The sequence below is a fragment of the Bufo bufo genome, chromosome 6, assembly GCF_905171765.1.
Source record: "Bufo bufo chromosome 6, aBufBuf1.1, whole genome shotgun sequence".
NCBI lineage: Eukaryota > Metazoa > Chordata > Amphibia > Anura > Bufonidae > Bufo > Bufo bufo.
This window is the reverse complement of record NC_053394.1, coordinates 356112663-356232616: the sequence shown is the minus strand read 5'-3', so window position 1 is coordinate 356232616 and position 119954 is coordinate 356112663. Positions and strand designations below refer to the sequence as shown.

At 45.3% G+C, this 119954-nt stretch overlaps 3 protein-coding genes across 3 annotated transcripts; 1 reads left to right on the top strand and 2 right to left on the bottom strand.

Moving 5' to 3' along the window:
- Nucleotides 1–8540: 8540 nt before the first annotated feature.
- On the bottom strand, nucleotides 8541–11163 carry AANAT (aralkylamine N-acetyltransferase). Its single transcript, XM_040437972.1, has 3 exons — nucleotides 11010–11163; nucleotides 9592–9746; nucleotides 8541–8846 (listed from the first exon to the last, which is right to left on the bottom strand). Exons 1-3 carry the CDS (start codon nucleotides 11152–11154, stop codon nucleotides 8541–8543), a joined length of 606 nt encoding a protein of 201 aa, XP_040293906.1. The 5' UTR covers nucleotides 11155–11163.
- Nucleotides 11164–38124: 26961 nt separating this feature from the next.
- Nucleotides 38125–78704, top strand: UBE2O (ubiquitin conjugating enzyme E2 O). Its single transcript, XM_040436292.1, has 18 exons — nucleotides 38125–38531; nucleotides 45898–45957; nucleotides 47151–47261; nucleotides 50447–50544; nucleotides 50646–50709; nucleotides 51867–52010; nucleotides 52157–52266; nucleotides 59410–59560; nucleotides 62182–62639; nucleotides 64577–64731; nucleotides 64831–64943; nucleotides 65098–65226; nucleotides 69932–70021; nucleotides 70574–71258; nucleotides 73577–73713; nucleotides 74077–74280; nucleotides 75626–75683; nucleotides 77222–78704. The coding sequence occupies exons 1-18, from the start codon at nucleotides 38166–38168 to the stop codon at nucleotides 77923–77925; spliced, it is 3837 nt and encodes a 1278-aa protein (XP_040292226.1). The 5' UTR covers nucleotides 38125–38165; the 3' UTR covers nucleotides 77926–78704.
- A 12448-nt stretch (nucleotides 78705–91152) lies between these two features.
- SPHK1 (sphingosine kinase 1) lies at nucleotides 91153–115661 on the bottom strand. The gene is made up of 5 exons (XM_040437016.1): nucleotides 115115–115661; nucleotides 102354–102500; nucleotides 97301–97395; nucleotides 97095–97210; nucleotides 91153–92254 (listed from the first exon to the last, which is right to left on the bottom strand). The coding sequence occupies exons 1-5, from the start codon at nucleotides 115509–115511 to the stop codon at nucleotides 91498–91500; spliced, it is 1512 nt and encodes a 503-aa protein (XP_040292950.1). The 5' UTR covers nucleotides 115512–115661; the 3' UTR covers nucleotides 91153–91497.
- Nucleotides 115662–119954: the final 4293 nt, after the last annotated feature.

Here is a 119954-nt window from a genome sequence, read left to right as displayed (position 1 = left end):
TGTGTCATTTCAACATGCCCGATCCCTTCGTTCACATGGGAGATGGGCTGCACCCAGAGGTGTCTGACAGTGGCTTCTCCCCCTCTCCTCACTGAGGACTGGTTGGGAAGAAAAGCTGTCAGACATTTATCAGGAGTTACATATATGATACATCCTCAAGATAGAGAACCAATAATAGTGTTGAGCGAATCGAGCTTCGGATCCAAGATCCAAAGACGATTGGTTCAAAACTTCATTTTAATGTTGTACAAAAACCCGTCTCCGTACAACATTAAAATGTATGGGCTTTGGCAAGTTGAAATTCGTTATCACTGAAGTCTTGTGAGACTTCCGTGAATAACTTTGGCCATCGATTTTTAAACTTGAAAACCATTTTAAATCTGGGAACTGAAGTCTGTTTCGGTACCAAGTTTTAAAATGGTTTTCAAGTTTTTAGAAATTGAAGTCCGAAGTTATTCACCAAAATCCCGCAAGACTTCGGTGATAACAAATTTCACCTCGTACTTTTGATTGCTGATTCGCTCAACACTAGTTACCAATATCTGAACAGTCCGGGTCTATTGCCAGCACCACTGTGGTCAGCTTTTAGAAAGGACCACAGCTCTCCTCTTAGGGCTGTGACGTATTGTCCATTGGTCAAATAGTCTTTGCAGCTCTGTCTCATTCAAGTCAATGGGATTCAGCTGCTATACCACTATACTATGTACAGAACTGTACAACGTACAGCACTATACAGTGTACAGCACTATACAGTGTATAGCACTATACTGCTATACAGTGTACAGCACTATACCGCTATACAGTGTACAAGGCTATACCGCTATACAGTGTACAGCACTATACCGCTATACAGTGTACAGCGCTATACCGCTATACAGTGTACAGCGCTATACAGTGTACAGCGCTATACCGCTATACAGTGTACAGCGCTATACCGCTATACAGTGTACAGCGCTATACCGCTATACAGTGTACAGCGCTATACCGCTATACAGTGTACAGTGCTATACCGCTATACAGTGTATTATATTATGCTGCCACCATGCTTCAGCTGGTGATGGACTGGTGTTGACACGCTTCCTTTAAACAATGGGTTACCATTGAACAGCATTGCTCCCGGACCCCTTTAGCGCTCCTGCCATGGGCAATGGTGCGGACACAGACTGTTCTCTCTGCTCACCCCACCGTAGGCCCCACACTACTCCAATTCCAGAAATATACTGACATGTGCACACCATCTCCCACACCCTCCCCTTTGTTCCCAGTCCTGGGTCACCCGGACTTCCTAGTCAGCTGTTCTTCAGGGCCATACCTGCAATGGCGTCTGAGTGGTAAGTGCAGAGCCCCTTTCTTCAGAACAGCAGCAAGATGGCTCATATACTCCGAATTACAAAATCTGTCAGACCCGTGAGCCCTGGGGCATTGGAAGGCTAGACAAATTTCTCACTTCCTCTCCTCGATTCCCTCGTCTCCGGGTTTTGACAGATCCTTGACACAGTTCGAAAATGTTTGTGTCAGCTCAGGAGTATACCGACACACTCTTTCAGAGTTTTATAGAGCGTTGGTGGCTCCACATCCGGACTTCCGCCCTCCTTATATTGATAAATGGAACTCTGATCTTGGGACAGATATTCCCCCCTGACCAATGGCCAAAGCTATTCCAACTTACGCATAAATCATCCATTGCCTGTAAATTTCAAGAAGCAAGCTACAAGATACTTACTAGATGGTACTATGTCCCGACCCGCCTACAGAAAATGTTCCCCTCAGTATCTCCACTATGCTGGAGATTTGAGTCGGCACCGGGCACACTGATTCATATCTTCTGGCACTGTAGTACAGTCCTGATCAAAAGTTTAAGACCACTTGAAAAATGGCAAAAAATCATATTTTACATTGTTGGATCTTAACAAGGTTTTTTGTCTCACTCCCCAAAGAAATGGGAGTGAGACAAAAAAATTTTTGAGCATTCAATTAATTGAAAATAACTATTAAACTGAAACAGGCTGTTTTTCAGCTCATCCAAATTTTAGGACCACATGCCTTTTTAAAAGGCCAAATCTGTGCAAAGATGTGGATTCATTGTCATTTTCTGTCAGGTAGTCACACGTTGTGATGGCAAAGGCAAAAAAACTCTCCCTTTTTGAACGTGGTCGGGTTGTTGAACTGCATAAGCAGGGTCTCTCACAGCGCGCCATCGCTGCTGAGGTGGGACACATAAGACAGTCATTTGGAATTTCTTAAATGATCCTGAGGGTTATGGAACAAAAAAGTCAAGTGGAAGACCCAAAAAAATTTCATCAGCACTGAGCCGGAGATTCCAATTGGCTGTCCGTCAAGACACTGGACGATCCTCGACCCAAATTAAGGCCCTTACTGGTGCTGACTGCAGCCCCATAACCATCAGACCGTATCTGAGACTGAAGGGCTTCAAAAACAAAAAAACGTCTTCCAAGACCTCGTCTCCTTGAACGCCACAGAACTGCTCGTTTGGACTTTGCAAGAGAGCACCAAACATGGGACATTCAAAGGTGGAAGAAAGTTTTATTCTCTGATGAGAAAAAATTTAACCTTGATGGTCCTGATGGTTTCCAACGTTACTGGCATGACAAGCAGATCCCACCTGAGATGTTTTCTACGCGCCACAGTGTAGGGGGCGCCATAATGGTCTGGGGTGCTTTTCCCTTCAGTGGAACAATGTAGCTTCAGGAAGTACAGGGGCGTCAAACGGCCACTGGCTATGTCCAGATGTTGCAGAGAGCATTCCTCATGACTGAGGGCCCTCGTCTGTGTGGTAACGACTGGGTTTTTCAAGAGGACAACGCTACAGTACACAATGCCCGCAGGACAAGGGACTTCTTCCAGGAGAATAACATCACTCTTTTGGCCCATCCTGCGTGTTCCCCTGATCTAAATCCAATTGAGAACCTTTTGGGGATGGATGGCAAGGGAAGTTTACAAAAATGGACAACAGTTCCAAACAGTAGATGGCCTTCGTGCGGGCGTCTTCACCACTTGAAGAAAAGTTCCCACTCACCTCATGGAAACGCTTGCATCAAGCATGCCGAAACGAATTTTGGAAGTGATCAACAACAACGGCGGAGCTACTCATTACTGAGTTCATGTTTGGAAGTTGGATTTCTGTTTTGGGTGGGTTTCGTTTTTTTTTTTTTTTTTGAGGTGTGGTCCTAAACTTTTGATCAGCTGAAAAACAGCCTGTTTCAGTTTATTCGTTGTTTTCATTAAATTGAATGCTCAAAAAATGTTTTGTCTCACTCCCATTTCTTCTTGTTGCATGTTGAAGCTCTACTTGGAACCTTATTAAGATCCAGCCAGCCATGCTAAATATGATTTTTTTGCCATTTTTCAAGTGGTCTTAAACTTTTGATCAGGACTGTAGAATCAGACCATTTTGGGAGTCGGTACATAAAACCATGACCCAGATCTTTTCCTTTTCCATTCCGAACACTCCGAGCTTCTTTTTATTACTCCTCTCGGACCTACCTAACCGCCTACTATACAAATCAATATTGCGCTACCTGGTAAACGCAGCTAGGGCCTGTATCCCAGCCAGATGGAAATCACCTTCCCCACCTGCCAGGGCCGTAGATAAATTTTTTCCTGGGTGGGGTTCAGCTTTCTCAAATTACACTAGTGCGGAGCTGGCAGGCGGCAGTGCAGGAGGCGGAGCACAGGGGTGTGATTAGGGTGTGCCCAGGCACACCCCGTGCGCACTCCTATGCTGCCCAGGGGCGGATTAAGTGCATGATAGGCTCGGGGCTGTCTACCCAACTACCCCCCCTCCATTTTAGTTTAGTTTGGGTTTTTTTTGTATGAAGAGGCTGCGGTGCTTCATGAGCGCCACAGTCTCTTCTTAGGCCATATGACATCTTCAGACTAAAAAAAAATACCCCAAATTGGGTCCTAAACTGAAAACTTTGGTCGCCAAATTTAAAATACATATAATTGTAATAAAATGACGTCATCACGCATGCCTGCGCCGGGATTTCACTACCGCATAGGCCTCAGGCCTACAAGCCCTGAAGCCTATGGCGGTGATAGGCGACGGGAGAGGGAGCTATGCGCTCCCGTGCCCCGCCGCAGTAATACAGTATGTGGGCGTTCGGGTCAGCGGCACGCCTGGGGGGGGTTTGAACCCCCCTATCCCCTCCCTTATCTACGCCCCTGCCACCTGCTATATACCTTTGGGTCAACAATATAAAGGATATCCGGAGAATGGAGGAACTAACAGCTACCCTGAAAAACTCTCGCAAATCATTTGTCTCGGCATGGACTCCATGGTTCACCTTTTAGTGCACACAAGAGTACCATGCTTTATTAACATAATAGAGACCCTCTTCCTTACTTTATTCATTCCCCCCCCTTTTCTTTTTTCTTACCTCCCTCTTTCCCTACAACTCCTCCCCATGTATTGCTGTTTGTCTCCCTCCTACCGTCTCATTGATTATACGGTATTTAAGATAAGATTGATAGCTCGAAGCACTGTGAGGGTCCAATCACACGTCCGCAATTCCGTTCCGCATTTTGCGGAACAGAATTGCGGACCCATTCATTTCTATGGGGCCGCACGATGTGCTGCCCGGATCTGGAATTGCGGATCCGCACTTCCGGGTCCGCAATTCCGTTCCCGGAAAAAATAGAACATGTCCTATTCTTGCCTGCAATTGCGGACAATATTAGGCATTTTCTATGAGAGTGCTGGCGATGTGCGGTCCGCAAAATGCGTAACGCACATTGCCGGTGTCCGTGTTTTGTGGATCCGCAAAACACACACAGACGTGTGAATGGACCCTTAGCCTGTATCATATGGACCGCACACAATAGTGCTGAAATGGATATGTTACAGATGACTCTCCACACAGGTCATTCTTTGACATGTTTTATTTCGATGATGATGAAACTGTTATGTTACAGATGACTCCATACAGGTCTTTGTCTATGTTTTACTATGATTAAGAGACTTTTGTACTTGCCTTTATTTAAACTGCTTAAATAAAGAATAAAAATAATAATAATTTAAACGGAGCATGTGCGACCACTTCAGTAAGGTAGACTGGTAATAAGGAAAATAGCAAACAGTAGGTGGCGCTATACAGATAAATTTTATTGAATAACTCAGTGGCTATACCAAATTTTTCATTACATGCTATTACAAAAGTATTCAGATCCAGGTGCTGGTTTGAAAAATGTAGAATATTTTTATGGCACAACCCCTTTAAATTGAACAACGTATATGTGCTGTATTAATCCTACAGCTTCCAAATGTTGTGTACAGGTACGTGCATGGAGAGCCCTTATTTCTGGAATGACTTCTCGCTGTTCCGAAAATGCTTGCACCTATGGAAACCTTTGCTGGGTTTACACCCAGAGGCTATAAGTTAATACTCGTAAAGCTGACCACTTCCAGGTAATGCTTGTATCCGCTGCAAACTGCATACATAGCAGCTACCATCTTAATGTTAGTAACTGTATAAGCATGGATTGGAGCTGGATATAATGGTAGCAAACTCTCAGCTGTGAGACGTATCAGATCTGTACAGGTTTTCAGTCTTTTGGATGTAAACAAGGATGTTTACATTCACTGGCAGCAAGCAGAGATGCACTGAATAAGCCTTAGGCTACTTTCACACTTGCGTTTTTGCCTGATCCAGCAAAAACGCTTCCGTTACTGATAATACAACCATCTGCATCAGTTATGAACGGATCCGGTTGTATTATCTTTAACATACCCAAAACGGATCAGTCATGAACTCCATTGATAGTCAATGGGGGACGGATCCATTTTCTATTTGGGTCAGATAAAACGGATCCGTCCCCATTGACTAGCATTGTGGGTCATGCCGGATCCGTTTTGCTCTGCATCCCATGACGGAAAGAAAACCTCCAGCATGCTGCGGTTTGCTCTCCGGTATGGGAACGCAACCAAACGAAACGGAATGCATTTGGGAGCACTCCGTTCTGTTCCGTTTTGTCCCCATTGACAATGAATGGGCACAAAACGGAAGTGTTTTTCTCCGGTATTGAGATTCTCTGCCAGATCTCAATTCCAGAAAATAGAAACGCTAGTGTGAAAGTAGCCTTGGTTGTATAAAACTAGAAAATCCATAAAGCACCCCTGCCAGTATAGAAACTTTCAGCAGCCAGACCCCCCCAGACTTTGCTAAGCTTGAGCCCATAGATCTGGGGGTACTATACAGATGGGTGGTGTTGATCGTGCTGTATATGTCGGAGATGCCACATAAGAGGATGGCACTACCAATATGAGCAGTGCATGGTCCTATAGTAAAGATAGCATAGTCTTATTTCCAAATTATGAGCTTCCACCTTTTATTACTGTGGCTTTGCTTATAGCATGTGATGTAAGGAGAAGCGGCTGTACTACGACAAGATGGATAGGAGAGAGCAGGGGTGCAAATTCCTTGGGGGCTTACACGCTTCTGAGAAGGGCAGAGCGGAGAGGCATCACCTGACAAAACAGTGGCTAGTAGAACACTTGCAGCTTATAGTGCTTACGGAAAGTCTTCAGACCCTTTCACATTTTTAAATTTTGTTAGGTAGCGGCCTTGTGCTAAAATAAAACAAAAACAAAAATCTAGTTTTCTCCATCATTCTGTACTCAATTCCCTGAAAATGAAAGAGAAAAGAGATTTTTGCAAATTAATGAAAAAGGAAAAGCCAAAACTTTGCATGGACATAAGTATTTAGACCCTTTGCTATGACACGTGAAATTTACCTCTGAAGGCCTCCCATTTCTCTTGATCGTCTTTGAGATGTTTCTACATCTTGATTTGAGTCACCTGTGGTAAATTCAGTTGACTGGACATGACTTGGAAAGACACCCCCTTGTCTATATAAGATCTCACAGCTGACTATGCGTATCAGAGCAAACCTCAAGCTATGAGGAGGAAAGAACTGCCTGTAGAGCTCAGAGAGAGGATTGTGTGGAGACACGGATCTGGAGAAGGGGAGAAAAGAGTTTCTGCTGCACTGAAAGTTCCCAAGAGTACAGCGGCCTCCATAATTCTTTGGAACAACCCGGACTCTGGCCTCCCCACCAAACTAAATAATTAGGGGGAAGGGCCTTGGTAAGAGAGGTGACCAAGAACCAAATGATCACTATGGCTGAGCTCCAGAGATCCCGTGTGCAAATGGGAAAAAGTTTCAGAAGGTCAACCATCACTGTAAGACTCCACTAATCTGGACTTCATGGTAGAGTGGCCAAAAAGAAGAATCTCCTCAGTAAGAGACACATGAAAGCTTGCCTGGAGTTTACAAAAAGCACCTAAAGGACTCCGACTGTGATAAGATAGAGTCTATGGTCGAATTACACTAAGATTGAACATTTTGGCTTCATTATTTTAACGTCATGTCTGGAGGAAATCGGGCACTACTCAAACTCACCTACCCAATACCATCCCTACAGTAAGGCATGGTGGTGGCATGAGACAGGGGGGGGGGGGGGGACTATCAGGATTGAGGGAAAACTGAATGGAGCAAAGTACAGAGATATATTCTTAATGAAAACCTGATCCAGTGCTCTGGACTTCAGACTGGGCCGAAGGTTCACCTTCCAACAAAACAATGACCCTAAGCAAACAGCCAAGACAACACGGGAGTGGATTAGGGACAACTCTGTGACTGTCTTTGAGTGGCCCAGCCAGAGCCCTGACTTGAACCCAATGGAACATCTCTGGAGAGACCTGAAAATTATTGTCCGCTGACAGTCCCCATCCAACCTGACAGAGCTTGAGAGGATTTGAAGAGAAGAATGGCCGAAAATCCCTAATTCCAGATGCAAATCTTGTGGCATCATCCCCAAGAAGACTGGAGGCTGTAATCACTGCCAACGGTGCTTCAACCGAGTCCTTTCTAGCCCCAGTTACATCAGTAATAATCCATAGGCAAACCTATATCATAGGTTGCTATTCCGTAGACACATAACCTACCGCATGTCTATCACCACTGAGGTGTAGACCACCATGCCACCAGGTCCAAGTATTGTGTGTGCTAATTACTCAGGCATTAGAATCCTGTCCCTTATATTTTGTGGAGTGATTTTTTACTACATAGACCTGCTGAATTATCTCATTGCTCTTGGTTTCATAGGTTGCATTTTCATAGACCCTCATTATAGCTAGCTCTTTTGAGGTGTACACCACCATGACTCGTATGAAGAAATCATTTTGAGACAAGACAAACATAAAAAAACAAATTTAATATAACATGACATATTGACTTGGGTTTTGTACAGTGAAATAATTGTAAAGATTGTGGGATTTTATACAGAGGTGCAAAAAAGGGGGCTTCTCGTCTGCAGACAGATGTAGGACACGTTTGTACCACAAGAATGTATACATTTATAATAACCACTCCGTGTCTGAGTTACTAAGAGCATAACCCCGTGCAGTATTAACGCCTTTGCTTGTCAGCAAGTGTGAACCATACTGCTCTGCTATCTGTGACGCCCTTGAGAAGCAAAGGGGTTAAAGACGTTGAATTCAAGAAGGAAGGTTAGGGGGCTAGCAACCACTATTTCTGCGCATAAAGGCATGACCATTGACCGGACAGTGCATCTCGATGAAGGCCATGGGTCCAACGGTGATGTCACACGGACCCACAGCCTTGAGGCCACACTTGGAGTAGAAAGGAACCAGAAAATCTTCACACATTAGCACGGCCCGCCGTGCAAAAGGCAGGCACCGCAGGTACTGGAGGTAACGCCAGAGAAGGATGGATCCCTTGCCCTGCTGCCGGAATGTGCGGTGTACAGCAAGGACATGGATGTGAACGGATGATCCATGCGGTTTGTGCAGAGTAAGGGCATCCTAGAAGGAGACAAAAGTGATCAGTAACTACCTCTTAACTATGCTGCCTAAATAGCTCATTCAGAAAGGATGGCTCTGCTACATCTGTAAGTCCTTAAAGGATTTGTTCGCCCTTGGTGAGTGTTTCTTTAGACCCCCATACTTAGCTGATCCTCACCGCTGGGTTCCAGCTCCATTGCTTTCCCCTACTGTGTCTGTAGGTCCTAGGTCTCCCCACATCAACATTCAGTTTGACTCTCGGATCACGTAACCACTGCAGCCAATGACTGCCCGCTGCAGTTAACGCTGAATGGGTGACATGCGAACACTATGGACAGTAATTGGCTGCATAGGTCACAATCCTGCGTCAATCCAGATGTTGAAGAGATCTGCAGCGGCGCCAGAGTAGTGAAGGAGCAGAAACTCAACAGCAGGGATCAGGTAAGTATGATTACCATAACTGCAGGTCTAGCCGCGCTGGGGGTCTGAAGAAACACCCCCCCCCCCCCCAAAGTGACCAACCCCTTTAAGCAAACGATCCCACCAGCAACATGGCAGAAAATCTGACTGAACCGAGAGTTATTAGTAGGTCATTGACCAAAATGGCAAATGATCAGCCGAAATGTTCCAACCTGACCAGTCACATTTTCAGCAGATGGAAGCCCACCATCGCTAATGATCATTCGTATCAATTTTCCAATAGATGGTGAACTGAAATAGTCTAAATCTATTTGTAGAAAAGTTTGCGTGCAAAATGATCTATTACCTGATTCAGCTTGTCTTGATCCCATAACGACCCAATGATAAATGCCACAAGTCGTCCCTCTTCAAACCAGCCAAGTGACAGCTCCGGGCAAAGTGTCAAGAAATGTCTAACTTCATCCAGGTGGAGGGGACATTCCCCGGATACTGAAATGAAGGCTGTGAGAATATAGAAAGACATCAATGAGGCTCAGAATTAAGTCCTACACAGTGGTATAACATAGAAGTGAGGGGGCCTCATGATGGTACCCCAGTTGTGCCACCCATAATGTTTCTTTGCCCTTTTCTACAGCTTGGTCCAACTCCTTATCTCCTTCCTTGTAAACCATGTCATTCTTCTGGAGAATAGTCTCCAACACAGGTTCCCCCCACCCAACAGCAAAGACAATGGGACAATCTATGGCTGGGTCTCTTCTTTCCAAAGGCCACATAGCCATATGGACTGCCTTTATGGTACATATGCCTTTCATTCAGATTACTTTTGAGGTCTCCAATGTGTATGTAGTGCTATAGACATTGGGTTGTTAGCAGGTCCCATGAACATTGGTTGGATCTTCTAACAACTTTTTGTTTAATATCTAAGGTGTTCCTTAGTAGGCTGTGCATGCTCTGCTATTGCACTGCCTCTATGATATGTATTCCCTTCATTCAGACAACTCTGGTTCTGCAATGTGTACAGTGTTCTATGGATATTGGGCTGTTGGGAAGTTCCACCAACATTGGTTAGATCTTCCAACAACTTTTTGTTTAATATCTGAGGTGTCCCTTACTCTGGCAGTATCAAGCAGGTTGGGCCTGCTCTGCTATTGGACTCCGATATAGCTATATGGACTACCTCTATGGTACATATGACCTTCATTCAGACAACTGTGGGGTCTCCAATGTGTACGGTGTGCTATGGACATTGGGCTGTTGGCAGGTCGCACCAACATTGGTTAGATCTTCCAACAATTAATTTAATATCTAAGTATCCCTTAGTCTACATGCACACATACGTGGTTTGGTTCTGCATCCGAGCCGCATTTTTTTGCCCCTCAAAAACTTAGAACATGTCCTATTCTTGTCTGTTTTGCGGACAAGGATAGCCATTGTTACAATGGATCCACAAAAAAAGGATGCCATACGGACGTCATCCTTTTTTTTTGCGGATATGCAATTTGCGGACTGCAAAACACAAATGTTCATGTGCATGTAGGCTTACTCTGGCAATATCAATCAGGTTGGGCGTGCTTTGCTGTTGGACTCCAATACAGCTATATGGACTGCCTCTATGGTATGTATACCCTTCATTCAGACAACTGTGGTCTCCAATGTGTACGGTTGGACTATAGACGTGGGGTTGTTGGCTGGTCCTACCAACATTGGATCTTAAAACTACTTTTTTAAATAGAATTTATAACTCCCACCCCCCTTATTACTTACCCTCTCTTTCTATCTCAAACACGCTGACTGCATCTTCGGGGGAAAGACAGCGGAATTCACTGGCGGGAAGCGTGTGGCGTCTCTGCTGGCGTGGTGATCGAATGTGGACTGGCCTCATAAAAGGTAACGCGTTCAGCACAGACATGGCGAAATCTGGCTCTCTGCGGCTCGGTACCAGAAGCAAATCCTGTTGGAAATAAGCAATCACCTGTCAGCGCCGCTTATAAATACTGCTCCAATGACTCACACGGCAAAGGGCACTAACAGTGTCAGAAGGTAGTGCGTCACATCCATTTAATTGACCCTATGAATATTCAAGTGTATGTATGTATACCCTGTAATTGACAGGTGTAGATGCATTTTTGGTACGTTACAAAACACGGGTTTATTACATTATTATTTTTTGCCTACCAGAGGATATGTGGTCGGGCACAGGCGGAAGTCATAAACTGCCTTCATTTTTACAGCCCAGTAGAATATTTACAGTCAGGTCCATAAATATTGGGACATTGACACAATTCTAACATTTTTGGCTCTATACACCACCACAATTGATTTGAAATGAAATGAACAATATGTGCTTTAACTGCAGACTGTCAGCTTTAATTTGAGGGTATTTACATCCAAATCAGGTGAACGGTGCAGGAATTACAACAGTTTGTATATGTGCCTCCCACTTGTTAAGGGACCAGAAGTAATGGGACAGAATAATAATCATAAATCAAACTTTCACTTTTTAATACTTGTTTGCAAATCCTTTGCAGTCAATTACAGCCTGAAGTCTGGAACGCATAGACATCACCAGATGCTGGGTTTCATCCCTGGTGATGCTCTGCCAGGCCTCTACTGCAACTGTCTTCAGTTCCTGCTTGTTCTTGGGGCATTTTCCCTTCAGTTTTGTCTTCAGCAAGTGAAATGCATGCTCAATCGGATTCAGGTCAGGTGATTGACTTGGCCATTGCATAACATTCCACTTCTTTCCCTTAAACTCTTTGGTTCCTTTTGCAGTATGCTTTGGGTCATTGTCCATCTGCACTGTGAAGCGCCGTCCAATGAGTTCTGAGGCATTTGGCTGAATATGAGCAGATAATATTACCCGAAACACTTCAGAATTCATCCTGCTGCTTTTGTCAGCAGTCACATCATCAATAAATACAAGAGAACCAGTTCCATTGGCAGCCATACATGCCCACGCCATGACACTACCACCACCATGCTTCACGGATGAGGTGGTATGCTTAGGATCATGAACAGTTCCTTTCCTTCTCCATAATCTTCTCTTCCCATCACTCTGGTACAAGTTGATCTTGGTCTCATCTGTCCATAGGATGTTGTTCCAGAACTGTGAAGGCTTTTTTTAGATGGGCAAAGGTTTAAAAGTAATATCAGGAAGTATTACTTTACTGAGAGAGTAGTGGATGCATGGAATAGCCTTCCTGCAGAAGTGGTAGCTGCAAATACAGTGAAGGGGTTTAAGCATGCATGGGATAGGCATAAGGCTATCCTTCATATAAGATAGGGCCAGGGACTATTCATAGGATTCAGATATATTGGGCAGACTAGATGGGCCAAATGGTTCTTATCTGCCGACACATTCTATGTTTCTATGTCATTTGGCAAGCTCTAATCTGGCCTTCCTGTTTTTGAGGCTCACCAATGGTTTACATCTTGTGGTGAACCCTCTGTATTCACTCTGGTGAAGTCTTCTCTTGATTGTTGACTTTGACAGACATACACCTACCTCCTGGAGAGTGTTCTTGATCTGGCCAACTGTTCTGAAGGGTGTTTTCTTCACCAGGGAAAGAATTCTTCGGTCATCCACCACAGTTGTTTTCGGTGGTCTTCCGGGTCTTTTGGTGTTGATGAGCTCACCGGTGCGTTCCTTCTTTTTAAGAATGTTCCACACAGTTGTTTTGGCCACGCCTAATGTTTTTGCTATCTCTCTGATGGGTTTGTTGTGTTTTTTCAGCCTAATGATGGCTTGCTTCACTGATAGTGACATCTCTTTGGATCTCATCTTGAGAGTTGACAGCAACAGATTCCAAATGCAAATAGCACACTTGAAATGAACTCTGGACCTTTTATCTGTTCATTGTAATTGGGATGTTGAGGGAATAACACACACCTGGCCATGGAACAGCTGAGAAGCCAATTGTCCCATTACTTCTGGTCCCTTAACAAGTGGGAGGCACATATGCAAACTGTTGTAATTCCTACACCGTTCACCTGATTTGGGTGTAAATACCCTCAAATTAAAGCTGACAGTCTGCAGGTAAAGCACATCTTGTTCGTTTCATTTCAAATCCATTGTGGTGGTGTATAGAGCCAAGAATGTTAGAATTGTGTCGATGTCCCAATATTTCTGAACCTGACTGTATATTGGCTTTTCCACCATAGAAAGGGATGGCATATTGCTAGGTGATCATGCAGGGGGCAACTGCTGTAGTTAGTGGCCCCTGTGTCCCTGCAGGAGCTATACTCCCACCTACCTATTGTGCAGCTCACTTGAATGGTGCCCTGTTGTAGTTCCCTGCACAGTAGGTGGTCAGGAGAAATGCAAAATTGACTTTGGGAATGGACAGTTTCACTGTGGGAAATTCTCTCCATGTGGGAGTGTGAACTCCTGTAGTAGACTCTGCATCTTTGACCGGACGCAACAGCATTATAGTGATTTATAATGGTGTTTATCTCTGGCCAACCTCAACTGTAATGATTTGTATTCACATAATGCTGTCAGTCCAAATCATTATAGATTATGTCAGGCAAAGACACGCAGAATTATAAATCATTATAGATGATGGCAGGCAGAGACGCACAGCATTATAAATCATTATAGATGTCAGGCAGAGACACACAGCATTATAAATCATAGATGTCAGGCAGAGACACGCAGCATTATAAATCATTATAGATGATGTCAGGCAGAGACACGCAGCATTATAAATCATTATAGATGATGTCAGGCAGAGACACACCACATTATAAATCATTATAGATGATGTCAGGCAGAGATACGCAGCATTATAAATCATTATAGATGATGTCAGGCAGAGACACGCAGCATTATAAATCATTATAGATGATGTCCGACGGACCTTTTTTTGTTATTATATCTCTTTATTAAGCAGCATCTTGGGCATTTGGCTGATGGATATATCTAAAGTGTTAACAGAACTGGGCCGGCTGCATTTCTCAGAATCCCATTAGTCCTGTAATATCCCCCCAACCCCATGTGGAATCACAGTGTTGCTCATCTCAAAAGCAATTTTCATTCCGAAGATGGATAACACGGCCTATTGGGCAGAGATGATATGATGGAGGCGGGGGGCACTGAAGGGATATATGATGAATCTACCTCCTTCAGGTAGTTAGGTAGATAGATTACATAGATGATAGATAACATATATAGATATTAGATAGATAGATAGATATTAAAAAACGTAGATGGATGGTTGGATTCTTTTTTGTATTTAAAAATCTCCCCTGACATGTCTCTTTTAGGGCTCATGCACACGAAATTATTTTGTTTCTGTGTCCATTCTGTTTTTGTTTTTTTTGCGGCCCATATGAGAAACCATTCATTTCAATAAGGTTGCAAAAAAATATATATGTAAAAAATAAAAAAATGATTCTGTTTTCGTATGTCCGCATGTCCTATTATTGCCAACATAACGGACATGGATTAGACTGTTCTATTGTGGCCAAGCTGTTCCGTTCTGCAAAATGTGGAATGCACACGGACGCCATCTGTATTTTTTGCGTATCCGTGTTTTGCGGACAATAAAATACATACGGTCGTGTGCATAAGCCCTTAAGCGTTCCCCTTGTAATAACAATTCTGGTGCATCTATTCTTATCATCTATTATTTGTCCTCTATTACTCCTACTAGATGTTATGAATGAATTACTAGCAGTTTGCAATGAAGGTCCAGAAGGGTGTTACCAGTTGGGTGTGTGTCCCTGCACAGTCCGGCTTCCCTGATTGGATAGTGTCAGACTATTGAGGGATGCACCCCAACTGGTAACACCCAGCTAGACCTTCATTGCAGACTGCTGGCAATTTGTTCCTAAAATTCTAGTAGGAGGAATAGCACAACATATGGAAAGGTGCTTTACAATTGTTATTACAAGGGAATGCAAGTAGACGTATCAGGGGAGGGGACAGGTCCCCTTTCATTTTGCATTATTACACGTCATCCATTCCATTGTTATAAGGTGGAGCAGTTAATCCCGGATCAGCGCTGCGCTGTGTTATTGTAGCTGATGCATTTTCGGTTCTTACCTGTAGACGACGTGGGGAGCTGCTCTCCGGGGGCCGCACTGGTCTGAAATAAGACAGAAGAAGGCACGTTATATATTACAGTTCCTAAACCCTTCCTCCTGCTCTAGATACTCCGCTCTTATTCCAACAGCTCTTCCTAATAAAGGTAATGCCTATAAGCCAGGAGAAGCGCTGGGTGGCTGTGTCTTCAGGGATTAGCCAATTATCTTAAGAAAGCTTTCATCTACACTTGTAAGCTCAGTCCCGTGTTTATGGAGGACAGGAGGAAGCAAGCCGCTTATAGATATAATGTAGCTGAGTCTAATAGGTGCGGTATAAATTGGCGTTAATGCAGAAAATGTAAAAATAAGATTAGATTACCTTTTACATGATTAAAGTCATTTACACCTTAGATCTTAACGGATCACCTTGTCTATAGGCACCAGAGGCCAGGGGCGGACTGGCCATAGTCCCTAAAGGGAATTTTCCCATGGGCCGATACCCATAGGGCCACCCGAGCCCTCACCACTGCCGCTGGCCGGGTACATACTAATAGCGGGCATTATTAGAGGAGGTCCAGGAAGACTGATAGGACCGCCTGCTTGACTTCTCAGCCCAGAATGAGCAGGAATATAAATGAATAAATGATCATTTTTTTATATATTTTTTTTTTACAATGGAACTCTATGGTAAACGGAGGCCACTGTACGGCATCAGTCTGAGGCATCCTTTTTACGTATACGTTTTTTGTATACGTTAAAAGGATGGGAAAAACGTGATGTGAACCCAGCCTTAACGCCTCACTCTGAAGAATTACACGTGTGAACTCCCCCCCAAAATAAAATAAAAATCTACTAAAATCTGAGCTCTTTTCTAGAAAAGTCCACAGCAAATATCATAGCGCAGCGGCAATTATCTATAAAGGCGATCGGCTAAAAACGCGTCTATTCACCTGATCCAGCCCCATGAATAAATCATAATGCTATGAATGAAAATGGAAAGCCTGAACATTGCCACTGCGGGGGAGAGGGTACGGACCAACAAACACTTAAAATAATTGTCTCAACGACCCTCCGCCGCGTTAATTATTGAGCGCGCCGCCTGTGCGAGGCGAACGTCAGACACGGAGTGGTCCCGTGTGTCTAATGGCTAGGCATTAATTGTGGAGGACAGGCTTGTCAATGAGCACTTACCGTCAGAGAGGGTTAAAAGGGAAGGGGCCGATGCTGTGTCTGCTAAAGCTAAAAACCACCAACCTTACAGATGTAGCAGAGCTGGCTTTGTGCGCAGTAGTGGAGGTACCATCGTTTATTTCACGGTTTTAGATAGCCCTATACAGATTTATCAAAACGAGTGCAAAGAAAAACTGTCTTAGTCGCCCCTAGCAACCAATCAGATTTCACCTTTCATTTTTCGGCGCTCTTTTGGAAAATGGAAGGATCAACCTGATTTCCCTTAACACCAGTTTTGATAAATCTCTCCCCCCCCCCCCCCTTCTATTGTCTGAACTCAGCCCCAAAGGGTTAAATGATGACAAATTCAGCTCTTTAAAAATCTCAATGAGGATACCGTGCCCCATGTACAAATTCCATACGGTTTTGGGGCGTTTTAATGCTAAATGCAGCTTTTTGCGGCTTACCCAAGAGACTACTCACCTATGTTCAGCACTGACCTCGGTGGACAGCTCCCAAGCCGGGGTCAAGAAGAAAGCGAAGGAAGACAGGAACCTGCGGTTGGGTAGGTGTCACCTGTGGTCACTGATCTCCTGAGCCGCCTGCTTATGATAACATCCTCTGAATTAAGTTATTTACCGCTCACGTGACAGGCCTACAAAGGGTTTAGGATTCCGCCTGTGACTGGCAGAGAGAGTAAGGTGTCTTATGGCAGATCCTTCTCCTGCTGGAGGATACTTTAAATCTTATTTGTGATCTGATTTACAATGGCCGCAACAGATATTTGCTTCTACTCTCTCGTTGGTCATTGGAAACCATCAACAAGCAGGTCAGCTGCGGCTGTCCGATCTTTTTATGGCTTTGGGGCAAATTTATCATGATGGGAATATTTGCTTGAGTATGCATTGGATTACCCTATGCCACATTTATCAAATGTCGCATGTTTGTTTGATAAATTTGTCTCATCAACGCTAACGTTGTGCATAATTTGCGGTCCCCAATGCAAGGGCAATGTCCGTGTGGCAGCCGGGAACGGATCGAGACCCATTCAACTTGAATGGGTCCGTGATCCATCTGCACCGCAAATAGAACAAGTTCTATTTTTTTGCGGTGCGGAGGCACAGACAGAAACACCATGGAAGCGCGTCGTAGTGCTTCCGTGGGGTTCCGATCCGTGCTTCCATTTCGCATCTCTGTGATTGCGGACCCATTTAAGTTAATGGTGTCCGCGATGCGGCCACGGGCACACATGACCGCATGTGTTATGCGGTCCGCAAAATGTGAATCCGAAAAAAATACGGATGACGTCCGTTTGGCATTTCTATTGCATCCATTTTTTTTCCGGTGATCCATTGTAACCATGCCTGTCCTTGTCTGCAAAATGGACAAGAATAGGACATGTTCTATCTTTTTTTGCGCTGCTACGAAATGGACATGTGGATGCGGGCAGCACACGGTGTGCTGTCCACATTTATTGTGGACCCATTAAAATGAATGGGTCCACAGCCTATCCTCAAAAAAAAACTGACGCGGGAACAAAAATACGTTCATGTGCATGAGGCCTTAAGGGTGCATTCACACGACCATATGAATGGGTTCGCATCCATTTTGCAGTTTTGCGTAACGAGTGCGGAGCAATTAATTTCAATGGGGCCGCAAAAGATGTGGACAGCACACCCGCCAAAAAATATGTCTTATTCTTGTCCGCAGACAAGAGGCATTTTCTATATAGCGCCTGCCATGTGCGGTCCGCAAATTGCTTATGATCATGTGAATGTAGCCTAAACCAAACGCTGCTCCAGTTTTCCTACTCCACCCTCCTACTGGAGTGAGAGTGCAACATTTTTTTATGGCTTTGAGTCTCAATGATAAATCTGGAGTGAGCCTCATTAGCATAGCTGACCACACTCACTTTCCCACCCATGTTACAAAACTGTGTGTGGTGTAGAAATGCAAAAAGTCCCAAAAAATTTTTTTGCAAGTGCAAAAAGTAGCAAAAGCCCTATTTCGAGACTTTTTATAGCCAGAATTCTGGAGTGAAGCAATGATAAATCAGGGTTTTTATTTTTTATTTTAACTATGGTTGATGATAGCCATTACAGTTGGGCTCCGTCATTTAGGGTGCAAAAAATACGGATGACATCCGTATTGCATCTGGTTTTATTTTTTGCGGATCCATTGTAACAATGCCTTTCCTTGTCCGGCTATCTTTTTTGCAGAGCTACGGAACGGACATACAAATACGGATAGAAAACAGTGTGCTGTCTGCATTTTATGAAATGAATGGGTCAGATGCGAACCAAAAATACGGTTATGTGACTGGGGCCTCATTCAACTAAATCTCTGCTCCTTGGGAGCGTAGTAGTCCAGTGGGTGGTCCTAATCAGTGATTGACAGCTGTTTCTGTATACAGTCATAGAGAGAAGACTGATAGGACCGCCTGCCTCTAAGCCCAGAATGAGCAGGAATATAAATGAATAAATTACGTTAAAGGGAACCTGTCACCGGGATTTTGTGTATAGAGCTGAGGACATGGGTTTCTAGATGGCCGCTAGCACATCCACAATACCCAGTCCCCATAGCTCTGTGTGCTTTTATTGTGTTAAAAAAACGTTTTGATCCATATGCAAATGAACCTGAGATGAGTCCTGTGTCCGGAGATGAGTCCAATTTTCTGAGCGCAGCACCGCCCCGCATCCTCCGAATCTCCTCCTTGCTGGCTGACGTCACAGAGCTGGAGCGCCAAAATCTCGCGATGCGCGAGCTAGAGCATGCGCAGTGTCGGCATCATTTTCATTCCCTGTGCTGGCATCAGCACAGTGAACGAACTACGCATGCGCTAGCTCGCGCATCGCGAGATTTCGGCGCTCCAGCTCTGTGACGTCAGCCAGTAAGGAGGAGATTCGGAGGACGCGGGGCGGTGCTGGGCTCCTTTCCGCTGGACTCATCTCCGGACACAGGACTCATATCAGGTCATTTGACTATGTATCAAATAGTTTTTTTTTCCACAATAAAAGCACACAGAGCTATGGGGACTGGGTATTGCGGATGTGCTAGTGGCCATCTAGCAACCCATGTCCTCAGCTCTATACACAGAATCCTGGTGACAGGTTCCCTTTAAGTTTTTCTGAATCTTTTCCCATTACACTATATATCAATCTGCTCAGCTCTTCCTGCTCTCTATAACATACTGTCTTCAGATAAGGGTACCTTCACACTTGTGTTATTCTTTTCCGGTATTGAGTTCCGTCCTAGGGGCTCCATACCGGAAAATAACTGATCAGTTTCATCCTAATGCATTCTGAATGGAGAGAAATCCGTTCAGGATGCATCAGGACGTCTTCAGTTCAGTCTTTTTGACTTTTCAGGACGGAGATAATACCGCAGCATGCTGCGGTATTATCTCCGTCCAAAATTACGGAACACTTGCTGGAACGCCGGTTCCAGCATTTATTTACATTGAAATGTATTAGTGCCGGATCCGGCATTAAAAATACTGCAATGCCGGATCCGTCCTTCCGTTCTGCGCATGCGCAGACCTTTTAAAAATGTGAAAAAAAATGGAAACTGATCCGTTTGTCCGTATGATGGGTTACTGAGCCAGGGTGCATTAAAGTCCATAGCAGAGATGCTCAACCTGCGGCCCTCCAGCTGTTGCAAAACTATAACTCTAAGCATTTCTGGACAGCCTACAGCTATTAGGGCATTCTGGGAGTTGTAGTTTTGCAACAGCAGGAGGGCCGCAGGTTGAGCATCTCTGATCTATAGAATAGGGTGATGGCAGACAGCGTGTTTTACACTGTTCCCTTAGTGGAATAGCCTGGCTGAATATTTAAGATGATCTATGAATAAAAAAAAAGAATAAAAGTAACTATATAAAGAGGAAATCAGGATTTATAGTCCTGCTGAGCCAACTACAGTATAGACCGAGAGAGACACCTGGTGGTCAAACTGTGTATTACATGTAGAGTTACTGCTGCATCTCTATGCTCTGTACCTCACAGCCATTGGTCATAGGAGGGGTGAAATGAATTGCATCTCCTCTGACAAAAAAAAAAAAAGATTAGTATCCTTTCAGTGAAGCTATTGTCACGGCACGGTGTGGGTAGTAAACTCGAAACCGAACACAAGAGGAAATTAGTGACAGAAATGCTGATTTCAGCGGTGTGTCACTCATGAACCAGCATCATAATCCTTGCAGCCCAGGCCTTGAAAAGAGTCAAATCTACCTGAGAAGAGTCCTGGTTATTCCTAATCTTCTGCTCTCTCACCCATCTGCTGATGATTGGCAGTTCTCTCCTAGAGAGAAAGGGAGAAAACTGTCAGTCATCAGCAGGTGGGCAGGGATAACCAGGACTCTTCTCAGGTGGCCGGGACTCTTTTTCAGGCCCAGTCTGCAATGATTGTGATGTTGGTTCTCGGCAACCACTTACTTTTAACTTATAAATGACAGAGCGCTGAAATAAACTCACCTGTCTCTACTTTATACTGCTGTTAGCATGGACAGCATAAAGTTTATGACAGGTTCCCTTTAATCTACACCTGAGACCAGAGGTGTGGTCATACCCAGCAACAACACAGAAACGAGGGAAACCAAAAAGGCTGTCAGATCACATCACGTGCAGCCAGTCTCTTAGATCTTCTGACCCCTGTCAAGGAGAGACTGTGACAGCTATGTACTACAATTTACAGTGGTCACTTCTCCTGTTAACACTGTTGAAGTGTTATGTGACTGCTGGACTATAGAATAATACGCCAGTTTGCATATGTTACGTTACTGCCTACCATTATGTCTTCCTGCACTTAAAGGGGTTATCTCATGATTAATGTCAAAAAAAGAAAATCAAGACATCACATAATACGTAACAATCAAGCAAGAACCAGCCCTGTACCTCACATGGATCCACAGATCTCCCCATTCATTGCTCCAGTTGTTCTGCTAGATTTATTGCAAGCTGGCAGCTCAGTGGGCGTGTCCTTACTGCTGCTGCTCTCTCCTCATCACAGTTTAGGGTGGTGTCCTTTTTCCTGCAGCTCTCTATCGCAGCTCTGGGGCATGTCCTTTCTGCAGCAGCTCTCTCTCTCTCTCTCTCTCTCTCTCTCTCTCTCTCTCTCTCACTGTCACAGTTTCTAAGGACTCATGCACACTAACGTATGTTTGTTTTATGCGGTCTGCAATAAATGTATCCGCTAAAAATATGGATGACATCCATGTGTATTTCGTATTTTGCAGAACGGAACAGCTGGCCCCTAATAGAACAGTACTATCCTTGTCCGTTTTGCGGGCAATAATAGAACATGTTCTATTTTTTTGCAGAATGGAAATACGGACATACGGAGACGGAATGCACACAGAGTAATTTCAGTTTTTTTTTGTGTACCCATTGAAATGAATGGTTCCGCATACGGTCCGCAAAAAAAACGCAACGGACACAGAAAGAAAATACGTTTGTGTGCATGAGCCCTAAGAGGCAAATTATTGGCTGTTCACTTATCCAGGCAATGTACTGAAATACTTTGTGTGGCTGTCATGGCCCATGAACAGGTAGGAACTAGTGTTAGGGACCACTCAAATGAGACGACCTTGACGCGGTGAGTGGCTTATTACGCTTTGGCCAAAATGTACACCAATGTCTCATCCAGCATGGAGGCAGGGCAGAGTGCTGGATGTAGAGTGCGATCACATTTGCATTTTCCGTTTGTATATGTATTTCGCCATAGTGATGTGCACCTACATACGGGTTGTGCTGACCCAATCCCCCACATTTTTTCAATGTACTGAAATAGTTATAGGGGATGTTATAGCTGACGCCATTATGATGGGGGCTGGTTTTCATTTGCTGCAGTGTGCTACATTGATTTATACACTTAGGACAAATAATGAGAAGAAGGAGTTGTCGGGACTTATGCAACTTTCTATATGTGAATGTAATTATGATAGATGTACCTGATTACAATATTAGAGGAAAGGAGAAGTTTATTGATGAAAACTGTACAATAGAAAGGAGGCTCTAGGACCCTGTTGTGCTGCCTCTAGCCTGGATACAGGATGAGATACGGTTTGGCATGAAGGCATACAGGTTCTGTATGGTATGCTGCGGCACATTTGCCCACAGATGTTACAGCTGGGTCTAGATTGACCTCCAATCGAGCTTTGATCCTGCACACTCGAAGGTTGCTGAAGCTGGTGTCCCAGATGGTCCCATAAAAGCTCGATTGGAGGTCAATCTGGACCGGGCAGGACAAGGAAGTGTTGTAATCTGGTAGAGACATTCCTGGCTGCCGGATGTCCTGCTCATATGGCTGAGCTGTCAGTGTGCCTCATATCACTACTAGTGGTGACCAACTGTCGTATGTGATGGCCCTCAGATCTTCACATCAGCAGTTGGGGCAGTTTGTCGCTCCACAGCAAAGGCAGGATTGAAGCGCTCACCACCAGGCCTCCAAACTCTAAACCGACCGTCGTCACATCCCAAACAGAACCTGGATTCATCACCAAAGACGATACGGTTCCAGTCTGTAGCAGTCCAGGTTTCTCATTCACGACACTACTGCAAGCGAAGGGCCTTCTGCTAAGCGCCTGGAAATGGTCCGAGCAGAGACAGGAGTGTGTAATGAAGGTGCTGCCTGTGTATGGATGGTGGACAATGAAACTGTGGGAGCTGCTAGTGCTTGTCGCCGAATGAAACGATCCTCTCTATTGGTGGTCTGCCTGAGCCGGTTCACCATGTGTGTTTTTGCCCTCACTGCTCCAAACGCATCCTAGGTAAGAATGGTCTAGATGGCCGACAATTCATCGAAACGACCATACTGCTGAGTCCAATGTTGCGCCCCCCTCTCAAAGGCAATTGGTCAAAATGTCTTCAAGTGCATCATAGAGGCATGTCTAGCAGTCGGCGTTCTCTCACCAAGAGCAAGACCCAGTGTCTAATCAGACTACACCTGTAATCATTTACATGTATGTTGAGTTTTGAAGCAATCCAACGTTTCTACCTGGGGGCGTTATTTTGTTTCCATGAGTATATATTTCCAATGCCTCATATTGGGAAACATTTATGCACCCTGCTTACCGTACCCCAGACACGCAAATTGTCCATGCAGTTGGTGACAACTAACAGTTCTCCGCTCAAGTGTTCTAGAAGGACGTATCCAAATTTGAAGAGACTGTCCACCTTAGCACTTTATTTTATAAATCAAAAACACACAATACAAAACAGCTTTGTATGCAGACGATCTCCTGCTATATGTCACTCAACCTCGCATACCCCTCTCTTCGATACTAAGCGAATTTGAACGGTTTGGTCATTTAAGTAACTGCAAAGTTAATTACACAAAATTCTGAAATGCTTAACATAAACATCCCCCAGGCAGAGTTTGCCAGACTTCTTTCCTCATTTCAGTTTAGACGTCAGCCCTCCGCACTTAAATATTTAGGAATATTTATTCCAGCTGACGGAAAAAACCTATTCAACTTAAATGACATGCCCCTATTAGACGAGACGTTGAAATAACTTACGGCCTTCGACAAAAAGGAGCTATCATGGTTTGGGCGAATAAATGCCCTAAAAATGGACATTCTGCCCAAGTACCTTTATGTTTTCCAAGCAATTCCCCTTACACCGCCATTCTCCTTTTTTCGAAAGTTGAAAAGAGCATTTTCCCGTTTTATCTGGGGGCAGGGCAGACCGCGGATAGGCTTCTCCACTTTAATCAGATCTAATGCTCAGGGCGGGGTAGGCCTTCCAGACCTCAAATTATATCACACAGCGGCATCCATCACCAGAATACTAGATTGGCAACATAATACAGGGAGTGCAGAATTATTAGGCAAATGAGTATTTTGACCACATCATCCTCTTTATGCATGTTGTCTTACTCCAAGCTGTATAGGCTCGAAAGCCTACTACCAATTAAGCATATTAGGTGATGTGCATCTCTGTAATGAGAAGGGGTGTGGTCTAATGACATCAACACCCTATATCAGGTGTGCATAATTATTAGGCAACTTCCTTTCCTTTGGCAAAATGGGTCAAAAGAAGGACTTGACAGGCTCAGAAAAGTCAAAAATAGTGAGATATCTTGCAGAGGGATGCAGCACTCTTAAAATTGCAAAGCTTCTGAAGCGTGATCATCGAACAATCAAACGTTTCATTCAAAATAGTCAACAGGGTCGCAAGAAGCGTGTGGAAAAACCAAGGCGCAAAATAACTGCCCATGAACTGAGAAAAGTCAAGCGTGCAGCTGCCAAGATGCCACTTGCCACCAGTTTGGCCATATTTCAGAGCTGCAACATCACCGGAGTGCCCAAAAGCACAAGGTGTGCAATACTCAGAGACATGGCCAAGGTAAGAAAGGCTGAAAGACGACCACCACTGAACAAGACACACAAGCTGAAACGCCAAGACTGGGCCAAGAAATATCTCAAGACTGATTTTTCTAAGGTTTTATGGACTGATGAAATGAGAGTGAGTCTTGATGGGCCAGATGGATGGGCCCGTGGCTGGATTGGTAAAGGGCAGAGAGCTCCAGTCCGACTCAGACGCCAGCAAGGTGGAGGTGGAGTACTGGTTTGGGCTGGTATCGTCAAAGATGAGCTTGTGGGGCCTTTTCGGGTTGAGGATGGAGTCAAGCTCAACTCCCAGTCCTACTGCCAGTTTCTGGAAGACACCTTCTTCAAGCAGTGGTACAGGAAGAAGTCTGCATCCTTCAAGAAAAACATGATTTTCATGCAGGACAATGCTCCATCACACGCGTCCAAGTACTCCACAGCGTGGCTGGCAAGAAAGGGTATAAAAGAAGAAAATCTAATGACATGGCCTCCTTGTTCACCTGATCTGAACCCCATTGAGAACCTGTGGTCCATCATCAAATGTGAGATTTACAAGGAGGGAAAACAGTACACCTCTCTGAACAGTGTCTGGGAGGCTGTGGTTGCTGCTGCAAGCAATGTTGATGGTGAACAGATCAAAACACTGACAGAATCCATGGATGGCAGGCTTTTGAGTGTCCTTGCAAAGAAAGGTGGCTATATTGGTCACTGATTTGTTTTTGTTTTGTTTTTGAATGTCAGAAATGTATATTTGTGAATGTTGAGATGTTATATTGGTTTCACTGGTAAAAATAAATAATTGAAATGGGTATATAGTTTTTTGTTAAGTTGCCTAATAATTATGCACAGTAATAGTCACCTGCACACACAGATATCCCCCTAAAATAGCTAAAACTAAAAACAAACTAAAAACTACTTCCAAAAATATTCAGCTTTGATATTAATGAGTTTTTTGGGTTAATTGAGAACATGGTTGATGTTTAATAATAAAATTAATCCTCAAAAATACAACTTGCCTAATAATTCTGCACTCCCTGTATAACTACGAAGCAATGGGTGGGACTAGAGCAAAATCTGTGTTCTCTCCCGCTTAGACACATTCCTTGGATTGCACCTGAGGCCCGTCCACAAATAAGCGGACAGAACACTCTGTTGCGACAAACACTCAAAGTGTGGGATTCCTTGACTCATAGGGGTATTATCCACAACCCTGCCTTCCCTGCTGGCATGAACAGGGATCTTTTTCTCGGTCTGCGAACTATTGACAACCCCTGTTTCCATCATCTCCTGTCGGGAAATCCTTTCCCTCCATTTTCCACGATTGCCGCAAAATTCCCCAATGCACGGATATCCTGGCTGGAATATGAGCAATTAAAATCATTTGTTTACCATGTCTTCTCCACCGACTCACCTGATCTCTCAGCTATACCAGAATATACTGACAGACTTACACAAAGATGCCCCCAGCTATGTCACTGGTTAGGAATAGTGATGAGCGGCAGGTCCCATATTCGAATTCGCAATATTTCGCGAATATGTGGTAGAATATTCATCACATACTCACAAATATTCGTATTCGAGATTATTTCGCGATTGCGAAAAATCTGCAATGTAAAAATCGCGCAATGCGAAGTGGGTCAAAAACGAATATATAACACTATAGAATATAGTGCTATATATTAGTTTTTTTAGAATTTTCGTCATTTTTTTCCATCTGAAATGAACAGTCATTGTCCCACAAGCAATTTAAGCAGGGAGGAATCATGACTTCAGATGGAAAAAAAATGGCGAATATTCTAAAAAACGAATATATAGCACTATGGAATATACTGCTATATATTTGTTTTTAGAATATTCGTCCTTTTTTCAATCTGAAGTCATAATTCCTCCTTGCTTCTTGCTTGTGGGCCAATTAGTCATTGGCCTACAAGCAACTTAATCAGGAGGGAATCATGACTTAAGAAGGAAAAAAAATTACGAATATTCTAAAAAACATATATATATATATGTTTTTTAGAATATTCGTAATTTTTTACGAATATAGCACTATATTGAATATTAGTCATTTTCTAACATCTGAAAACATGATTCCTCCCTGCTTAAGTTGCTTGTGGGCTGACTCGTTGGCCCACAAGCAAGAAGCAGGGAGAAATCATGTGTTCAGATGTTAGAAAATGACGAATATTCGATATAGCGAATATATAGCACTATATTCGAAATATTCGCAAATTCTCGAAGTTGCGATATTCGAGATAAATATTCGTAATTCGAATATTCGCGCTCAACACTAGTTGGCAAACAGGAATTAGGAACTCACATAGAACGTTATGATCAACAGAAAGCATTTTTATTTTCACACAAGCTTTCTATGGCATGTTCTGCTCAGGAAAAAAACTACAAGATTTTGTCACGTTTTGTCAGTTAGACTACATAGAATATTTCCCACTGTCCCGGATTCCTGCTGGCGATGCAACAAGAAAAAAGACACAATGCTACATACTTGGTGGGGTTGTGAACTAATCAAACCTTTCTGGGACAAGATTTTTGGAGTCTTCCGTGTGATTACACGGAAGGTAGTTGATAATTATCCTCAAATAGCGATCCTCTGCGTTCTGCCAGGACCCATTGCATCCCAAAAGAAGAGCTTTCTGAGATTTTTTTTGTTTAAACATTTCTTTATTGATTTTTTGCTGTAACCAAATAAATGTTTCATCACAAAGTAGTTCTTCCAGATGTGTACATCAAATGATCACAGTATACATATATTAGACTCATCACCCCCTCCCAAAATAATAAAGATAACAAACAAAGGAATAAACTTCATTTCAGTTCAGTACAATTCAAGTCAATTCCATTCCAACTCTCCCTAGGTCACAGCTCCCTGTAGGTAACCCTTCCAGAGTGGTTTGTAAGTGTTTGCGAAAATAAGATCAGCAGACTTTTAGACTCCCCAAATTGCTCTTCAGATCCTCCAGTAGGTACCAGGACGCCAATTTAAAAGGACCCATTACCCTCAGATACTCAGACCCTGGAATGTACTCCAAAATAAAAAATTTCCAGGTGTAATATAGTTTTGTACCCAATATTTCCTTCTGTTTGAGTGACTCAAGCCATTCTAAGTGAAATGTTTGGCTGAGTTGATCTATCACCATTACCAAGGTCGGAGCCTCCGGTTTAAGCCATAACTTCAGTATGCACCTCTTGGCTACCATAAGCAACCTGTGTCCCACTGGAGGTAGGACTCTATTATCTCCCCCTCCGTTCTCTAAGTTCCCCCTGTCTCCATCAGTATGCAGGATTACCAGAGACGAAGACATATCATTCCGATATCCACTTATCTTGGATAGCATCTGAGCCACCTGCTTCCAGAACCTCTCTAACTTGGGACAGCACCATAGACCATGGAACAGATCAGTCTTTATCATTGAACATTTGGGGCATGCAGTTAATTTCTCTAGATTTCCGGGGGTCTTAGGCAAATTAAATCCATAAATTGCATGATGAAAGATTTTGACGTGAGTCTCCCTCCGCTGCTCGTTTATCACCACCTTATGTAGCGCTGCCAACCCTATATGTATATGAGATCTCTTTTATCTCCAATATCTGCTTCCATTTTTTAAATATCTTTTTGGGGTCCCTAGTCCTCCATCTGTCTCTTAGGACCTGATACAACAAGGTTATTGACGGTTTAGCTTTGAGATTCAGAAAGGAATCAAAATCATTAGGTAACCATTTCTTAGAAAGGTCTCTGGCGAGGCTTTTATTATAGTTCCTTACTTGCAGATATGGAAGGTAAGTAGACCCTTTTAGCCCCCACTTCTCCTCCAATTCTGGTAAAGTCGTCCAGCGGTTTTCCCCTCAATGAAAAAGGTCCCCCAACTTTCTAATCCCCTTAGTTGCCCACACTCTGAAGATCAAGCTATTCCTTCCCGTTTCAAAATTAGGGTTGTTTATTAGGGCAAGATGTTTGGATAGCTGATAAGGGAGGTGGAACTGCTTCCAAAGAACTTTCCAAGCTATTATTGTGTCTCTCATGACCAGTGACCTTTTGATTGGAGTTGGGAGGTTAGGAAGTTTTGTATGTAGCAGTGCTACCAGATCCCAGGGTTCCGCCAGCTGCTGCTCAAGATGTAAGGTTGAGTAATAAGACGTTTTATTTACCCAGTCCAGAATATGTCTACTGATACTGAAGTCAGATTGTAACCTCTTATATCAGGAAGGTTAAAACCCCCAAATTCTTTTCGCAACTTGAGCTTATCTAAAGAGATTCTTGACTTTTTTCCATTCCATATAAAATGAGTAAATCTACTTTACAATAGCTTGACATCAGCATGATGAAGAAGAAGCAGGATAGTTTGGAGGGGGTATAAGAGCTTAAACATGCTCATCATTCTGATAAGATGGCATCTACCGGCCAGGGAAAGTGGCACACCCTGCCATCTGTCTAAGTCATTTATTATTTTGGATATCAAAAGGGGGAAGTTTAACTGATATAAGGAGTGTGGTTCCCTTCCTACTTTTATCCCTAAATAGGTGATATGCGTCTTAGCCTGTGTAATGGCGAGTCGAGAGGTCAGCTGATGTGTTCCGCTCTCTTCCGTAACTAAAGAAAGAAACTCGCATTTGGAGGTGTTAATCCTATAACCCGAGTATGTACCAAAACGAGCAAGCGCCTCCAATATCCTATCAATATGCTCCTTTGGTTTGGCTAAAAATAATATAATATCGGCAGCAAATAAAGCTGTTTTTAATTGTTTGTTCCCTACTGTTATCCCCTCAAATAGATCTGAGTGGCATAAACTCCTGGCTAAATTAAACAGGAGGGGTGACAAAGGGCACCCCTGCCGTATTCCTTTTTGAAGCTTAAAAGGCTTTGAGAGGAAGCCCTGCGTGTAAACCCTCGCTTTGGGATTATCCTAAAGCCCGGACAGAAATACCCTAAATGTTCCCGTGAATCCCATTTTATCCAGACTGCCTCCAACCATGCCCACCTGACATTTTCAAAGGCGTTTTCAGCATCTAAGGTGAGCATGGCTGGAGACTCGCCCTTTCTTGGTTGGTGTTTTACCCTATCCAAGACTGTCAGGACAGTTCTAATATTGGTCACAGCAGAACGGCCCTGGACAAACCCTACCTGTTCTGGTGAAATCAGGGAAGGTAATATTTTTGCCAAGCGATCTGCTAGGATTTTTGACAGTATCTTGGTGTCCACATTAATAAGCGAAATGGGCCTATAAGTACCCGGCTTGGGCAACAATTTGATATATGAGATTTTATCTTTGTCTGGGTGCGCTCGGCCCTTCAGTACCTCAATAAACAGTTTCAATAGAGCAGGTGACAGTTGGGTCACCAAAATTTTATAATACTCTCCGGTGAAGCCATCAGGTCCGGGAGCTTTTGCATTGCCTAGATGTTTAACAACAGACTGAAGTTCCTCAATAGTAAAATCTGCATTCAGATGTTGTAGTTGTTCCAAACTAAGTCGTGGTAGGTTGACCTGATTAAGAAGGGTATCTGTGAGACTGGCCCCTGTTTCGTCTTTATAAAGCACTTTATAGTATTTCCCAACTATGGAGTGTATAGTTGCAGGATCAGTAACCATTCCGTCATCTGGATCTTTTAGACTAGAAATAAACTGAGGCCTCCTCTGACCTCTAGCTAAGTTAGCCAGTAAACGTCCACCTTTATTGCCATATTTATGTATAGTCGCTTCAAAATATGTGTGTCTCAAAGATTCTTTGTCTCTTTCACAAGTGTCAAACGCTTGACGTGCCACCACCCACTTCCTCTTGTTTTCCCCTGTGTGATTCTTAGTGAATACTTGATAGGTTTGCCTGACCCTAAGACTCGTCTGTTCTAACTGAAGTTTAAATTTTTTCTTCATTCCAAAGACATAATTCATGATCTTCCCTCTCATAACTACTTTACATAGAAACATAGAAACATAGAATGTGTCGGCAGATAAGAACCATTTGGCCCATCTAGTCTGCCCAATATACTGAATACTATGGATAGCCCCCGGCCCTATCTTATATGAAGGATGGCCTTATGCCTATCCCATGCATGCTTAAACCCCTTCACTGTATTTGCAGCTACCACTTCTGCAGGAAGGCTATTCCATGCATCCACTACTCTCTCAGTAAAGTAATACTTCCTTATATTACTTTTAAACCTTTGCCCCTCTAATTTAAAACTGTGTCCTCTTGTGGTAGTTTTTCTTCTTTTAAATATGCTCTCTTCCTTTACCGAGTTGATTCCCTTTATGTATTTAAAAGTTTCTATCATATCCCCTCTGTCTCTTCTTTCTTCCAAGCTATACATATTAAGGTCCTTTAACCTTTCCTGGTAAGTTTTATCCTGCAATCCATGTACTAGTTTAGTAGCTCTTCTCTGAACTCTCTCTAGAGTATCTATATCCTTCTGGAGATATGGCCTCCAGTACTGCGCACAATACTCCAAGTGAGGTCTCACCAGTGTTCTGTACAGCGGCATAAGCACTTCACTCTTTCTACTGCTTATACCTCTCCCTATACATCCAAGCATTCTGCTGGCATTTCGTGCTGCTCTATTACATTGTCTTCCCACCTTTAAGTCTTCTGAAATAATTACTCCTAAATCCCTTTCCTCAGATACTGAGGTCAGGACTGTGTCAAATATTCTATATTCTGCCCTTGGGTTTTTACGCCCCAGGTGCATTATCTTGCACTTATCCACATTAAATTTCAGTTTCCAGAGTTCTGACCATTCTTCTAGTTTTCCTAAATCCTTTTCCATTTGGCGTTTCCCTCCAGGAACATCAACCCTGTTACATATCTTTGTGTCATCAGCAAAAAGACAAACCTTACCAGCGAGGCCTTTTGCAATATCACTTTAGAGGCGTTCCAAAACAATTCAGGTGACTCTATGTGGATCAAGTTATCCCCCTGATATTCTTCCCACCATCCTATCAGTTTGTTTACAAAGTCCTCGCTTGAGATCAAGTTGGAGGGGAATCTCCATAAATAATCTGGGCCTCTAGGGTATGTATCCCTCAAATCCAATAGGGGCATGGTCTGAAATAATCATATCTTCTATGTTCGTACTCTCCACTTTTCCTAGTAGGGAGTGGTGGACTAGTATATAGTCGATACGGGACCAAGAATCCCTTGCATGTGAGTAGAAGGTAAAACTCCTCTCGTCTGTATGAAATTGGCGCCAGGGTTCTACCAACCCCACCCCCTCCATCATTGGGCCTAGAACCTTGTCTTGAGATCCACAGTCCCCTGATTTGATCAAACTGTGTTTCCTATCCTCCGTCCCCTGCACTACCGAGTTAAGATCGCCTCCCACAATCTTGTTGGAACAATGGTCCATTAGTAATATGCCTTCTAGATCTTTAAAAAATCGGGCGTTATTGGAATTTGGGCCAGAGTCTTGAATCAGCAGTGAAACTCGCACCCAACATCCCTGGTCATCCGACATGAACCCTAAGACCTGGCAATTTAGATTCTTATTTATCAGAATCAGTACTCCCGCTTTCCGCTGGACTGACGCGGACCTACATACCTGACTCACCAAGTGCTTTTTCATTCAGGCAAAGTCCCCAGCTGTCAAGTGAATCTCCTATAAAAGCACAACATCTGGGTTCAATTTCTTAAGATGACGGAGCACCATCCACCTCTTGTGTGGAGATCTCAGACCCTTGACATTCCATTAAATCACTCTAATTTTAGAATTGGTACCTAAGATCTGCTATCTTTGATAGAATAGAACATCATTATATCTTGACCCAGGAAAGATTGGTAATTCTGTAACTTAAACTCCCCAACATAGAAAACATTCTCTCCCTTCCCCCCCAACAAACAGGAGCTGTAACAAATGAACATCAGTTGTCTCCTACTTTACTAACTCTTCCTAATTCTCTATACTTTTCTCTTATTGATTTCCTTTTTTCTAGGCTGCAAAACATGACATCCCTCATCCTCTTGACTTTCTACAGGTCTACACATAGACAGCAAATTATGTATGTCCTCTAATACCAGATCTTAACAATGAGCGAAAGCTAGAGCTTCCATCTTGTGCTACTACACATTTTCGTCAAACAACGTTCCTGACTTATAGAAAGGATATCAATGTCCCCTTTGTAGTGAGGTAGCAAAAGGAGAGTCATCTCATCCTGGGATCCGCTTTTCTAATGCGCGACATACGGCTGCCGCCTGGTACAGTCTCCCATTCCCTTCTTGGCTCGCTGACGACTTCCACTCTGGGGTTCCAGCAGGATCATGTTGGGAAGTTCTAGCGTGCGACGACCCCTTGCGATCCCATTCTCCTCTTGTACCCGGTATGGATTGGAGTGAGTCTTCAGCTGCTGATGGATCATGGTAGGTCATTACCGTGCCGCCCCCATGAGTCACTTTCAAAATAGCCAGATACTGCAATTGGAATTTGATTTGCTGCTTATACAATGCAGAGCAGATATGGCTAAATTCTCTCCGCTTTTTCGCAACTTGAGCCGAATAGTCCGCAAATAGCAGAATTGTATGCCCTCTTATTTTCAGAGGTCCTTTCCGGGATCTAAAAGTTTAGAGTATTGATTGCTTGTCGCAGAAATCGAGATACCGCATGATGACTTGGCGGGGTTTGGGTGTGAATCCCCGAGTACCATCTTTTTGTTGGCATTGTGCATCTGTCGCTGGGCCTACTCGATGGGCTCTCTCCACCTTGTGTCTGCCCTCCAGGCCGAGAGCTAATAGCAACTCCCCTGTCCTTGAGGGCTTGCGGTTTAATACTTTCTGGCAATCCCAAAAGTCGCTAATTATTCCGTCTGGAACGGTTTTCCAAATCCTCCAGACGGTCTTTCAGAATAGCATTCTGTTTATATAGGTCTTGCAAGGCCTGGTTAGATTTAATTGTTTCGTCTTCCACCGAGGCCACTCTCTGTTCTAATACCTCCAAGCGTGTATCGTGCTGTGCTACTGCTTCTTGCAGCTGCTGCAAGGATTGAGTCAGTGTCTTGGAGAGCGTCTCCTTAATATCTGGAGCAAGATGCCTTGCCACTTCAATGGCCAACGATTTGTAGTCAATCTTGGGCAATTCGGAGGTTTCTACCGGTTGAATGGGAGATGGTAAGTCTGTGTCTACAGCACTAACCGGAGAAGCAGGGCGGGAGTCCGCCATCTTGTTTCACAGGATGTCCTCGGCCGAGGCTTTGCTGCTCCGTATCTGTCTGCTGCCGCTCCGGAGTAAGTAGCGGTCCATGGACCGGAGTGCCCAGGTATGCAGGAGTCCTCCCCTCTCTTGGTAGGCCCCTTTACTGACGGTTGATCGTGCCTGGAGCTAGGATTTTGATGAGGGAAGACCGGAGCCCTCTTACTCCACGTTCTGCATCCCAGCGCCGGAACCGGAAGTCCCTTGCTGAGATTTTGTATCACAGTGGCTAGATCAGTAATACCAAGACACTGGCGCTCGGCGCAGGTACCATGAGAGAGTGGTTTCAGGAAATGCAGCATATTGCTAGAATGGAGGAGACTTCCTCGGAAGCAACAGATCAGTCTTCAAAATACCTAAAAACTTGGGCGGGTTGGATAGACTCTCAGGATTCTCCTGATTTTTTCTCTTTACTAGCTGCCTAACTTACTAATGTTTAATGATTAAACATCTCCCTATTGTTAGGGATGGTGGGATGTACCCTTCCTTCCGTCCCATTCCTCCCTCTCCCCCCCCTTCCCCCTTTTTTTTTTTTTTTTTCCTTTTTTCTTCTTCTCTCTTCCTCTCTCCTCTTTCTTTTCTCTTTTCATCTCTATACCTTCACCTCTTCCCTCCTTTTTCTTTTGCTACAATTAAATGTTAATATGATATATGTGTTCAGTTACTTACATGTGAGATACTGTATTACCACAAGGTATTGTTGGGTAGTGCATCTATAACCCACATTGGTATGTCAGCCTGTGAACACATACTTTATTGTACCTTTTTGACTTCCTGAATACTGATCAATAAAAACAGTTTGAACATAAATCATATGGGGTCATTTATCAAAATGGTGTAAAGTAGAACTGGCTTAGTTGCCCATAGCAACCAATCAGCTTCCACCTTTCACTTTTTACAGCTTCTTTGGACAATGAAAGGTGGAATCTGATTGGTTGCTATGGGTAACTAAGCCAGTTCTACTTTACACCAGTTTAATAAATGACCCTTATTGAAGCCATTGTGCTTTTAACCTCGCTGGAGGTAAAAGTATTCCAAAACCTAATGATCACTGTAATGTAAGCCTCAAATACCCACCAGGATCAATGCCTTCAGAGAAATCCAATATTCCTAAGAATCAATCTTCTATATCTTTCTTTGGGCTTTCTTCTCATTGTTTTCATTACAAAAAAAGTGATTGATTCTCAGAGGAAAGACTGTCCCTCCTCCAAGTCGTGAAATCTTTTTTTTTTTTGGGGGGGGGGGGGGGGGAGAGTAAGGAAAGGAGCACGGACCTCTGATCTGAGCCATCATCTCATCTGAAAGACTCTACCTACAGAATGCACTGACCTCTGCACAGGGAGCAACAAAAGGTTAACAGATGCTCCCATCTCATCATGCCTCCCCTGAGAGATCTGCAGGAGCAATGTTCATTGTGCTGCGGTGTGCGTGGCTGCCCGCCATTACTGTCCCTTGCCATTACCAGCGCTGTACGGCCCTCGGTAGATTTCTAATCTTTCAGTGTACAGGCTCAAGCAGAAATTGGCTACCTAACCCACCAGGTCACCTGAAGGCTCCATTCACACGTCCGCAAGTGTTGTCCGAACCTGTTCCGCAATTGTGCGGACCCATTCATTCTCTATGGGGACTGAATGGATGCGGAGAGCACATTATGTGCTCTCCCCATTTCCAGAGCGCGGCCCCGATCTTCCGGTCCGCAGCTCCGTAAAAAAATAGAGCATGTCCTATTCTTGTCCGCAATTGCGGACAAGAATAGGCATTTCTATGGGGGTGCCGGCCGGGTGTATTGCGGATCCGCAATGCACTACGGACGTGTGAATGGACCCTAAAATGTAGATTTGTGCCTGGAGTGGAGGTGTCTATCCCCAAACTCTGACCTACCTGTATACATAGCCAGTTGGAAGACCCAGAGGTGTAATGTGAAGCTTCTGAGCCCCGATAAAAATAAAAAAAACACTCTGAAACAGGGTCCAAGTGTGCCATTTATAATACTGGCGTCTTCTTATGCCGCAGAGGGACCTTTGGGCCCCCCTTAGGTCCTGTGTGTGAACACTTCCTCCAAGTTGGTAAATTTGGGGCATTGGGACATCTGCCTCTGGGCCAGCGCCTGGGAACAGCCACCCACTAGCTGGGACAATCTGAACTGGCCAGACCACTGCGGTTCTATTACACTGAACTTATATAGAAGTATGGTGATTTAAAGGGGTTGTCCAGGACATTTAGAAACCTGGAAGAAGAAAAGGGGATGAGCTAAAATAACAAAACAAGTGGTACTCGCCCGGAAAATACACCGTCGTATAACCCCTTTAAAGAAGAGCTGTCACCCCTCCGGACATGTCTGTTTTTAGTAACTACTTGCATCCCCCATGTAATAACATTGTGGAGCGGCTATTCTTAGGACTCTGTGTTGTGCCATTGCTTTATTATTCCTGCTATAAATTATGAATAAATTCCTAGCAGTTTGCAGTGAAGGTCCAGATGGGTGTTACCAGTTGATGGTGTGTCCCTGCACAGGCTGACACTATCCAATCAGTGCTGGAAGTGGCAAACTTTGCAGGAACACCCCTTCCCCTAAAGGGGTTAACCGACCTTTGGGGAAAAAAAACTAATAAAACCAGCAGAAAATGTGCTGAAATAAAAAAAAAGAACACAAATTCACCTTTCCAATCTCCTGCCGATCCGACATAGACTCTCTGGTGGTCCTCCAAAGACCGAGGAGACTGGTGAAGACTCTGGGCTGGATCGGTGAGTTGAGTATTGCTTTTTTACGTTATTTTATAGCATTCCCTGCTGTTTTTCATACTTTTGGTGACCTGCAATGTTATATGTGCTGGTATACTACCAGTCTATGTTCTATCCCCGCTTTAGGGCTTGTTCACACGACCGTATGTATTTTACGGTGCGCAAAACACGGATCCACAAAAAATGCGGATGACGTCCGTGTGAATTCCGTATTTTGCGGAACGGAACAGCCGGCCCCTAATAGATCAGTCCTATCCTTGTCCGTAATGCGGACAATAATAGGACATGTTCTATTTTAGTTTGCGGAACGGACATACGGAAACGGAATGCACACAGAGTAATGAATGGCTCCGCTTGTGGTCCGCAAAAAAAATTACAGAACGGACACGGAAAGAAAATAAGTCCATGTGCATGAGACCTTGTACTAGGCCTTCAGGAAGGATTATTTCAGTGTCCAAATATAAAGCTTGGTGACAACTAGAGATGAGCGAATTTCATATTTTGAAATTAGTTCACACTTCGTTTGTCGTTAAAAGGAGAATTGCGTTATGGATACCCTTACCACGGACGATAACGCAATTCTATGACGGAATGCATAACGGAAAGCCTTTAGAGGCATTCCGTTATTCATTCCGTCATAATAGAAGTCTATGGGCCGCAAAACGGATCCGTCCCATTTCCGTTCTGCAGGGGAGTCCTCTCCTGATCCCGTCGAGTCACATAACGGAAATTGATCCGTTATGCATGCCATAAACTTCTATTATGACAGAAGTCTCTAAAGCAGGGGTGCACAACGTTTCCTGGTTGGGGGCCACATTGCCAGACTGAACCAATGACGAGGGCCGAAATAAAAATTTAAAGGTGTATTAACAACTGAAATATTGTACTTATGGCATATTGAACACACATTATATACCATTAATGTCTAGTTACACTTCCAGGACTCCATCTAATGGGAGAAATACATGAAAAATACATGTGAGCAGCCACAAGACATAGGCATACATGTCTGTTACCAGATGGTTGGGGGCCGCACAGAATATCAAGGGCCGCATGTGGCCCCCGGGCCGCAGGCTGTGCACCCCTGCTCTAAAGGCTTTCCGTTATGCATTCCATCATAGAATTGCGCTATGGTCCGTGGTAACTGAATCCATAACGCTATTCTGCTTTTACGACAAAAAGAAATGTGAACGAATTTCATGAGCGGAAGTTCGCTCACTATGACCGTGTGCTGAGCCAGTCCTGTGTGGAGGACTGGCTGTAGGGTTGCGCATGCGCACAGAGGGCGCCTTTTGTTCCGAGCAGATGGTTCCCTGGTTACACTACCCAGGTTACCCCAGCAACAGCATCCCTGCGCCTTAGTAACGACGTTCGGCGCGGTGACGTCACTTCGCCCTTCCGCCGTTCTCTCCTTAGTAACCGCCCAGGCCGGCGGCAGCTTCTCTGTTCTCTTCCGGACAACAACAATGGCGGATACCGCGGAGCCCTTATCCCCGGTGACGGGCGCGTCCCCTCCGTTGTCCGGGACCGACGGCTTCCAGCGGCTCCTCTTCTCCCATGACTTGGTGTTCGGTACCTACAGAGGTCAGAGCCGGTTCGGCCTAGTGAGGCTCATCCATGGGGAGGACTCGGAGAGCGAAGAAGAGGATGTGGAAGCAGAGGAGGCCGGCGGGGGTCGGCGCAAAGGAGGCGGCGGAGGAGGAGGGGGAGAGCAGGGGAGCCCCGGCTCGGAGACCGTCGGAGAGGCCAGCAGGTTCGGGCCTCTGAAGAGGGGCTACGTGCGGGTGCAGTGGTATCCAGAGGGCATCAGACAGGACGTGAAGGAGACCAAGGTAATCGGCAGCACGATCTGATCGCGAACGACCAGTCCTAGCGATGCGTTTTCTGCTGTAATAGGTTGTAAATGATAAAGGCCCCCCTCTATGGGGAGTGATCAGGCATCCCTCCGAGGGTCTACATCCCCACCATTCTCTAGCCCCCCACATCATCTCTTCCACATTAACCCCTCGCTGGGTTTATGCCAAAAACCCCTGGCACGCTGCAGCCCTCGGGGGCTTTCAGAGGCAATTAGCAGGGAGGATGAATCCCTGGGGGTGGCCACTGAATGTCAGCCTCTGGCTTGTGAATTCTGTATGATCTCCAATAAACGTAGGGGCAGGTGACGTACGGAGACACCATGAGGTCACCACCCCGTCCCTTATGGCTGCAGCAGTGACAGATGGAGGAGACGCGCCTTGTGCTATGCAGGCCTCCACTGGATGGCGGTGAGATGGTTAACAGCCTGGGTGGGGGATGCCGGTACATTGCAGCGTATACAAGTCAGGCGGGTGTATCAATAAGGAATCGTCTCCCGAGATCATGTTTTTTTCATATTTTATAGTCTCCTGGCATCTCCGCTCAGATTATCTTACAAGACCACCCCACGTCCAGTCTTATGCCAGTGGATGTGGTCCGCCCTCTTAAAGGGGTTGTCCAGGATTTAAAAAAAAACATGGCTCTAGCCTGCATCATTTGGGGGGGGGGGGGGGGGCGGTTTCCTCCATTTCTGAGATCACTGGTGTAGGGGACAGTCACACGTGTCATTGCAGAAACTAGGGGAGGGGGGGGGGGATTCAAGGCGTTGTCCAGGTTTAGAAAAACATGTCTGCTTTCATCCAAAAACAGCACCACCCCTATCCACAGGTGGTGTGTGGTATTGCAGCTTTGCTCCATTGGTTCGCCTTCACTCGGCTGGGCCTGTTCTGGAAGTAGGTGTGGGACCGAGAGGTGGGACCTGCACCTACATGACATGGGTGGCATGTCCTAGCCGTGGGATGCCAAGGTGTGAGATTGGCATAACGCTTTCCTAGGCAGTGCGAAGAGCTCTCATAGACTGCAGTAGTATACCGTTGTCGTCTATGGTGTAAGCCAGGGATGCCCAACCTGCGTCCCTCCAGCTAAAACTCCCAGCATACCCGGACAGCCTACAGCTATCAGCCGAGCATGGTGGGAGTTGTAGTTTTACAACAGCTAGAGTGACGCAGGTTGGGCATCCCTGGTGTAAGCAATTGATGATCGCAGGTTCACGGGACTAAAAATGAAAGTAAACAATGTTTTAAAAAATAATTTAAAAAGCACAGAAAAATGCATATAAACTCTAAAAAATAGACGTAATTCGAACGGAAGCTTCTGAAAATGTTACATAGTACAAGTACATAAGGCCGAAAAAAGACATTTGTCCATCCAGTTCGGCCTGTCATCCTGCAAGTTGATCCAGAGGAAGGCAAAAATTCCTTCCCGACTCCAATCAGGCAATCAGAATAACTCCCTGGATCAACGACCCCTCTCTAGTAGCTATAGCCTGTAATATTATTACACTCCAGAAATACATCCAGGCCCCTCTTGAACTCTTTTAGTGAACTCCCCATCACCACCTCCTCAGGCAGAGAGTTCCATAGTCTCACTGCTCTTACCGTAAAGAATCCTTTTCTATGTTTGTGTACAAACCTTCTTTCCTCCAAACGCAGAGGATGTCCCCTCGTAACAGTCCTGGGGATAAATAGATGATGGGAGAGATCTCTGTACTGACCCCTGATATATTTATACATAGTTATTAGATCTCCCCTCAGTCGTCTTTTTTCTAAAGTGAATAACCCTAATTTTGATAATCTTTCAGGGTACTGTAGTTGCCCCATTCCAGTTATTACTTTAGTCGCCCTCCTCTGGACCCTCTCCAGCTCTGCTATGTCTGCCTTGTTCACTGGAGCCCAGAACTGTACACAGTACTCCACGTGTGGTCTGACCAGTGATTTGTAAAGTGGTAGGAATATGTTCTTATCACGGGCATCTATGCCCCTTCTGATGCAACCCATTATCTTATTGGCCTTGGCAGCAGCTGCCTGACACTGGTTTTTGCAGCTTAGTTTGCTGTTTATTAAAATTCCTAGATCCTTTTCCATGTCAGTGTTACCGAGTGTTTTACCATTTAGTATGTACGGGTGACTTGCATTTTTCCTTCCCATGTGCATAACCTTACATTTGTCAGTGTTAAACCTCATCTGCCACTTATCTGCCCAAGCCTCCAGTCTATCCAGATCCCTCTGTAGTAGTATACTGTCCTCTTCAGTGTTAATTACTTTACACAGTTTAGTGTCATCTGCGAAAATTGATACTTTACTATGCAAGCCTTCTACAAGATCAGTAATAAATATATTGAAGAGAATAGGGCCCAATACTGACCCCTGAGGTACTCCACTAGTGACAGTGACCCAATCTGAATGTGTACCGTTAATAACCACCCTCTGTTCTATCCCTCAGCCAGTTACTTACCCACTTACAGACGTTTTCTCCCAGTCCGAGCATTCTCATTTTATATACTAACCTTTTATGTGGTACAGTGTCAAATGCTTTGGAGAAGTCTAGATACACGACATCCATTGATTCGCCGCTGTCAAGTCTAGAACTTACCTCCTCATAGAAACTGATTAAATTAGTTTGACATGACCGATCCCTCATGAAGCCATGCTGATATGGCGTTATTTGCTTATTTCCGTTGAGATGCTCTAACATAGCATCTCTCAGAAAACCTTCAAACAGTTTACCCACAACAGATGTTAAACTTACCGGCCTATAGTTTCCGGGTTCTGTTTTTGGACCCTTCTTGAATATTGGCACCACATTTGCCATGCGCCAATCCTGTGGGACATTCCCTGTCAGTATAGAGTCCGCAAATATCAGAAATAAGGGTCTGGCTATGACATTACTTAATTCTATTAGATTACGGGGGTGTATGCCATCCGGTCCTGGCGATTTTGTCTTTTTTAATCTTTTTAAGACACCGCTGTACTTCTTCCTGGGTCAGACAGGACACTTTTAATGGGGGATTTATTTTTGCATTCTGCATGTCATCTGACAGTTTATTTTCCTCAGTGAATACAGTGGAGAGAAAAATATTTAACAGCTTTGCTTTCTCCTCGTCGCTCTCTGCGACTCCCCCCTCATTACTCTTTAAAGGGCCAACACCTTCAGATTTATACTTTTTACCATATATATAATTGAAGAAGATTTTAGGGTTAGTTTTGCTCTCTTCAATTAATCTCTCGGTCTCTAGTTTGGCCGCTTTTATGGCCAAACTATTAAATTATGAAAGTATATATCTCATCTGGTAAACGCCGCACTGGAAATATAATCAAAATGGTCAAATTGATGGGTTGGTTTTTTTTTTCACCTTGTCCCTACAAAAAATTGATCACAAAAGTGACCAAAAAGTCATTTGTGCCCCAAATGTTACTGATTAAAACTACATCTCTGGAGGTGGAAATATAAAAAAGTTACAGCTGTCAGAATATGGCCATGCCAATAATTTTTTTTTTCCCCCAAAGTTTTTTATCTTTTAATTGTGGTAGAAAAATAAAAACGACATAAATTTGGTATCGCTGTTATCGTAACGATCCGCATGTTTAGCGTACAGTCAATGCTGTAAAAATAAATCCCCAAAACACTGCAGTTGCAGGGATTTTTAATTATATATATTTTTTTTTCATTTTACCCTCCAAATAATTTTTTTCCTGTTTTGCGGTACGTGATAGGGGTAAGTTAAATCGGTCCTTTAAAAAATTACAACTTGACCCGCAAAAACAAGTCCTCCTACCGCTATGCCGTGGCTTTAGGAAGGCAAGGAGCAAAAAAAATAATAATAATTTTGCAGCATCTTTAAAAGGGTTAATATCTGGAACAACTCTCATCACAGGTTTATATTACATCTATTATTCTGCGGACTGGCGGTTTTATTTTTCTTTCGAGTGCACGGTGCGTCCTTGTAGGCTACACTACTGACGTGCTAGCGTGAGGGTATATACCCGGAGACTGGATGTCGAGTCATTTTCAGCTCTCCGTTCTGGAGCCTGCAGGTAACCGCAGAAATCAATGGCCTCTCCGCAATGCTTTCTTTATCCCACAGTGACATTGCACGAGCCGTAACGCTTTATGCTGCAGCTAAGACGGCCGACCACAAGGGGCCTCTGGCCGTGGACCCCTGCAATCCCATTCTGCAGTCTGCACCTACCCCAATATAAATCTACTTAACCTAGGGGTGATCCCCAAAGAGTTAAACTGGTGGGTCCTAAGTGCGTCCTCCCTGATTGGTAGGGAGCTGCCGCCACGTGTCTCGTGTATCGCTTTTACTCTCCCTTTAAATGGTTGTCCGAGTCTACCTGCAGTGTCTTCGACCTCCCGGTTGGTTGCTGCTGATTAACCCTTAATGCACAGAGCTGTCGCACCCTTTAACGAAGCGCCCCTCTCGTGTCCCACGAGACTACAGTCTGTCGATTCTTGGGTCCATCAATGACGCTCGAGGGGAAATTAATTAAAAATGGATAATTTTATTGAATAGCGGGACGCGCAGCTGGCCGGTAGAGGAATCTAGCGCCAATTCAGTCACCAGATCGTCGGAGAATGTGCTGTTATGTATGGACGGGGGGCGCTACCAGTCACTGCCGTGAAGATCACGTGCCGTCAATCATTGCACGTCTAGGTGCACTGTCGGTGACCCAACAATCGACAATGCTGTGCTTGATTATAAAATGGTGCCATGTGTTCATCACACCCTGAGGGATTGCCTGGACGTCCCTGTATATGCGTTCCAACATGGCTGGGCCGGTGCAGGGCGATACTGACACGTTTAGGCTCGGTGCACATTATGACGGAGCCTTATATTTGGCTATAAGCTGGAAAAGCTCCCGAAATAGATCAAATGTATATATTGTGCATCCGTAATGCTCCAGCTCTCCAGTAGAGGTCAGTAGTGTCCCTTTGGCCTCCACTGCCCCAGGGTACATGTGCGCATACCCGATTTTCACCTCTATATGACTGGGTCAACGCACAAAAGTGTACGGTATGGCACATCATTTTTTTTTATTTTTTTTTGTACATTGGAAGCCTATGCATGAGTAAGCCTACCCAGAAGCATACTTCCCAACGTATACTGCTGATGAAACTCAGACGTAATGTACAGAGCATTAGGGCTAGGTTTAAAGGGGTTTAAAAAACAAAGTTCAAACGGTTTTCCTCAGGATAGGTCATCAATATCTGATCGGTGGGGGTCGGACTCCTGGCTCCCCCACCGATCAGCTGTTTGGTAAAGAAAGCTACTAAGCACAGCGCCGTACATCGTATAGTGGCTGTACTTGGTATTGCAGTCCAGGCCTCATTCACATGTATGAGACTGAGCTGCATGTGATATCACCGGTGCTGATCGGGGGAGGGAGTCAGACCCCCACAGATCAGATATTGATGCCCTATCCTGAGAATAAGCCATCCGTATCAAACTCTGGGTGTAAAGCGGCTACGACGTGCTTGAGTCTTGCTCAGGAGGACCTGGCACATCTGTGTATTCCCTTAATTCCAATCAGATTTGTCTAGTGCTTCAACCCACCTGTGGTGGCGCTGCAGGGGAGATTGAACCCATGGCATCTTGTACCCTGATCCGGGAAGGCGGGGGTCTTATACTCTATGATCCGGGGGGGGGGGGTCTCATACTCCTATGATCCGGGAAGGCAGGGGTCTCATACTCTGATGCGGGGAAGGGGGTCTCATACTCTGTGATCTGGGAAGGCGGGGGTCTTGTACTCTGATGCGGGGAAGGGGGTCTCATACTCTGTGATCTGGGAAGGCAGGGGTCTCATACTCTGTGATCCGGGAAGGTGGGGGTCTCATACTCTGATGCGGGGAAGGGGGTCTCATACTCTATAATCTGCTACTCATCAGAGCGCCATCTTTGTATCGATCACGCCCGCTATGGTGAGGTTACCGTGTACAACATTAGGTCGGTGTGCACACACAGGGGACAGTATAAATTCTGGGAAAGCGGCGGTTGCGTCGTTAACCCTTTGTAGGGGTGCACGTGTATATAGTGCAATGATGGGAGTTTTCTTTGTGGTTCTCCAGCGAGTGCAGGGAGGATTGGCTCATGTGATGCAGTGTCTGCATTGTATCCTAGGAGTGTTCTGGCAGGACGCCCATGTGTGCAACTCCTGCCGCGCTAGTACTTTCCCACCAGAGGAATACAATCTATTACTAACGCAGTCAGCAGCTCTAGAGAGGACCAGCCGGAGGATGACAACAGCTTTTGTTATCGGCCATAATAGTGCCCTCTGATTTGTGTAGGACGTCATGGGCTACAATAGTGGAGGCCTGCATCGTATTGTCAGGCTGTGCTCTGTCCAGAGAGGTTACTATATAGCCGCACGGGAGAAGACCCCCACCCTCCCGGGGGACAGTATGTGTAGAAGGAGCGCGCATCTGCCATGTATCCTGCACAGGCGCAATACACGGAGCTCCCTGGTGACATTGGGCATAACTGTAGATTAACCTAAAGATGTAGTATCTGCGCCCAATATAAGGTTTAGTCATCGGGCACCGATGTGTGCGGATCAGAACCTCTCTCTGGACCCAAGAGGTATACCAGTGAAGAAACCGGGCAGCCTCAAGTTGCTACATGTATGTGTATCACTACCCATGTAGAGAACATAACCTCGCGTCACATCTTAATGGGGTATTCCGATTTTAGGCTGAGGTTGGAGCCCTATTCTTTTGCTCCTGCTCTGCTATTTCCGTAACGACGTCCACTCCTGGCCACCACATTATGATGGATCTTACGATAAATGAGATGGAATAACCCTTTCTGTAGTGGAATGTCTGTCTATGGGGTACAGGATGTTAACCAAAAATTTGGCTAGGAATGGGTATAAAATAAGGGGGGGGGGGGGGAATTGATTACTTGCCCCTTAAATCCCCCATGATGACATCACCTACATCACCTGAGTGTCCTCAGTGGTCACATGCCGTAAATTCAAGCCTCACTGCTGAGGCCAGTAATTGGCTGCAGTGGTCACATGAATGGTGTATGTGACCTCATTGCTGCAGGACTTTCGGGGACTACCGGAGCAGCAGGGGATTTACAGGGTAAGTAATGAATGGGAGAGGAGGCAGTAATTACCCCGTATCGCCTCTACAATGGAGACTGCACGCAGGCGAACACGGAAGAGGATGTAGTACTCGCATGAGAGTCGTGGTCTCTTTCAAGCATCAAATTTTCATAATCGAGGATAAGTCAGCAATATCATGAAACCGAACAACCCCTCTAATTGTCATGCTTTGGGACTATAATACACAGCTACGTGTCTGAATAATCATCTTTTTTTTTTCTTTTTTCTCTCCTAGTTAAAACTGGAGGACAGGTCTCTGGTGCCCAGGGATGTCGTGCGTCGCATGAGCTCAAAGGTAACTACTGGTGCATGGTCACAACTGGATTTTCTCATTATATGGCCTCATGCACGCGGACGTTGTGTGTTTTTCAGTCCGCAAATTGCGGATCGTCAAAACACGGAAGGCGTCTGTGTGCGTTCTGCAATTTGCGGAACGGCACGGACAGCCATTGATATAACTGCCTATTCTTGTCCGCAAAACGGACAAGAATAGGACAGGTTATATATTTTTATGTAGGTTATATATTTTTTACGCACCACGGAACCTAGTAACGGATGCGGACAGCACACGGATTGCTGTCTGCATCTTTTGCGGCCCCATTGAAGTGAATGGGTCCACATCCAAGCCGCGGACCAAAACAACAGTCGTGTGCATGAGGCCTATATCTGTTCCCATGTTATTTTAAGGTATACGTCTGGTGTCCTCCCAACAGAAGACTGCAGTCTATTCCACTGTTTAGGCATACGGTGGGATACATTGCCTATACAGATCCCAAGGGAGGAACAGCGCTGGAGAATTGGGTGAGGGTGACAAAGCGCGCCATTCATGGGGGCAGGGGCAGCTGTGGTCACCCCAGAGGTGCACAGAGGAGAATTTCATCCTGATGACCTCCAGTCCTGTGCTGCCCATGCAATCTCCAGCGATGTGGCCATAGTATTCCCTCCCCCCAGAAGCTCTACTGATCATTTATAGACAGAATAGCTTCCCCTGGCTAAGGCCTCGTGCACAGGACTGTATCCATTTAGTGATCCACAAATAACGGATCCACTAAATACAGAAGCAGTCTGTGTGTCGTCTGCGTTTTATTGTCTTCAATGGGTCAGTGATCCATGCGCTTTCTGCATCCGCATGTCCGTTCTGCTAAAGAATAGAACAAGTCCTATTCTTGGCCACCCATGGTCAGTGAGTTTGCCAAAAATGCAGATGCAACACGGACCGCAAAACGGATATGGTTGTGTGCATGAGGCCTAACACAACTCGGTTCCTCCACTGGCCAGTGTAGTCTACTACAATATCCCATAAACCTTTATATACTACATATACCAGCCAGACAGAAGTCATCAGGACATTCTTTTGGCCTCTGACTGGCGATAGACGGCTATAGATACATTTGCATGTATGGTGGGACCTCCCCTGGCATACACGCCAAGTGTAACATGAAAAAAAATATTTGAATGCAAGTCTTTCTTGATGTGTTTTGATTGCAGGATAGTCAGTGTGGCACGGTCATTGATGTGAACATAAACTGCATGGTGAAAATTGTGGGGACCAACTGCTTCCTGAATCCCATCAACAGCAAGGACCTGCAGCACATATGGGTAAGTCTAGGTATAAACTTATCAAAGGGAAGCTCATTGGACGGCTTATGTAGCACCTATCAGAATATAAAATCTGAATGCAGTGATCCATCTGGGACTCTTCAAGGTAACCTCTTCTACCTGGGGATTAACGAAACTAGTAGTAGGAAGCACAAATCGGTGGACTGCAGAATACCACCAAGAAATGCAGCACAATCTGCAGGCATCTTGTTATAGAGCAGAAGATGCTGGGAAAAAGGATATATAGATATTTCACATGACTGAACGGTTCGTATGTCAGACTCCTCTCCCAGGCTGACCATGGCTCACCTGATCCAAACTGACTGTATAATTGGAATTATGATACAGTCACTTTCTATCTAATTGCAGTGTGCTCAATAGCCTCGCAATCATAAATTGGGTCAGGGGTGCTGCGGTCGGCCCGAGAGATCCGGCTAACACATGGAACGTGTTTTTCCGGCCGATCATGGTTGTGTGAATCAGCCCTAATATGTGTCATTTATACATTTAAATCTCTGCTATTTCTGATTTCACTGGGAGGTGTTACCAGTGATTGATAGCGTTCTCTGTATACACACTTAAAGGGGTTCTCCAGGAATTAAAAAAAAATTAAAATACTTAAATATTATTTTATAATAAATATATTCACAAATACCTTTCATTGGCTTGTTTTGTCTAGGGAGCAATCATTAGGAGAAATAAAATGGCTGCCGTCCTATTAGTACATAGACAAACCTGTCCTAATCACACAGCAGGACAAGGTACTTCAGAACTGAGGTAAAGAGCTGCCTCATCCTCCTCTCTGCTCTACCTGTCAGGAATGATGATCCTGAATACAGGTGAATCTCTGTGGGAATGGAGATGATGGAGACATGAGGAGGGTGAGGTCTGGCTAATGAGCAGCAGCACTTCTATGCAGTCTACATTACCACAGTCTGTTCTGTCCGTCCTCTCTGTACTTCATGTCTCTTCATGAACTAAATTCCCCAGAGATTCAGCCAAAGACTTTATCATCTGTATTCAGGATCATAATCCCTGACAAGTAGAGAGGAGGAGGAGGATGAGGCAGCTCTTTACCTCAGCGTTGTAAAGTAACTTGTCCTCATGTGTGATCAGGACAGGTTTTGTGTGCACTAATAGGACAGCGGCCATTTTGTTTCCCCTGATGGTTGCTCTCTAGACAAAACGAGCCATTATAACTAATGAAAGGTATTTGAGAATATATTTATAATAAAGTAATATTTAAGTGTTTTTATTTTCTTAATTCAGAGCTGAACTGGGACATAACACCTTCTTCACCCATTCATTTCATGCTCCCATGCTATTTTTACACTGCTAGGCGGAGGCTTCCGTCTTGCAATGATCCTGGTGACCTCACCGGCACTAATGGGTGGTCTATAGCGTTGTTCTAGCCTGTTTTACACAGGGCAAGGGGAAGCATGAAATGAACCCAGACAACCCCTTTAAGGCTGTATTACATACAGCAGGCGATTGTTGGGAGGGAAGTGTCCCTGCAATCGCCTGCTCATTAGTGGAGGTGACCGCTGCTTTAGATGCAGAGATCTCCTCCACAGTATGGGGATGAGCGATCACTAATACCATTTGCTTGTCCCCATACTGACTAGTTTTTTGCCAGCAGCAGATCTTGATTAGACAGCACCATCTGCCGCCGGGAAACTATCATTTTTAAACCGGTTTAAAAATCTGATTGTAATCAGCGGCAGTATTACACTGCCAGGTCATTGCTAATGAGCGTTACTAGGAATGCTCATTAGCGATGATCTGGCATCCTATCTGCCAGTCTAATACAGCCTTTATCACTGATGACACCTGCCATCTGAACAGTGAAGTCAGAAAAAGCTGAGATTTAAAGTGTACCTAAACTATCAAATAAAATTTATGAAAACCTATTTATTTATTTTTTTTCCTAGCGAAATAGCTAACTGCCTGTAGCGCTTTGCAATCCATACCATGCTTAGGCTATTTTCACATTAGCGTTTTCAATTCTGCTATTGAGAATAGTGTAAAAAAACGCTTCCGTTTTTTCCCCATTCATTGTCAATGGGGACAAAACTGAACGAAATGGAACGCACCAGAATACATTTCATTCCATTTGGTTGCGTCCCCATCACAGACAGAAAACGCTGCAAGCAGATCCGTCCTGACACACAATGTAAGTCAATGGGGATGGATTAGTTTTCTGACACAATAGAAAACTGATCCGTCCCCCATTGACTTTGGGCTCATGCACACGACCTTATGCCCTCCGAGACATGCGGGCCATATGTCCCGGAGCGGCATACATCATCAGGCCGTCCGCTGCGCTATTGTCCTGCATTTAGAAGATCATATGAGTGCGGGACAATAGTCCCGCGGGCGGCCCGATGCACACAGCATCATAGTAATCTATGATGCTGTGCGCTCCTGTGCGCACGATGTATGCCGGTCCGGGATATATGGCCTGCTCACAGACCGTATGTCTCAATGGTGTTAATGACGACGGATCCATCATGGCTATAGAAGACATAATACAACCGGATCCGTTCATGACGGATGCATGCGGTTGTATTATGGTAACGGAAGCGTTTTTGCAGATCCATGACCGATCCGCAAAAACCGCTAATGTGAAAGTAGCCTAATATGTCCGCGCTGTATGGGAGTTCACGTTCCACTGTGGTACCCAGAAGGCAATGTGCAGGTCTGTTCTGCTATAGCCTGGCACAGATGTGCTATGCCAGGCTTTAGTGAAGCAGGCACAGGCTGGAGCAGCGATGTGCTATGCTGAGTACCTGCCCTGCTCGCTCCTCTGTGCTGAAAGCCTTGTAGCGGAGTCTGTACTCCCATACACAGTGCTGTATGGATTGTAAAGCGGTATAGGCACCTGAACTTCACAAACCTATTTCACAAGAGAACGTAAAGAAAAAAAGGTATATTAGAAAAATAAATTTTAGGTAAGTTAGAATAGGTTTTAATAAACTTTATTTAAATGTATAAATTCCAGGTTTTACTGAATCTTTTCCCACAGAACTGTGCATCACTCTGCTCAGCTCCTCCTGCTCTATAACATGCTGCCTGCAAATCGCACTGCATTTTGCGGTGACAGGTCCTGTAAATAATTGCTTTTATGTACTGCACGTGGAACCTCCGCAGTCATCTGCTTCACCATCTACTCTTTCTCTTTAAAGCCCATCATGTATGGAGATTACATTGCATACGACTGCTGGCTGGGAAAAGTTTATGACCTTAAAAACCAAGTTATCCTGAAGCTGTCTAATGGAGCCAGGTAGGTGTATCGGGGTGCGGAGCATGCCAGCTTCTGGTGCAGCACTTGTCATGGTCCCTGCTATATTTCCTACTCACAAGACTCCTGTCATTCTCTTGCAGGTGCTCTATGAGCACAGAAGATGCTTCTAAGCTGTATGATGTCTGCCCCCATGCCAGCGACTCGGTAATTAACAGAGCGTAGTCTTCACTTTTACTATACTGCCTTTTGTTGTGGGTGTTCAATAATCCTTTAAATTTGTAGTCAAGGTGGAACCCCTCTGTGAGCCTGAGTGGAGGACCCCTGAGTGTCAGCTGTCGGCCTCTATTCCTGAACTGCTTCATGCTCACCGCTGTGTTTCTCAGCATATGGACATCCAGTTATAGTCTATCGAAAATCGGCATTGTTGTTCTAAATACTGGCGTTTTTCTGATGCCCACCTGCATGCCAGCTGTTAGTGACCCTGCAGTCACCAGTTACTATGGATACCTGCAATCATTTTGTGCAGTACAGATGACCCACTCATGATAGACAGGAAATGGCAAGACTGCGCCCACTCCTCGGTACTAAAGGCGGTGGATTCAGGGGGGATTTACCAGTCCCTGCATTCCAGTTTTCTGCCTTCAGATAGTCACCGAATAAGGCTTTGCCAGGCTTTAGATTGTGAGTGCCATTGGGGACAGTGTGATGATGTCTGTAAAGCATTGCAGAATATGTCTGCGTTAGGGCTCATGCACACGGCCGTTGGTCGGCAGTTCCGTGCATTGGTGACAGCAATGCACGGGGGCAGCATCCGTGCGGATTCTGCAGACAGATCCAGACCTTTTCAACGTAAATGGGTCTGTGCGCAAAATAATTTTGTTATTAAATAAATAAGTTCTTGTAGTGCTTCCGTGGGGTTCCGTTCCTCACCGGACCTTCCCGATTGCGGACCCATTCAAGTGAATGGATCCGCATTCGTGATGCGGGGTGCACACCCGTGTATTGCGGGCAACGGCTGTGTGCATGAGCCCTTATATAAGTAAGTGTTAAAAAATAAAATAAAAAAATGTTACATTTATTAACTGCGACTTTATAAAAAGTTTCAAAAACTGTTCCAATATTACTCCAGTAAAGGGGGTGGTGTAGACAGTGGAGGGACATCTCAAGACATTAGCCTTAAAGGTGGAACCGAATTTACGAAACATTGTGTTAAATTTGCTAAATTTGGCGCAGATCATGGCACCATGGACTCGCTCGTGATAAATGTCCTCCAGCGCTTGCATGAAATACTTAGGCACCTGGATACCAAGATTCAAGAAACCTATGACTTTTCTCTCATATCGCTCTTTGTTCTTTCATAGGGTCTGTTTTTTGATGACTCTTACGGCTTCTACCCAGGCCAAGTGCTCATTGGTCCTTCCAAAGTTTTTTCAAGCGTTCAGTGGCTTTCTGGCATGAAGCCGGTCCTGAGCGCCAAGAGCAAATTCCGTGTGGGCGTTGAAGAGGTAAGGAATGCTTCCATTCCCCACCACCATCCCCCTAAAAGCTCTGTGCTGCATGCTGTGCTCCTGAATCCCTTACTAATGCGCACCTTCACATCACATCCGCCATACATTCATCTTCTCACTATATCCTGTTGTGCTCTGTCCAGGTGCAAGTAACAGAACTGAGAGTAACCTGGCTTACAAAGGGCTTTTGTCTTGGGGGTACAGATTCTATGGACCCACCATCGTCTGTCATAACACAAGAAAACTTGCACAAGTGAGTAAGCCACTGCTCTGCCGTACAGGTGGAACAATCCCACTAATACCTCATCGGTTTATGATGAGCACATATATGTGACCAGTTATTACATGTGTATTTGCTTGTTCATAGTACTGCTAGCATATAGTTTATTGCTGCAGTCCATGCTCTCCCATAAACGTGCCATGTATGGCATTACCACCTTGATTTCTTGCCCTGAATCTTTGCGTTTCATCGTTCACCTTCTCTCCTAACTCTTATATAATTTGTCTTTAATCTGTTTGTCTGCATGGATTTAGTAACTGCCTTCTGTGTAGAGGGGTATTCCTGGCTCATAAAGTGATGGCGTAGCACTGGCATATGCCTTCACTTTATCATTAATGGGATGCAACACCTAAACCCCCCAGCAACCATGACGGTGAAGGGGCTGCAGTCCAGACTGAGTGCTACTGCCCCTTTACTGTTCTCCCAGCTGCACATTTGAGCCACCCGCCTGAACAGGAGACTACAGCATGGCCCCTTCACATGAATGGGTGTCCAGGGCACAGACTTCATCAGTTCTGCTGCTCTTTCATTACCAGGATCAGAGTTTGGACTCCACCAATCATAAAGGGATGGCATATTCTCTAAATATGCCATTCTCTTACTGGATGGGTATGCCCCCTTAAAGGCTATCTACTACCAGGACTGTGGAGTAGTTAAGCCAAAGTTCTGACTCAGACTCCTTCTTCATCAATGGACAATCATTTAGTAATAGCATTTCCTGTAGTGAAATGGTAACATCAAGCCTTTTCTTACTGTCATAGAATTGGGCTACTTGTATAGCTTAAGTGCTACCTATTTTTTGGAGTACAATTTCTGAAACTCTTGAATTGTTTTTGTAAGTTGGAAAAAATGCATAAAAAAAATAATATATATTCTCAGAAGGGCCCGGCTTTACACGGGTATATTTCATCTATTTCATTTAATATTTCTGTGTGTCGTTAAAAGATATCGACAGTATCCCCCATAACAGTGAACACCACAGTGCCCCGCCTCCTTTAAATGGGACCTTCACAGCAGCCCACCCCTTTAACAGTGAGTTTCACAGCACCCCACTCCCTTGACATTGACCTCCTCAGGGGCCCCACCCCCTAACAGTGACCTATAAAGCACCCCGCCCCTTAACACTGACCTCCATAGGGTACCATTCCCTTATCTGTGACCTCCACTGTTCCCTGCCCCCTTAACAGAGACCTCCAAAGCACCCGTCCCTTTAACAGTGACCTACACAGCAGCTGCCCCTTTAATAGTGGCCCCTGCCCCCTTAAAACTAGGGTTATACGACGTCATGTGTTGCATGACATTTTGTCGCACCGAATGTCTCGCAACAATTTTTATAATTATAGGCTATGGCAGGGATGCTCAACCTTCGGCCCTCCAGCTGTTGCAAAACTACAACTCCCAGCATGCCCTAATAGCTGTAGGCTTTCCAGGCATGCTGGGAGTTGTAGTTTTGCAACAGCTGGAGGTCCGCAGGTTGGTCATCTCTGGGCTATGGTGTCGCACTGCGATGGTTTTTTCTGTGACTGTCGTGTCAGTCGCAGCATGTCGCGGTGCAACACCATAGACTATCATTATAAAAATTGTCGTGCGACACATGTAGCAGTGTAGTTGTTCCTTATGTGTCGTGCAGCCCTCGCCTAAAGCTGACCTACAAGAGTGAAGAAAAATGGCTGGGTTGTTATGGGAACCTAGGGTAAAATTGTGTATGTGGAGACTAAGGACCTGCGAGCTTCCATTGGCTGATAAGGGACATGTGACCGTGTGTATGGCAGTTGGGATATGAACAGAGAGACTTGCAGGCTTGTATTGGCTAATGCAGGTCATTTTTTGGGAATATCTCAGGAGCGGTACGTTCTAGAGATCTAAAACCTTCCCGGACACCTGATGTACCGGTGTGCCAAATTTGGTGAAGATCGGTCCAGTCGTTTGGTCACGCATAAAGAACTGACAGACAGACGTCCAGACAGAAACAAATTTTTATGTATATAAGAGACTAGCAGAAGGACCTGGCTTCGCACGGGTATATTTCATATATTTCATTTCATGTTTCCGTGTGTCGTAAAAAGATATCCACAGTGACCTCCGCGGTGCCCGCCCCTTATTTCACCTTCCTGCCCAGGTCATTTTCAGTGTCACTTTAAGTGCTGATAACTTTAAAACGCTTTGACTTATCCAGGCCGTTCTGAGATAGTTTTTTCGTCACATATTGTACTTCATGACACTGGTAAAATGGAGTAAAAAAACTAAAACATTTTTAGTTATAAAAAAATATATACAAAATTTACCAAAATTTCTTACAAATTCATTTTGGGAATGCCATTTTATTTTTTGGAGACGTTAGAAGGCTTAGAAGTTTAGAAGCAAATCTTGAAATTTTTACGAACATTTCTAAATCCCACATTTTCAGGACCAGTTCAGGTCTGAAGTCACTTTGTGAGGCTTACATAATAGAAACCACCCATAAATGACCCAATTTTACAAACTACACCCCTCAAGGTATTCAAAACTGATTTTACAAACTTTGTTAACCCTTTAGCTAGGTCAGATACATAAATGAAAAAAGGAAACTAAAACAAGGAATTACCAAATTAAAAACAAAAGAAGGAAGGTATATGGAAGAAGATAAAGAACTAGCTGACTGCCTCAATGAATACTTCTGTTCAGTTTTTACAAAGGAAAATGAAGGAAAGGGACCTCAGTTAGGAAAGAAGACTAATTAAAGGGATTCTGTCATGAGATTTTACCCCTATAACCTAAACCTATCCTCATGTCCGGAGTAGTAAGAATCCTAAGCTGGCCTTATTAAACTTCACTGTGGCTCTATTTGCACAAAAAACAGGTTTTGATACCTGTCAATCACTCACTTAAGGTGCCCAAGGGGAGGTCAGTTAATACAGGGTGCCCGGCCGCACCCCTCGCCGTCCGGTGCCCAGCGCCTAATTACTATCTATTATAAAAAGAGAAATTTAGAAATTTGCTAATTTTTCAAAATTTTTGGTAAATTTTGTGTGTGTATATATATATGTATGTATGTATGTATGTGTGTGTGTGTGTGTGTGTGTGTGTGTGTGTGTGTATATATACACCAAGGAAAAAAGGCGGCACTGGTACAAGATCAGTTGAAGTTAGGGTGCACGTCCCAAGGGGAATAGGCTTCTTACCCCAATGTATAAATCCAGAAAAACGGGCGGCACTCCAAGAGATAAAAGAAAGTGAACCTTTATTCACCCAGGTGGTGCAACGTTTCGGCTCTACACTTGAGCCTTGAAAACGTTGCACCACCTGGGTGAATAAAGGTTCACTTTCTTTTATCTCTTGGAGTGCCGCCCGTTTTTCTGGATATATATATATATTTTTTTAAAACTAAAAATGATTTTTCTGACAGGTTAGATCATGTGGTATTATTATAGAGAAGGTTGTCATGGACGCGACAATACCAAATTACTTTTATTTGGTTATTTGTTTGTTTTACATAACAAAGCATTTAAAAAAAAAAATAATAATAAATTCTTTAGTGTCTTCACATTCTGAAAGCCATAGTTTTATTTATTTTTTGGGCAACTGTTTTGTGTAGGTGCTCATTTTTTTTTTTCAGGATGAGATGACTGTTTGGCACTATTTTGGGGTGCATATGACTTTTTGATCGCTTGCTATTACACTTTTTGTGATGTAAGGTGACCAAAAATGGCTTTTTTTTTTTTTTTTTTTTACGATATTCACCTGAGGGATTAGGTCATGTGATATTTTTATAGAGCAGGTTATTACTGACACGGCGATACTGAATATGTGTACTTTTTTATTTACCTAAGTTTTACACAATACCAGCATTTAAAAAAAAAAAAAATGATGTTTTAGTGTCTCCATATTTTGAGCCATAGTTTATTTTTTATTTTTTGGGCGATTGGCTTAGGTAGGGGCTCATTGTTTGCGGGATGATGTGACGGTTAGATTGGTACTATTTTGGAGGGCATACGCCTTTTTGATTACTTGGTGTTTCACTTTTTGTGATGTAAGGTGACAAAAACTCCTTTTTTTTTTTACATTGTGTGTGTGTATATATATTATATTATATATATATATATATATATATATATATATATATATATATATATATATATATATATATATATATATATATATTTTTTTTTTTTTTATTAATTTTATTTATTAACACTTTCTTTAACTTTTTTTTTTTCCCTTTACTTTATTTCTGATCAGTTTTGGGGGTCTTATCCCCTCTGCAATGCATTACAATACATTTGTATTGTAATGCATTGCCTGTTCGTGTACTACAGTGAGTAATACACAAACAGGTTGCCTAGGAGACCCAGCCTGAGGCTGGATCTTCTGGGCTTCCGTAGAAGGCAGTTCCCGATGCCGTGCAAGGCATTGGGCAGCCTCTGCACGGCATTGGGCTGCCTTCTAAGACATCAAGTCCCCGCCACAGCAGCGCGGGGTCTCGATGGGCTCCCTCAAACACAAACCCCTTCTATGCCACGGTAGCGGCATAGAAGGGGTTAACCCGCAGTGATCGCTGATGCGGGGGTTGGGTCACAGGACCCCCCTCGGCATTGACCCAGGGTGCCTGCTGATAGATTTCAGCAGGCACCCAGTTCCGATCACCACGCGGCGGTGAACGGAAATACACAGGGCGTACAGGTACGCCCTGTGTCCTTAAGTACCGGGACATCAAGGCGTACCTGTACGCCCTGTGTCCGTAACAGGTTAACAGTGCCCGCCCCTTTAACAGTGACCTGCCTCCGTTTAATAGTGGCCCCTTCCCCCCATGCATGTAGCAGTGTAGTTGTGCCGCCATACGTCTTATGACTGAATATTTGAGGACCTGCAAACTGCTAAAACCTGTGATCAGTTGTTATAGCAACCTGGAGTAGGACCTGCGAGCTTCTATTGGCTAATAAGGGATATGTGACCGTGTAAATGGCAGTTCGGATTTAAGTGAAAGGCTTGCTGGCTTGTATTGGCTAATGCAGGTAATTTTGGGGGAATATCTCGGGAACAGTAAGTCCTAGAGAGTCTAAAACCTTCCCGGATACCTGATGTACCTGTGTGCCAAATTTGGTGAAGATCGGTCCAGTCGTTTGGTCGCGCATAAAGAACAGAACCAGACAGACAAACTCATTTTTATATATATATATGAGACTAGGAGAAGGACCCGGCTTTGCACAGGTATATTTCATCTATTTCATTTTATGTTTGTTGATATCTTATTACGACACACAGAGTTTCCCCCATAACGGTGACCTCCACGGTGCCCGCCCCTTTAACATTGACCTCCACAGTGCCTGCCCCTTTAGCATTGACCACCCCTTTTAACAGTGACTTTCACAGAGACCGCCCCTTTAATAACGGGGACCTCCACAGCGACCGCCCCTTTTAATAAGTAAAGAAAAATGGCTGGGTTGTTATGGAAACCTGAAATAAAACTGTGTTTATGGCAGTTGGGATTTTAAGAGAAAGGCTTGCTGCTCCTATTTGCTAATGCAGGACATTTTTTGGAATATCTCAGGAACGGTACGTCCTAGAGAGCTGAGACCCGCTCTATAACCTTCCCGGACACCTGATGTACCTTTGTGCCAAATTTGGTGAAGATCGGTTCAGTCGTTTGGTCGCGCATAAAGAACAGAACCAGACAGACAAACTCATTTTTTTTATATATATGAGAGATGAGATATATTATATATCCTAGAAATGCAGAGAATCATGTGCAAGTCTCAATGGAATTAAAAAAGCATTTGAGAGGTGGAGCTGCTATATTCAGTGTTCACTATGAAATGGTTGAATTTTCACTTTTCGCCACTTTTCACTGGTGTCGCAGCCTGCCTCCACTATGGAAGGATTCATACGTGTCTGCTGACTGCAGCTCTGCGCACTCGCTCCCCTGTGACTATCTTCCCGTTTGTGGCTTGTCTACTTCCTCTCCACCGTGATCATTTGCTCCACTGCAGCCAATGACTGGATTCAGCTGTGATTTGTCCACGAGAGAGACATTACCATCGAAGCCAGTTGTTGGCTGCAGACCATCATGTCCGTGCCAGGGAAGATGGACACATGGGAGGCGGCACACAGGGCTGGCGCTGCTGGTAGCAGGTAAGTATGAATCTTTCCATAGTGGAGGCAGGCTGTGGCTGCTGTAAAATGTTATTTATTCCCATACAACCCCTTTAACACCATCTCCCTGTTCTGAGATGACTGCAGTGAACATCCTCCTCTGGTCTTTAGTGGATGACTTACTACTGAGCATGTGCAAAACCGTTTTAGGCATTGTAACTAAGCGCTTTGGAGCAGCATGAAGAGACCGTGCATAAAGCCTGTATTAAACAGAAAGATCAGCAAGCGATTGTTGGGGGGGAAGCGTTCCTTCCCGGCAATCGCCTGCTCGCTAGCGGAGGAGACAGCGGACATTACATGCAGTGATTTCCTCCGCAACATGGGAAGGAGCGATCACTATGCCATCGCTCGTCCCCGTGCTGTCTAGTGGTTTGCCGGTGGCAGATCGTAATTAGACTGCACAATCTCCAGCTGGCAAACAATATTTTTAAGCATGCTTAAAAATCAGAATTGCCCGATGAACGAGCTCATTCATTGGGCAATCGGCGGCAGTGTTACATTGCAAGATGATCACTAATAGTAGGCGATCATGCGATTTATTGGCCGAAATATCAGCCAGTGTAATACTGCTTTAAGGGACAGGAGAGTGGAGAACTGATCATCACCAGTAGGACACAATGCTCATCACTGTTCTGGATAAATAAGGGCCTTAGATTGACAGAATATAAAATATATTTATGATATTTCTAAACTTTTATAACTTCATATGAAAGTTAATAAATTGCTCAATATTAATAACAGATAATATTTTTTAAGCTGGAGTCTTCTACTCAGACTCCAACTCAGACTCCACCAAAAACTAGCTTTGACTCAGATGCCACAGCTCTGCCTACTACTGTGAAAGTCTGTTCAGATTAGAAGATAATCCACTAAAAGACTGCTGTGTTAAATACCTTCCTATAGTCACGATGTGTCGTAAAATAAGTGGGTATCCTTGTAATTTGTCAGAATCATAGGTTGTATGATCTTTGTTTTCTCCTACGTCAGGGTGAAGAGGCTCGGTTCGTTTGACCACATTCAGCGGCAGCTTGGAGAACGTTGTCTGTACATCATCCCAACCATGTTGGAACCCAATAAAATCTTATGCGAAACCTTGGAGAAGAGGTGTCTACTTGGGGAGGTGACTAGTTCTCGAAAGGTATGTAATGATTAGGGGCTCATAAAGTGAGAAGGGGTTCCTGCACAAATCCAAATATTATATAGTACAAGGTATTTGCATGTCATATGCTGAGACGTTTTAATATATTAGATTTATACAAAATGCCTTCAACCGCTTGCACCCCTTTAGGGTATCTGCCGTACACGTATGGCAGATGTCCTGACTTCAAAGACACCCAGAAGAAGTGTCCATGAGCGGCGATAAATCTGGTCACTGGCATTTAACCCAGCGGATGCCCTGGTCAATTGTGACCATGGCACCTGAATGGTAAAACCCCTGGAGAACTGTGTTCCCGGGTCCAAATAGCGCTGACAACAAGGGAGCTGTTCAGCTGTTATGGGCAGCCTCAGGCTTCTGTAGGTTCCACTGTAACAGGCCTTGAAGTTCCCGTAAAATCCTGCCATAGGAACTCTGTGACTCTCCCATAAACTGCAGTGTTAAATCATTGCAGTCTATGGGAGAAGCAATCACACAATCTTATTAAAATTAGTGTTAAGAAGAGAAAAAAAATTGAAAATATTTTTAAAAAATTGAAATCGTCCCTCCTTTCACCATATTAAAAATAAACATAATTAGCATTGTCGCCTCCCAAAATGCCTGAACTATTTAAAATATAAATGTATTTATCCTGTACAGTGAATGCCCTAACAGGAAAAAAATTAAATAAATGGCCAATAGTGTTTTTTTAATCGCTTTACCTCCCAAAAATAAAATCACACTCCAAAACAGGATCAATAAAAACTACAGATGGCCCTGCAAAAAGTGAGCACGAGCTCTTAATTCTGTTCAGACAGCTGATGTATCACTATTCCCCCCCCCCCCCCCCTTTCCAACCTGCGCCGGACTGTTACATCTCTTCAAGTAGGTAGTAAGCGAGATGGGCTCGGGGCTGTACCCGCACCATCACTTGTGGGGGGCCAACTGTATTTTATATAGCTGTCTATACGGTCTCGCTGCCAAGGTCAGAGTTGATTCTGATCCCTGAAGTTTAACCCCTTAGATCAGTGGTTCTCAACCTTTCTAAAGCCGTGACCCCTTAATACAGTTCCTCATGTTGTGGTGACCCCCAACCATTACATTTTCCCATATGAGCCGCTGACGCGGCTGGGTATGACATAGTTATGGGGGATCTCATGTGTCCTAAACTGCGCACATAACTGTCTTTGCGTGTAAAGTATGTTACTCCTGTGTGAAACAATCTCTCTCCTATTTGTAGCGTTATACTACCCTACCTCGTGAGATTTCGCTACCTCCTGACTTCCTGTCGCACTGCTAATGACGTGAGGAGGCGTTCCTGAGTTTTGACTATCTGCGCATGCGCAAACCGACAGTTTATGGAAAATCTCAGCGGAGTTCAGCTTTACACCGGGACACTGCGCATGCGCAGGAGAGCCTTAGTAGGGAAATATTACGGCCCAGTGCGCAAGCGCCGCTAACTCCGGCCGGCGCATGCGCAGTGTCCCGGTGTGAAGCTGAACTCCGCTGAGATTTTCCATAAACTGTTGGTTTGCGCACGCGCAGATCGTCAAAACTCAGGAACGCCTCCTCACGTCATTAGCAGTGCGACGGGAAGTCAGGAGGTAGGGAAATCTCACGAAGTAGGGTAATGTAACGCTACAATCATGCAGCCCTAATAGGAAGCCTCAGGCGACCCCCCGGAAAGGGCCGATCGACCCCCAAAGGGCTCACGACCCCTAGGTTGAGAACCGCTGCCTTAGATGAAGCAGTCAATCACTGCCAGTGGCATCTAAGTTGTTAGAGAGGGAAGGGGCCCTGGCCCTCTGTGATGCGTTCTTGAAATGCTATCTCATTGTGACAATTTTTACAATAACTGACCCAATACATTGCAGTATGGAAGCATTTCAGTGTTTTATATGAGCAATCAGAGGGTCTCTTGGACATAGGTAATAAAGTAGTAAAAAAAAAAAATCTGAATAATAAAAGGAAATTTAACTTGAAAAAGCACTAAAAATCTTCTTTTTCTCCTGCAAATACATTATATATGTAAAAAAATAAAATAAAATAAAGCTGTACGTGACTGCGCATTAAAATTATAAAAAAAAAAAGTTTTATCCTGTGCTGCACAAATTGTAAATTAAAAAAATAGAAAAATGCAAGACTGCGTTTTTTTTTTTGTTTTTTTTTTAATTTATTCATTATACGTCTAAAAAATGTACTAAAAATCAAAAAGTAGTCTGTAACCCAAAATGGCAACTCATCCCGTAAGAAACAGAATCACACACGGCGGATTTGATTGGAAAAATAAAAATGTGCTGGGTATTTCAATGCAGAGATACAAAAATAAAAAATAATAATAAAAAAAGGATTGAGGATAGGTCAATATACACCCACTGCACAGCCCCTTTAAAGCAAGCACAAAGGGTCGCAGATAAGTTGCTAAACCAGAGGAGAAAGGCTTGTGTAGTATATAACCAGTCCTGTCAGAAGTACTTCACTGGTTTACATTGAAATCAATGGAAAATCTGAGCAGAGCAGTTTGCATTACTAGCTCCCAGGGTTCATGTAGGCTTTTGTATGGGATTTAATGTCTGTCATATGGTGCTGTCTGAAGCCTAATCATATATATTCCTTGTGTTCAGCAATCCGAAAAGCCGCGGGAGAAGCAAATTGTAAAGATTATCTCATGTACACAGGAGCCCACCAACCCTGCAGTGCTATTTAGGAGTAACTCTATTACTGCTCCACTGAGTGCGAAAGATGTCCTACAAGATGACGGAGGCCACGACCATGATGAGGAACTGAGGAAAGGACCAGATCCGGAACAGTGCTCTGCACAGGATCAGTTGCTTGGCAATGTCCGTGAGATGTTCCAGGATTTGCCACTTCAGCCTGGAGAGCAGGACACAGACGATGAGGCGGCAGAAGACACTGATGACACTAGTTCTGTGACTTCTTCAGCAAGCTCTACGACCTCCTCAAAAAGTGGCAGCGGGCCCGGCCGTAAGAAGAGTATTCCTTTGTCCATAAGAAACCTGAAGAGAAAGCACAAAAAGAAAAAGAAGAGCAAGGTGTACAGAGAATTTAAGACAGGGGACAGGTTTGTAAGTGGGGAGACCCCATTTGTTGCACATAGATGACTGCCCTTAGGCTAGGGCTGCACGGCGACACTGCTCGACAGCAGTCGTGGCCAGGATCTAAATGAATGGGATCGCCGTGACGGCCGCAAGAAATCCAGGCTTTAATTTCTGTGGGATCACCACTACTCACCGATCCTGGCCGCGACTGCTGTTGAGTGACCAGTATCGCCGTGTAGCCCTAGCCTTAATCTATATACTTTACCAAGTTACAAGGCCATGGCTGCCGGAGATTGTCAAGTACAGTGTTATCGTGGACACGTGTGAATGCAAATGACCAATGCTGCAGCTGATGGAATTGAAACAGGACATAATGTCTGACAGTTGTGCAGCCTGGGCTTAACTGTATTTTTAACATCACTAGGTAGGGGTTGGGAAGAGCAGTTAAAACATGCCTTTTGTGGAGCTTTTATTATCAGTAGTAGTGTAAATATGAACTTTTTTTTCTGCTTGGTTCTCCTCCTGCAAGAGCCTAGGAGGAGAAGCTTTAGGCTGGTTTCACACAAGCGGGTATCCCACTTTGGATTCGCAGCATGAGTGTAAAGCGGCACCCGCCCTGACCTCCCAGCACTGCCAGGGTCGCATAGCATTATATTGATTTTATGATGCTATATAACCCTTACAGTTCTGGAATGTATTGCATAACACTGACGGCATTATGTCAGTGTTATCCAATACATTCCAAACCTCTAATGGTTGCATAGCATCATAAAGCAATATAACGCTATGCGACCCCGTCAGTACTGGGAGGTCTGATACTCATGCTGCGAGTCCGGAGCATGACACTCGCTCGGGTGAAACCTGCCTTACTGTGAATGGCGCTCACAGCCCCTCCCCTCTGCGCTGAGTGACGTCTGTAGTTATCTCCTGGTTGCATGCTACAGCTGTCAGAGCTGAGGGGAAGGGTTGTAAAGCTTCGCCTACAGTGCAGTCGCAGGAGCGGAATCTGGTAGAATAGTTCATGTTCACACTGCTCCTGATAATTAAAGCTCCACAAAAGGTATGCTTACTCTGCTTTCCCCAGCTGCTACCAAGTGCTGTCAGCAGTTTTGCATGATCACACCGGCTGACTGACTCACTTTAAAGAGGACCTGTCACCACAAAATACAAGGCAATCGGAAAGCGCCATGTTATGGAGTCGGAGGAGCTGAGCAGATTGATTATATAATTTATTAATTTTTTTAAAGATTCAGTAAAACCTGTAATTTATGCATTTATATCTTTGCATTTTCCAGCATTGGTACAGACGGGAGGAGTTATCAGTGATCAATAGCATTGTATTGTATAAGCGTGCAGAAGAGGTAGTTGTCCTCCCTCCTGTACCAATAGCTGTTCACGCAAAGATATAAATGTATAAATTGTAAGTTTTATTGGCTCTTTTCCCAGAAAACTATATATCAATCTGCTCAGCTCCTTCTGCTCTATGACAGGGTGCTGTCACATTGCACTGCATTTTGTGGAGACAGGTCCTCCTTTAATTTGAGTTTTGGGAAGATACGTACACACAAATGGCTCAGAAAGGATGAAAGTGTATGTATTGTCCCTCCAAGTAATACATTTAGTTCTAGCTTCTTTGCTCCCCCTCCCTGCACATTGGCCTATGTGGCCGCAGTAAAGTATAACTCTGCATGAGGGTAACACTAGCTCAGGCAAGATGAAATCTGCAATCCGAAAAAAATTAAATAAATAAATTAGAAAACGCGACGTCACATGGCCTAGACGAAGCTGAGAGAAGGCCGCGGCGCTACTGCGAGAGCTGGTTCCTTCTCAAACAGCTGATCAGCAGAGAGGATAGGTCATCAGTAGAAATGTCTCAGACAACCCCTTTAATTACTAAAAAAAATAAGACCTCTAGAGAGAGATAATGGATTTACTAACCCTGGTGGACTTCTCCCTTCAGGGTGGCTGTTGAAGTCATCACCACCGTGTCAACAGCAGATGTCATGTGGCAAGATGGAACTGTAGAAACCAGCATTCGGTCTAATGAGCTGATCCCTATTCAGCATTTAGATAACCACGAGTTCTGTCCAGGAGATTTTGTGGTGGATAAAAGAGGTCAGTGATCTAGAAGAGTGAAACGGCTTGCTCTTTCCACTGCTGACCTGTTATGGCCGTAAAATTCCGTCTCTTTAATGATCCTTCGCTTTCTTGCAGTGCATGCGTTGCAGGATCCTAGCATCTACGGCGTGGTACAGTCCGGAGATCACACAGGCCGTACATGCGTCGTCAAATGGATCAAGTTGAACCTTGAAGGCGATGATATTGAGGTGAGGGGTCGTTCAGTAGTCCTAAGTGTATATTAGACTAGCAAAAGTATGTATTATGAATGCGTAATAGGAAATATCTGTAGACCTTCGGTGACTCCCCTAAAATGGATGCCTGTTCTCTACTTGCTGTAAAAATGAAAACTTGATATTTTAGGTTGTGGGTGAAGAAGATGATGTGAGCGTCTATGACGTTGCCGACCATCCAGACTTCCGCTTCCGGGCCACAGATATCGTGATGCGTATCGTGAGCTCAGACCCTGATGCTCCTGCTGATGGCAGTCAGGTAACAGACTATATTGCTGCCTTGCTTTACGTAAATAAATGACCTAATTTTTTTATTTTTGGAGTGGCAATTGATGGCTGGCTGCTGCATATGCAGATACATAGCAGCCCGCCTTCAGTCACCAGTGAGCAGGGTGGGGGAGCAATACAGCAGACACAGAACTACGAATCTCTTGTTCTTTTATGATATAATGGCACAAATTGTGCTTAATATTGCCCTGTAATAAAGAGGACACTGTACATGACAGTTCTGCTTTAATTATCAATATTAAAGGGGTATTCTGTTTTAAGTTCTGTTCCCTTTTAGAGGGGTTTCCAACTAGTAGTTACTGAGAACCTATCCTATTGGTGGAGGTCAGGGAAAGCAGGTACCTGAGCTAATAAAGAGAATAAAGCTGGAAACACAGTGCCAAGTGTCTTCATCATCTCCAGCACTTTGGGAAAAAAGGGAGCTGGATTTGGTCAGTGGTAAAAGATAGGGCATGTTCACTAGTTTCTTCCACGTTGGTGGCACATCGCTAGGATATGCCATTAGTTAGTTAGGTGTGGATTCCACCTCTCCAGAAAGGGCCCCAAAAAGGAGATTTTTGTATAACAGTAAATTCTCTTTCTCGCTCTTTATTGCGGGACACAGGAACCGTGGGTATAGCTATGTCCTCTAGGAGGCGTTGACACTAGTAAAAGCTGTTAGCTCCTTCCCTGACAGCTATACCCCCTCCAGCCTGGAGAGAGAGCTTCAGTTTGTGTACAAGCAGTAGGAGAAGCAAGCCAACCAAAGAAAAAAAAAAACATGGAACACCAACCATGCCAAAAGACCCAACAGGGTGCATACCAGCAACTGCCACAACTGTGGTCAAACAACAATAAATACTGGGTGGGTGCTGTGTCCCCCAATGAAGAGCGAGAAAGAGATTTTACTGGTAAGTTATACAAAAATCTCCTTTTCTCACCCATATTCATTGGGGGACACAGGGAGGGAAAAAACCACAGACCCATGGACGCAAGCGACTGCTGTCTGCAAGACAATGCGGCCCAAAGCAGCGTCCGTCTATGCACAAGTATACACCTGGTAAAAATTGTGTGAATGTGTGTAAGAAGGACCAGTAGACTCCTTACACAACTGTGCAGCCGAGCGCAATTCCTCCGAGCCCAAGAAGCGCCCACCGCACTGGTGAAGTGAGCCGTGACACCTAAGGGCAGAACCCTGCTCCGGGTGCGGTATGGTTCAGCACTTGCAGACTGATCCATGGTGCAATTGCCAACTTTGAGGCCGCCAATTCATTGCGAGGACCCTCCGTAGGACAAAAAGGGGTGCCGTACGCCAGAAGGGACTGGAGGCTGCCAATAATGATCAGAGCCGTGACAGCGTCCAATGATGTAACTCCCTTCTGGAGGGTGTGAAGGAGAGGGACAATGAAGGAAGGACAATTTTCATTGATATGGAAGTCAGAAAACACCTTCGGGAGAAAGAAGGAATGGGCCGGAGAACCGCCTTATCCTTGTGAAGACCCGGGAAGGGTTCTCTGCAAGAGAGCACCCCCAACTCGGACACCCGTCTTCTGGATGTGATAGTTACCAGAAAAACGACCTACTAAGACAGGAGTCGGAGTGAGATCTCCCGCAAGGGCTCAAGGGGAGAAGACAGGAGCGCTGAGAGAACTATTTTCAGATCCCAAGGCGGTAGAGGACGGTACTGAAGAACCGTATGTGCCACTCCCAGAAGGAAGGTTTTCGTGGGCACCAGGGGAGCCAGAAGACGCTGGAAAAGCTGTGTCCACCAGGATAGAAGCGCCAACACCTGACCCATCAAGGAACTAGGCCTCAATGACGAGGCAGGAAGGGGTTAAATTCCTCCACATTATGCATAGTGTACTAGAGGTAGAGCCCCAGATAAAGGTGCCGGCCTAAAGAATGGTGGCTGGCCAGGAAGGGTTAAGGCAGTGTTGAGGACCGGTGGGCAGAGCTCAGCAGGTGTCTGGGGGAGGGGGAAGTAGGGACGGAAGAATTCGCGCCAGAGTGCACCCCCCTCCCAACCCAGGGAGGAAGGCCGCAAGGCCGCTACGCGGCTATCCAAGAGAGTTCTCCCCTCCCTGCGCACAGCCGATCAGGAGGCACCAAATGCTGCACCGGGCAGTTAACAACACGGGCCAGGAACACCGATGCGGTGTACGGCCGATCGCGCTGCGGTTAACCCCCTTCCGGAGCGGCGCCGGGTGGATCATGTGGTAGGTGTCGGGGAGCGGGAGCCTCCTCCGCTCCCCCTCTGCATATCTGACAGAGCGCCCGGACAACAGCGGTGCGCTCGGTCCCCGTATTATAACAGTATTGTGCAGAGCGGGAGCCTCCCCTGGAGCATAACCACTTCTGCCATTCACCCCCTATGGAGAGTGCCCCTGCCTTGTAAGGGGAGAAATAACGATGCCACCAGAACAGGGTCTGAACCTGCGGCAAGAGAGATTGTTCAGACATATGGACGAGCCCCGTGGGAGTGCTAATCATTGGCCCTCATTGGAGAGCGGGCCCCTGAGGAATAGGCTGGCCCTGCTTGATAATGAACGAGGGAGGGAGGGGGTTAATACTTACCTAGTCCCGTGTACTCACCTCCATCTTCTGTCCTGCCGCCATCTTCACCCCTCCTCTGGTCCAGCAGGGTCACCCCTTCAGCTACTGGCACCGTAGTGGCAGGAAGCTGGAAGAGGCACTTGGGTGGGTGACCCTTCTGCTGGCGGGATGCAGGGGAGCGAGGCTGCCCTGGTCCACCTTGTGGGGGAGGAGGCAGCGTGGCGGACCAGTGCTGGCGTGCTCCCCCGGGAGAACAGGGAGGCGAGGCGTCCACTGTTTGCCACCTGAAAAGAAGGAAAATAATAAACTATAAAATAAAAAATCTTCAGGAGATCCCTGCCTCCTATTGACACTAGAAAAAACTGAAGCTCTCTCTCCAGGCTGGAGGGGGTATAGCTGCCAGGGGAGGAGCTAACAGCTTTTACTAGTGTCAACGCCTCCTAGAGGACATAGCTATACCCACGGTTCCTGTCCTCCCCCTCCCCCCCCTCCCCCAAATGAATATGGGCGAGAAAAGTGAATAAAAGTGCACTGCGCAAGCATGGCCACCCTCCATTCACTTCTATGACAGTTCCGTAAATGGCTGTGCACGCTTGGATATTTTCAGCAGTCCCATAGAGGTGAATGGAGTGGTGGCTATTCATGCTCTTTACATTAATTTCTATGGGAGTTCTTAAGATTGACGAGCGGAATCACTCAGCTATTTTCACAACTCTCTTTGAAGTGAATGGAGAGTACTCACGCTTATGCCCTGCGCTCCCTCATTAACTTTGGGGACTCAATCTGGAGTTAGGTGCGGGTCCTGCCTCTAAGAACCGCCCCTGGGTGACATTGGTGGCATGTCCTAGTGACATGACACAACCGTGTAAGATAAATCAGCAGACAGATGAGGATAACCGTCTGCAGCCAGCTTTATTCCTCCAAACTGAAGTCTGTGCCCAGAGACCAACTGCCCCTAGTAAAGAAAGGAAAAACAGAATTGCTTTAGGATCGATTTTATAGGGTTTGTCCAGTATATATGTCCTAAAGGCTTGGAGTGCTTTAAAATGATAAAATTACAAATGATCCCCCATTTAAGCTGCCACCTCTTGGGTTGCCACTGGTCTGTTTAATTCTGGACGTGATCATGTGCCGACTGCTGCCGTCAGTGATGTCGCCACGTGACCAGTTCCTGTAAGTAAACATGGACTGGGGCTGCAGTGGGTTAAATGGGTATTTATTATACTAAAGCACCCCTGGCAGTTAGGAGAAAACAAAATGTATACTGGACAACCCCTTTAAAGAGAATCTGGTTTCGGGGCTACAAAACCATCAGCCGGGGTTTAGGCGTCTGTCACAATCGGCATTTTGGCATTATATAGAACTTGTCTATTACCTGCGATGATCATGTAAATTGCACAAATGAAGCCATAATAGATCAGTAAAAAATGTATTGGGAAATCACAGTAAATTAGTAAGGGCCTCGTATTAAAGGGGTTATCCAAACCTGTAGCCCTCCCCCACAATGCCCTGGCCTCTCATACAGAGAATACTTACCTGGCCCCGATGCCCATGTCCTTCTGGATCCGTCTACGACCGTGGCTGCATCTCCCAGGTGTGCAGATCACAACATCCAGGGAGTAGGTCAGCGGCGCAGCCTGCTATTGGCTGCACCCCACCCCCCAGTAAAATGCATTGCGGACTCCTCTACATTATATGTGTGAGCTCAAGAGTCCTCTCAATGCATTTTACTGCTGGTTCATCAGAGCACAGAATGCAAGTGAGTATGAAGATAAAAATGACATAACGGACTCGGCGTCACTTACATTGTTCACCACTTACTCTAGTTTTGGGGGGGGGGGGGGGGTTTCAGCGCCAACAGATTCCCTTTTAATGAGAATATCCACTTTGACACCAGTTCTGATGTCCGTAATCCTAAAGTTGCTATCTGGTGTGGTTCAAGCCATTAAGGTGAAGATGAATAGCTGCCGAGGGGAGTCAGATGCCCTGTTCCTGTTCTCTGAGCTATTAGGGCTGTCATTGGGCTCTTGCTCTACCTTGAGGGGGGTCCCATGTATTGACACCTGGCTTGTGCTGTCTAGAGCTTACTGCAGTGTCCGAGTCCTGCCAAACCTTTTTATTACCTTATTTTTTTTCTCTTCCAGCCCACAGTGGGACAAGTTGCCCGTGTAGACGTTAGTAGTAAAGTAGAAGTGATTTGGGCAGATGATACCAGGAGCATTGACCTTCCACAGGTAAGAATTGTCTAATCCATCTTTCTCGGGTTGCGTGGTGGACAGGCGGGGGCTGTACCCCCGTGATCAAATCTGGTCTTCTAGTTTTCATTTTTCTATGCCGCTCTGGGCTACAGATAATGATATGAAGTTTTAAAGACATAGCTGCCTAGACGGGGTGCTCAATCTCCTTAAAGGGTTTCTGTCACCAGAATTAACCCTATTAAACTGGCTGACATTAGCGATGTGCTAATGTCAGCAGATCCTAACTCTACTATTCTTATGCTTATTGATACCCCCCCCAAATTAGCCTCTAGGAGCAGGGGGGGGGGGGGTTGCTCCTGCTCTTTGAGGATCCGTTCTCCCACCTCAAGTCGCGCACATCGCTAATGTCAGCCAGTTTACTAAGGTTAATTCTGGTCCTGTATGGAGACTTACCAGAAGGTTGGTAATGCTGCTCTTCCAAGAGGTGGCACTAGTGAGCTGGTTCTCTTCCTTGGGAGATACCTCCCTGCAAAGACTTAGCTGGAAATGATTACCAGACATCTCATTACTTTTTATGTTCTTTTTCAGCATCTGTACAATGTAGAGTCTGAGCTGGAGGAGTCTTTCTATGACTCGGTGGACAACAGCTCTAGCGGCGCTTCCTCTGATGAGTGGGAAGATGACAGCGACAGCTGGGAGACTGACAACAACTTTACTGAAGACGAGCACACCCGTATTGGTGTCGAAGGAGCAGAGGAAACCCAAAATCCAAGTGCATCTGCGGAGCAGGCTCCACAGACTGAGGTAGATGACACAGAACAATATGCTGCTGCGTCCTCTTTAGGGGTTACTGGTCTTGTCACCAGAGTTAACATGATGGAAGGGATGGTGAAGAGCTTCAATGAGTTTAAGGAAACTGTTAAGATACTTGAAAGCTTGAAAAATATGACTGTGGAGCAGCTATTGACAGGATCTCCAACCTCGCCCATTGCTGAGCCGGAGAAATTCACTAGAGAAAAAAAGTTCCTGGATGGTATCAAGAAGTTGCAGGAAAATCTGAAGAAGACTCTTGACAATGTGGCCATTGCAGAGGAGGACAAGATGGAATCTATACCAGAGGTGGAGAAAGAAGATAAAGCTGAAGCCCAGACTCCGGTCCGCTCTGAATGGCTCAGTGACACACCTGTCCTCTGCCAGCAGTGTGGTGGCAAACCTGGAGTCATATTCACAAGTGCTAAAGGAGAGGTGTTCTCTGTGCTGGAGAGTGCACCAGGTAAGGAGATTGTGAAGGTGGGATTTCTATCGATCATCCATGACCATACTGCTATCTGCTAGTCCACTGTAGTGTATAAAGACACCAATAAGATGTTGCATTCTCAAATTTTGGAGTTCAGATGGAGTCATAGTGGCTCCTCTGAATCGTTTAGAGGTCCTTCACTGGGGGTTGCAAGGGTTAACAATCCTAAATGGCCATTGTAGGTCTATAGGGAGTGAGTAGGAACATTACACATTCTGCATGACCATAGGTTTCTAGACATCCCACACAGCCGAGCAACGACCATGCAGTGGGTTCAGTAAGGTGCTGTAAATGTATTTTATGGGGGAGCCACCCCTGACACCCCGCTGATCAGCCGTTTGGCTTTAGCGCTGGAAGCAGACGGCTCCATTACTTTGTAGATAACTGAGCTGGTCACTGCTCCTATTGAAGCCAAAGTGAGCAGCGCCGCAGTGACAAGCTCAGAGCACTACCAAGTAGACTGAGCTGTCTGCTTCCGGCACCAGAGCTATTCCAAAGAGCTGATCGGCGGGGGCACTGAACCTTGGATGGGCTTTGCCCATGTCTGTAAAGCCAGATATTAGCGTGCCATGCATTGGCTAGGCTGGCGTAAAGCACCTGGCCTCTGGGATGCACTTTCTAGAGTGAGATTGACACTCTGGAGCTATAATCTGCATTACGCTGGTGACCAAATCTGTAGTGCAGGGATGGCCAACCTGAGGATCTCCAGCTGTTGCAAAACTACAGCTCCCAGACTGCCTACAGCAGGGCATGGTGGGAGTTGTAGTTTTATAACAGCTGTAGTGCCATGCTAAAACCAGGTTTTAGGAGGATCTGAAGCAGGTTATGATTTTGCCCCTCTTACAATTGCCTTCTAGATATTGACACATGAAATGACCTTTCCTAAAATGTTGCCTTCCCTGAAGAGAACAGCAACGAGGGTCCAGCTCAACCTAGTGTTTTGTGACATGTCCATTTGATTGCTCCGCAGTTTTTATTATGCTACTACAGTTCTCATTGCTCAGAAAATGTCAGTGGGATCCCTGAGAGCAAACTGGTTTGTTCCCAGCTTCTGATGGAGAGCATGGTGCACATTACTTAATCTTAAAAGCATATTAACCCCCTTAAAGGTTTTTGTTCACAGTATTCTTCTCGGGATAGGGCTTCGTTATCTGATCTGTGGGAGTTTAACTCCTGGCATCCCCGCTGATCAGCTATTTAAAGGGGCTGCCGCGCTCTTCCTCTGCTTGTGATGTCCCATCCATCAGTCACATGGCATTTGTGCTGCTCAAGTGGATGTGATTCAGTTGCAATACCAAGCACAGCCACTATACAGTACATGGCGCTGTGAAGGGCCTGGTAATGTACAAGGGAAAATCCTTTTTAATATAGGTGACTTGACGTGGTATTAAAACGTGTGGCTAAGCAGATGGCAAAGAACTCGAGTGTCATATATCATAATGATGGTATGCATTATGATTCAGGGATCGTTTAGTTAATGGGAACTCAAAGACGATGTAGAATATACAGACAAGGCACATTTTGGGTCACCATACACCTTATATAGCGGTTGGTCGAATGCTCTTTCAGCCAACAACTATTCCACCCTTCCTTCACATAAGCATGCACTTAGCCGAGTGTGCTCTGTTGGGAGATGGGAATAAGCTGCTGCCGGGACCAGGGTTGGACTGGCGATACTCTACGGGGAAATTTCTAGGTGGGTCAATGCCCAGGGAGTCGGCTGAGCCCTGCTGGCCAAGTGCATAACAATCTGATGCTCTCAGCATTAATTAATACTAGTAGCGTCCGGTCCTTATGCACCTGGCCAACAGCCGCAGGTACCCTCTTGAATTCAACTAGATCATGCTCCTCAGTATAGTGATAGGGCAGTGGTATTTGGCTCTGCTGGGGCGGTACTTTGTGCTGCACTGCGGTATTTCTGGCCCCACCCACTACTGTTAACCCTGCCTACTTGTGGCTTGTATTGACCCTGCCTACTTGTGTTGTTACCTTCTCTGTTTGGAGTCTCCTACAACTTGGGGCCACTTTTATATTTTTTCCAGGGCCACTTTAAATTCCGAGTCCAGCTCCTCTTATCCCCTATGACAGCTAATGCATCTGACATGTTGAAATCCATGTGGCATAATGGTGTGTTTGGTTGGCATTCATTTGATGCGTACCGCTAACCGTGGCCTCTTTCAGTAGCAGGACCTTGAGACTGAAAACGTAATTTCTCCAGGTGTCTCTCCTGGTCATCGGGACTTGATTACAGTCTAGATTATAACCCCTATCATCTCTCCTCCTACTCTTCCTAGAGAGCCACGCTTTCAAGAAGCTGGAGTTCCAGGCACCGGAAGCAAAGAAGTTCTTCAGCACTGTACGCAAGGAAATGGCTCTGCTCGCCACATCCCTCCCTGATGGGATCATGGTGAAGACCTTTGAAGACAGAATGGTACGTCTTGCCCGAAAACTGCCTGTCCTCTTAACCTATATTTCCTTGTTTATGTGATTTTATTACTCTAATTTCCTCAAGGATTATTATTGGACATTTGGTGTCGTTCGAAGTATAGAATTGCTGTAAGGCTACTTTCACACTTGCAGTTAAGTGCACTGAGGGTGGACCCAAGCCACTCTGTGCACCCTTGCTCCTGCTGCTTCCTCTTGCAGCCCCTCTCTCTTCTTGATTGACAGGGCCAGGTTCCCGCATAGTCATCTCAACTGGTAACAGACTCCCTTTGACCCTTTCATCATGTCTGTAGTCAGTAGGTTGTTTTTACTGCTTCGCGGTCACTGTGCTCTGTGTCTTTCTTTTTAGGACCTTTTTTCTGCCTTCATAAAAGGTCCTACACGCACTCCGTATGAGGACGGCCTGTTCTTGTTTGACATCCAGCTGCCCAACATCTATCCCGCCGTTCCTCCACTTTTCCGATACCTGTCCCAGTGTAGTGGAAGGCTGAATCCGAACCTCTATGACAATGGGAAAGTTTGTGTCAGTCTGCTGGGCACCTGGATTGGAAAGGTAAATGGCTCTATATATATAGAATTGTTATACCATTGCCAAAGTCATATTAAAAGGGTTTTCTGGATTGTAGATGCTGGTGACCTGTCCTTAGGAAAGGTCATCAATATCAGATCGATTCGGAAGGGGTCTGACACTTTGACCCTTACCGATCAGCTTTTATCAGCAGCTGCTGGCCCTGGAAATCTACACCGTGGACGGAGGCAGTACCAATGTAGGGGTTCTGCCATGTTCCTGCAGTATTTACTCGAATGGGAGCAGAGGTACAGTAAGCTGGCACAGTGCCTTCTGGCTCTGCCTACTGTGTTATTGATGGCTCCAACAGCTGATCAGTGTGGTGCAGGGTGTCAATCTGATATTGAGGATGTATCTTAAGAATAGATCATCAGTATCCAGAACCCAGACAACATCTTTAATCTTATTGAGTAAGTAGATCCATCCTACTGGAAAATGAGGTTAAAGCAGACTTGTCTCAGCTTTTTCCTTATGAAACAAAATAGTAGTGTACAGAATGGTAAGGGTATCTGTCACGAGGCACCGATGGACAGCACAAGTTTGAGTGTTCCCGATTATGTTTGTGCAGGTGGAAGGGACCTGATCGGTTGAGACGGCTCTATTAGACTCATTAGCACAGGGTACGAAGTTCGATGGCCCCCTGAACAGGTCTGAGCCCTAACAGTAAGGCTTTTAGGGTTGCAGACAGAAAGGAGCCCTCACTCCCTCGGCTTGTTGTGTAATCATATGATGATTTGGTGACCGTGCTGATCACGTGATTGCACGTAACAAGTAGAGCAGGTGAAAATGCCCTAAAAGTATACCCCCAGCGTTGTAAAGAGGCTTGGGTGTATGCTTTATTTTTAGTGGTGATGAATTCTATTTAAAAGGGTTTACTGAGATTATAATACTTATATCAGTATCTGACCTGTGGGGGCCCAACACCTGGGACCCCCGCCGATCAGCTGTTTGAGAAGACATCAGCGCTCACCGTGAGCACCACAGCACCGTACATTATACATATAGCAGCTGTACTTGCTATCACAGCTCAGCCCCATTCACTTGAACAGGGCCGAGCTGCACCCAGGCCACGTGACCAATGAACGTGTCCTGTCTCCCAGGAGCACCAGTGCCTTCTTAAACAGCTGATCGGCAGGGTTCCTGGGTGTCAGACCCCCACCGATCAGATACTAATGACTCATTCTGAGGATAGGTCATCAGTAAAAAATAATCTCTGAAAACCCCTTTAAGCAGATTGGGTATATTTTCACTATAAATTGCACACATTGCTTTATGTGGTTTATTTCTGAAATATAGCAAAATGTTAATACGGCCTCTAATCATTGTACAGGGAACAGAGAGATGGACAAGCAAGTCTAGTCTTCTTCAGGTTCTAATCTCCATTCAAGGTAAGTTTTCTTAAAGGGAATTTGTCATTTTAATTTTCCACATCCCTTCTTGATGCTTCCAGTTCTGTAGAGATAACTTCTCAGCAGTCATCTCATTATCACAGGCAGGATTAAAGTGACTGGATACACCAACTGTATTTTTCGCCCTATAAGACACAGGTTTTAGAGTAAGGCTACTTTCACACTTGCTGCAGAGAGATCCGGCAAGCAGTTCCGTCGCCGGAACTGCCTGCCGGATCAGGCAAAATGTATGCTAACTGATGGCATTAGTAAGACTGATCAGGATCCTGATCAGTCGAAAAAATGCATTGAAATGCCGGATCCGTCTTTCCGGTGTCATCCGGCAAAAACCGATCCGGCATTTATTTTTTCACCTTTTTTCAGTATGCGCATGCGCATACCGGAAGGACGGATCCGGCATTCCGGTATTCTGAATGCCGGATCCGGCACTAATACATTCCTATGGGAAAAAATGCCTGATCCGGCATTCAGGCAAGTCTTCAGTTTTTTGTAGCCGGAGATAAAACCGTAGCATGCTACGGTTTTCTCTTTTGCCTGATCAGTCAAAACGACTGAACTGAAGACATCCTTATGCAAACTGAATGGATTACTCTCCATTCAGAATGCATGGGGACATACCTGATCAGTTCTTTTCCGGTATAGAGCCCCTGTGACGGAACTCTATGCCGGAAAAGAACAACGCAAGTGTGAAAGTAGCCTAAGACGATAAGAAAAAAAAGTTTTTATTACACCTCAAGTCAGACCCCCAATGTTAATCAAACCTCAGCTGACAGCCCCAATTAGACCCCCAATGTTAAGACCTCAGATCCGTTCCCCCATGCCTCATATCAGTCCTTCATGCCTCATATTGGCCCCCAGCCTCATGGATCATTGGCCCCCAGCCTCATGGATCATTGGCCCCCAGCCTCATGGATCATTGGCCCCCAGCCTCATGGATCATTGGCCCCCAGCCTCATGGATCATTGGCCCCCAGCCTCAGATCACAAAATAAATAAACCACTTACCTCTCCTGCTCCTGGACACTGCCGGTCCTCTCCTCCAGCCACTGCACAGCCGAGGACGAGGAAGCGGTGAGTACAAAGCCTTCACCGCTTTGTGGTCCTCCGGTACTAATGAGCGCTTCCATAATGGAAGCGCTCATTAGTATTCGCCCCATAAGACGCAGGGGCGTCTTATGGGGCGAAAAATACGGTATATATTGATAATACAGGGTTCATCATTCATCAATAGGTGACTGCCACAGCTTATCTACTCCCTCTCCCTGTACAGTGACCTCTCCACTGGTCACAGAGCATGCCCACAACACTTTCCTGTAAAGTCGATGACTGCAATATGGGTGACCCCATAATCACATCCAGAAAATTAAAAGCTACAATCAAAATGAAAAAATAATAATCTGGTTTTAAATACCAAAAAATATAGGTAATAGATTAAAGCTTTTATGATTTAGAGGCAGACGTGATTGATTTAATATAATTTTTATTTTTTTGGTCTTTTTTTTTTTTCTGTGTACCCAGGTCTCATCTTGGTAAATGAGCCGTACTATAACGAGGCCGGCTTTGATAGTGATCGGGGGCTGCAAGAAGGCTATGAGAATAGCCGCTGCTACAATGAGATGGCCCTTATCAGGGTGGTTCAGTCAATGACGCAGATGTTGAGAAGACCCGTGGAAGTCTTCCAGCAGGAGATCTTAGAGCACTTTCAAAGCAATGGCTGGCGCTTGGCTCACAGGATAGAAACTTGGCTTGAAAACAACTCAGTGTTAGAAAAGAGTGGCGAGTTGTCGAATGGCCAGGAACACCCCTGTATAGTACCGTACAGTCCCACTGAACCTGAAAGCACGCCAGAGCCGACATTTAATTCCAAGGAGTTGGACGATTCTGGATGTGGAGCCTCTACGGTTTCTCCTGGGGAATCTTCACGTTGTTCTGACTTGGAGACTCTAGGGAAGGGCGTGGTGAGCGCTACCAGCAGCCCTGCGGAAGAGGCCCGAGGAGCAACTGGAGGGGCGCAGCCAAGTGTGAAACCAAAGAAACGCAGAAAGAGCTACCGTAGCTTTCTGCCTGACAAACATGGCTACCCCGACATTGGCTTCCCCTTGTTTCCCCTATCCAAGGGCTTCATCAAAAGCATCCAGGGTGTCCTCGGGCAATACAAGGCTGCACTCTTGGAAGCCGGCATCATGGAGCCCCGTGCAGGCAGACTAACTCTACCATTATAGAGGTGAAGGACTCGGCGGGCAGGCTTTTTCCCCTGCCTCCTCCACACACTTCGTCACATACATTCATTCTTAACCCCCATCCTTCTCACTGCCAAGCAAGACCCAAGTAAAAGGTGTGGGGCGTAATGTAGGACTCCAAAACTTCTGGGGTCTCCTGTACAAGTCGAGACCACATAAGATTGTATCCTTATTAATAATGGCTGATATGTTGCTGTATGCTCTGCTGTTCTCTTCATTTTACTCTGTCCGGTTTATCTGCTCCTGGCATAACGCCTCGGGGCTGCCTTGCTGCTATGGGGCAGAGAATGGTACCGTTATTGCTCGTGGAAGAAGATCGTTCTCCTCCGCAGCAACCCTGAACCTACACGGGTTGTGTGGACAGAAGACCTTTACCTCCTCGTCTGTTACTACACTATCATACCGAAAGTCCTGTACACTATTGAATGTGAGGTGGTATTTAGGTAAGAGACCTCTTCAGGAATAGTGTCTGAGCGAAAAGGTAGGGCTGGAATCATTACTTATCACAAGCCAGTGCTTTACGGTAGGGGCCAAGACACCGACCACCAAATAGATGACCGGTAGGGTGGACTGGCCTTAGGTCTTACATAGTCTTGTAAGCTTGCCATAATTAAGCAATTTATTTGCATCCATATGTATTTTCACCCCATTCAAAGATTTATTTTTTTAATACATATTATAGGTTTGACAGCTAATCTGTCTTAAAGGGCATCTGTCAGCAGATTTGTCCCTATGACACTGGCTGACCTGTTACATGTGCGCTTGGCAGCTGAAGACATCTGTGTTGGTCCCACGTTCATATGTTCCCACATTGCTGAGAGAAAGGAGGTTTTAATATATGCAAATGAGCCTTTAGGAGCAACGGGGGCGTTGCCATTACACCTAGAGGCTCTGCTCTCTCTGCAACTGTCGCGCCCTCTCCGCTATGATTGACAGGACCAGGCAGAGAAAACATCACTCCTTGACCTGTCAATCAAAGTGCAGAGGATGCAGCAGTTGTAGAGAGCTGAACCTCTAGGTGTAATGGCAACGCCTCCATTGCTCCTAGAGGCTTGGGCTACTTTCACACTAGCGTTTTGGCTTTCCGTTTGTGAGATCTGTTCAGGGCTAATGCATTCTGAATGGATAAGGGTCCGCTTAGAATGAATCGGTTTGCCTCCGATCCGTCTCCATTCCGCTCTGGAGGCGAACACCAAAACGCTGCCTGCAGAGGAGCCAAACGGCACACAATGTAAGTCAATGGGGATGGATCAGTTTTCTCTGGCACAATAGAAAACGGATCCGTCCCCCATTGACTTTCAGTGGTGGTCATGACTGATGCGTCATGGCTATAGAAGACATAATACAACCGGATCCGTTCATGACGGATGCATGCGGTGTATTATTGTAACGGAAGCGTTTTTGCAGACCCATGACGGATCTGCCAAAAAAAACGCTAGTGTGAAAGTAGCCTAATTTGCATATATTAAAACTTCATTTTCCTTAGCAATGCGGGCACAAATGAACATAGGACCAACACAGATGTCTTCAGCTGCTAACAGGTCAGCCAGTGTCATAGGGACAAATCTGCTGACAGATGCCCTTTAATGCAGTAATCTGATATGACACAGACCACCCAGTACTAAGAAGACCACTTGCCCAAAGCCGCAGAGGTTTCAGACTAGTGAATGGTTAACAGGAGACTTTTGGCCTGTCCGCCTGTTCCTTCACTCTAAGATTATTGATGGGGACAGGGCCGTTTAATATTTCAAGAGCCCATGCTTTGTCACAGCCGGTCGAGGAGGCCATTACATGAAATTGGAAAGAATGGAGGATTTAACGGAGAGGATGGGATCAGGGTTTGTCGCGGCATACCTGCAATGTACAATAAAGCACTGCCATGAAGACGAGACCACGCAGGCCAAAGCGTACTTCTTTAACCCTTGCCTGCCTTTAGTATGATCTGCCTTACATCTTGGCATGTTTACATTAATACCCCTCTCCCCAATGTGACGTTTGGTTCTGGGGCCACCATCCTTCTGGATTCTATCTGTATGTACTATTCAAGGGTCAAAATAAAGCACTACTACCATGCATAGAGGAGAGAGAGCATGAGTGATAAACGGGCCTTTTAGACATAAGCTGCGGGATGTTATATAAACCATGTATAGACTGCACTGTATTTATGTTCCTTTTTTTTGGGGGGGGGGGGGGGGGGTCTTTTTAGACATTTTTTTCAACCCCCTACATCCCTGAGATCCTACAGACACTTCTAATTTAACCCATTCACTTTCCTGTCTGTGACTCCAGAAATGAATGTGTTGGGTGGGATATTTATATTCTCTTTAAACCATGGACTCACATGTAATCAATTAGCTCCATAGATGTAGCGGGGCCCGATCTCGGGGGTGGGGGGTGGGGGGGGAGGGAATGTGAAGAATGAACCTATACGCCCTGCTTCTGACAGATGTACAGTATTTAATTGCTGACAGCGGATAATTCAGAACCAAATGCTGTAAAATTCTGAGTGCTGGTGCTTCTGATAAGTGTGTATAGTGCCGTGAGACTTTCTTTTTTATTTTCTTTTTTATAATTTTTTTTTTTTTTTTTTTTGCTAATATAATGTTAATGATTCTGCCGGATTGTTTAATTAAAGATGCCTCTGCTTAACGATTGTGCCAGTCCTCCTCTTCTTATTCTGTGCAGTACATACATTGAATGCCTGTGAACACACTCCAGGATTACTTTTAACATTCGGGATCGGACATATGGGATATGGGAGGAAATGAAGGGAATGTTCAGTCCCAATCATTGCTGCTGTATGGGGATAAATGATCGTTATTACAATTGTTCATCCCCATATAGTAGGGATGCTCAACCTGCGGCTCTCCGACTGTTGTACAACTAGGGATGAGCAAATCCACTTTGGATGAAACCTCCAAAGTCGGTTTGCTTAAAACTTCGTTCCAATACTGTACGGAGGAGGAGCTGCGTACAGTATTAGAATGTATTGGCTCCGATGAGCCGAAGTTATTACTTCGCAAAGCAATTTCCCGAACTCTGGTTCGGTTCCAAGTGGTACCTTGGAACAGAACCTGAGTTCGGGGAAATTTTGTTTTTTTTTTTTTTTTTTTTTTTTTACAGTACAAATTAATTTATGAAGTTATTACCCAAAGTCTCGCGAGCTCCTGCTCCATTCAGTATTGGAACGAAGTTTTATGCAAATAGACTTCGGATGTTTCATCCAAAGTCGATTCGCTCATTCCTAACTACAACCATGCCCTGTTGAGGGCTGTAGACTGTTCAGTCATGCTGGGAGTTGTAGTTCTGCAACAGCTAGAGGGCCGCAGGTTGAACACCCTGCCATATAGTGTCACTGTTTGCAGATGGATGTGTTGCTAACAGATTTTTGGTGCCATTTGTTTACCAGGTGATTGGCGGCATGTTTAGGCTGCCTGTATGCAATGTGGCTCCAGCAGTGGGATCCGCATGTGGCTGACCACTAATTGCCGAGCCGCTGCTGTAACTTGACCGGCATCTGTACATGCGGTTTGTTGCATGTACAAGCACAACCCAGCATTTAGTGGTGAACCGTATGCAGATACCACTTCTGGGGCCCCATTGTGTACAGGCAGCCTACGGATCCATTCACACAGCAGGCCTTACAGCAGAATTTTTGCGCCGAACACACACCAGCGGCTGCATCCTTTTCTGCCTCCCATTCATTTCAATAGGATTCAGCGCTGAAGATTGCAGAGCAGTGGCTTAAAGCCTTGGCCGTGCCAAGTAGACATATACATTCACCTAAAGAATTATTAGGAACACCATACTAATACGGTGTTGGACCCCCTTTTGCCTTCAGAACTGCCTTAATTCTACGTGGCATTGATTCAACAAGGTGCTGATAGCATTCTTTAGAAATGTTGGCCCATATTGATAGGATAGCATCTTGCAGTTGATGGAGATTTGAGGGATGCACATCCAGGGCACGAAGCTCCCGTTCCACCACATCCCAAAGATGCTCTATTGGGTTGAGATCTGGTGACTGTGGGGGCCATTTTAGTACAGTGAACTCATTGTCATGTTCAAGAAACCAATTTGAAATGATTCGAGCTTTGTGACATGGTGCATTTTCCTGCTGGAAGTAGCCATCAGAGGATGCATACATGTTCTCATTCTGTTTACGCCAAATTTGGACTCTACCATTTGAATGTCTCAACAGAAATCGAGACTCATCAGACCAGGCAACATTTTTCCAGTCTTCAACAGTCCAATTTTGGTGAGCTCGTGCAAATTGTAGCGTCTTTTTCCTATTTGTAGTGGAGATGAGTGGTACCCGGTGGGGTCTTCTGCTGTTGTAGCCCATCCGCCTCAAGGTTGTGCGTGTTGTGGCTTCACAAATGCTTTGCTGCATACCTCGGTTGTAACGAGTGGTTATTTCAGTCAACGTTGCTCTTCTTCTATCAGCTTGAATCAGTCGGCCCATTCTCCTCTGACCTCTAGCATCCACAAGGCATTTTTGCCCACAGGACTGCTGCATACTGGATGTTTTTCCCTTTTCACACTATTCTTTGTAAACCCTAGAAATGGTTGTGTGTGAAAATCCCAGTAACTGAGCAGATTGTGAAATACTCAGACCGGCCCGTCTGGCACCAACAACCATGCCACGCTCAAAATTGCTTAAATCACCTTTCTTTCCCATTCTGACATTCAGTTTGGAGTTCAGGGGATTGTCTTGACCAGGAGCACCCCCCTAAATGCATTGAAGCAACTGCCATGTGATTGGTTGACTAGATAATTGCATTAATGAGAAATAGAACAGGTGTTCCTAATAATTCTTTAGGTGAGTGTATACTATAAGCCGCTGCTCCATGATCCTCAGCTCTGCCTCCCATTGAGGTGTATAGGCAGCAGCCAGGTTTTTTAGCGAAATTTTGGGCTGGCTGTGCGCCAGAATTGTGCTGTAAAAGCCGCTGTGTGAACATGACCTCTGCTACCTGCACACAGGGATTTGTATGCAGAAAATCCACATCAAATTGCAGTTACCCTTATATAGGCCGGTTATCGGGAAAGTGTAACACGTTTGGTCATTCCCTATAATTATGCTTCTGATCCTTGGCCCTTGTGAAAAGGGATATGCTCCCCTGCCTGATCTGACAGTGGGCATGGAAAGACACTGCTGCGCTCTGGGCGGTCAGATTGCCAAGGCAACCATCGCGCACCGTTCTCATTAATAGAATAGACGCTGTGCACCGCACTGGACTTTAGATGGTCACCTCACGTTCAGTAGTAACTTTCCACACCCAGTGTCAGAGCGACCGGGAGAGTACACCTGGACAATCCCTTTAACTTAGGAAAGTGAGGATACTAGAGAATCGCTAAACAAGCACTTCCCAGGAAACCTCAGAGCCAGAACTACAACTGATAGAAAATCCCAGTTTTCATCTACGGTTTAATCTCCTGAATTTTTATTCCTCTACATCCGATCCCAAATAATTTCTTACTACTCAGTGATACAGGGAGAGTACTAACCTCCCATTTGCTATTCAATCAGCATAATACAAGGCTCCATCTGCACTCTGGTGGGGGTCTGACTCTTGGCCCCTCTAGCGGTCAGCTGTTTAAAGAGGCTACAGCACTGGCGCGGACTCTACGCCCTCTGTTTTCAGGTCTGTAACGTCATGTCCATCAGTCACATGGTCTTTGTGCAGCTCAATCCCATTAAGGGCTCATTCAGACAGCCGTAGTGTTTTACAGTTTACAAATTGCAGATCTGCAAAACACGGATACCGGCCGTGTGCGTTCCGCATTTTGCCGGATACCGGCTCCTTTGCATAAAAATGCCTCTGTGACAAACATTGTCACACGGGCGTTTTTAAAAAGTCGCAATAAAAAGGGTTCTGCAACAATAAGAGGCGTAAAACTGTCTAAACTAAATGACCCCCCCCCCCCCCCCCCCCCCCCCCCTTGTGCATTCTGTGTCTGCTCACCAGTATGCCTTCCTCTTACCAAACGTGAACGGGTTCCTGTGTCTGCATGGTTCCTGCTAGCCAACTGTGTTTTGTGCTTTGCCTGTGTCTAGTGTCCACCTGTCTCTCTGACCGCAGTAGCTCAGCTGCCATGTACACTGGGACAATCCCAGGAGGTAGCAGTCTGGTCGCTAACCCTCAGCGAAGTCCACATCTCTGTACAGGGGTTAAAGGGTAAATACTGAGGAGGTGCTAGAATAATGCCTTTAGGGTTTGGTTACTTGGCACAATGATTCCACAACTGTTGTCCGTGTGCATGACCGAGTTCTGCAGTGAAATTAGAGGCCTTATCCAATCTTGCAATCCACTACAATTATCAACACTGCTCATTGTGAAAACCCAGTACTGGGCTCCTGCACATGTTCCCATATGTCACTGGTGCATGGGTGGTGTGGCAGATGGAGGAGGTCGTCTCTCCTCTTTGCCATTCTAGATTCATCTGTGGCAGGGATGCTCAACCTGCGGCCCTCCAGCTGTTACAAAACTACAACTCCTAATAGCTGTAGGCTGACCAGGCATGCTGGGAGTTGTAGATTTGCAACAGCTGGAGGGCCGCCGGTTGGGAATCCCTGATCTATGGAGTTTACTGGATGGAAAAAGAGGCCAATAACTAGAAATGATTGGATCAGTCTACGTTGACATTTTGTACATTACACTTGCAGCAGTTGTGGCTTTACTGTAATAGCTCCTAAAAACAGATGAGAACTCTTTTTAAATAATGTCATTTTATTTTTTTCATATAAATTGTAATTTAAGTTTTAACGCTATAAAAATACTCTCAGCCTCAAGTTTCATTCAGCAGCAACAATCTAAACAAAATCTGCATTTCCAAACCAAAACCTGCCTACTGTATGTTACGTGTGGATTTCCCCTGATCTCGCCCTTTGCAATGCAATCTTCAGAAACGGTTATGTTGCAGATGTCAAAATCCACACAGCAGGTCAATTTCTGCATGGAAAATATATGCAAAATATACATGAGATTTATCAGATCTTTCACTTTTGCTAGGTTCTGTATTACGCTGCATTTTTTTTTGCATAAACATTGCACGTAATCCGCAACATGTGCAGGTAGCCTTAGCCAACACTGCCGAGGACAGCGCTTGCGGCAGTCCCATAGAAGTGCATGCAGTGGTGGTCGTGCATGCACATCACCGCTCCGGTCTCATGGGGCAGCTTCTCCACTTTGCCTTATTTTAATAAAATCTCTGTGAATGTGTTTTTACATTGCTGTGTTATTACAGATGTGCTAAAGTTCCCCTTTAAAAGTCATTAAGTGCAAGCAGGCATGCACTGTCTTCTCATAGTACAAATTATCACCTACTCACAGCTATTTTCCCTCATTCTCACTATAATTACCTGGGTCTGTGGGTGGCAATGACCTTATAATGTAGAAAACTCTGTCCTATTCGTTACCGCATTCTTTTTATAGAAGCTTCTGTCCTAAAAGGGTTTTCAGGGAGGGAGAATTTTCTTTCTAAAGGACCAGAATGGGTTAAAAAATGTTTCCCTTACGTCCTAACCAGTGGCACAAATGGGGTATTCTGCCCCTGTGGACTGGTTAGGACAGGTGGAAGTTTAATGAACAAATAAAAAACACCGGCATGCACACGCCCTCCCTGCCCCCAATAAAGAGGGGTGTGACCCTCCAAAGGATGTGTTTTTTTCTGTCCTGCGGACAGGACGGGACGGGTGGTGCACTCCTCCATCCCTCGGTGGAGAGAGTGTTGTTTTTTCCCCCCCTTCCTATTCTATTTTTGAATCCCATAAGGGTTTACATGTTCCCTTGGGAACTGCTCCGCTCCTCCGATGCGGCGGAGGGGGTCCTCCGGTTATGCCGCTGGTTGCCTCCCTTGCAGAGAGCCCTGCTACTGTGGGGCTTACCTCCTTTTCCGTGCTGGAGCGGCGGTGGCTGCGTCCCACATGTCCTGCTGGGCGCCGCCATCCTGCGGAAGTGACGTCAGGTGACGTCACTTCCGGGTTTTTTCATGTATTTTTCATTGTATTTTTTCGTGTATTTTCATATTATAGGGCCGTGGGAGGCCTTTTAATGTTTTCAGGGCCCTCTCTAGGTCCACAATATAAAGTTATTTCTGTTTGTTCGTCTTTTAGTTCAAAGATATAAACTCAGAGGCTTACCCCGCCCCCTTGTGGGCGGGGCTCTCTTTTGGCACCAACTACCCTATTTAAACTGGATGAAGCTCCAGGTTCAGTCTCCTGGAGCGCAGCTTGCTGTCAACCTTGAGTGTGGTTTGGTGCTAGAGTGTTGTTACCTCTGTGCTGAAAATTCTTCTTTGTGCTGTTATATTGAGCTTGCTAGGATCTTCTGGGTAAAGATCCTAAAGCTTGCGATTAAGCCTTGTCTTCTTGAATTTTGCTAAATTCATCTCTCATTTTAATTTTCAGCCATGTCGTCTACCGGTGACGGTGAGCGAGAGCCCGGCAGGAAGTCCGCGGGCAAGAGGCGCCACCTGCAGTGCCATGACTGTCAGATTGTCCTGGAGGACTCTTACGATTTCTCCCGGTGCCCATCCTGCAGGGCCAAGACCCTCCCCCCGCTGGAGCCATCTGTCCACGACGTGGTCGACTGGGTGAAGGGGTACATGGAGTCCAACATGTCCCAGGTCAACGCCTCCATACAAGAATTGAAGAGTGCCCTGGTCTCCAAGCGTCATCGTCCCTCCTCCCCCCATCGTGCTATGGAGGTCTCAGGGGCTCAGGAGGCGAGAGAGGGTTCAGCCTCTTCCTCCTCGGATGAGGAGGATGGTTTCGCATATTTTTTCCCGCTGGAGAAGGCCCAGCGACTATTAAAATCCATCCGGTCGGGGGACCAGGACGTTGATCCGGGGGAAGCCTCATCCTCTGCCTCTAGGGGGCCTAGGGCCTTTAAAGCGGATGATTCTCTCCTATCTCTGATGAAAACAGAGTGGAGAAAGCCAGAGAAAGGTCCAGTGTTGACCAAAAGGTTCAAGGCGGTGTTCCCGGTTAAAGAGGATCAGGTATCGTCCTGGGGGCCTGTCCCTAAAGTGGACATGGCTATAGCAAAGTTATCCAGAAGGACCCTGATCCCTTCAGACGACGGGTCAAGTTTGCTGGACCCAATGGACCGGAAGGCGGACTGCGCCCTTAGGCGCACTTACTCCTCGGCCTCCGCTTCCGCCTCTGTCGCAATTTCCTCGTCCGAAGTGGCGAATTTTCTAAGATCTAGATTTTCGCAAATCCAGTCTGACCTGGACCAGGGGGTCTCTAGGGACGACATTCTGGCCTCGTGCAAGACGGCCAGCCTAGCCATTGACTTCTTGTGTGACGCAGCTCCACAACAACTGAAGTTGGCATCCAAGACCATGGCTCTTTCAACCGCGGGCAGGCGGCCGCTTTGGTTGAAACCTTGGAAGGCCGATACGGCCTCAAAACATAACCTCTGTGCCATGGCATATGAACCCGGCAAACTCTTTGGTGCAGAGCTTGACCACATAATGGAGGGGCTGTCGGACAAGAAGGGCAAGTCCCTTCCCCAGCAGTCCTTTCGTGGTCGGGGCAGGGGGTATAGTTCCAGAGCGGAACCGCAACCCAGACCCCAGAAGAATTGGGGTTCCCGTAGAGGAGGAAGATCCTCTCGGGGTTCTAGACCCCCCAAGAAGTCCTCGGCGCTCTGATTGCGGGCCTCCTCGAGGCTCTTGGTATTTAGCCGGCCTGACTGGAGATCTCGGGCTCCCTTCTCCCCACATTCCCGTAGGCGGCCGCCTACAGCACTTTCTACCTTGTTGGCAGGATCATATCCAGGACAGTTGGGTCCTGCGTGTAATTTCGCATGGCTACCTTGTAGACTTGAGCAGTTTGCCTCTGGACAAGTTTGTTCAGACAAGGCTTCTTCCCAGCAACAAACAGAAGATTCTAGAAAGCTACGTGCTAGAATACTTCCAGAAGGGGGCCTTAGAGGAGGTTCCTCTCCAAGAGAGGGGAACAGGTATCTACTCCCCAGTTTTCCTGGTACCCAAGAATACCGGAGGTTGGAGGATGATTATAGATCTGAGGTTCTTCGACCGTTTCATAAAACAAAAGAAGTTCCGTATGGAAACTATCCAGTCAGTGACCAATCTTCTTATGCCGGGAGATTTCTTGGCAACCTTAGACCTCAAGGATGCTTATCTCCATATTCCCATCCATCCTGGGTCCAGAAGATTCTTAAGGATCGCGGTAAACATTGGGGGGGTCCTAAAACATTTTCAGTTTGTGGCCCTCCCATTTGGGATTTCTTCAGCCCCACACACTTTCACCAAAGTAGTGGTCTCTGTGGTGGCCGCTCTAAGGCTTCAGGGCCTGAGCATAGTTCCATACCTGGACGACTGGCTCCTCAGAGCTCCTTCCCAAGCGATCCTGTCCCAACACATCCAACAGGCTGTTACATTCCTACATCAGTTAGGATGGATAATCAATTGGGACAAATCCCAACTTCAACCAGCCACCTCGGTAAGGTTCCTGGGGTTCATGGTGGATTCAATCAGGATGACAATTCATCTCACTCCCGAAAGAAGGCAATCCGTGCAACAAACAGCCCGTTCTCTCTCTGTACCAAAACAGGTAACGATTCGAACGTGGATGAGGATGTTGGGACTAATGTCTTCAACCGCAGAGGCGGTACCTTGGGCATTATGGCACCTACGTCCGCTTCAGTCGGAGGTATTAGCCAAGTGGAATCACAGTCCGGTGGGACTCAATTCCGTGCTCTCCCTGCCTTACAAAGTCCGATCCTCTCTGAGGTGGTGGTCCCACCTCACGGACGGCAAGTCCCTGATCCAACCCTCTTGGATCATACTTACTTCAGACGCATCCCTAGTAGGCTGGGGTGCGCATCTTCAGGACAAGACAGTCCAGGGAACTTGGACACCTCAGGAGAGGTTATTGTCATCGAATCTCCTGGAGATCAGAGCAATCAGACTAGCTCTTCTTCATTTTGCTCCCATCATTCGAGGGAAAGCAGTAAAGGTACAGTCAGACAGCATGACCGCTGTACTGTATATCAACAAGCAGGGAGGCACGAGGTCACAAAGTCTCCTGAGAGAGATAGGTGTGATTTTGGATTGGGCAGAACTGAACCTCACCCACTTATCAGCCGTTCACATTCGCGGAGTTCACAATGTGATTGCGGATCGTCTGAGCCGAGGTCTTCCAACCGGAGAATGGTCACTCCATCCAGAGGTCTTCAAGGAGATAACGCTCAGGTGGGGCATGCCAGAGATCGATCTCATGGCAACGAGGTTCAACACCAAGGTGGAGAAGTATTGCTCCCTTTTACAGGGAGGACAACCCGGTGGCAATAGATGCACTGTCAATCCCATGGAGGTTCAGGCTGGCCTACATCTTCCCTCCAATTTCCTTGATACCAAGGGTCTTGATTAAGATCAGGCAGGACCAAGCGTCAGTTATCGCCATTATCCCATACTGGCCGAAAAGAGCTTGGTTTACCCAACTCTTACAGATGAGTCGGGGTCAATTTCTGAGGCTTCCCCCAGAGAGAGTACTGGTGTCGGGGGGCACCCAGGTCTCCTCAAATGTTCAACCTGACGGCCTGGAGGTTGATCAGTCCCTTCCAGGGATAGAAGGGCTATCGGGGTCTGTCTTGAGAACCCTGGAGCACTCCAGATCAGAAGCTACTAATAAAGCCTACTCCAGAATCTGGAAGATCTTTTCATCCTGGTGTACAAGACATCAGCAAAGATCTGCTGAAGCTTCCATCCCGATGATCCTCCAATTTCTTCAGGACGGTCTGGACAGGGGGCTATCACCAGCTACCCTTAAAGTGCAGATTTCAGCTATCTCTGCTTGTCTCAACAGAGCTATTTCTCAAGACCCCCTTATCAAGAGATTCCTGAAGGGAGCCTCAAGATTAAAGCCTACAGTAATCAGACCTATCCCGGCCTGGGATTTGTCGGTCGTGCTCAGGGGGTTATCATCTCCCCCCTTTGAGCCCCTAGAGGAGGCGGGATTCAGGTTCCTGACCTGGAAGATCACCTTCTTGTTAGCTGTTACCTCTGCAAAGCGAGTTGGGGAACTCCAGGCTTTTTCTGCCTTTGAGCCATATACAAAGTTCCTACAGGATCGGGTACTTCTAAAATTTTTACCTACCTTCATCCCAAAGGTTCCTTCCTTTGACAATATTAATCAGGTGATCTCCCTACCAACTTTGGCTCCACCCCCCTCCTCTGAGGAAAGAGGGCTCCATACCCTCGATATTGCGAGATGTCTTAGGATTTACCTGCAATGCTCCAAGGTATTTAGGAAGGATGAAAACCTCCTTATCCTTTTTTCCGGTACCCATAAGGGGAGGAAAGCCTCTAAGCCCTCCATCAGTCGTTGGATTAAAGAGGCAATTCGGGAGTCTTATATGTCTCAGGGTTCGGAGCCCCCTGAATTTGTAAGGGCCCACTCTACTCGAGCAGTGGCCACTTCTTTTGCAGAGAGAAGCTCGATCCCATTGGATGTGATCTGTAAGTCAGCTTCTTGGAGTTCTCACTCCACTTTTATCTCACACTATAGAGTGGATACCAGAATACATAGTTATTCCTCATTTGGCCGGACAGTGTTATCTTCCGCCAGGCATGAGGACCCTCCCATGGGGGTTTCTACTTGCTAAATCCCCATTTGTGCCACTGGTTAGGACGTAAGGGAATCGTTAATTTCTAACGATAATTTGTTTTCCCTTAGTCCTAACAGTGGCACACAAATTTCCCCCCCCTATGTTATTATGATTATGTTTGTCTACTTGTAATTACACATCCTTTGGAGGGTCACACCCCTCTTTATTGGGGGCAGGGAGGGCGTGTGCATGCCGGTGTTTTTTATTTGTTCATTAAACTTCCACCTGTCCTAACCAGTCCACAGGGGCAGAATACCCCATTTGTGCCACTGTTAGGACTAAGGGAAAACAAATTATCGTTAGAAATTAACGATTCTCGCCTCCACTGATTTCCCATGATGTCTGGGTCTCTGCTGCTCTCCACTTCCTGGTCCCAGCTCCACAAACAGGAAGGGGCTGGAACTGCCCACTCAGCCAATCACTTCCTGAGGTGGGTCACCAAAGATGTCAATGATTGGCTGGGTGGACATTTCCAGATACTTATTGTGTGTCAAGTATGGACCAGGAACTAGAGAGCAGAGGAGACTGGAGGAATGAGGGAGTAATGCTTTCTTTTTTTTAGAAAATCTTTTATTCCACCAACCCCTGTAAGCTGGCCCTACATATTAGATGTATTTAGGCCAAACCATAACACAACCTTAATGTGTAAGGGAGCCTCCCAACTCAGATGAAGATCAGGCTGTTGGGTTTCAACATGCTCCATCCTTTTGTTCTCAGTAGATAAGCCGCCGCCAGTGGAGTCTGACAGAAGCTCTCTCCCTGCTGCTAACACATGGTAAGCATGTATGTGCATGGTGGTGCTGGCTGAGGTAGCAATCAGCTGAAAGAGGGTTTGGTCGACAGCTGTCTCATGGGTATGGCCAACTTTATGGTTGCACATTCCTGATGTTATTGGTAAAGAAGGTGTGTGTTATAGCTGGGGTCCCAACGATAATACATGTCCCAAACCTCTGTGAATTTGCCCTTGGATTGGACTGCATTTAATGACCTCCCCATCCACTGTCATAATACCAGTACTTTCAGATGGCTCTATCCTAAATGCCACCACGGGCATATGGATCAGGTGAGGTATCTCTTGGTCAAGGTGAGTTCCTTTCTCCATTGCTATAAATAATTTAATAAGAGATGTCCGTGATATTCTGGAGGTGGCATAGAACAAGTGAATATTACCTTCTCCAGGACCTTTCACCATCGGAGCTGTAAAGTGTTCAGCCCCTAGATGAGACTGATAGAGAGCAAGGACAAGAACAAACTGGTCTTCCACTGTGTGCCAGTGACTTGGAACAGGTTGGTCCAATGGTACCACCTCCGAGTCTTCCAATACTTGTGGCTCTGTACAGTCTGCTGAGGAACACTTCATGTCGGAGGTAGTGTCTCTCGTCTCAGGCGAGGAGATGGCTGGGAGGTATGAAAGTCGTCCTCTGTAGGTTCGCAGCGCAGTCAGGCGAACAAAAGTGCCAACTGAGAAACGTGCATAACCCATAAACCTATACTTCTCACTTTCTATGTCAACATCTGAAATAAAGCCCCATGCCAAGCTAAGGAAGGAGAAGATCCTCTGCTGGGAGGAGGTGGTTAGAGAGACAATGTCCAGAGGCACAGGGTGACCCTTACACAATATGAAAGCACAATTGGTCAGGAGTTTGGTTCCCGTCACTTGCTGGTGTCTGAAAAACAAAAGAATAAAATGAACGCTTGTGTGGTATCATTTGTAGTCAGGTGATAATGCGTTCCCATCTGGGGCATTTATGGCATATCGATAGGATATGTCAAATATCTGGCAGGTGCAGGTCCCACTCGTATTTTAAGAATGGGGCCCTGAAGTGAATGGAGAGCAAAATGCGCACCTGCAGCCACCCTCCATTCACCATTGTGGGACTTCTGAAAATAGCTAAGTGCTGGGTTCACATCACCGTGTAGCTTTCCGTTCTTCTGATCCGTCAGAAGAGGAGAGAAAAAAAAAAAAAAACGGATCCTGTTGCATCAGTTGTCATCCGTTTGAGCCATTTCCGTCAGATAAATTTTTTTAGACTGAAAAAAGTCCTGTATGCAGTATTGACAGCTATCTCTGTATACACAGTCATGGAGCGAAGGCTGTCCATTACTGATAGCTCTGCCTCCTGGACTTCAGAGATAGCTGTCAATCACTGATAGGACCGCCCCCTAGACTTCAGAGATAGCTGTCAATCACTGATTGAAGTCTAGGGGGCGGTCCTGAGATAGCTGTCAATCACTGATGGGACCGCCCCCTAGTCTTCAGAGATAGCTGTCAATCACTTATAGGACCGCCCCCCTGGACTTCAAAACCCAGAATGGAGCAGGAATTTAAATGAATGACGTCCAAGTTTTACTGAATCTTTTCCTATAAAACTATATATCAGTCTGCTCAGCTCCTCCTGCTCTACAACATGCTTCCTGCAGCCCAGACACCATGTTCAACATGACGGGTTCCCTATAAACCTGTGGCAGAGCAGGGAGTCATCGTTTTACTGCCCTACCATTCTCTGTCTTGTAGGCCACAGGTGGCTTTTAGCCCATGTCCTACTAGACACCAGGACAATGAAAGGGATAGCAGTGAATGTTACTGCATTGCATCGCCTGCGCATGTCTTCACAGCGCAGGAGAGGCCTTGGGATCAGGACAAGGTGAGTTTAAGTTTTCTTATTAACTGGGGAACAAAGGGGAGAGTATTTTTTTACTGTGTGGGGGCACAAATTGAGTTCTTACTGTTTTAGGCCTCTTTGTGCCTCCTCACAATAAAGGGAGTCATTATTACTTTGTAGAGGGTACACAGGTGGACGTTCCTACCCTGTTGCGGCAGAAAGGGGGCATTATTACTGTCTCAGGGCTAAAACAGTGATGAAATGTACTGCAAGATACCCTATGGAACCTGTATGCCCCCATGCCCAACCGTATCTCATCCTATATCCAGAGGCGTCCAACAGGGTCCTACAGCCTCCTTTCTATTGTACAGTTTTCCCAAATAAATCTCCTTTTGCTCTAATTTTGTAATCACTTCCATCTATTATCATTACATCTTGTTATATATACATGTACAGGATGATGCACCTTCAATAACCTTATACCGTTATATATTATAATGGCCTCCCACGTGCCTGCTTCCAGCCATAAGAGTTCACAGACTGCTATGTGTCCAGGACTCGGCCGTCCCATCTGTTATCAGCCCCTTGTAGACCTCTCGGGGAGGATTCAGACCAGCGTTAGTGCTAGTAGGAGTCACAATGGATATTGATGTAATCTATAGTAAAAGCCCGGAAAACCCCTTTAACCCTTAGGATACCAGAGTTTTTTTTGTTTTTGCGTTTTAATTTTTCTTCCCCATCTTCCTTGCGCCATAACTTTTTTATATTTCCGTTCACATATCTGTATGAGGGTTTATTTTTGCGGGACAAGTTCTACTTTCTAATGCCACTATTTATTATGGCATACAACGTAGTGGGAAGCGGTAAAGAAATTCGAAATGGGGTGAAATTGGAAACAAAACGCAATTCCTCCACCGTTTTTACGGGTTTTGTTTCCACAGCGTTCCGTTTGCGGCAAAACTGACCCATGCCCTTCATTCTCTGGGTCAGTACGATTACAACAATACCCCATTTTTATAGGTTGTTTAGGTCTAAAAATTTTTACATCACCATATTCTGACCCCAATAACTTTTTTTTATAGTTTTATCTACTGCGCTGTGTGGGGGCTCATTTTTTGCAGGACAATCTGTCTTTTTATTATACAGAAATGGGGGTGATTTAAACTTTAATATTTTTTATATATTTAACAGATTTTTTTTTACTTCTTTGATATGCTTTTGAAGCTCGTAGTTGAGCGTACAAAATCCAATTTTTATTTTTTAATTCTGAACAATCATGGATTTTTAGACTCGCCGGCCAGGACACCTGCTGCCTATGAGAGTGGGCTCCATGTTTGCCCATCGACGTACATGTACGGCGTTGGTAGCAAAAGGGTTAATGTTTTTAATTGTTGTTTCTTTTTCCTAATATGATTGTTTTGCATGTAACGAATATTCATGAATGGCCTATTTAGGTGTGACCTATTTAGGTGCATGTTACCCGACTATCATTACGCATGAATAAGGAGGTGTGTCCTCCGAAACGTCGCATGGATGGAGCAGGAAAGCCAGCGTTCTCTAAATGCTGTACTATGAAGTATGAATTGAAGTCAGAGGGCTGAATAAAGAAATGACGGCACTTTAAGAGTACCTCGTGGTCATGAGCAGTATATTGATGCTCACTTTAATATAACAAATTAACTTTTTGATTGCCGAGCTGCATTTATTATACACTAACATAGTACATAAGGCCGAAAAAAGACATTTGTCCATCCAGTTCGGCCTGTCATCCTGCAAGTTGATCCAGAGGAAGGCAAAAAAAAAACTGTAAGGTAGAAGCCAATTTTCCCCACTTTAGGGGAATAAAAAATTCCTTCCCGACTAACAATCAGGCAATCAGAATAACTCCCTGGATCAACGACCCCTCTCTAGTAGCCATAGCCTGTAATATTATTACGCTCCAGAAATACATCCAGGCCCCTCTTGAACTCTTTTAGTGAACTCACCATCACCACCTCCTCAGGCAGAGAGTTCCATAGTCTCACTGCTCTTACTGTAAAGAATCCTCTTCTATGTTTGTGTACAAACCTTCTTTCCTCCAGACGCAGAGGATGTCCCCTCGTCATAGTCACAGTCCTGGGGATAAATAGCTGATGGGATAGATCTCTGTACTGACCCCTGATATATTTATACATAGTAATTAGATCTCCCCTCAGTCGTCTTTTTTCTAAAGTGAATAACCCTAATTTTGATAATCTTTCAGGGTACTGTAGTTGCCCCATTCCAGTTATTACTTTAGTTGCCCTCCTCTGAACCCTCTCCAGCTCTACTATGTCTGCCTTGTTCACAGGAGCCCAGAACTGTACACAGTACTCCATGTGTGGTCTGACCAGTGATTTGTAAAGTGGTAGGACTATGCTCTTATCACGGGCATCTATTCCCCTTCTGATGCAACCCATTATCTTATTGGCCTTGGCAGCAGCTGCCTGACACTGTTTTTTGCAGCTTAGTTTGCTGTTTATTAAAATTCCTAGATCCTTTTCCATGTCAGTGTTACCGAGTGTTTTACCATTTAGTATGTACGGATGACTTGCATTATTCCTTCCCATGTGCAAAACTTTACATTTGTCAGTGTTAAACCTCATCTGCCACTTATCTGCCCAAGCCTCCAGTCTATCCAGATCCCTCTGTAGTAGTATACTGTCCTCATCAGTGTAAATTACTTTACACAGTTTAGTGTCATCTGCGAAAATTGATATTTTACTATGCAAGCCTTCTACAAGATCATTAATAAATATATTGAAGAGAATAGGGCCCGATACTGACCCCTGAGGTACCCCACTAGTGACAGTGACCCAATCTGAGTGTGTACCGTTAATAACCACCCTCTGTTTTCTATCCCTCAGCCAGTTACTTACCCACATACAGACGTTTTCTCCGAGTCCGAGCATTCTCATTTTATATACTAACCTTTTATGTGGTACAGTGTCAAATGCTTTGGAGAAGTCCAGATATACGACATCCATTGATTCGCCGCTGTCAAGTCTAGAACTTACCTCCTCATAGAAACTGATTAAATTAGTTTGACATGACCGATCCCTCACGAAGCCATGCTGATATGGCGTTATTTGCTTATTTCCGTTGAGATGCTCTAATATAGCATCTCCTAGAAAACCTTCAAACAGTTTACCCACAACAGATGTTAAACTTACCGGCCTATAGTTTCCAGGCTCTGTTTTTGGACCTTTTTGAATATTGGCACCACATTTGCCATGCGCCAATCCTGTGGGACATTCCCTGTCAGTATAGAGTCCGCAAATATCAGAAATAAGGGTCTGGCTATGACATTACTTAATTCCCTTAGGATACGGGGGTGTATGCCATCCGGTCCTAGCGATTTGTCTATTTTAATCTTTTTAAGTCGCTGTTGTACTTCTTCCTGGGTCAGACAGGACACTTAATGGGGAATTTATTTTTGCATTCTGCATGTCATCTGACAGTTTATTTTCCTCAGTGAATACACTGGAGAAAAAAATATTTAACAGCTTTGCTTTCTCCTCGTCGCTCTCTGCGACTCCCCCCTCATTACTCTTTAAAGGGCCGACACCTTCAGATTTATACTTTTTAACATTTATATAATTGAAGAACATTTTAGGGTGTGTACAAATGCTAAACGCTGCCCATGAGAATTATTTAGGAGACATGGTCACCTGGTTCAGAACCATTTTTTTTTTTTTTTTTTTTACCCTTTTTGCATTCTGGCAGTCATAACTTTTAAATATTTTCTGCAACGTACCATAACTGTTTTTAACTAACATAAACAGCCCCAGTCATGTTCACAGGTTGTGGATGGTATTGCAGATCAGCCTAAGTTACTTCAATGGAGTTGAGCTGCAATACCAGGCACAATTTATGGAAACCTTACCCAGAATAATGATTGATAGATGCCGCCAGCGCATTCCCCGAACCGCCTGGCAGAATAGAGAGTGGTTTCTTAATGGTCTTCGCCCAATCTGGTCGCTCCATTAACCCATTAATAACCTGTAACCGAAAAAAAAAAGCCTTTAGACGAACAAATTGGGAAACTGGAAGGGTATTCCTAGTGGAGAAGTCCCTTTTTGAGCTAGTTACCTCAAACATGAGTCCATCGCCTGACATCACGACTATGGCATCCCAGGCCGACAGGTCCCGCTCCCGCACCAGTTCACGTGCTTGATTGGGTCTCTCTGTGGGGAAAGGGGGGGACATAAGCATGTTATGCCAGCACTAGGCCCGGTACATGAGGGGTAGCTAGAAAGAAGTCCACCATACAAGTATGTCTATATTTTGGGCCACTGGAACAAGAAAATTGGGGAAAACTAGCTTGTACCTCACAGTTTTTTTTTGCCTTCCTCTGGATCAACTTGCAAACAGGCCGAACTGGATGGACAAATGTCTTTTTTCGGCATTATGTACTATGTTACTATGATGGACTTTATTCCTCCAGAGTTTTGAAGCCCAGGGTTGTACATCACCACCACCTTCATCTACCAAATTCTTCTGTGAATCCTAGAAACCACTCAGGTGTCCTCCCATCTCACATTACTCCCGTAAATCAAGTACAAGACGTTGATCTATCACTCGTAACGTTTTCATCAAAGCTGGTGAAATGGAATGTGCTTGCACCGATTCTATCGCTATAATAGAGGAGGTGAAGGGGCCCTAGTTCTGGGGTATTGCATTTAGGGAGGGGCGTTTTATCTCTGAGTCTCCTCTTGTTTCTTTTCCAAGAGCTGCCGAATTGTGAGGGTCGTGTACACCCTTTTCAGACACTGCCAGTCTCTGGATGGGGGCAGTCAGAGGGCAATGATATTGGCCTGTGGTGGCCTCTTCCTTGGCCACTCTTCCTATGAATATACTCCCCCTCTTGTCTCATACCCCTCAGGGTCTCTTGAGGGTAAGTACAGCCTAGGTTCGAGGACAAGGAGTCCCCACCACCAGGGGCCATCCCTGGGCTGAGGAGGAAGAATAGGGAAAGACGAGGGACAGATTTCCCATCTCCCTGACGATATATGTACTTAGGTGCTTACCTCCCGTGTCTATCGATTAGATCTTCATTGATCAACGTCTGTCCTTGTTCTCGGAATACTGATTCCCATTTTTTAACCAATTTAAATACAATTTTGAGATTTTAGGGTTATATGTTGCTGGAAGTTGGTATTTTGATAATTAACCCAGGTAGATCCTAGTATCTGCCAATTAGCTGGATTTGTTCTCATATTGATGGCCATCAATGTGAAAATCTTGAAAAACCACTTTAAGGATCAGGCATGTTCTCAGAAGAGATGTCTAGCATCGGCTTTCTCTCCTCTCACCATTCACTATATATACACATGCTTGGCCAAGCATGCATATGTACGGGAGGATCGGGAGAGATACAGTAGCCCTCCCAAAAGGAGGACTATAAGATTTTATTGTCAGGCCCCCTCAACAGTATTATACAATGACATTATATACTGTACAGTACCAGTATATAAAATGACATTATATACCATACAGTGACATGACATACACTATATATACACATGTAGGAAACAGACAGAGAGGCTGCTGAGCCTGGTCTGAGAGAGCGATCTTGACTAGACACAGAAGTGGGGGTTGCACAGGAGTAGGTGGGTGCAAAGAAGTTGCTGTGGGGCCCAATCTTTTCTAGTTACGCCACTGCAGCATTCGGCGGACAGTTATCTTACATGTATTGCCTTAATACTGTGTATAAACTGAGTACACAGGGGAGTATCAAGCCTTTCTGCTGCCGGAGGCGAAAAATGGCCCCCCATGCCAATTTACTAACCTACCCCTTTGCCACAATGAAAGCGCTTATTGCCCATGGCCCTTCCGCTGCCCCCCTCTTGCCCCTACCTGGTGCTGCCTGAGGTGATCGCCTCAGCTGGCCTCATTGTTGGTGCACCCCTGGGCGTACATTACAATTCAACTCCCCCGAAGGCCAGAAAGTGTCGAATACAAGCCTTGGCCGTGTGTATAGTGGTGCTATCCTACTTTCGCTCGGCCTCCAGCAGTATAATATTGTTCGTAGTTGTTCTGCCCCAAGCTACACAGAACAGCTGAAAAATGAGCTCTAGAAATCAGGCAATGTCAGCTCAATTGGTCAGTGTGAAAACGGCTAAATTATTAGGATTTTTCCTACAGATAATAAAGAAGAAATACTAATTTGTAATTTTCCAATGAGACATTCATGTACAAAATAACTAAACTAAATGATCAATAAAGGTACTCGGGCGGAACAGTGGAACGGTGCTGAGCAGGACGACAGGTTAATCAGTGATGAAACTGGGGTTTAATTAACCCCTAATAAGGAGCAATGTTAATCCACTGGTCGCAGGGCTGCTTTACACATTTATACACTTATTATTTTGGTGTGGCTAGAGGACATTACCACAGCCTGATTACCATCTATATACAGTAACACTATTTTCAGGGTCTAGGGGATGAGTAAAAGGTTATTCAAACCTAAAAGGGGTTGTCCCACAAAAAATATTCTACAGTTTTCAAACCAGCACCTGGATCTGAATACTTTTGTAATTCCATGTAATTAAACATTTTGTACAGCCAGTGAGTTATTCACTAAAATGCATCTGTATAGCGCCACCTGCTGTTAGCTTTTTCCCTTATTCTTTGTCCTGCTCACTCAGATGGCCGCACATGCTCAGTTTCATCCTTCAACTGCCTCCTGAGCATGGACACGCCCCCTGAGCTGTGATAGGGAGAGCATGGACACGCCCCCTGAGCTGCAGCAGAAAAGACACTCCCCTTGATATAAATCTTACAGATCTGAATGGGGAGATCTCTGGATCCATGTGAGGTACAGGGATTGTCATGTACTGTATTATGTCAGTTTTTTTTTTTTACATTAGTCATGGGATAAACCCTTTTAAGCATTTATCAACCTACTCACTGTACAGGCCATAAATGTTATATTGGTAAATGTCTGACCACTGGGAACCATTGCACGAACAAAACGGGGGACATCTGTTCCCCTCTGCTGTAAGAGCGCAGCTAGGAGGGTGAATGGAGCAGTGCTGACTATGCACCCTGATGCGGTACTCGGCTATTTCAGTCAAGGTCATAGAGTTCATGCTCGACTACTGCAGCCCTTGTACTGCTCCTAGTTGCAATCTTGTGGGTGGGGGGCCCCAGCTATGGCAGTTGTTGGACTTCTTCTAATACAGAAGGGAAGGACGTTCTTCTATGCTGCTGCAGTAGGCTTGAGCGAATCGAACTTCGGATCATAGATCCCAAGTTAATTCGGTCAAAAACGTCCTTTTTTAATGCTGTTTCCGTACAGCATTGAAATGTATTGGCTCCGTGGAGCCAAACTTTGTCTCGCCCAAAGTCTTGCAAAACTTCAATTACTTACCGTACTACGGTATTCATTTTAAAATAGGAATCTGAAGGGGGCTTTGATACAGAGGTACCAGCCAGTACCAAAGCCGGCTTCGGATTCCTATTTTAAAATCTTATGATAGGAATACCGTAGTTATTCACAGAAGTCTCGTGCGACAAAGTTTGGCTCCACTGAGCCAATACATTTTGAATGCTGTACAGAAACAGCATTAAAAACAAAGTTTTTGAATGAATCGACTTCGGGTCTATGATGTGAAGCTCGATTCACTCAAGCCTATGCTGCAGCCACCAGAGGGCGATGTCTGAACCAATACTCTTCTTTGGTAGAATATCAGATTGTGTGCCGCCAAATGGGTAGCGTCTAAATCCCATGCGCTGTAAGGACCTTGTGATGTGACAGGGTCACGTGACGTTGGAAGCCTCGACCCCACTCACCATGCGACTCACCGCCAACACTATGATTAGGTTTACTTACTGTATTATTATTTTTATAGTATATTACTAATCTTTATTATCACAGCTAATTGTATGTAGGTATTTCCCCTCTGCTACATCCTATGGCAGCTTCAAACCCGCGTGACTTTGGCGTGTCACGTGACCCTGTGACATCACAAGGTCCTTACGGCACAAAGGATTTACAAAGTACCCTGCCAAATGACAGGGATTCATGGGATGACTCTGATATTGCAAATCTTCAAGTGAATGGGGCCATACCCCAGGCAGAACCCATGGACAAGAGTGGCGCTGTTTCTGGGGAGAAATGAGCAATTCTTTATTTTTTTTTGAGCATGTCTCCTCTCCTGACAGGTCTGTTTTAGTAACTCCTTGTATTCCCCATGTGATAACAATTCTGGAGCATCTATTCTTATGACTGTATGTTGTGCCATTCCTTTATTATTCCTGCTGGAAGTTATGAAGAAATTTCTAGTAGTCTGATTGAAGGTCCAGCTGAGTGTTACCAGTTGGGTCTGTGTCCCTGCACAGTCCGATACTGGCAGCACTGATTGGATAATGTCAGACTTTGCAGGGACACCCCCCACCAAAACTGGTAACACCCAGCTGGACCTTCATTCTAAACTGCTAGCGATGCCTTCATTACCTCTAGCAGGAATAATAGAGGAATGGCACATCATAGAGTCATAAGAAGAGATGCTCCAGAATTGGTATTACATGGGAGATGCAAATAGTTACAAAAAAAAAAAAAGTCATGTCAGGAGACAGGATGGGTTCTCTTGAAATGAGTAGTTTTTTTTTTCTTCCTTAGGAGCAATGAAAGCAATCACAAATCCGTTTTTGCAGTCCACAAATCGCGGATCCACAAAACACAGATACTGGCCGCGTGCATCCCGCATTTTCCCTTCCGCAGGTATTGCGGTATGTTTCAAATACCAATTTTGTCTGGGAAAACGGACATAAGGATGCAGACGGCACACCGTGTGCTGTCCTCATCTTTTGCAGCCCCATTGAAATGAATGGGTCCACATCCAATCCGCAGACAGAAACTACGCTACGTGTATGAGGCCTTAGTCAGTGTGTAACGGAGTCCAGTTTAGCGGCACGGGTTGTTCGTTTGGTCGTGATGACCGATAATGAGTGGAAAGAGACTGTTAGTCGTCCTCATTGCTGACCTCCCTGTCAGGGTCAGTATACATACAGTACATGGTACCTGGCTGCACAGAGGCAAAGTATAACCTCAAGGTCCCTTCCCCAGTTCCAGGTCAAGGTCCAAAAATATAGTGATTTAACCCATGAGTCACTCACCTGAGCCCTGTAGGCACCTTACCTGTCACCAGCAGAGTGAAGTGGGCATTGGTCTCTGTTAACATGGGCATCACATGGGTCTCAAAGAGACTCAACGCTTTTCCAGTTCCTCCCCGGGGATTCAGCAGCACCAGAAAACGTGCTGGGGAGGGCAGAAGGCGCGGGTGACCTGTGTTAGGAGACACGTACACGATCAGTTATCGAGGGCGCAATCACGGACATCAGGAGCGTGCTAGTTTGGTCTCCTTAGGCTTCCTTTACCGTTTTTTGTGCCACTTTTTTTTTGTAAAATATGAAATTAAATTTGTGCACTTTTAAAGCATTTTTGGTGGCGTTTATGTGAAAATGGCTGAAAAAAAAATGCGCAGTGCACTAGTTGCAGAGAGAGCAGAGCCTCTAGGTGTAATGGTAACGCCCCCGTTGCTCCTGGAGCCCCATGTGCATATATTAAGACATAATTTTTCTCAGCAATGCGGGCACATATGAACATGGGACCAACACAGATGTCTTCAGCTGCCAAGCGCACATGTAATAGGTCAGCCAGCGTCATAGGGACAAATCTGCTGACAGGTGGCCTTTTAAAATCTCATCCACTTTGCTGTAAAATGCTGCAGACATGTCATACTAAATCCACAAAGGCTAATCCACCAGAGTATCAGTTTCATGTGTTCATACCCCAAGAGTGCGCTCACACGTGGAGTAAATGATGCCGATTCGATTTTAAGAAATTTCATCCACGCTCTGCTATAAAAACATATAAACTGTAAAATCTACAGCATGTGAAGTTATGCAGTGGATCTTCACCACGGATTTTACCCTTTGCAATGGAGAGGGTGAAATCCGCGGCCATTTCCATGGTAGGGATTCATAAGATGCAGACAGCGCACCGTGTGTAGTCCGCATCTGTACGTCCGTTCTGTGCCATCTACAAAAATATAGAACAGGTCCTATTATTGTCCGCACTACAGACAAGGATAGGACTGTTCTATTAGGGGCTGGACGTTCCGTTCTGCAAACGCGGAACGCACAGGGCTGGTATTCATGCTTTGCAGACTGCAAAACAGGCTACGGTCATGTGCATGAGCCCTAAGACAAGCGGTTTATGCCGTGGATCCGTGGACTTTTCTGTCCTGTGTGGACGTAGTCTTAGGGCTCATGCACACGAACATATTTTCTGTGTCTGTTCCATTTTTTTTGCAGACCGTATGCGGAACCATTCATTTCAATAGGTCCGCAAAAACAAAAAAAATGGAAGTTACTCCGTGTGCATTTCGTATGTCCCTTCCGCAAAATAAAAAAAAAAAAGTCCTAGTATTGTCCCCATTACGGACAATATTAGGGGTTGGCTGTTCCGTTCTGTAAAATAAGGAATGCAGACGTCTTCCGTATTTTTTGCGTACCGCAAAATACATACAGTCGTGTGCATGAGCCCTAAAAGGGTGATATAGCTTTACAGCTCATAAGGCTATTAGTATAAGATGAAAGGATAAGAGGGTTATGGATAACTTGAACTAGATGCTTTCTTTCAATTTTGGTACTTTTGTTTAGCGGAGTTCAATAAACCAAGCAATGAACTAGAGAGTCATCGCCAACCCAAACGGACATGGTCAAGTGGGAGGAGCCAGATAAATTATCATGAAATTATATATATATATATATATATATATATATATATATATATATATATATATATACACATACACACACACACACACACACTTTCCAAAGAACGAGGCAGCACTTCCAGATTTCGGTGACAGGGTGAAGACCCCAAACTTTATTCCCCAGCAACGTTTCGGCCTGCTCAATGAGGCCTTTGTCAAGAGATATATATATATATATTGCAAACAGTATATATTGGTACGGTACAAGTAAACATTCAGCAGTGAAAGGGTTAATAAGGTTTGGGGTTACGCTAGGTTTACGTTTCCTTATCAGCCACACACAGCTTGGTTCTCGACACGATCCGCTCAGCCCCTGCAAACCTAATTGGGGAGCCCTTAATATCAGCTCTTCAAAAGCACTTCCACCCAAATTATCTTCCCACCCAGATGTAATCAGCGGGCATGTATACACACTGCGTACAAGTGTTTCTGTCATGTGGGGGAAGGGAGGGGACAACTGCTCCGGTATACCGCGGTTGTCACAAAGCGTCCCATTCTGCAGTTGGATTCCATGGGACAGAATAGGTTTTATGAGTTTTTCTTCCAGGGTGTTTTTTTTCTTTTTTTTTTTTAGCCATCACACAGGTCTCCAGACTCGTAGCTCTTCTGCTAATCCCTCATTTCCTTTTGCATTGAGGCTATGGGGACATGACCAAAATACCTAAAGTGGTGAATGCTCCCTCAAGGTACAGAACTGGACCATTTCCCAAAACTAATTAAAATGTCTACAATAAGGAGCAGTGTTGCGGAAAAGCAATGCCTTTACTATAAGGCTGCATTATGTGGAGGAGAAGAGGCGAGGTTTAGAGCGGAGGTCCTGGAGTGGGGAAAATGACACCAAGTCACAAGAAGAGATCCCAAAGAAATTACAGACCAGGAGCATTTCAGATATCCTTTCATGTGTAATGTCTGACATGTCAGATGTTCTCATTGGTGGAGGTCCAAGTATTGGGAGTCCATTGAGTGCTAGGAGGAAAGGGTTGAGGCACCAGATTTACCTTTCCCAAACTGGAGGGGCACAGATCTCTGACAAGAGCCGCATTCCCTGAGAGCTAACAAGTCGTGAAGTTCTCAGCTCATGGGAGGTCCACACCAAGAAACTGATATTGCTCAACGAAAACATGACAAAAATGTGAGAAATGTCTGAAGATCCCCTTACCTTCTTTAAAACTGGATAAAAATGGGAGTTCCTCCTATTTAGTAGTCCCCAGGATATATTTCTTGCTCGCCAACCAGGACGTTGGCCAAGAAAATGGTGGACAATAACTAGTGGCCATACGCGTTAGGTTTAGGTTGGCTGAACCTGACAGTTTTGGTGGGACCTGCTTACCATATATGAATACTCGTCCAACGCTCATTCATTATAGGTCTTGGAAAAAAGAACTGGTAAACTTCTCACCCGCCAAAAGATGCCATCAGAGATGTATAGTTGTGGCTGATCCTCCACTCAAAACACATGCATGATTGGCCAAAACAACTTAAAATTGGCACACCAGAGACGGAGAACATTTCTTCAAGCTTTGCTTTGGAGCCAAAAGTGCTATTCTGGCTATCGAATGTCATAGGGCATGAGGATGGTCCCAAAGTAAAGGTAAAATGGGATCTGCTTTAGGTCCACCTTTGGCAGCACCAGGTAGTCCCCACCTTCTGCTAGCTTTCCTCTGTCCACATATGCACCTACCCCATCTTTTCATAATCAGCAAACACTGGTAAACACTGTGCTACCTGAACACCCAGCTAGACTGGTCGGATTAGGATCATGTTGTATATGTTAATACTTCTAGCGCCATTTAATCTGAGAGGATCTTCATTTCAGTTGAGCTGAAATTATTGGACATCATACATCCTAACCTGCCTCAGAACTAGTTCGCAGGTAGGAAAACTTCCTCAGTTTACCCCAAAGATGCCATCTGTTCTTACCTATGTGATGCCTCTATGAGTCTACTTGATTGACCCAAAGAAAAAACAAACACTCATATTGGAAAAATGCCATACGTATTCACCAAGGAATCCACAGCAGAAGTCCCAGGATGACCCTTGGATTTCAGCGCTGGATTTGTAGAATGAATGGCGCAGATCTGACTGTAGATTGATTGGGGCTAATCCAAGGTCAGACACCCGTCTGCAATTTTGGCTCAATTTCCGTCGCTTTTCGATGTACTTTTGAAATCCAAGCAGCTTTTTTTTGTTCCACATGGATTTCCCATTAAAAACAACGGGAGGCGGATTTTGGTGTGGAATGCATGCAAAATACAGGCTGCCTGAGCTAGGAGAGGATTCACACATCAGTATTTTGGGCCATTTGCAGCACTTTTAAATTCTTCATGGCATTTTGTGTAAAAAATAAAAATAAGAAAAAAGCCAGCTCAAGATGTTAGCTGAAGGTCTATGGCAACCATGAAATGCAGGGCAAAAAACAAACAAACGAAGTTTGTGTGTGCATAGGTGGACTGTTCATAGCCCCTATAGGGAAATTTCCCACTGGGCCACTACCCGGACAGGCCGCCACAGCCCTCCTCATGGCTGCCAGCTGGGTACATAACGATCTGATGCTCTCAGCATTAAGTAATGCTAGGAGCTTTAGGTACTTCTGCATCTGGCCAACAGGGGCATTGAAGGTGCTGACTCCATTGGTCGTACACTCCTGACTAACCTGTCTGTCCCATGGGCTGATTTTAATTAGTACAAGTATAAGGCCTCATGCACACGGTCGTTGCCGTTCACTTGAGTGGGTCTGCAATCCGGAGCTGCGGTGCGGAACGGAGGCACTGAACCCCACGGAAGCACTACGGAGTGCTTCCGCCCATGCCTCCGCATAGAACATTTTCTATTTTATTTTGTGGTGCGGACGGATCACGGACCCATTCCATTCAAATTGCGGTCCCCAATGCACGGAACGGCCGCACAATGGCCGTGTGCATGAGGCCTAAAGCTGTACCCTGCTCTCCCTGCATTTATTGGAGGCCACTTGGCACCAGGAGAGGTAAAATACAGAGTGGGCTCAGCATGCATGTGGAACCTGCATCCCCTAAATTCAATGGAGGCCGGTACGGCACCAGCGGAGGTAGTATTTAGTGGAGGTTCCTGTCCTAAAGAGATCGCCTTGACGCTGGCGGACAGGCTCAAATAATTTTGTACAAAATGTATTTGCCAAGAATCTCACATTTATAACGTAGCATTAGCATAATTTCTATAGTGAGTACGGCACGATTGTATTTACTCTATTATTTGTTTGCAGAGTGCCGTGTTTGTTTTTGCTTTTGCGCTTTCAGCCATGGTGACGTGCACTTGCGCCAATTTCTGTCTTTGCAGGAGAGGATTCACACATCAGTATTTTGTGCCATTTTCACCACTTTTAAATTTTTTATGGCATTTAACAAAAAATTAAATTTTTTTAAAAAAGACAGCTCAAGGTGTTGTTAGCTGAAGGTCTATAGTAACTATAAAATGCAGGAAAAAAATAAAAATTTTATTTGTGTGTGCATAGGCGGACTGGCCACAGACCATACAGGGAAATTTCCCACTGCCCAGACAGGCGGCAACAGCCCTCCTCATGGCCGATGGCTGGGTACATACCGGTAATCATCTGATGCTCTCAGCATTAATTAACCGCTTCACGTCCGCCCATAGGATATAAACGTCCTATGGGTGGACGTCTATTTCTGAAAGCACATTCTAAAACGTCCTTTCAGAAATAGCAGCTGCACGCTAATCGTGCAGCTGCTGATCGGGTTGCCCGCTGTCAGTGACAGCAGGGCAACCCTAAGACAAGGCAGGGACAGTGCCCAGGTGTCCCTGCCTTCTAGATCGCTGCAGACACAGCGCTCACCGAGCGCTGTGTCTGCAGAGAAGGAAGCGCTGTGCGCTTCCTGTTCCGGCCCGGCAGTCATGTGACCGCCGTGACCGGAGTGTGCAGGGGCTGTGTGAGGTCTCTCAGAGACCTCGATCAGCCCTGCTGTGAGGCTGTACAGCGCTAGATTGCTGCTGTACAGCCTCTCTAGGGGTGCATTTGTCCTGTAACTGGGGCTACTATGTCAGCCCCAGTTACAGGAGAAATCAACAGTGAAAAAAAAAAATGTAAATGTCCCCCAGAGGTCTTGTATGACCTTATGGGGGACGAAAAGTGTAAAATAAAAAAAATAAAAATAAAAGGTTGAAAATAAAAAAAAAAGTTTCACATGTAAAAAAAAGTAAGGAATGAAAAAAAAAAAAAAATTAAAAATAGAAAAAATAAAAAAAAAGTATACATATTAGGTATTGCCGCGTCCGTAAAAACCAGCTCTATAAAAATATCACATGACCTAACCCCTCGGATGAACACCGTAAAAAAAAAAAAAAAAAAAAAAAAAAACTGTCAAAACAAGCAATTTTTGTCACCTTGCATCACAAAAAGTGCAACACCAAGTGATCAAAAATGCGTATGTCCAACAAAATAGTACCAATAAAACCGTCACCTCATCCCGCAAAAAATGAGCCCCTACATAAGAAAATCTCTCAAAAAATAAAAAAAAACTATAGCTCTTAGAACATGGAGACACTAAAACATCATTTTTTTGGTTTCAAAAATGCTATTATTGTGTTTAAAGTGAAACAAATAAAAAAAAGTATACATATTAGGTATTGCCGCGTCCGTAAAAACCAGCTCTATAAAAATATCACATGACCTAACCTAAAAAAAAAAAAAACTGTGTCAAAACAAGCAATTTTTGTCACCTTGCATCACAAAAGGTGCAACACCAAGTGATCAAAAACGCGTATGTCCCAAAAAATAGTACCAATAAAACAGTCACCTCATCCCGCAAAAAAAAATGAGCCCCTACATAAGGAAATCTCTCAAAAAATAAAAAAACTATAGCTCTCAGAACATGGACACATTAAAACATAATTTTTTTGTTTCAAAAATGCTATTATTGTGTAAAACTTTAATAAATGAGAAAAAGTATACATATTAGGTATCGCCACATCCGTAACGATCTGCTCTATAAAAATGTCACTTGACTGAACCCCTCAGGTGAACGCTGTAAAAATAAATAAATAGAAACTGTGCTAAAACAACCAATTTTTTGGTCACCTTGCCCCATAAAGTGTTATAATGAATGATCAAAAAATCATATGTACCCAAAAATAGTACTAATAAAACTGGCACCTTATCCCCTAGTTTCCAAAATGGGGTCACTTCTTGGGAGTTTCTACTGTAAGGGTGCATCAGGGGGCTTCAAATGGGACATGGCATCTAAAAACCATGTGGAGTTCCTTTTCTTCTGCGCCCTGCCGTGTGCCCATACAGCAGTTTATGACCACATGTGGGGTGTTTCTGTAAACCGCAGAATCTGGGTAATAAATATTGAGTTTTGTTTGGCTGTTAACCATCGATGTGTTAAAGAAAAAAATTGATTAAAATGGAAAATCTGCCAAAAAAGTGAAATTTAAAAATTTGATCTCCATTTTCCTTTAATTCTTGTGGAACACCTAAAGGGTTAACAAAGTTTGTAAAATCGGTTTTGAATACCTTGAGGGGTGTAGTTTCTACAATGGGGTCATTTATGGGGGTATCTACTATGTAGGCCCCACAAAGTGACTTCAGACCTGGCAATTTTCTTATAAATTTGAAGAATTGCTTCTAAACTTCTAAGCCTTCTAACGTCCTAAAAAAATAAAATGACATTTCCAAAATGATGCCAACATAAAGTAGACATATGGGGAATGTTAAATAATAAATATTTTATGAGGTATCACTTTCTGTTTTAAAAGCAGAGAAATTGAAATTTAGAAAATTGCGAATTTTTCAAATTTTTGGGTAAATTTGGGATTTTTTCATAAATAAAGGTGAAATATTTTGACTCAAATTTATGATTATCATGAAGTACAATGTGTCACGAGAAAACAATCTCTGAATGACTTGGATAAATAAAGGCGTTCCAAAGTTATTACCACATAAAGTGAGATATGTCAGTTTTGCAAAATTTGGCCTGGTCAGGAAGGGGGCAAAGGGCCCAGATGGGAAGTGGTTAATGCTAGGAGTTTCAGGTACTTATGCATCTGGCCAACGGTCACAGCTGCCCTCCTGAACTCAACTGTATCACTGTCCTTAGGATGGTGATACAGTTGAATACTGTGGCGGGGGTGGCACTGTGGTATTTGGTTCTTCTGGGGTGGTATTCTGTGCTGCACTACTGTATCGCAGGCTCTGCCTACTTCTGTTGTTCCTTTCTACTAGTTTTGGCCCTGCCTACTTGTGTCAGTTTGAACCCACTTACAACATGGGGCCACTTTAAATGGTCCATTAACACGTCCGCAAAATGGGTCCGCATCCGTTCCACAACTTTGCGGACCCATTCATTTTCAATGGGACCGGAATGTGCTGTCCGCATCCGCATATCAGCACTTCCGGATCCGCAGATATATAGAACATGTCCTATTCTTGTCCACAATTGCGGACTAGAAAAGGCATTTTCTATGAGAGTGCCAGCAATATGCGGTCCGCAAAATGTGGAACGCACATTGCGGATCCTCAAAACACGGACACCGGCAATTTGCGGATCAGCAAAACACATACGGACGTGTGAATGGACCCTAAGGCTCCATTCACACGTCCGTGGTGTGTTGCGGATCCGCAACACACCCGCCCGGCACACCTATAGAAATGCCTATTCTTGTCCGCAAGCTGCGGACAAGAATAGGACATGTTCTATCTTTTGCGGAGCTGCGGACCTGAAGATCAGGGGCTGCGCTCCACAAATGCGGATGCTGACAGCACACTGTGTGCTGTCCGCATCCATTCTGTCCCCATAGAAAATGAATGGGTCCGCACCCGTTCCGCAAAATTGCGGAACGGATGCGGACGTGTGAATGGAGCCTAAAGCGTTTTTTTCATCTCAGACAAGTGTGGCATATCGCTAGGATATGTCCCCATTGTCTGATAGGTGCGGGTCCCACCGTACACAGAGAACGGAGCACTGCGCATGCGCTGCCGCCCTCCATTCTTTTCTATGGGGCCGAAGAAAATTTCTGTCGGCCCCCTAGATATGACTGAGAGCGGTGGCTGTGCAAGCGCAGTGCGCTTCCATTCACTACTATGGGGTGAGTACTTGGTGGTGGCTGGACTCCGGAAAACCCAGGGTTCTCCGGCCACCACCTTCCCCTGCTTCCTTCTCAGTGTAGGTGCGGGTCCCAGAGGTGGGACCCACACCTATCAGACAATGGGGGAAAACACTAAAGGCAGTAGTGCAACAATCGCGGCACATAAAATTTCTGTGGAGCCCTGGCCTAAATAGGATCCAGCTTTAGGATGAAACAGGACAACCCCCCCCAGATCAAGCCGCCATGAAGAACGAGTAAGTCATTTTTGCCTATAATTAAGGCCGGTTACCGGTCGAAACGTGTCAGACTTTTTTGACTATGTGCATTTTTTTTAAGGTGAATGATGGAATAAAGAAGATTTGAGATTTTACTCTCTGGATCCATCTTTGTATTCGTTGTCCGGTTTCTTCCTGAAACCCGATAACCACTTTAAGGCTGGGTTCACAAGTGACCGATTAGCTGCAGCGTTTCTGCTTCTAATCTGCAGCAGAACAAAAGCGCAGCAAAGGGTGCGTTCACATGCTGCAGATTTTTTGCAGAAAAGCTGCAGCTTCATTTTTGCGCTGAAAAGGAAGAAGTCTTCAACATCAATTGACATCCTGCAGACTTAAAATCCGCACCACCGGTCAGTTTCTGCCACATATGACTGAGAATTCACTTTGCTGGTACTGTACGGTGCTGCAGATTTCCATACGAAAATCCATAGCTAATCAGTCCCGTGTGAACCCAGCCTAAGGGTACTTTCACACTAGCGTTATTCTTTTCCGGCATAGAGTTCCGTCCTAGGGGCTCAATACCGGAAAAGAACAGATCAGTTTTATTCTAATGTATTCTGAATGGAGAGCAATCCGTTCAGGATGCATCAGTTCAGTCCCTCTTACGCTTTTTGGCCGGAGAAAATACCGCAGCATGCTGCATTTTTCTCTCCGGCCAAAAATCCTGAACACTTGAAGGAATGCCGGATCCGGCATTCATTTCCATTGAAATGTATTAGTGCCGCATTGACGGATCCGTTCTTTCGGTCCGCACATGTGCAGACCTTTAAATCTGTGAAAATTTTTTATATCGGATCCGTTTTTCCAGATGACACTGGAGAGACGGATCCGGTATTTCAATGCATTTGTCAGACGAATCCGCATCCGGATCCGTCTGACAAATGCCATCCGTTTGCGTCCGGATTGCCGGAACTGCCTGCCGGAATCCTCTGCCGCAAGTGTGAGAGTACTCTAAGGCCTCTTTCACATGAGCGTGACGGATTGGTTCCGAGTGCGTTCAGTGAAACTCGCACCATTTGGCAAGCACGTTCAGTCAGTTTTATCGGCTATTGCGTTCAGATTTTTCTGCGTTTGTGCAATGAGTTCTGATGCGTTTTTCACGCGTGAGATAAAAAACTGAAGGTTTACAAACATCTCCTAGCAACCATCAGTGAAAAACGCATTGCATCCGGATGCAATGCGTTTTTCACTGAAGCCCCATTTACATCTATGGGGACAGGGCTGCGTGAAAAACGCTGAATATAGAACATGCTGCGTTTTTCACGCAACGCAGAACTGATGCATGGAAAAACAACGCTCATGTACACAGATACATTGAAACGTATGGGTCAGGATTCAGTGCGGATGCTATGCATTTACGTCACGCATTGCACCCGCGCGGAAAACTCACTCGTGTGAAAGGGGCCTAAGGCTACCTGCACACGGGTGCGGGTGAACGCACACAAGATCCACACGAATTTCCGTACAGATTATTATGCGTTTCTGCAGCATAATTTCTAATTGTGGATTTTGGTGCGGATTAGGTGTGGTTTTGCTGCAGATCTCACCCTTCCATTGAAAAAGGTGCGCTCAGCAGCTAAAACCGCAAACATAATTGACATGCTGGAAATCCGCACGGAAAAATCCGCAAAGGGTAGATGAGATTTGTCAGATTTCATTCTCTGTGCCAGTCATGCACACGACTATGTATTTTGCGGTCCGCAAAACACGGATCCGCAAAAAATACGGATGACGTCCATGTGCATTCTGTATTTTGCGGAACGAAACGGCCGGCCCCTAATAGAACAGTACTATCCTTGTCCGTAATGCGGACAATGATAGGACATGTTCTATTTTTTGGCGGAACGGACATAAGGACACAGAATGCACACAGAGTAATTTCCGTTTTTATGCCGCCCCATTGAAGTGAATGGTTCCACATACGGGCTCCAAAAAAAACCCAAAAAAACAGACATGAAACAAAATACGTTCATGTGCATGATCCCTTAAATGGGGTTGTTAAACAAAAAAAATCAGCAAAACGAAAAACACACACCAAAAAAATAAAGTAAAAAAAAAAATCACCAAAAGCACGATAAATAGGGTGGATATGTGTGTGGTTTTGTGGGCCATATTGGTGCGGATTTTCTGCACGTGACCGTATGCGTTTTGTGGATCCCAGCCGTGTCCATGACACTATTTTGTCTTTAACTTCAATAGAAATGCCCTATCCTTTGTCTGCAAAACGGACAAGAATGGGAGATGTTCTATTTTTTTTTGCGGCGCCGCGGAACAGACGTGCGGACAGAAAAACGTGTGCTGTCCACATCTTTTGCGGCCTAATGGAAACAAATGGGTCCACATGGGATCCGGACCATCCATACAGTCGTGTGCATGAGCCCTATGGGTGCATTTGCCTGAATCACTGTGCGCAAATTTTAAAATAGAAGAAAACGGTGACGCGGCTTCTCCTTTATGTAGAAAGCTATAAAGGAGCGAGAAGATCCTGTACACACAGCGCCTGGAGTCTGTACAGTGGAAGCGTTCATTGTGCTGGAATGTGCTCCGACCTGTCACACCTGTCTGTGCGTCGCCCATCTGTTACGCGTCACACCCGATACGTGCTACCTGTAAGCAGGTCACTGATTCACCAGTGTGCAAACATAAAGCATTCGCGGCGACACACGCTCATCCATCATTACAGTAAACACAGGGCGTCTCAAGTTAAAACAGTTTGGCAGAGGGTGACCCTATTTTAGACGCAAGCTGCGGGGGGAGGGAAAAACTTATTTGACCTTTTCGCCAACGTGGCGGCCATCTTAAATGCCACCATCTCAGTGAGTGACCCATTAAACTGGCAGACAATATTACCAGAAAACGGCTCGCTTCGTGTTAACGTAGCTGTATTTGTTCTCTCTGTACAGGCGCTGTGAAGGATGCCTTTATCCCAAGCAGAACATATTGGGGGTCATTTACAAACATTTTCATGCCAGTTTTTGGCGTAAAAATGTCACCCCGCCCCCTTTTTGTGACTTTTTGAACGCCAGGCGGTTTTTTTTTTTGCTCTGCGTTCGACACTGCGTTCGGAGTGTTGAGGGAGGTAGGGGATTGCCAGGTGTTGGGCTGAAGCTTTCGCCCCTGGAAACAGGCGCAAATGTTGGCGAAACACTACTCCAGCCGGTCTGCTGAAGGTGCGCCTAATTTGTGACGAGATGTACGCCTCGTCATGAGTTAGGCACATTTAACGCCAGCAAAGCCAGTGCAAAAGGGGAAGCAATGACCGGCGTAAAAAGCCGGTCTTTGTAAATGACCCCCGTTGAGTTGTCCTCCTTTCTGAAAAGCGAAGCAGGCGTTTCATCACAGAGGAGTTCTACTAACGACACCGAAACGGGCCTCCCGTTACCCACTGGAGGCGACAGTCAGAGGTGCTCAGTGGGCATTCACACAAACTTTTTTCTAGCCCTCATTTTTTGCGGATTGAATGCGGACCCATTCATTTTTAATAGGGCCGCAAAAGATGTAGACAGAAATGTCACTAATCTACAGACGGAGCCGTGCGGGGACCACTCATAACCAGGCCTACTCCCATACCAACCAATCAGATTTCAGCTTTCATTTACCAAAGGGCAGCTGGAAAATGAGAGATGGATCCTGATTGGTTGCTGCACTTGGGGGTGCCTTATGGACCCACAAATCCCCTTTTGAATAGAGAAGTCAACTACAAGAGTAGAGGATACAAAGTAGACAGCTGGTATAACTTACATCTAGATAGAAGGATGTCTTACCTTGCTCATCAGACAGCTGGCATATCATCTGTGCCCAGGTCTTCGCCAGTCTCATGTTCTGCTCTCTGGCCCTCGACGCCTCCGTCCGGAATGTCCTGGAAATTCGCTGCCGGTAAGCGGCGGTCCCCAGCATCCCTCGAAGAGGAAAAAATATGGCTGTGAAGTAGCCACCTATGTCTCTGGAGTCTTTACCCCTGAAGGCGCGACAACAAATGCAGTCGGAAAGATGGAAGGAGGCGCGTGAGGACCCAGAGGAGGCGGCAGAGAGGCTCTGGATGAACAGCTGCGTCCTGGTCAGGAGCAAGGACAGGGCATTGCCATCTTCGGGCACCTGGGAGAAGGTGTCACAGAGGAGGACGTCGGTTGGGACGGTGGATAAGTCATGGGCTTCAGCCATCTTTGGACAATGAAAAAAAAGAAGAAAACTGCAGAAAAATAAGTAAAAAGTATACAGGGTTCAAAGGGTGAGCAGCAAAGAGGGACGAGGGAAAGGCACCAGAGAAAGTGGCATAGCAATGGAGGAAGGCGAGCACAGCCTGCTCCTCCGCCTGCGGTTCACATTTGACGACTCCTGGGTGCCTCTGAGTTTGTAGCAGCCTGCACCCTCTGCTTCCCTCTAGTGGTGACATTGCAGACTGCACCCAATAATACTCACCTGTACAGCACAGACTGTCGCACAGAGGTGATCATTTAAAGGCGTTGTCTCACGTCAGCACAGTGGCAACTCTAGGGGCACATAAGATACCACAGTCAAAAATGTAGAGGGGCACTAATAATTTTCACCACTCATACTACTGATAAAAATGAAATAAGTATATATAAGTAAGATTACAAAATACGAGAGTATTGCGGTATGCAGGGATACTGTAAGTTATTTCCCCAAGCCGCATTCTTTTCTGCCTCTGCAGGCCCTGCTAGGCTGAAATACACAGGCAGCCAATGGCAGTGCTGTCCTCTCCCTCCCAGCCAATAGCAGATGAGGTGGGCGGGGGAAGATTCACTTGGCTGCCGACTGCCGAGGAGCCCGTAGTGAAGCGGGTGGGCAGCATGGGCAGTACTTTCAGTTTGGCAAAACTGACAGATCGCTGCTGTACTAGCGGCGGCGGCCATTGTTTTAAAGGGGAATGAGCAGGTAGTGGCGTAGCGTGGGTTGCCAGCACCTGGGGCAAGCCAAGTATTGTGCCCCCCCCCCACCTGTGGCCACACCCCTTTTACAGATAATGTAGTAGATGTCACTTGCAGTCCTATGTAACACCACAGATAACACAGTGATAACTCTGAGTACAGATACTGTAGTAGATGGGTGTGAGGGCCCCAGAATTCAGAACACGCACAGAAGTCTGGGGCTGGACTGAGGCAGTGTGGGCCGAATTCTACATACCCCCTCCCCCCCACCCTACCGTGAATCAGATATTTGGATGGACATTACATATATTGCTACGAAATATACAGGAGAATACAGCAGCACATACCTCTTACATCCAGTGACGTCTCCTGTCATGTAGACTTTCCTTCATTCAGAGTCTTTATTCTGAGATTAGACCGCCATGACACCTTCTTTCAGCCGTGTCTCGTCTCTGCAGAGTTTCACAGATTTTTTTTTTAGATTCCTCACTTTATTATCATCCTCCCCTTCCTGGTGCCTAAACACTGTCATCCTGCTGCTACCTCCAATACTGAGCTAGTTCCATTCAAATAGTCCCCCATAATAATATGCTCTCAAACTGTCCTTAATGGTAATAGTGTTCCCTACAGCAGGGTTCCTCAACTCCAGTCCTCAGGGACCACCTGCCGGTCATGTCCTCAGGATTTCCTTAGTATTGAGCAGATGATACAATTAGTGTCAGTGCATCAGGACTTACCACAGGTGTTCATTCTGTGGGATACTCTCAAATCATGACCGGTAGGTGGGCCCTGAGGACTGGAGTTGAGGAACATTAATATGTGCTTAATAATAATGCCCCCAGCAGTAACAAGGCCCCTCTATAAGATACCCCTATAAGAGCTTGCAGTAGTAATAAAGTCCCCTATACTGTCTGCAGTAGTTATAATACCTCCTACAGTGGTCCAAGTATTTATAAAGACCCGCTGCAGTGCCCCATGTAGTTACAATGACCCTCTGTAGTGCCACTAGATAAAAGACCTAACCTCTGTATTATTTTAATATATAGTGGCCCCTCTGTATTATTGTAATAATTATGGCCCCCTCTGTATTATTATTGTAATAATAGCCCCCATCCTTTCCATATATGATTGCCTCCTTTTATAATGCCCCCCACCCCCATAGTACCCCCAGTCCATGGCACCTATCCTTTCCATATATGATTGCCTCCTTTTATAATGTCCCCCACCCCCATAGTGGCCCCAGTCCATTGCCCCCATCCTTTCCATATATGATTGCCTCCTTTGTATAAAGTCCCCCACCCCCATAGTACCCCCAGTCCATGGCACCCATCCTTTCTATATATGATTGCCTCCTTTATAATGTCCCCCACCCCCATAGTACCCCCAGTCCATGGCCCCAATTCTTTCCATATATGATTATAAAAGGAGGCAATGTCCCCCACCCCCATAGTGGCCCAGTCCATGGCCCCTATCCTTTCCATATATGATTGCCTCCTTTTATAATGTCCCCCACCCCCATAGTACCCCCAGTCCATTGCCCCCATCCTTTCCATATATGATTGCCTCCTTTGTATAAAGTCCCCCACCCCCATAGTACCCCCAGTCCATGGCCCCAATTCTTTCCATATATGATTATAAAAGGAGGCAATGTCCCCCACCCCCATAGTGGCCCAGTCCATGGCCCCCATCCTTTCCATATATGATTGGCTCCTTTTATAATGTCCCCCACCCCCATAGTACCCCCAGTCCATTGCCCCCATCCTTTCCATATATGATTGCCTCCTTTGTATAAAGTCCCCCACCCCCATAGTACCCCCAGTCCATGGCACCCATCCTTTCCATATATGATTGCCTCCTTTATAATGTCCCCCACCCCCATAGTACCCCCAGTCCATGGCACCCATCCTTTCCATATATGATTGCCTCCTTTATAATGTCCCCCACCCCCATAGTACCCCCAGTCCATGGCCCCAATTCTTTCCATATATGATTATAAAAGGAGGCAATGTCCCCCACCCCCATAGTGGCCCAGTCCATGGCCCCCATCCTTTCCATATATGATTGGCTCCTTTTATAATGTCCCCCACCCCCATAGTACCCCCAGTCCATTGCCCCCATCCTTTCCATATATGATTGCCTCCTTTGTATAAAGTCCCCCACCCCCATAGTACCCCCAGTCCATGGCACCCATCCTTTCCATATATGATTGCCTCCTTTATAATGTCCCCCACCCCCATAGTACCCCCAGTCCATGGCACCCATCCTTTCCATATATGATTGCCTCCTTTATAATGTCCCCCACCCCCATAGTACCCCCAGTCCATGGCCCCAATTCTTTCCATATATGATTATAAAAGGAGGCAATGTCCCCCACCCCCATAGTGGCCCAGTCCATGGCCCCCATCCTTTCCATATATGATTGGCTCCTTTTATAATGTCCCCCACCCCCATAGTACCCCCAGTCCATAGCCCCCATCCTTTCCATATATGATTGCCTCCTTTTATAATGTCCCCCACCCCCATAGTACCCCCAGTCCATGGCCCCATCCTTTCCATATATGATTGCCTCCTTTTATAATGTCCCCCAGTCCATGGCCCCATCCTTTCCATATATGAATGCCTCCTTTGTATAAAGTCCCCCACCCCCATAGTACCCCCAGTCCATGGCACCCATCCTTTCCATATATGATTGCCTCCTTTTATAATGTCCCCCACCCCCATAGTACCCCCAGTCCATGGCCCCCATCCTTTCCATATATGATTGCCTCCTTTTATAATGTCCCCCACCCCCATAGTACCCCCAGTCCATGGCCCCATCCTTTCCATATATTATTGCCTCCTTTTATAATGTGCCCCACACCCATAGTGGCCCCAGTCCATGGCCCCATCCTTTCCATATATGATTGCCTCCTTTTATAATGTCCCCCACCCCCATAGTACCCCCAGTCCATGGCCCCATCCTTTCCATATATGATTGCCTCCTTTTATAATGTCCCGCACCCCCATAGTACCCCCAGTCCATGGCCCCATCCTTTCCATATATGATTGCCTCCTTTTATAATGTCCCTCACCCCCATAGTACCCCCAGTCCATGGCCCCATCCTTTCCATATATGAATGCCTCCTTTTATAATGTCCCTCACCCCCATAGTACCCCCAGTCCATGGCCCCATCCTTTCCATATATGAATGCCTCCTTTTATAATGTCCCCCACCCCCACTCCCTGCGCTCCCCTGAAATGACTGGAGTGGCTGGTGGCACATGTACTTGGCCGCTCCATTCAAGAGAGCATTGTACTCCGCTATCTCCGAAACTCCCATAGAAATGAATGGAACGTGGGCCCCTTTCTCATGATCAGTGGGAATAGGGGATAACTTTTACCAACCAGAATACCCCTTTAAGGGGGCTGCCACACGTTCAGGTATTTTACGTAGTTTTTGAAGGCAAAATCGGTACTGGATTAACAAAATTGGAGGAGTAGTATCTGTCCTTTAGGGCTACATTCACACGAACGTATTTTGTTTCCGTGTCCGTTCCGTTTTTTTTTTTGCAGATTAGATGAGGATCCATTCATTTCAATAGGTCCGCAAAACATGCGAACAACACACCGCATCCTACGAATCCATGTCTGTTCCGTAGCCCCGCAAAAAAAATAGAGCATGTCCTACGCTTGTTCATTTGCAGACAAGGTTAGGCATTGTTACAATGGACCTGCA

Bases quoted from the DNA above. Each gene is read 5' to 3' on its own strand.
- AANAT (XM_040437972.1), bottom strand. From the start codon at position 11,154: ATGTCTGTGCTGAACGCGTTACCTTTTATGAGGCCAGTCCACATTCGA. The intron at 9,747-11,009 runs GTAAGTAATAAG...ATATTCTCACAG, and splicing joins GTTTGAGATAGAAAGAGAGG to CCTTCATTTCAGTATCCGGG. The intron at 8,847-9,591 runs GTAATAGATCAT...GTCTCCTTCTAG, and splicing joins ATCAAGACAAGCTGAATCAG to GATGCCCTTACTCTGCACAA.
- SPHK1 (XM_040437016.1), bottom strand. From the start codon at position 115,511: ATGGCTGAAGCCCATGACTTATCCACCGTCCCAACCGACGTCCTCCTC. The intron at 97,396-102,353 runs GTAAGGTGCCTA...CTTTCCCCACAG, and splicing joins CTTCACTCTGCTGGTGACAG to AGAGACCCAATCAAGCACGT. The intron at 92,255-97,094 runs GTAAGGTTTCCA...TTTGTTTTTCAG, and splicing joins TCTATCAATCATTATTCTGG to ACACCAGCAAGTGACGGGAA.
- UBE2O (XM_040436292.1), top strand. From the start codon at position 38,166: ATGGCGGATACCGCGGAGCCCTTATCCCCGGTGACGGGCGCGTCCCCT. The intron at 65,227-69,931 runs GTAACAGACTAT...TTTCTCTTCCAG, and splicing joins CTCCTGCTGATGGCAGTCAG to CCCACAGTGGGACAAGTTGC. The intron at 74,281-75,625 runs GTAAATGGCTCT...ATCATTGTACAG, and splicing joins TGGGCACCTGGATTGGAAAG to GGAACAGAGAGATGGACAAG.